At 31.3% G+C, this 135,694-nt stretch overlaps 11 protein-coding genes and 2 pseudogenes across 33 annotated transcripts in view; 6 read left to right on the top strand and 7 right to left on the bottom strand.

Annotated features, from left to right (window-relative positions):
- Positions 1-8,425, top strand: part of LOC100790427 (uncharacterized) — an 18,003-nt gene extending 9,578 nt beyond the window's left edge. For both annotated transcript variants that reach the window (XM_006579535.4, XM_006579534.4), the window contains 17 exons: positions 1,513-1,661; positions 1,774-1,844; positions 1,939-2,109; positions 2,708-2,779; positions 2,942-3,043; positions 3,117-3,206; positions 3,950-4,025; positions 4,098-4,191; positions 4,284-4,353; positions 4,467-4,646; positions 6,512-6,634; positions 6,727-6,810; positions 6,882-7,066; positions 7,164-7,302; positions 7,390-7,449; positions 7,795-7,899; positions 8,003-8,425. In XM_006579535.4, the coding sequence (XP_006579598.1) occupies positions 1,513-1,661; positions 1,774-1,844; positions 1,939-2,109; positions 2,708-2,779; positions 2,942-3,043; positions 3,117-3,206; positions 3,950-4,025; positions 4,098-4,191; positions 4,284-4,353; positions 4,467-4,646; positions 6,512-6,634; positions 6,727-6,810; positions 6,882-7,066; positions 7,164-7,302; positions 7,390-7,449; positions 7,795-7,899; positions 8,003-8,116 (1,885 nt within the window). In that variant the 3' untranslated portion in view covers positions 8,117-8,425. The remainder of the gene's footprint in view (positions 1-1,512; positions 1,662-1,773; positions 1,845-1,938; positions 2,110-2,707; positions 2,780-2,941; positions 3,044-3,116; positions 3,207-3,949; positions 4,026-4,097; positions 4,192-4,283; positions 4,354-4,466; positions 4,647-6,511; positions 6,635-6,726; positions 6,811-6,881; positions 7,067-7,163; positions 7,303-7,389; positions 7,450-7,794; positions 7,900-8,002) is intronic.
- Positions 8,426-17,527: 9,102 nt separating this feature from the next.
- On the top strand, positions 17,528-24,183 carry LOC100800639 (conserved oligomeric Golgi complex subunit 2). The gene is made up of 12 exons (XM_003525653.5): positions 17,528-18,168; positions 18,750-18,956; positions 19,561-19,897; positions 20,250-20,411; positions 20,606-20,705; positions 20,791-21,006; positions 21,091-21,199; positions 21,560-21,760; positions 21,918-22,022; positions 23,295-23,420; positions 23,514-23,648; positions 23,837-24,183. Exons 1-12 carry the CDS (start codon positions 17,713-17,715, stop codon positions 23,948-23,950), a joined length of 2,268 nt encoding a protein of 755 aa, XP_003525701.1. The 5' UTR covers positions 17,528-17,712; the 3' UTR covers positions 23,951-24,183.
- Positions 24,184-30,911: 6,728 nt separating this feature from the next.
- On the bottom strand, positions 30,912-31,783 carry LOC100798531 (putative calcium-binding protein CML19). Its single transcript, XM_006579533.4, has one exon. It carries the CDS (start codon positions 31,704-31,706, stop codon positions 31,284-31,286), a length of 423 nt encoding a protein of 140 aa, XP_006579596.1. The 5' UTR covers positions 31,707-31,783; the 3' UTR covers positions 30,912-31,283.
- An 8,511-nt stretch (positions 31,784-40,294) lies between these two features.
- On the top strand, positions 40,295-41,794 carry LOC102663731 (putative F-box protein At3g58860; annotated as a pseudogene).
- Positions 41,795-42,082: 288 nt separating this feature from the next.
- On the bottom strand, positions 42,083-44,630 carry LOC100797468 (argininosuccinate synthase, chloroplastic). Its single transcript, XM_041015912.1, has 8 exons — positions 44,424-44,630; positions 44,260-44,344; positions 43,918-43,966; positions 43,568-43,750; positions 43,337-43,411; positions 43,066-43,251; positions 42,885-42,973; positions 42,083-42,770 (listed from the first exon to the last, which is right to left on the bottom strand). Exons 1-8 carry the CDS (start codon positions 44,473-44,475, stop codon positions 42,218-42,220), a joined length of 1,272 nt encoding a protein of 423 aa, XP_040871846.1. The 5' UTR covers positions 44,476-44,630; the 3' UTR covers positions 42,083-42,217.
- Positions 44,631-55,159: 10,529 nt separating this feature from the next.
- Positions 55,160-59,153, bottom strand: LOC100795886 (argininosuccinate synthase, chloroplastic-like). Its single transcript, NM_001289375.1, is given in 10 exon segments — positions 55,160-55,845; positions 55,955-56,043; positions 56,611-56,796; positions 56,881-56,955; positions 57,141-57,323; positions 57,450-57,498; positions 57,946-58,084; positions 58,482-58,521; positions 58,673-58,722; positions 59,015-59,153. Coding segments are annotated over 10 exon segments (1,431 nt in total). The 5' UTR covers positions 59,082-59,153; the 3' UTR covers positions 55,160-55,292.
- Positions 59,154-62,520: 3,367 nt separating this feature from the next.
- On the bottom strand, positions 62,521-69,884 carry LOC102662801 (protein ROOT INITIATION DEFECTIVE 3). Its single transcript, XM_026128642.2, has 8 exons — positions 69,654-69,884; positions 64,951-65,064; positions 64,597-64,730; positions 64,335-64,479; positions 64,048-64,253; positions 63,541-63,662; positions 63,076-63,308; positions 62,521-62,763 (listed from the first exon to the last, which is right to left on the bottom strand). Exons 1-8 carry the CDS (start codon positions 69,882-69,884, stop codon positions 62,521-62,523), a joined length of 1,428 nt encoding a protein of 475 aa, XP_025984427.2.
- Positions 69,885-79,329: 9,445 nt separating this feature from the next.
- On the top strand, positions 79,330-82,673 carry LOC100794470 (nucleolar protein 56). Its single transcript, XM_003525646.5, has 8 exons — positions 79,330-79,640; positions 80,239-80,453; positions 80,561-80,718; positions 80,847-81,034; positions 81,110-81,362; positions 81,595-81,743; positions 81,829-81,963; positions 82,199-82,673. Exons 1-8 carry the CDS (start codon positions 79,436-79,438, stop codon positions 82,546-82,548), a joined length of 1,653 nt encoding a protein of 550 aa, XP_003525694.1. The 5' UTR covers positions 79,330-79,435; the 3' UTR covers positions 82,549-82,673.
- Positions 82,674-86,088: 3,415 nt separating this feature from the next.
- LOC100791848 (adenylate kinase 4) lies at positions 86,089-90,166 on the top strand. The gene is made up of 6 exons (XM_003525644.5): positions 86,089-86,367; positions 87,927-88,072; positions 88,152-88,271; positions 88,428-88,595; positions 89,336-89,425; positions 89,871-90,166. Exons 1-6 carry the CDS (start codon positions 86,262-86,264, stop codon positions 89,967-89,969), a joined length of 729 nt encoding a protein of 242 aa, XP_003525692.1. The 5' UTR covers positions 86,089-86,261; the 3' UTR covers positions 89,970-90,166.
- Positions 90,167-91,330: 1,164 nt separating this feature from the next.
- On the bottom strand, positions 91,331-92,600 carry LOC100789369 (cyclin-dependent kinase G-2-like; annotated as a pseudogene).
- An 8,661-nt stretch (positions 92,601-101,261) lies between these two features.
- On the top strand, positions 101,262-105,332 carry LOC100790268 (adenylate kinase 4). Its single transcript, XM_003525643.3, has 6 exons — positions 101,262-101,535; positions 103,092-103,237; positions 103,317-103,436; positions 103,594-103,761; positions 104,502-104,591; positions 105,037-105,332. The coding sequence occupies exons 1-6, from the start codon at positions 101,430-101,432 to the stop codon at positions 105,133-105,135; spliced, it is 729 nt and encodes a 242-aa protein (XP_003525691.1). The 5' UTR covers positions 101,262-101,429; the 3' UTR covers positions 105,136-105,332.
- Positions 105,333-106,147: 815 nt separating this feature from the next.
- LOC100788840 (cyclin-dependent kinase G-2) lies at positions 106,148-110,214 on the bottom strand. 22 transcript variants are annotated; one of them, XR_005891729.1, is made up of 9 exons: positions 108,389-110,214; positions 108,120-108,255; positions 107,931-108,019; positions 107,716-107,827; positions 107,532-107,635; positions 107,215-107,249; positions 106,973-107,083; positions 106,593-106,706; positions 106,148-106,498 (listed from the first exon to the last, which is right to left on the bottom strand). XR_005891729.1 is itself a non-coding variant. In XM_006579531.4 (7 exons), the coding sequence occupies exons 1-5, from the start codon at positions 109,684-109,686 to the stop codon at positions 107,540-107,542; spliced, it is 1,731 nt and encodes a 576-aa protein (XP_006579594.1). In that variant the 5' UTR covers positions 109,687-110,214; the 3' UTR covers positions 106,148-107,083; positions 107,215-107,249; positions 107,532-107,539. The 22 variants fall into 22 exon arrangements, 4 of the variants coding, with proteins under 4 accessions (XP_006579594.1, XP_006579593.1, XP_006579595.1 ...); XR_005891733.1 differs by having other exon boundaries at positions 106,593-107,083; XR_005891730.1 differs by having other exon boundaries at positions 106,148-106,444; positions 106,593-107,083.
- Positions 110,215-112,838: 2,624 nt separating this feature from the next.
- Positions 112,839-116,448, bottom strand: LOC100782820 (malate synthase, glyoxysomal). Its single transcript, XM_003525637.5, has 4 exons — positions 115,905-116,448; positions 115,075-115,400; positions 114,235-114,565; positions 112,839-113,682 (listed from the first exon to the last, which is right to left on the bottom strand). Exons 1-4 carry the CDS (start codon positions 116,250-116,252, stop codon positions 113,017-113,019), a joined length of 1,671 nt encoding a protein of 556 aa, XP_003525685.1. The 5' UTR covers positions 116,253-116,448; the 3' UTR covers positions 112,839-113,016.
- Between the last annotated feature and the right edge of the window lie 19,246 nt (positions 116,449-135,694).

The following is a 135,694-nucleotide window of genomic DNA, read 5'->3' as shown; positions in this document are numbered from 1 at the left end:
TGCAACTCCTCCTTCAATCCACTTGAGGAGTAGATATCAAGCATTCCCCTCTCCTCCCTTCTCAATGGGGCTACCAACATCTCAAATTTTTCTCTATACTCCATGACGGTGCTATCTTGTTTCAGACTCAATAAAGGTCCTAAGGGATTGTGGAGTATTCCCGGTTGAAACCTTCGAATCACTGCCTCCTTAAACTCTTCCCAACTCCTCAATGGTGTTTGATCCTCCCACCATTGGAACCAATTCAACGCTCTGTCCTCCATCGCAATCATCACTGCATCCACCTTATCATGTTCACGTACTTCATTCAGCCTGAAGTACCGTTCAACACGAACTAACCACCCGTAAGCATCATCACCCTTAAAAACAGGGATCTCCAACTTCCTTCTCCCGCCAAAATACCTCCGTTCGTTACCACCACCGTGCCGTCGTGGTCGGAAACGTGATCCATGTGATAACGTGCTACTATCACTCCCGTCGTCGTCATTGTTACGTGGATCTCCCCGACCTAGAGGTCTTCCCTGTCTCCGGCGAGGTCTCTCGTTCTGTTCCCGCAGCAGTTGACGGATTTCTACCACCGTCGCTTCCACGTTTCCCAATCGCTCTTCCATCGTATCGATTCTGTTCTCCATGATGTGTCTCGTAACCACCATCCACCGTTTAGATCGAAACCGAGGCTCTTGATACCAAATTGATAGGACTCAATCTGATATCCAGAAGTAATAAAACAGTAAAATAACAATTTTAAGATGAAAATGGGAGATATTATTGATGTAAATCAAGTTAGAGTTCAAATGGGATCTAACTTGTGAATTACAATGGATGGACAATGGAAATGAAAAATGCAGAAAACAGGCTAAGCATTTCGAGCTGCTTAGAAAACTCCCATGCAGTTTCTAACTGAATCCATACATGCCCCCCACTACTGATTATTCCCTCAGCATATAACGTTACAGCCCTCCTTTCTCTCTCTGCCACCTGTCCCATCACACATTCCCCACTAAGTTAGTTACTCCTCTAGTGGGATGATCCCCTACACTTCCCTTACCATGTTTCCTCGTGTATACTATCTGTTGCTTATCAATATGTGTATAGTTGATTGGCCAAGTTCTCTTCGGAAGCTATGTTTTTGTTAAGTGAGCAGTAATGTTTGTGTTAATTTCGTATTAGGAAGTTATGTTCTATGGTGTGACAGTCATAGTGTTTTATACATGTGCTGTGACAGACCTGAAGGAGGAATTTAAGGTATCAGATTGTTGCTTGTTTTGAAAGAGGAAACGTGTTAGGGGTAAACCATGTAGTGATATATTCTTCTTCAAGTCTTGAACCAGGTTATCTTAGTAAAAATATAACGATTTCTTTGGTATAGTGGCCATCCTTCTATATGTTGTCCCACTACAGCATTTTTGGGACTAGCTGCACTGCATTGCTGTCTGGGTTGATAACTATGCTCAAGTGTTAATGTTTTTTTTTTTTTTAAATTATAATTTTGATTAGCGGTTTCATATATAGGGGACCGTCTAATGGAAGTCGGGGGAAGGTTGTCTTACTATTTGATGATAATCCCTTGTCTAAAATTGGTGTGAGATTTGATAAACCCATACCTGATGGAGTTGATCTTGGTGGTGCCTGTGAGGGAGGTCAAGGATTTTTCTGCAATGGTAATGTGTTACTTCTCTAATACAACTTTTATATTTTTAGATATTCTATATTATTATATTTTGATCTATATATCTTTTATAGTCTTGTATCTTACTATTTTTCTGTTTCCAGTCACCGATCTTCGTTTGGAAAGCAGTGCTGTAGAAGAACTGGACAAATTACTTATTCATTCATTGTTTGAGGTTGCCATTTACCCTACCATGTAGTCTAAGAATGTTCTGTAATCATTTTGGCTTCAATCTTACAATTAGATTTATACTCTGTTTTTTTCCCCAGGTTGTTTTTAGTGAGAGTAGAAGTGCACCATTCATTTTGTTCATGAAAGATGCTGAGAAGTCTATTGTAGGAAATGGAGATTCACATTCATTTAAAAGTAAGCTTGAAAATCTTCCGGATAATGTGGTCGTAATAGGTTCACACACACAAAATGACAGTCGCAAGGAAAAGGTATTGTATTTTGGGTTAAATTAATCTGTAGTTTGTAGGACCCTATATTGTGATTTTCAATTAGGTCTCTGCTTTTATTGTTTGTAAATATCTCCCAGTAAAGTGTTGTGCTGGTTCCAGCTACAAAATACTGCTATTTCTAGCATTATCACGGCTGCTATTCTAAACTGTGGTACTATTCAAGTTCTGTAGCACCCAGGAGCCACTCGGCCGTGTGGTCCTGCTATACCATTGCTTTTTGGTGCAATTGACAAGTATAGATTACTTGTTGCCATGCATATAAAGGCATTAGAAGCTTTGAATCTCAACAGTCTATTGCAAGATACCCTGGAAATCTTTGTATGATATCATTTGGTTTATTGGCATGAACTTTTGTTGAAAGAATAAATTAATCAGTCTCCAAAGAACTGTTTTTTAGTAGTTGTGGGCTTTCTGTATCCTTTTGCTCTGCATTAGTTGTGAATGATTTATGCTTTAGTGCTATAAGATACAATCTGAAATATTCTATATATTTGATTGATTGAATTTCCTTCCCATCACTGGTCTAAATTTCTCCATAAGTGATTATTTATTGATATATGACTATTGTTCCCTGCAGTCACATCCTGGTGGTTTGCTTTTTACAAAATTTGGTAGCAATCAGACTGCCCTTCTTGACTTGGCTTTCCCAGTAATGACTAAATCTCCTTTTCACTTTTATTACTTCTATTTGAAACAGAGAAACAGGAATTGCTGACATATGTTTGTTCACGTATTATGCTTACATGCAACCTATATTATTTCTTTCAAGCTATCTGAGTAAATAAACCTTATCTCTCTTCAATCTTTTCAGGATAGTTTTGGACGATTGCATGACAGGGGGAAGGAAGTCCCGAAACAAAATAGAACTTTGACCAAGCTTTTCCCAAATAAAATTACAATTCACATGCCACAGGTATATACAGGGGAATATTTGCCATGAATTTTGCTCTCCTTATACAGTATTCATAATATATTTCCTGGTATAGGATGAGGCTCTTCTAGCATCTTGGAAGCAGCAACTGGATCGAGATGTTGAGACTCTCAAAATCAAAGGAAATTTACATCACCTGCGCACAGTGAGTGCCTTGTGTTTGCTTGTAAATTTAATTCATTCAGATTAAAAGGCATGTTTTATGGTAACATCTACATATTTCTTGCAAAAACAGCGTTGGAGGCTATATAGTACCTGACTTAATATGTTATTCCATTGTGGTACTAAGTAATTCAAAGTATGATTTATATATGAATAGATGGGATACCAGTTAAACAGTCAATGCAAGTTATGCTTTCCCATGGAAGATGGTGTTCTTGTATCAGTTGTGGAAGGATGTTTGGGAGGGTCTGGGAATTTTATTTTTTCTAAGGGCTTTACCTTTGTCTATATCATCTCTCATTCTCTCTTCCATCTTTGATAATTTGCCCATTCTAAGTTTTATTTCAAGGATGACATTTTGCTTTGAATTTTCATTTTTGGTTTAAATTTAAGAAAATGAGAAGCGAGTTAGAATCCCTTCTGGTCTTTATTTGATTATGTAATTGCAAATCTATATAGGAGAATTTAGACCGTTGATTTATTTGGTTTGTTTTGATATAAATCCTCCAATATATTTCTAACTACTAATTTGATGAGGTTCATTCTTATGATTCAGATTCAGTTGAAAGCCAATCCCTTGAGTCAATTATTTTTTTGGATAATGGTGCATAATAGGGTTATGTGACAGATGTAGAACTGTGTAGTGACGTAAAACTTGATGTTTTACATTTGCTGTTGAGGTGTTTAAATTTACTGTAATTACAGACTAGCTAATTTTATTTATAGGTTTTGGGACGTTGTGGAATGGAATGTGAAGGACTTGAGACCTTGTGCATTAAGGATCAGACACTTACAAATGAAAGTATGTTCGAAGCATTAAGTGCTTTAGGATCTCTCTAGAATCTCTCTCCTATATCATTTTTGCTACATGCAGATGCAGAGAAGATAATTGGTTGGGCTTTAAGCCACCACCTCATGCAGAATTCAGAAGCTAAGCCTGATTCAAAGCTTGCATTGTCCTGTGAGAGGTAATTGCTAGCTTACACTGCTTGTTATTTGAAATACTATATGTACTTAAATTGTAATTTTACAATGGTGATATTATATGGTATTCCTCCAGCATTCAGTATGGAATTGGGATCTTGCAGTCTATCCAGAATGAGTCTAAGAGCCTGAAGAAATCTCTTAAGGTGATTGTTTGTGCCCTTTTGCTACTTACATGTGATTCCAGCTTTGCTTATTACAAGTTATTCTGTCGGGAGAGTTCATAAACACTGTATTCTAAATCATTTTGCTTGCTCAGGATGTTGTGACAGAAAATGAATTTGAAAAGAGGCTTTTGGCTGATGTTATTCCACCTAGTGACATCGATGTTACTTTTGATGATATTGGAGCTCTTGAAAAGGTCAAGGATACATTGAAGGAGTTGGTGATGCTTCCTTTACAGAGGCCTGAACTTTTTTGCAAGGGGCAATTAACCAAGGTTTCATTTCCTTTACTTGTGTTTGGATTAGGAATTTCGGGAATTTGAAATGCCTAGAATTTAAATTGCTTTGATTTTAATTTCCTTCATTTTTCAAATGCTTTGTTCGGATAAATCAATTCAAATTTCTTTAATTTTAAATTCTTTGTTTGGATAGGGCAAAATCTCAATTTTATATTTTAAATAGATGAAATTTTAATACTAAACTTTATAGAAAACAAACACAATCTAATTTTGAAATATTAATTAAAAAATATTTTTCAATTTTTAATAATTTAAAAATAAAAAATATTGATAATTTTAACTAGGGTTGTTTTTCCTGACCACAACAAGTGATGTTTTTAAACCGACATTAACTAAGACTATTTTTCGGTCGATATCAAATAAGGTTTTTTTGTTAAAGTATGCCGGGAATATTTGTGAGCTGACATTAGTCGGGGCTATTTTTCGGCTAACGTTGGTTGAGTCTAATTTTTAGCTGATGTTAGCTAGATTTTTTTACCAATGTCGGCTAGGGTTTGTTTGACCAACACCGGCTAAGGGTCTTTTCGAACGACATTGACCAAGGTTATTTTTAGCCAACGTCAGCCTAAAAAATCCTAGCAGGTGTTGACAAAAAAATCTATCCAATATCGGCTAAAAAATAGCTTGGTCGATGCTGACCAATAGAACCTATCCAATGTCGGCCGAAAAATATCATTGGTCAACGTTGACCGAAAAATCCCTAGTCAAAGTTGGCTAAAAAATAGTCCTGACCAATATCGGACAAAAAACCCTACCCAACATCGGTTATAAAATAGCCTTGGCTGATGTTGGCTAAAAATCATTGGTCAACATCAATTGAAAAAACCTGAATGACAACGGTCAAAAAAATCCTTGACCAACGTCAGCAAAAAATTCCCATGATTGACGCCAGTGAGAAAATAACCCTAACCAACATCATCTAAAAAAAAAAATCTTAGCCGATATCGACAAAAAATAACTTTGGTTGACATAAAAAAAAATTCTAACCGAAAAACCTCAACCAACGTCAATGAAAAACAACTTATATCGATGTCGGCCGTAAAAATTTTGGTCACCCGTAGTTGCTAGTGTTGAGCGAGAAAGGGTCGCGAGTAAGAACGTGAGTTAGAGTGAGCATCTCTGAAAATAGAATTTCAAATTTTATATTTTTTGAGAGAATTTGAAATCCTACTGTTTTAGTCAATCAAAATGATTCATAAAAATACCAAAAATTAAATCTCCTTTCAAATATTTTATCCAATCAAGCTATTTTATTATGAATCATTTTAAATTCCTTGAAAAAATGAATTTCCCTGCTGAATTGCTCCATCCAAACATACTGTTAGAGATTGAAATTTGTTTTTATTGTTTAACAGATTTTTTTGCTTATGCTCTTTATGTTGGTTGACTATTTGTTGATTTGATAGATCGATTGATTTTGTGACGCTTTTAATGTGCTTTAATGTTTTAGTGCCCTTGCTTTGTCCCCACTCTAAGAGAGGAAAAAGAAGGAAGTGGAATCTGCTGACCACTTTTAACTATGTTTGATTGGCCTAGACATCTAGGATTTGTTGCATTTATATCTGATATTGGCATCTGCACTCTGCTGGATATGCAATTCATTTGTTGTCTGAAATTTTCCATGGAATGTAAAAGCTGAAATCTTCTGTGATAGGCAATTGATTTTGGGAAAGTGTTTTTTTTTGGAGAGAATTTGGATCTTTATATCCATAATCATTAAAATAATTTCTGTGGTATACAACAATTAATAAATCTAATATAATTTTGATGACCATCTAACTTGCTCTTTATCAAAATATTATCCATTCTGTTATCTCAACTTTGAATTACCTTTTGTGCAGCCGTGCAAAGGAATCCTATTATTTGGTCCCCCTGGAACTGGTAAAACAATGCTCGCAAAGGCAATAGCTACTGAAGCTGGTGCAAACTTCATCAACATTTCTATGTCAAGTATTACCTCTAAGGTTAAATTTGTCCCTCTCCAAGTGTATATTGATCTCACCTTTATTAGTTTGCTGTGCATATCAACTCATGTTCTTGCCCCTCTTTGCTTCAGTGGTTTGGGGAGGGTGAGAAATATGTGAAAGCTGTTTTCTCTCTGGCGAGTAAAATTTCACCTAGTGTTATATTTGTTGATGAGGTAAGCCTTTTAACTTAAGGGTATTGTTTTGTATTGATTCATTGGATGTAACTTTACTAGCTTTGTTTCAGGTTGACAGCATGTTGGGTCGTAGGGAAAACCCAGGAGAGCATGAGGCCATGCGAAAGATGAAAAATGAATTCATGGTGAATTGGGATGGCTTACGCACGAAGGAAACAGAGCGAGTTCTTGTGCTGGCAGCCACTAACAGGCCTTTTGACCTTGACGAGGCTGTCATAAGGAGGATGCCAAGAAGGTGAATATATTCAACTGTGCTTCAATTCCCCTTCCTATTATTTTGTAAGGGGGAGGCCCAACATAAGTAAATTTTTTGTAATTATTGTCTTTGGCAGATTGATGGTAAATTTGCCAGATGCTCCTAATAGAGCGAAAATATTGAAAGTTATCCTGGCAAAAGAGGAATTGTCTCCTGATGTTGATTTAGATGCAGTAGCAAGTATGACTGATGGATATTCCGGAAGTGATCTTAAGGTTGCTGGTGTTCTTTTTCCTGTTACCTTATTCTTTGAAATTAATGTTACTATTATTCAATATTTGATGCTTGCCCTTATACTGCAGAATTTGTGTGTAACTGCAGCACATCGGCCTATTAAAGAGATATTAGAAAAGGAAAAAAAGGTATGTCTCTTCTTTATGTTAGTGTTATGCTTGGTATCCATGGGTTTGTCACTGCTTTTGATGGTAAGTTATAGTTGGGTTGCATGCATAAATCTTTCCATAAAGTCTACATGCTATTTGCATGTGTTGAAAATTACGCTCTAAACTTATGACCTTGGTTGAGACAAAGCAACAATAGACTTGGAGAGTTCTCTATTTCTTGATGATCTTAGATTTTGAACTCATTTCTGATTAAGTTGTTAGCCAGTAATTTTAATGAAGGGGAATTATTGTATCCTTTACAAAATATATGGGTTTATGATTAAAAGGAGCTAATGTATGCTTAATGTGTTTGATGCATGACAGGAACGTGCTGCTGCTCTAGCAGAAGGCCAACCAGCTCCAGCATTATGCAGCAGTGGGGACGTTAGATCTTTAAACATGGAAGACTTTAAATATGCTCATCAGCAGGTATGAAATGAAATTTCATTTAAGCAAAGCCCTCTCCAGTCCTTTGAGCTCTCCGACTTTTCGTTTTTAGTAATATGTTACTTCGTACATTATATTGAATCAGGTATGTGCAAGTGTTTCTTCTGAATCAGTAAATATGACTGAGCTTTTACAATGGAATGAATTATATGGAGAAGGGGGTTCAAGAGTAAAGAAAGCACTCAGCTATTTCATGTGAGAGTTTTTCTATTGCTGACATGTCCCCCCTCCCCTGCAGCCTCCATCTCCTGAAGCCTGCACATTTGTAGTTTTGCTAATGTTTATCGCTTCCAAGGGTTTGCTGTTGAGCCATTTCGTTTCTAAAATGAAATATAGGTTTTTATTTATAGTTACTTTTATTACATTTGGGATGATGGGTTTTGAAAGGAGTTAAGGAGTGGAGCCTTCAAAAATTTTGGTCTGTTCTGCTGCTTTTGTTTTGTTCATCATCCCAAAAGGACGCCCTTTTATTTTTATTTCAAGTTATAAAAGTTCTACTAGATGAAAAGATAAAGTAGTCAGGTGATCCTGTGCATATATTTGTTGTCTCTTTCTGGAATAATAAGCATTTAGATCCTTTTTATATCTGTTTTTATCACTTTCATGTACATCTCATATGTTGGAGCCCTCTTTTAATTGATTCCTGCGGGGATACTAGCCACCAAATTCCACTCTGGAGTTGGATAGCGTTAATGTGAACGCCTAGTAAGGAGGCATGTTCTTGTGTTGATTATTTTAAATTATGGGCATATTTAGAAAATTGTAAAAGTCAATAGGTAAGGACTTTTATGGTCAATTTTGATTTTTTTTCCCCAAGAAATTGAATTTATCTTTTAAAATGAATTGGTGATAATATCACGCGTTACAGACAATAATACACTTACCGAGAGGGAAAAAAATTGTCATTTCCATAAATCAGTTAGATTTCTTTGGTCATCAAATTACGATACTCATGACTTGTGCTCTAACTTGGAAGAGGGTAGAAAATAGTGAAATTAGTCCGAATAAGCATTTATTCAGTTTTACTCACTAGTTGTATAGACTGATTTGTTTCCCCTTATATGTAAAATGTATCAAGTGGTCTAGCTTGCTCCGTTAGTTGGTTGAGTAATGTGTATGGGTTATTGAAATCTGAGCTTGATTCCTATCAATAAAAAAGAATACAGAATACTCGTTCAACCTTGAGTTAGAAGAAAGTATTGGATTAATAACTTTCAATACTCTCTGGAAATATGGTAAAGGGACGACATCCCCAATCTTACCAAATGAGATTATTATTATTATTATTATTATAAATTGTCAAATGAGATGTTACTAGCAAGTTGGGGAAATTAGTAAAGGTCCTATTTAAATGATTACCGTACTTATTTAAATTAAAATACCTTCAATTTTTAAAGTGTTTTTTAAGGATTTTATATAAGAATCAATAAATAATAATTTTCTTATTTTTTCATAAAAAAAGTTATGAAGTTTCTTACTATACCTTATATTTTTATCAACACAAAGTTTGGTATGTCATTAAAAAAAGGAAAGATTATTGTACATGACCTTTTGTTGCTAGTTTTGAAGAAGACCGAATCAAAAACAAGCAGGGGTGGACCCAAACTTCAATGTTTGGGGGGTAAACTGTGAAAATTATGATTCATATGTATATCAAATTTTATATTTCATACATGTTCTAAAATACTAATTATAGCGATAATTTATTATAATATTAAAAAATATTTAATTTATTGTAACAAAATAAACTAAACATTTTTTAAAGACCTAAGATTACAAAATTCAATCACTAACATGTTATAAAGAATTTTCATAAATTTATAATAAAATTAGTGTTTAGATTAATACAGTTTTAAGATAATTAGAAGAATAATAATGTGATATCAAGACAATTGTCAGTGCCTTGGAATTTTGACATATTTCTAGTACAACTTATATTTGATTTGTTTCTCAAGATTTATTCAGCAATGTGTTTGGATTCATATATTAACAATGTCCAAATAAACAAAGACAAGAGAAAAGAAAGAAAAAATATATACAAAAGAGTGATTGGAAAGAGGAGATATTTGTTAATATGTCTTAAACCTCAATTTGTCATATCTTATATAGTGTTTTAATTAAGTTTATCCTATTGCAAATGTTAATAAATAACATTTAGTTATCAAATTATTTATAATCAAATTCATATAAAGAGAACGAAAATAAAGTCTTGTAAATGTAATTATTTGTAGTCTTTAAAATAGCAATAATAGATGATATAAAAAAGTACTATTGAAAAGAAAAATAAATAGTATTTGAGTATTCTGTCTAAAAAGAAAAACACAATAAATATTACAAAAGAGAAATAGATTATTTATCTAATTATACCAAAAAATATTATTTATGTAAAAAGATAAAATATTTTATCTTCACAATAAATGATAAATAAAAATGTCATCATCTTCACAATACAAACTATAAAAAGAGAATGATATATTTAATAAAAATATTAAAAATCAAAAGAAATGATATTTTAATTGCATATCTTCTAACCCCAAAATAAAAACAATCAATATAATAACAAATATATATTTTATATGACAACCTTGATGAAGACAAAAAAAAAGTCAAAGACTTTTTGTATAAGACTTTCGGCTCTTATATGAGTCCGACTTAAGAGTTTAAAATGAGTGTTGAAAATAAAAACTAGGTTTTCCAATAGTAAAAGTAAAAAAAATTAAAACTAATTTTAAAAATTTATAATTGAAAGAAAAAGTTATTCAAGCAAAAATCTCGTGTTTGAGCGGTGTTTCATTGCAATGAATTGATTTAGATTTTTAAGAAGGTGTTTGATTTAGTTGTTTTTTATTTTTATTTTTACTCAAAATAAATGGTGATGGAAATGTGTTTCGTTAAATTTTTGTTTTCATTTTCATTTCAGGAAAAATATTTTCTTAAACGAACCAAAAATTGGAAACAATAAAATCCCGTTTGTAGTGTTTTCAATTGAAACCAGAACCTCATTTTAGATAAAATGAAAACGCGAGCACAAAGAATATAATTTTAAGTAAATCTAAAAATATATTTCTCTTTGAAAATGCATTTTTAGTATTTTTATTTCTTAAAAACAAAAAATAAAACGTAAAACAAAACATGTTTTCAAAATTCTAATTTTTTGAAAATAAAAATAATTTTCAAAAAATAAAAACAAAAAATAAAAATGTAAACCAAATACATCCTAATAAATCCAAGGAATTGATTTTCCATTGAAGGAATCAAGTCTCAATTGGCAATGGCTAATGTGAAATTTTAATTAAAAATTGGATCAAATATTTTTGTCATCTTTAATTAAATAAATTCTTCATTAATTGAAAATTATTAAAATAAAATAAATATTCATTTATCATATCTTACAAAGTCTAGATTTCATGCATCTAAATTAAAACCATCCATTTAGTACACCATTTTACAAATCTAACTCTCTAGCCCTCCTTGTTACTTGTAGTTGGATTGTTTAAAATATGATATGTGCAGTGTGCAGTTTTAGTTTCTAGAATATTTTACAAAACACGTTGCAGGCATTTAGCAGGTCACAACAAAAAAAACACATAATATTTTTATTTTTTATGTTAAGGATAATTAGGTATAAAAAAATAATTTCTTCTGTTTTATTCATTATTTAAACATGATAATTTTTTTTGGTTTCATTCCATTCTATTTCTTTTCATCAATTCAAAGATGGCCTAATGTATTTATTCCACATTTTCCCATCTTTTATAAAAATTTTAAAGTTATATTATTTTAATTTGTCAATTGATCCTCATATTTGTATTAATTTTTCATTTTAGTCCAAATACTTAAAAGTTCTACGATTTAGTCTTTATACAAACAATTTTTATTTTACATTTTAGTCGTTATATATTTATATATTTATTTCTTTATTTTGTGGTATCTTTATACTAAAAAAAACTAACAACAAAGACTACAATATAAAAAAAATTACTCATACAAGACCTTAAAATATAGAGATTTTAGACGCAGGATAAACAAATTGACGCAAAGTGTTGGATATTTTAGTGTAATTGATCTCTTTATTATGTTAAAATAAGAGTGCACGCTTGTTTTAATGTAATAACGAGATGTTCGGTTTAGGCAAATTTTGGAAGTTACATGGAAGTTACTAAAACTTCCATCAACGGCAATTTTTAAAAAGAAATAACTTTCATCAACCGCCAAAACCCACCTTTTCTTTGATCATAAACAATCATTCTGGTTCAGAAAGTATAACGGGTGACAAAACATACAAGACTCTTGAATTATAATCTTCTGATTTTATCCGATTGAACAATTTTGGTTGAACCCCGAAATTTGATTCAATCTGAAAGTGTTATACACGACTTCAGATTTATCCAGTATCATCTCGATTTTTCAAATTAACCAACAAAAGATTGAATCAAATCTTTCGAGATGACGAACGATAGTTTGAAGATGACAAGCAAGTTTGCGAAGTTGGACAAGTTTGAAGGGCAGGATTTCAGAAGATGGCAGAAGAAGATGCACTTTCTCTTGACAACATTGAATGTGGTGTATGTGCTGAGTACACCGATGCCGGTGTTTATGGAAGACGAAACTCTGGATCAAACAAGGAAGTGTTCGAAATGGGAGAATGACGATTACATTTGTCGTGGACACATTCTAAACGGTATGTTTGACTCTCTCTTTGATATTTATCAAAATGTTGAGTCTGCTAAGGAATTATGGGACTCTCTTGAATCCAAGTATATGGCAGAAGATGTCTCAAGTAACAAATTCTTAGTTAGTAATTTCTTTAATTACAAAATGATTGATTCGAGGCCTGTTATGGAACAATATAATGAACTGTTGCGGATTTTGGGTCAGTTTACTCAACATGATTTGAAAATGGATGAATCCATTGCAGTTTCATCTATAATTGATAAACTGCCTTCTTCTTGGAAAGACTTCAAGCATACCTTGAAACATAAGAAGGAAGAGTTGACTCTGGTTCAACTCGGTAGTCATTTCATGATTGAGGAGTCGCTGAGGGCTCAGGAAATTGACAAAGTCAATGATAAAAACGTAGCAGGTTCCTCTTCCGTTAATATGGTAGAGGAAAGTGGAACAGTTAAGCAAAATTACAATGCTAAAGGTAACAAACGAAAATTTCAAGGAAATAAGAACAAAGGTTCAAACAAACAGACAAAATTGTCATGTTGGAAGTGTGGGAAACCTGGTCATTTAAAGAGGGATTGCCGGGTGTTCAAAGGAAAGAACAAGGCTGGTCCAAGTGGGTCTAATGATCCTGAAAAGCAACAAGGTCAGATTGTAGTGAATAATTTTAATTCGAATACCAATTCAAATTATGTATCACTAATATCTGATGCATTCTATGTGCAGGATGATGACGTTGCTTGGTGGTTTGATTCGAGAGCAACAAGCCATGTGTGCAAAGATCGTCGTTGGTTCAAGGAATTTAGACCAATCGATGATGGCTCTATTGTGAAGATGGGCAATGTTGCAACTGAACCAATCCTAGGATTAGGTTGTGTGAATTTAGTTTTTACTTCCGGAAAAAGTTTGTATCTGGATAATGTCTTATTTGTACCTGGTATTCGTAAGAACTTATTGTCTGAAATGGTTTTAAATAATTGTGGTTTCAAGCAAGTACTTGAAAGTGACAAGTACATCTTGTCAAGACATGGTTCGTTTGTTGGATTTGGTTATCATTGTAATGGAATGTTTAAATTAAACATTGATGTTCCTTTTGTTCATGAATCTGTTTGTATGGCCTCGTGTAGTTCTATAACTAATATGACAAAATCAGAAATTTGGCATGCTAGATTAGGACATGTTCATTACAAAAGATTAAAAGATATGTCAAAAACAAGTATGATTCCTCCTTTTGATATGAACATTGAAAAATGCAAAACTTACATGTTGACCAAGATCACTAGGAAACCTTTTAAGGATGTTGAAAGTGAGACTAAAGTCTTAGACCTTATTCATAGTGATTTGTGTGATTTGCATGCTACTCCATCATTAGGTCATAAAAAATATCTTGTTACTTTTATTGATGATGCATCAAGGTATTGTTATGTATATTTATTAAATACAAAAGATGAAGCTCTTGATAAATTTAAAATTTATAAGAAAGAGGTAGAACTTCATCAAAATGGGCTAATCAAAACTCTTCGTACGGATATGGGAGGTGAGTATTATGATCCGGTTTATTTTCAGTCTACTGGAATAATACATCAAACTACAGCTCCCTATACACCACAACAGAATGGTGTAGCCGAAAGGAAGAATAGAACCTTGAAAGAAATGGTGAATTCCATGTTATCCTATTCGGGTTTAAGTGAAGGATTTTGGGGTAAGGCTATGTTGACAGCCTGTTACTTGTTGAACCGAATTCCTAACAAAAGGAATAAGGTTACCCCATATGAACTTTGGTACAAAAAGACACCAAATTTGAGTTATCTCAAAATTTGGGGATGTAGGGCTGTAGTCAGGCTTACAGAACCTAAAAGGAAAACCATAGGTGAAAGAGGTATAGATTGCATATTTATTGGATATGCTGAACATTCTAAAGCATATAGATTCTATGTGCTAGAATCTAATGATTCTGTTGCTGTGAACTCGGTTATAGAGTCATGGGATGCTATCTTTGATGAACAAAGATTTACATCTATACCTAGGCCAAAGGACATGAATTCCATGTCGAAAGTCTTAGTTAATATTGAGGATATACCTTCAACTAGTACTGAAACTAGAAAGAGTACGAGAGTAAGAAAGGCTAAGTCATTTGGTGATGACTTTCAACTCTATTTGGTTGAAGGGTCAAGGAATGATATTGAATTTCAATATCAATATTGCCTTAATGTTGAGGAAGACCCAAAGACTTTTAGTGAAGCAATGGCTTCAAGGGATGTTGTATTCTGGAAAGAAGCAATCCAAAGTGAGATGGATTCCATCATGCAAAATAATACCTGAAAATTGGTTGACTTACCTCCTGGATGTAAGCCATTAGGATGTAAGATGATCTTTAGGAGAAAGATGAAAGTGGATGGTACTGTTGACAAGTACAAAGCCAGATTGGTTATCCAAGGCTTTAGGCAAAATGAGGGTATTGATTTTTTCGATACATATGCTCCTGTTGCTAGGATATCCACTATTAGACTGTTGTTAGCACTTGCTGCTATCCACAATCTGGTGATTCACCAAATGGATGTGAAAACTGCATTCTTAAATGGTGAATTGGATGAAGGGATATACATGAAACAACCTGAAGGGTTTGTTATGCCAGGAAATGAAAATAAGGTGTGTAAATTGATGAAATCTCTTTATGGCTTGAAACAAGCGCCTAAACAATGGCATCAAAAATTTGATGAGGTTGTGTTGTCTAGTGGTTTTGTTCTAAACCAAGCAGATAAATGTCTATACAACAAGTTTGATACTCATGGCAAAGGAGTTATCATTTGTCTGTATGTAGACGACATGTTGATCTTTGGTACCGACCAAGATCAAGTTGATGAAACTAAGGCATTTTTGTCTTCTAAGTTTGATATGAAAGATATGGGGGAGGCGGATGTGATCTTAGGAATAAAGATCAAACGTGGAAACAATGGCATTTCCATCTCTCAATCACATTATATTGAGAAGATATTGGAGAAATTTAATTTTAAAGATTGTTCTCCGGTAAGTACTCCCATTGATCCTAACCTGAAGCTATTACCTAATAAAGGTGTAGCAGTGTCTCAACTTGAATACTCAAGAGCGATAGGATCACTCATGTATGCAATGATTAGTACTAGGCCTGATATAGCTTATGCTGTTGCTAAACTTAGTAGGTTTACAAGTAATCCCAGTACTCATCATTGGCAAGCTATGAATAGAGTATTCAAGTACTTAAAGGGAACCATTGACTATGGTTTGACATATACTGGATTTCCTTCGGTTATTGAAGGTTACTCTGATGCAAGTTGGATAACCAATATGGAAGATTATTCATCCACAAGTGGTTGGGTATTCCTCCTTGGAAGAGGTGCTATCTCTTGGGCATCCAAGAAACAAACCTGCATTACAAATTCAACAATGAAATCTGAATTTGTAGCTTTAGCAGCAGCTGGTAAAAAAGCTGAGTGGCTAAGAAATCTGATCTATGAGATTCCATTGTGGCCCAAACCTATACCTCCCATGTCTATCAGGTGCGATAGTCAGGCTACTTTGGCTAAGACATATAGTCAAGTGTATAATGGGAAGTCTAGACACTTGGGTGTTAGACAGAACATGGTTCAGGAGTTAATCATGCATGGTGTGATATCAGTGGAGTTTGTGAGAACTCAGCATAATTTGGCCGATAATTTAACCAAAGGGTTAAGTAGAGATCTCGTGAAAAGGTCGGCTGTGGGATTAGGATTAAAGTCCATCTGAAATCTCTTATGTTAAGATACCCAATTCCCATCTAATATGACATTAGGTGCTGAATTCAATGTGGAAAGCTTAACATGTAGAGATTGGAACACATCATCGAAAGTATCCCAAAAGGTATGTGTTCGGTTCTGTAAGTTAAGGAGGTTGGAGTATAACTCCTCAATGGTTCTTTTGAAAAATTGCATTTGCAGGTGCAAGAAAGAAAAGAGCTACCTATATAAGCATGAAGTTTAGCCACTTCAAGAAGCTGAGACTTGGCTTTGATATGCTTATGAAGGATAGGGACACAGGCTAGTAAACTAGTGTCGAGCAAGAGTAATGTTATAAACTATTGTGCAGACTATCTTCATGTATTCATTATGAATAGAAATGGTTCAATCCTCAGTGACACCCTGATATTCGAATATTTGAAACGTGTAATTTGCTAAGATGAAATTCAATCGTCACGATATTTCATCTATGCAGTAGTTTGTGGTATGTTATGACTTTGGTGATTTGATCGGTAATTATACTAAAATGGGGGAGGTTTGTTGGACATTTTAGTGTAATTGATCTCTTTATTATGTTAAAATAAGAGTGCACGCTTGTTTTAATGTAATAACGAGATGTTCGGTTTAGGCAAATTTTGGAAGTTACATGGAAGTTACTAAAACTTCCATCAACGGTTGGAAGTTACATGGAAGTTACTAAAACTTTCATCAACGACAATTTTTAAAAAGAAATAACTTCCATCAACCGCTAAAAACCACCTTTTCTTTGATCATAAATAATCATTCTGGTTCAGAAAGCATAACGGGTGACAAAACATACAAGACCAAAACAAAATTCTTCAATTATAATCTTCTGATTTTATCCGATTGAACAATTTTGGTTGAACTCCGAAATTTGATTCAATATGAAAGTGTTATACACGACTTCAGATTTATCCAGTATCATCTCGATTTTTCAAATTAACCAACACAAAGTAAATGATTAATTGAAGTTTATTTCTTTTTTATCTGTACATTTACTTTATTAAATTTAAGGTAAATACTAATTAATGTTCTAACGATATCGATTAAAATAATAAATATTTTCATTGAAAAACAAAAATTACAAAATTCATGTTTGTTAAATAATACCCGTAGGATACTTGTAAGCAAGATCCTAAATTCAATAATAAAAAATAAAATTGCCCATAGAGTTGGAGCATAGAGAGATATAAGACTTAAGAGGTACACTCCGGTAAGTTTACGGCTTCCGTGCAGTGCGAGCGAGCGAGCGTGAAGTTGCAGTTATTGATTCCAATTCCAAGTCCTAACTATATAACAGAAAAATCCATTTTCTCTCGTAAACCAAACACACGCAAACCCGCGCGAATCGAAAATGGCGGATCCGATCCCGGCGCCACCAAGATCCGCCACTGAACTCTTCTCGGATCCGCTGGACGCCCACCCGCTGTGGTTCAAACCGGCGTCGTTTCTCTCCCCCGACTTCGACTCCGAATCCTACATTTCGGAGCTCCGAACCTTCGTCCCCTTCGACACGCTCCGCTCCGAGCTTAACAGCTACCTCTCCTCCCTCAACCACGAGCTCATCGACCTCATCAACCGCGACTACGCCGATTTCGTCAACCTCAGCACCAAGCTCGTCGACGTCGACGCTGTCGTCGTGAGAATGCGGGCCCCGCTCGTCGAGCTCCGCGACAAGATCGAGCAGTTCAGAGGATCCGTCGAGGTCTCTCTTGTCGCCATCAAGAGCCGCTTGCGGCAGAGATCTGAGGTGGCCTCCGCTAGAGAGACTTTGGAGCTTCTTCTCGATGCGTTTCACGTCGTTTCTAAGGTAGCACCTTACTTGTTTTGACTCTAATTGTTTATTAGATTTAGTAGAATGGAATTGACTATTGAGGATCTTTGATGTAAGATCTTGATGGAATTTATTATGTTTTTGATGGAAATTCTTCACAATGAACTTAGTCTGATCTCACTGTTTGTTAACTATGATGCGTTGTATTTGCTTGACTTGGAAGATTAAATGCGTGTTTGGTTTTTTCATTTGACAACCATAGATTCGCTTCAAAACGGAAGTAGCTAGTATTAGCTTCTGCGTTATTTTATAATTGCACGTGAATTTCAGATGAATTGACGCGTATCCAAACACAGCATAATAGACTATGCTATTTTTCTTTTTTCTTCTTACTTGTGTAGTATGAGTGAGGGTCTCTAGTGTCAATTTCATTGCTAGGTTTAGGTTGGATGTTGTTTGTGTCGATGGAGGTTTCTAGAGCTGGGTAAATTCATCATAGGGATATTGCGTTTGATAAATTGTGTTTTGGTTTGGTTTTTGAAATGTTGTGATTTAGACAGAAGGCGTTTGCTCAAAATTCTTTGGATATTGTATATGATAAATTTGTGTGATTGCAGGTTGAGAAGCTAATAAAAGAGCTGCCTAGTGTACCCACCGATTGGTCAAATGGAGATGTAAATTTGTCAGAGAGGAATAACTTTAGCAATGGAGTTTCTGTGCAGCATGTTGAGAATGAGATGAGTATCAGAGAGACTCAAAGCATGCTGCTGGAAAGAATTGCCAGTGAGATGAACCGACTAAAGTACTACGTTACACATGCAAAGGTTTGTTTTAATTTTTTTTTTCCACTTTTATTGATTGTTTTGTGTGTGTGTGTTTTGATACTAAGAATGATAATTTCCAGAAAAAATTGTAAAACATTGAGTGGAGAAGTCTAGAAAGGAAGCATTTATGTTCAGGAAGACTGTTTCTTGTCATTGATACAGTATAATTTGCTATGTTATTGAAAATAAGCAATTCGTTTTTTGAGGATTTGACTTGAGGTTTGTGAGATGTGAGTAGTTAAATTGTGTGTAGACAAGGTAGTTTAAATTTGTAAAGTGATATGTTGGAAAAAAAAATTGGTTTAAGAATCACATTATTGGATCCTACATTAGCTAGTAGCCTTTTAAGTTTGTTGAATACACATGGATAGATGAAAATATAGATAGATTGAAAGAAATATTGATGTTTTTATTCATTTTAAAATGATAGAAGATACGTGCCTTGAAATTTTGCGGAAGTTTTATGAATGCTAATGTATTTATTCATTTTAACTTTCTTTGTCTTCTAGTGTTTGAGTTTTGTGATTCATTGTAAAATAGACCTTTTGTTTAAGGCTTTGGTACATTCTGTGCTCATCTCTTTTTCTCTATTATGCCAGTACAGAACCTTCCTTTTATTGAGAATATGGAGGAGAGGATTCAAAATGCAAGCCTAACAGTATATGCAAGCTTGGGACATTGCTTTGTAAATGGTTTGGAGAACCGAGATGCAACTGCAATTTTCAATTGCTTACGTGCATATGCTGCTATAGATAACACCAAGAATGCAGAAGAAATTTTTCGAGCTACTGTTGTGGCTCCATTGGTACAGAGGATTATCCCACATGGATCATCAGCTGTGGTTGCTGGATCATCTGGGGATGGTCTTGAAAATGATTATCAATTAATTAAGGAGTGCATTGATAAAGACTGTAAATTTTTATTGGAAATTTCTTCAGCTGGTATGTTGTCAGACTTTTTTCTTGCTACTATACTTTCCAAGAAAAAATTGAACCTTTTTGATCATTACATTTCCACAGTCATCCATATGAGCTTTGTGCTGTCATAACTGGAATGATTTCTTGGACCCTGTCAATCCTTGCTATGGCATTCCTCTGTTCTTCTTGGTCTTTAAAAGTTAAAACTTTTTAATCTACATTTTTTTTATCAGCAACTTTTTAATCTACATGTATTGTTAGCTAGATCATTTGTGGTCATGTTGTGGTTTTGCTGAAAATGTCATGCCTATGTATAAAAAAGACTGAAATATAAGACCACTATATTTACATATCTGAAACTTGGTCTCTTGTGCAGAAAATTCAGGTTTGCATGTCTTTGACTTCTTAGCCAATTCAATCCTTAAAGAGGTTCTCTCTGCAATTCAGAAGGGAAAGCCAGGTGCATTTTCTCCTGGAAGACCAACAGAGTTCTTGAAAAATTACAAATCAAGCTTAGATTTCTTGGCTTATCTAGAAGGTAGTAATCATATCTCCCTTATACATCTTTTCACCTTGAGAAACTCAAAAGAACAAAGAAAACATGGGCTTCAAGTTTCAAAGAACTTTGTTGGTTTAATTTATGATTTGATAGTTCATTTGCTAATTTTATTATTGATACATGTCTTTAAGAATATATTTTGACTAATATTCTAACATTTAATTTCATGCAAGGCTACTGTCCATCCAGATTATCTGTTGCTAAATTTCGATCTGAAGCAATTTATACTGAATTCATGAAGAGATGGAATATTGGAGTATATTTCTCTTTGAGGTGCTTATGCCGCTTTACAATGGTCATAAATTTGGAATAATTGTATTGCTCTGTGACATGGAAATCTTATTTGCAATTGCTCCAGGTTTCAGGAAATAGCAGGGTCTCTAGATTCTGTGCTTACAACATCCAGTCTTGTCCCTGTTCTAAATTCAGATGCTGGCGAAGCAAATTATCAAGGTTTAACATTAAAGCAAAGTGTTACTCTGTTGGAGAGTTTGAGATCATGCTGGAGAGAAGATGTTCTGGTTCTTTCTTGTTCTGACAGATTCCTTCGGCTATCCTTGCAGCTTCTTTCTAGGTCAGTTTAAGATGGGATGCTAAGAATCTGTGAAGTTTTTTTGGTGCTGACAGAACAAAATCCAACTTCTCTTTTAACTTACAGATACTCAAGTTGGCTGTCATCTGGACTGACTGCTCGCAAAAACCATAACACAAGCACTAGCCCTGGGTGTGAATGGGCTGTTTCAGCTGTCATAGATGACTTTATTTTTGTATGCATCATGCCTTCACTTTATTTTTGCATGCATCATGCCTTCACTTTATTATTGTATGCATCATGCCTTCACTTTATTATTGTATGCATCATGTGTTAATTTAATCCACATTATGTATGTCGAAATAAAACTTGAATTTGCTGCTTCAAATAATCTATACCTACACATGCCCAAAATTTTGCTCAAGTCTTCTACTAGACTTTTCCTGAAGTTCCATGTAAGGAATTGGTAAAAAAAATTCTGACAATGACTATGATGAAATAACATTAGCGTTACTTGGATTGTTTGCCAGATATGCTAAATGAAGATATTGGCTGTACTTTACCTGAAATATAACAGATGTTAAATTGTTTGTAGGTTATTCATGACATACGATATTTGGAGGAGCAGGTTCGTGGTGATTACCTTCAACATGTGCTTAAGCTTTTGTCTTCATGCTCCCCTGATGTTCTGGAACCAATAAGGCAGAGCATTTTACTGGGTGGTCAATCATTAAAATCTTTAGAGCCTTTAGTCATTAAAGCAGTGGTGGAGTCACTAGTTGAAAAGTCAGTTGAGGTAGGTTATAGTCTATGCTTATTCTTTAAATTGGTTGCATTATTCAGATATGGGGTTGTATATAACTATATATATTTCCAATCTTCGAGAATACCTTTTTTTTCTTCTCTTCCTTTTCAATTCATTCATTTCTTTCTGTTGTTCAAAAATAATTTAGGACTTGAGACAAATGAAGGGGATAACAGCAACCTATAGGATGACTAATAAACCTCTACCTGTGAGGCCTTCACCATATGTTTCAGGGGTATTACGTCCCCTTAAGGTATGCAGTATTAATATTATGGTTTATTTTATTTTCCCCTGTTTTCCATCTTTTCATGGGTAGCTTCATTTCAAACTAATGCAATGGTGATATACTCCAATGGATTTGGATTCTCTGAAGTAAGAAGATGTGTAATTCACCTTCACCTTTAATTTAAAGTATGTAATTTTTCAATGAATTTCAATTCCAATCAACGGTGGATATATCTTTACTTTCTTGCTTTACACATCTCACTTTAAAAGTGTTAAATCAATTTTTGGTAGAAGGTTGAGCTTGATAGCATGATCATAGGGCAAGCTTTATAATTTAGCATGTTTGACATAATGTCCTTTAAACATTTCATTGTGGAATGCAAGTCACTTTTAGTCATTATTGGTTCCGGTTGTCTGAATCTAGTGAAACTACATTCATGCAATGCAAATTTAGTCTAATTTGATATGGTGGTTGGGAATTATGATTCATGCGCCCAATTTTTGTGTTGGGTTACAAGTGTGAGATGAAGTCCCACATCGAGTAGAAGTGGAAAGGTTGAGCACCATATAAGTGAGGAGAAGACCCATAAACCTGAGCCTTAAGGTTTTGGGTTAGAGTGTGGTGTCAGGTCTCCTTATGTGGTGGCTCGTGGTCCACAAGTGTACCCCTCGAATCTATCCCAACAATTGGTATCAGAGTCGATGGTTCAAGTTGGTGACCGGCTTAGACGAGTATGCAAGTACCGCAGGTGGCCAGAATGGTTAGCGGTACAGCGTGCCCCGCAGGTGGAGCGGGGTGGCCAGAATGGCTAGCGGGCAGGGCAAGTATTCCGCTAGAGGGGGAGGCTACCATGTGGAAGAGACTCACACTTGAGGGGGAGATGTGTTGGGTTACAAGTGTGAGATGAAGTCCCACATCGAGTAGAAGTGGAAAGGTTGAGCACCATATAAGTGAGGAGAAGACCTATAAACCTGAGCCTTAAGGTTTTGGATTAGAGTGTGATGTCAGGTCTCCTTATGTGGTGGCTCGTGGTCCACAGGTGTACCCCTCGAATCTCCCCAACAATTTTAAGCCCTCTTTTGTTGCTACAAACAACATATGCTAAAAAACGGAAAGGTAGTTTGTTGTCTACAATCAACATATCCAATAGACCTCTTAAAAAAAAAGCCAAAAGTTTTAAGTACGAATGTGTTGATATTTTTTTGCTTTTTTTTTTTTTTAATTTTCAATTGGAGTGCATATATTATACCTAAAACTAAAAGCATTAATGTATATTGATGACATTCCAATACATCCCAGGCTTTTTTGGATGGGGAGAGAGCTACAAGATATTTGGCCAGTGAAATTAGGAATAAAATACTCCTTTGTGCTGCAACTGAGATTACTGACCGTTATTATGAATTAGCTTCTGACCTTGTTAGCGTGGTAAGTGTCCAAATCCAAATTGCCTTGATGGAATTTTTGGGTCCCTTGGATTCTCTGTTAGAAATTGTTTTAATAAACTTTTATCATGAGCAGGCAAGAAAGACAGAGTCTTCACTCCAGAAAATTAGGCAGAGTGCACAAAGACGAGCTGGAGCAAGTTCAGATATCTCAGATAACAATGTGTCTGATACTGATAAAATCTGTATGCAGTTGTTCCTTGATATTCAGGTTGGCATGATACTTATTATTACCATTTTCAGTGTGATCTTTCTCATTCTTGCATGTACAAGTACAACTCGTAACTCATTGCTTCTGAATTTGAGTCATTGTCCAGCAAACTCTGACTGTTTTCATTTACATAACCTTTCTGTTAGTTCTTTCATTTACGTAACCTTCCTCTTGCAAATTGTCACCAGGAGTATGCCCGTAACCTCTCTGCACTGGGGGTTGAAGCAGTCAATATTGCATCCTACCGTTCATTATGGCAATGTGTGGCTCCTGCAGATAGGCAAAACACAATTAATCTCTAAGAAAACGTTTGCTCGTATGGAGTTGATGCGGCGGCTTGTAGATTGTTTTCTTCCTGGGGCAAGAGTTTCTTTTTGTAACTTAATTTTGAAATCCATAATATAGCCTTACACAATAATCACAAGTTATCATTGGTCTTAAAAGGAAAAATTATTTTGCTCGTAAATGTTATCTTTAAGGTTCTGTCTGTAGTTACTACGACAGCAGATGTGTGATTGTGGCATTGTGTTTCTTATCATCATTCTTTTAAATTGCTTTTGCAAACTTACGCCCAACTTTTTCTTATGGTCTGGCAGATTGAAATATAGTTTTGTATATCCTTACGCTTCATTTGGTTGCAGAGAAATGGCGGAGAAATAGAAAGGAGAGAAAGATAGTGAGAAATAGAAAATGGCCTGTTTGGTAAAGGGGTAATGGTGGGGAAAAGAAATAAAATAGTGGGTCTCGTACTTTTTTATTCTTAAAAAATGGGGCAGAAATGAATAGTAATCACATTTTTCACAAAAAAAATTGATTGATTACGTTCCTAACTGTCTTAGCGTAAAGAAAACTAATAATTCATTGTTTTCATTTCAACAACTGTCATAAAAAACAATTGATTATCTTGTATTTTTTCTTCTTTATTTTTCTTTTTGTTTCTTTAATTTTTCCTAAATTGAACACACCTAAATTTACTTGATTTATCATTTATTTTACTCACTCTATTTTTATTTTCTATTTTTACCATTCTTATTTTGTTTTTCTTTCCTACCAAACCCACTAATGTTTGTTTGTTGTAATTTAATTTACCAAGTGCCAGAATAAATTGAGTTTCAAGTGAATTTTGATGCGTTGAATGTGTATCCAGAATATATAACGATTCCTCTGGTCGGATCAAGGAAATGGTAAAGATGTATTGGAATCAATAAGTCTACGGTAGTTTACAACGTTGAAGGTAAACATTTTTTTCTCTCCTTTATACGACAGTTTTCAACGTTGAAGGCACGATTTAGTTCCAGAATCATTTTATCTCCTTTCTACGGTAGTTTACTGCGTTGAAGGCTAAACATTTTTTTGTTTGCGCCTTAAAGACTCTAATTTTAATATCAATAAGTCTACACCCTTAAAATTAATTGAAACGAAGGTTAAAATGAATCTTGGGGTAGCAAAACAACTTTTTTGCCTCGCAAAAATAGGTATCGAAAATGTACTTCTCCCATGACCTAATTCACTTGGAGTATCAAAGGCGGAAAAAAAAAACTCTAATCAATTCGCTGATAGGATCCGGGTTGACTCATTTGAAACCAAAAAACCAAGGGTGTACAACTACAATCAGACCAGTTACAGAATTGATGATGTAGTAAGAACCTTTCTTAGCTGGAAACAAAGGAAAACAGAAGTGAAACTTACAAACACAAAGGTGTAGTTATTGACCCAGATCAAGTTCCAATTGGATAATAAACCCAAATTTCTCCTTCCTTAGTGTGTAGTTATTCATGATTATGTGCATGTTTAATAATCAAATCAACACTATACATAATATAAAAGGAAAAGGCCACCTTGACTGAATCCACCAACTGTCGGTTGATCCGGGTTGGCTCATTTCAAAAGAAAATTCCAAAAAATACATATCAAAGACTAAAAAGAATCCAAAAAGTTAACCCTTTTTAGCCGAGGCGGAAACAAAGGAAAACAGAAGCGAAGCTCACTAACAAACATGAAGTGATGATGCCCGACCCTCGTCAAGTTCCAATTGGACAATTAAGTCAAATTTCTCCTTCCTTGGTGTGTAGTTGCTCATGATTATATGTGTGTTTAGTAATTCAGATGAATATTATACATAGTAATAAATTCCAACTTGTTCATGTTTTTTCTCCTTGTAATCTTTTTTGCTTTGCTTTCAAACTAAGAATCGTCCGTACCAAAGTAGCGATCACCAAATTCTCCTAACCCTGGTATGACATGGAACTGCTCTTTTAATCCTTCTTCGATCTCCGATGTGATGATTTTCAGATGCAGAAAACGTTTACATACACAAAGTATTCCCTCAGGAGCCTGAAATGATTGTTGAAATTTATTGTATCGGTATGGTCTTACTAGTTTTCAGTTGAATATAACTTACAGAAATGAGGTTAAGGAATATTATCCGGGACTCTGAAACTCCCTTCTTTATAAGAAGCTTGATTGCTTGGCTGGCAATGTTACTAGGATAATCATTAAGGTGCTTATTGCCAGCCAAAAGAAGTGGCCGAGTCATGCATAAATGAACAGAAAACAAAGGTAAATGAAGAATTTCGTAGATGAAGCTTCGTAAGTTGACAATAGTCTAATGTGAAACTAAAATTTTGTTCTGTGAACCGAAAGATACCAATTTCAATTCCTATAATCTTTGCTACTATGCACCTAGTACCTCGGAGTAATTGGTTGTACAACAGTGTTCAACAATAAAAGATTACCAACAATTTAACAAATGCTATAATGAAATTTTGGAAATTTGAATAAATTAATAATTTATGAGCATGGAGAAGTTGGATGTACAAATAAAGAACGAAGATGATGCATGCAAAAAGATAATAACTCACATGTCCCTAGTACTGGGTCCATGAGAAGAACATGGCTCTCCGAAATATCTTTAGGAAGCGTATCATAAATAAGCGCAATGGAGTAGGAAGCTTCTTATAAATAAGCTAATGGAGTGGAAAACATTGTAATAATTAACATTATACATAAATATCAATATAAAAAAAAGCCACCTTGATCTTTTAGACTTGTATCTTTTATCATCTTTTTTAGCAATAACATCTTAAATTCTAAAGGAAATGAGAGAAATCACACGCACACACAAGGAGCACATCGATTTCTTTTCTTATTCATTAACAATGGGATTACATTAGGATATATATAATATATACATGCATTATCTTAAAACTACATACATTATATTAACCTACGTATATTATCATTATGTGTACATTACATTATCTTATCTTAGTCCGTGTACAATATTACGCATTCTGTGGGAGCTTTGCTCCCGCACCCCAACCCCATTTGTAACCTAACAACATGTGACCCTTACATTCCACTTCAACTTTGTCCTGTCCATAAAATATGAGTCATGCACAACAATCTCCATCTTAGAGAATATTCAGTCCCATGAAAGATAAACAACAAATCCACTTCATAATGTCTTGGGTTGGGGGTCTTGTCACATCTAGCATTAATCAACATTCAACAAGTCCAAACAATGCTTAAACTTGTCAGTTGTGACCTCCTTGGTTAACATATGGACTGCATTATTTGAAGTGTGAACCTTCTGAGTAGAACCTAACCAAATGTCATCAATTTCATGATCTTGTGGAACCTCACATCAATATCTTTGGTTCTAGCATGATACACTTTGACTCCTGATTCTTTTTCAAATCGATAACACTTTGACTATCACAATGCAATTGAACTTCACCTTGCTCAATGCCCAACTCTTACACTAGCCCTGCTAACCACACAACTTCCTTGCTAGCCTTTGTTGTTGCCGTATATTTTGCTTGAGTTGTTGACATTGTCACAAGAAACTGAATTATGAACTTCCAACAAACAAGCTCACCTCCAAAAGTAAAGACATACCTTGTTGTAGACTTTCTGTCATCTAGATCACCAACATAATTAGAATCCACATATTCCACAACTGAAGGATCACCTTATTGAATGCTAAACATAATACCATGACCTATTGTACCCTTTAGGTACCTCAAGATTCCATCCTAATGTCGCTTTACTGGGACAAACATAAACTTGTAAACTTGGCTTACAACACATGCCAAATCTAGTCTAGTGCACACCATATTATACATCAAGCAACCAACCGCACTAGCATAGGGAACCTTTGGCATGTACTCCACCTTAGCATCTGTCTTTGGACATTGATCTATAAAAAATTTAAAATGTTTTGCTAATGGAGTACTCTCAGGCTTCACATTGCTTATGTTGAACTTGTCTAACATGTTCTGAACATAGTTTTGCTATGAAAGCCACAATCGTCTTGACTTCTTGTCCCTATGAATCTTCATCCCAAGAATCTTCTTGGCAGGACCTAAGTCCTTCATGTCAAACTCTGTGTTCAACAGTGATTTCAACTCATTCACATCACACAAATGGTTATCAACAATCAGCATATCATCAACATACAATAGCAGAAAAAAAAGAGTCGTCATCAAGGATCTTGATCACATAAACACAATTGTCATACTTACATCGTCTTTAGCCAATTCGAAGCATGTAAGAATCAAACCGCTTATCCACTACCTTGGAGACTGCTTCAATCCATGCAGATACCTCTTCAACTTCAGGCTTCCTCCTTCTATACATATGCGTTTGTGGACTCTATCACCGGACATAAACTCAACTCACAACTCCATCACATTGTTTTTTTTAAGGTGATATTTCTCTTATAGAATTTATGAAAATCATATTTCATTTAAATAAATCAGTTTCATTTTTATACATTCTCAATGTACGTTACAATATTAGGAATCGTTTCATACAAGAAAAGTTTTTTATACCTGAAATCACTATTTTTCTGTAATTAAGAAAGAATTTTGGAGATCATAATTTTTAAGAATAACTAAATTTGATTGATTAATTATAAATGTTCTCATCCAATAAAAAAATTATAAATATTCTCATATAAGTATATTGAGAATAAAATAATACCTTAGTATTTTTGTCATAATTTAAAAATATTTATCACATTAAATAATTTAATAAGATTATTTTTAATCTAGAAATTTTAGATTCTCACCTCCTTTCATGAAAATATTTCATGGAAAATGTATTTTTTTAAAACATTATTTCCTGATAATATTATTTTCTTTTTTAAAAAATCAAGCGCGGAAATAAACATTTTCAACCTAAGATTTCTAAGAAACTAAAATTTTTTCTTCTAGAATAGACTCTTTTAAGATAATTGTTATAGTAATCAATAAATTATTGTACAGGTCAAATTTGTATTAAATGATAATATAATAACTAAAATTACATATAAGTTAAAAGTGTGAACATCAAGATTATAATTATTGTTTTGTTAAAAAATAATTATTAATTAATTCATGTGTTTGTAGGAAATATATTAAATAAGAAATATATATGTAAGAATAAAAAATCATCATTTAATCTTAAAATTTAATTATTAAAGTCATATATATATATATATATATATATATATATATATATATATATTGGTTTTCTTATAAAAAATAAAAAATAAAAACTTAGCTACACATATTCGTGCGTCACATGCAAGCAAATTTTTGGGGGGTGACATATTTTTCAGATCTTTATAGCTAAACATTCACCGAAGAAAAAACACTAAAAAAAATACTTATAGTTGAACCGGATTCTCCACGACATTTTGCTAGGAAATAAAGCTTAAAGAAAAAAAACTTAAATGTAATTTTGATTTTTGTATTTTATTATGTAAATAATTTTAGTTTTTTTTATTTTAAAGTAAGATATTTAATCTTCTATTTTAAAAAAATTATAATTTTAGTCCAACCATCAATTTTTTGTCTATATTTATTTCTTTTATTTCTTACAATTTAATTAATAAAATCATTTATTAATGACATTTTTAATAAATATGTTTGGTACTTACTATTAAGTTGAATTTTACTAAAATAAAATAAAAACAAAATTGAAGATTGAATCAAAATTATAGATTTTTAAAAAAAATAAAGAAATTAAATATTTCTATTTTAAAATGAGAAGATAAAATTACATATTGAAGAAAATAAAATAACTAAAATTATCTTCAAGTCAAAATAAAAAATAGAGTGGGTCACTCTAGATTAAAGTATCTCAACGTGTACATTTCGTTTCCTTATATTATCTTTGTATTCAATAAATTAATTAATGAGGGTTTTATTTCCCTACAAAGTCACATGTTACAGGAGATTCTTCAATATTGCAATTTACAAGTTGAATAAAATGGTTCAATATATATACCAAAATACCTTTCATGATGGCATCTATTATTTTCATTAATGTAAAACATTTTTATACAATCATTTAATCATAATTTAGGTTAATATAATTTTTTAAATAATTATTATAAAAATAAATAAATTTATCATACATATTAAAAATTATGATTAAATGATAATTTTACGTTAGTACATAATCTCTTTTTTCTATTTTCATATGACATGCATGTTATTTTTATAATTGATTTACTGTACTCATTGTAGATAGATAGAAATTGAGTATTGGCCACAACCATAACATATGGTGGTTTAGGATTAAGTAATAATTCCTTCACTTAAATAGACTTAAATTAAGAACCATAACCAATATTATTAACAAAAAAAAGACATAGAACTTTAAAAGAAAATAGTAAACAAGAACTAAATTTGAAAAATCACTAAAATTGTAAGGATGTAAAATTTATTTAAGCATATAAATATGATACAAAAATTCTTTACTCACCTACGTACGTACACTAGGATCTCTCAATGGAATAATGAATTTCTCACTAGCTTTGGATAATTTCTAGACCGTGTTAATTAAACGAATAATCAGAACCGGTTAGCTTCTTTACAACGCCATAGCATTAACATGGTTTTTCTAAGTTCTTTCTCCCTAACAGAAAGTCGCATCCAAAGTAAAAATAAAGAAACGACACGTTGATTCGATAATTCAATTGTTACAAAGCCATTAAGTTATGTTGATTCCTACTTTTCTTTTCAAAGAATTGCATTCGAAAATCTTATCCGTAAACAGAGCAGGGCAAGTCATTCTTGCACTTCTGCATTTTCCACGAAAAAAAGAAGAGTAAATTAAAGTAAAGAACACAGTAATAATAGAATAGAAAAAAAAAAAATCCGATGCCTTTCAGACACGGTTCTGGTTTTAACTTGGAAAATGATATGATGGGTAAAGCATCCATCAATTGCTCTCCTTGCTACAGAAAAATGTTCTAAAAAAAATGATGTCTTCCTTTTAACCAAATTTCTAATAATCAAAAGCTGTTTACAAATCCATGATTTATACCAAATTAGGCAAAATGTACATACAAACAAATCATCAATCAAATTGAAACTCATCAAATTAACCAAACTATATAGACACGTGAAGAAAATTAACTTCTCTGTTATTCGTTTTCAAGCTGTTCTCGTATTATTCCTTCAAAACTACGTCGTTTTGAAAATTGTGTTAATATTTTCATAATTAAATGTTAACACAACTCTCAAAACGACTTAGTTTTAAAAGAAAAGCACAAGAACAACTTGGAAAGAGACAGCAAACAAGTTATGTTTAGTTAGTGCTAGAATCAATGTGCATGTAGCATTATCATGATCATCATAATTACTTCATCATAATTCTGAACTCTTCAAAGCTAAGCATGCCATCCCCATTCAAATCAAACCTACTTATCATCACTTTGCACTCATCCATGGACTTAGATTCTCCCAACTTCTTGAGCATCCTCTTCAAGGCCTTTGGGGTAATAAACCCACACCTCTCCATATCATACATATTAAAGGCTTCTCTCAAATCCTTCAACTTCTCTTCCTCTCCCGCAGCCTCCATCAGCTTCATCAAATCCTCCAAACACAACAACCCGTCGCAGTCCGAATCCAACGCCTCGATCGCCATCTCAGCCTCTTTCAACATAACCTCTCCACCCATCATTGATATTCTGTTCCTTAGCTCCGAGGGTGAAATCTTCCCATCACCGTCTTCATCAAAGTACCTTAGCACACGCTCGTATTCCTCACCCCTCATCATTGTTCTCAACAAACAATTGAATAAACAAGTATGTGTGTGTTTGATTTAATTAGGAACTAGAAATATTTTGGTTTGGATATGAAACATTTGATTGTGTTGGGGGGGTTTATATAAGTTTTGCTACGGTGGTGTAAAAGGCGTGTTAATTAATAATTTAGTTTTTCATGCAAGTTGCGGAGTGTGTTCGACGAAGAAGAAAAACGACACTAACGTCACGACATATGTAGTTAGTTGAAGTTCAATTGGATAACGCGGACCCATGAATTGAAGGGAAATTAAGACTTTAATTCAAATTCAAACACCCTAGAACAAGGAATAGTTATTTACGGTCAAAGTACTCGTGAATTGAATTGAAGGGAGTATTATTTTATCTTCTTTTTCTTTTTTGATGTATTGTACATTTGTAATTGCTTACATGGTCACCCAATGAATGAGCACCCAAGACGCGTGGCAATCACACGTTATCCCTGCCAATTGTCAAAGGGGTGTAGTATATTCCTATTCACATTTTAATTTTATACAGCAAGCACCTACTTCTTCTTTTTTTCAAGATATACAGCAAACACCTAATAAGTTACAGAATATTAAAAATTTAATGTTTTATAAGTTTTTAACTGTTTAAAAATACTGCTCTCTTCGTCCCATGATAATCATTCGTCCCTTAAACCGTCTAACAAGAAAAAATTTATCCTAAAATAATTATTATTTTAACTTCTCAATGTAATATAAATTACTTTTTTACTTATTTATATCTTTTATAATATTAATAAACAACAAAATTAATAATTATAAGATTAATTTTGTAAAATTAATATTCTTTTTTTATCTATTTATTATTGTTTTTGGTATGTGTAAGATAACATATAATGATAATTATAATAGAATAAAAGAAGTAATTTTTATCTTATTTTTTTATAGCCTTATACGCTCATTATGTAAAATAAAAATAATGACTTTTTTTATTAAGAATTTGTGAGTATGTAGTATATCATATAGATATTTTAAATTTGGATGATATCAAACGTAAAATATTAATATGTTAATTATTTTAAAGAATGTGGAGTAAGAATAAAAATATTCAAAATCTGTAAAAAAAAAAAAAACTAATTAGTTAAAATTATAAATTGAAATTTATTAAAAGAGAATAGTATATAATGTAAAAAATAAATTGCTCTTAAAAATTCTAACTTATTATATAAATAATATAATTAAGCGTACTTCTTTATAAACATTGAAAACTGAAAATATATATCTCATTTTCATTTATAATCATTTAAATAATATTTGTATTAACGTTGTAAATATATGATATGATTTTATAAATATTTATCATTATTTTTACTGTTAATTTAATTATAATATTTTTAATGCATTTGTTATTTTAATTTTTAAATAATAGAGTATTATCATCTATGCACCAAAAAAAGAGAATAGTATTATTTGGAAAATATTATGTTATTATTTATGATTTATGTAATATTTTATTAGTACTTTATAAGTGTTTATTTTATTTTATTTTTTGAATGCAAAGAGCTTAACTCATTTCATTAATAACCAAATGATCAATGCAATGAGGCATAATATCAAAAGAATGTAGAATAACATGAAATCTAGACACTCTAGCAAGATTGTGGGTAACTAAATTAATTTGTCTACGGATCAAATTCATAGATGAATTGCTTTTTAAGGCAAGTGCGTCCTTATAGGTGCATGCAAACTGTTTCAAAAACATTTTTCCAAATGCGCTGTTATAAAATATTATTCATGATTTAGCATTATTTTGTTTTATTTTATAAAAAAAAATTAGATGTAAAGAAAGGAAGTTTTTTATAAAAAAAACGAAAAAGAAAAAGTCACCCAGAATAATAAAAAAAGGAGGAATGGGAGGGAAGTTATCAAATTGTCACGTTTTTTTTTTGTTGGTGATATGAAATATTCCCCTGTAGTAGTGTGAAATATGACATTATCTTCTTTTGTTGTTCTTTTAATATTTTAGAGCATATACAAATTCTACAATATGGTTGACCCATTCAAATGACGTGGTAGATGAAGAACATGTTTGGTTTCATGTGTAATCACGGTGATTTTCGTCAAATATGATTTGACAATATTAAAATATGGTTGGACATCATTTTTAATTTCAGCTCCAACCCATGGTGACTTTGAAGTAGTTAGGGAGAGCTTTCGATTCAACTTGATTCACGAAAATATAAAATATTATTATGTACATGTTTTCTCTTCTCAAGATATCCTGGTACTTTTTACACTTTTTGTGATAAGCTATAATTGAGTAGTTGGATACCTACATTTTTTTTTCATTGGTTGCATTTAAAGTCTATTTTAATAATTTTACGCTCAAAATTAATTATGACTCAAAGTTTTCAAACATTACTTTTTTTTAAAAATCAATATTCTAACATATGTTATCTAGATAAAAATCACGTTATTTTAAAATTAATTATACAAAACCATGTTAATTTAAAATTATGTTAATCTAAAATCAATTTTATTAATGTTCATCCAACACATATACAAAATTATTGTGTTGTGAGCAGCAAGAACGACTTCTCCTCAAAACAAGTTGGTGTAACATTACTAATGAAATGCAATGCAAGTAGGAGTACTTATGAAATTAGAATTAGACATTAATTTATATCAATAATTTCATTAAAAATATAATATTATTATTTAATAAATTTAATGATACATTTTTTTACTTTAAATATCTTTTTTGTTTTTCAAAATAATAAAAGAACACATTTTTTAGAATTTCTATGGTACCCTTAAAAAATTTATAGGGTTTTGATACTTTTGGTTTTTTAACCAATAAAATTATCATGTTATCTGTCTTCTCATTAATTATTTTTTTTTATTTTTCAAATTAGTCCTTGATTAATCAAAATATGTTTTTAAACATTTAAAATTAAAACTTTTAAATTAAAAAAATCTGATTAAACATAAGAAGTCTAAATCCTAATCTTCTTCACCTAGTAGCAAGAACAACAATGTGAACTTTGTTTCTTCAAAAAATTTCTATTTTACCAACTGCAAAGCTATAGTTTTTTCATTTTTCATTAATTGTGTCATGTTCATTTGCCTCTCGAGATGCCTGATTCAAAGGCGCAATGTATTATGGGTTATCTCGTAATCAATTAGGCAATCTGAATATGGCATTTGTTTGGGTTTTTATTATGTTTTGAGACAGGATTAAAGATCTGGGTTTGAAATATGAACTTGACTTAAAATTGAGAATTTTGAACATACAAAGGTCACGTTCTTGTTACTGGGTGAAGGAGATTAGGGTTTATCCTTCAACGAGTTTACTTTGCCGGTGAAAAAGATTAGGATTCAAACTTCTAATTTTATGTTGAATCAGATTTTTCAATTTAAAATAGTTGTAATTTTTAGAAAATATTTTAATTAATCAAGGATTAATTTAAATAATAAAAGTTTTTTTAATTAATGACAAGATAAATGACATGACAATTTTATTGGTTAAAAGACCAATATCAAAAATCCCCAAATTTTTTTGGCTATCATAGAATCTCACCACATTTTTTACCAATAGTAAAAATGCTTTTCTTTTCACCAAGTAATAGCGGTTACATAAACAAATTAGATTTTGAATTTCATGCAAAAATTATTTGGATTGATGGTTCATTTTCAATTTGCAAATTCAAAAGTTGTAAAAAAAAATTACGTAGTAATTTCTTTCGTCCTAAGGTTTAGTTTCAAATCGTTACCTTCGAAGATTCTTTGTAGAATTCTATAAGGTAGTTTGCTAATTTCAAAATTTATTTTACTCAAATTCATCTTTTCAACTCTTTAAACGCGAATTTAGTTTTAATATATTATTAATATAAACATTTTATACTACTAATATCAAATATTTATATATTATTCAATAAATTGAACCTTTAACATATACTTTTTTTTTATGATAATGTAGTTTTAAAATTTGAATATATTTGAATTTATTAAATTATATATTATTTAAAAATTATTCAATGATAATTGTTGTAATAGAAATAGATTATTACCCAGACTTTAGGTTCGATATTATACTTTGAATCCGAAATTTTTCAAAGATGAGTTGACATGATGACTTAACCGTCATATTCAACCAGAAGCAAAATTTATACAACTAGCAAACAGGGACGGCAACGTGGTGTAAATTTAATGTATATCTATAAAAATTAATTAGATATTTATAATTAAATATATTTTTATCCATAGAAATCAAAAGAAAAATTAACATACTATATCTCAATAATTAATTGAGTTAGATTTATTGATAAATGAGTTTAAATTAACATATGCATAATTATTAGTAAAATCCCATGGGTATAGATATTATCTAACCCAATCTTATTATGCTCTGCTATAAAATATTATTCCTGTTTTAGCATTGTTTTGTTTTATTTTATAACAAAGTTAGATGTAAAGAAAGGAAGTGTTTTTTTTAAAAGAGAAAAGGAAAAAGTCATCCAGAAAAAGGAGGAATGGGAGGGAAATTATCAAATTGTCACGTTTTTTTGGTGATATAAAATATTCCCGTATAGTGGTGTGGAATATGACGTTATCTTCTTTGGTTGTTCTTTTAATATTTTAGAGCATATTAATAGATGACCCGTTCAAATGACGTGTCGTGTTGTGAGCATCGAGAACGACTCACTCCTCAAAACAAGTTGCTATAACATCACTGATTACAGTATGTGCAGAATCCAAATCCACGAAGGAGTACTTATTAAATTAGAATAAAATATTATTTTTTTAATAATGTATTATTATTATTTAGTAAATTTAAGAGGAAATTACACTGGATTCTTTTCTGTTAAGGCTTATTATACTCGCTCTCTTCCTTGAAATCCATTTCTCTGATATCCCCTTACTCTCATTCATTGTTAAGTGTTAACTCACTGTGCTAACTTCTGAGTGAAATGACAAAAAAAGACTAAACTTGTGTTTCTCCAACACCCCTGCCTCTCCGATCGCACAACCACGTCCAAACTCACCCTCGCCGCCCACGACGACACCAATCACAACCCCAACAACAACCACGCCACCAATCACCGCTGTCACCGGAGCAAGACGCAGCGCTGCTGCTCCGTGGGGGCCTCCGCCGCTTACGGCACCTGCTCTGATTTCCCGGTGGCCATGGGCATCGACTCCAGCAGGAGCTCTTCGGCAACAAAAATCCGAATTGGTCGAGCGAGAGAGTGTGAGAGAGGGTTGAGCAAAAGTCTCAGGGAAGGGTTGAGCAATGAGTGATTTCAACTTCTCTCCTTTTATCATAAATTAGAATTTTTAAATTTTAAGTTAGAGTGTAATTGGATAGAAAATTTTAATTTAATTTATCATAAAATTTAAATTTTTGTAATTTAAAATTCGATTGTTTGAATGTTTTTTTTGAAAAATTTAAAATTTTAGAATTTTAAATAACTAAAAATTTGAAATTTTAATTTTCTTTTAAAATTGGAGAAATTTAAATTTTCTTCATCTTCTTCAAGAAATAATTTCTGAGTTCGTGTAACATCGATCGAGTATGAGCCTATACTTTTGAAAGAAAATTGAAATTTCAGATTTTTAATGGTTTAAAATTCTATTTTAAAATTTTAAAATTTTAAATTCTTAAAAAAAACATTCAAACAATGAATTCTAGATTACTTTTCTCAATTAAAATTATTTATCCAAACACATTTTAAGAAGAAATTTTAACATATTTCAAATAAAATATCCAAATACCAAATTTTATCTTAAAGAATTTTATAATAATTAAGGTCATAATATTTTTTTTTTGCGTGTTTGGTTCGGGTTGAAGTATCATTTGGATATGAAATCACATATATATAAAATAATTTCATGTGATGATTCATATTCTTTTCCTCTAAAAATATTAAATAAATTTATTTTATTTTTAATTTAAATAAATATCATTAATAATTAAATACAATCAATTAGCATTAATATAATAGATTCATGTTAATAAATTGATTAATCAATATATTGATGTTACTAAATTAATATTAATACAATAATTAATTACTAATAAATTAATTATCAATCAGATATTAATATATAAATTAGTTTGATTGATTTGTATTTTACAAATTGAGATATATGAAAAATATACATTGAATAAAATTTATATGCATATCATGAGTTATAATATATATATATATATATATATATATATATATATATATATATATAAATTGTTAATACATTTTAATATTTACAAGAATTGGTAATAACGTTATATAAAAAATATATTGATATATATATGAAAAAATAATTAATATTAATAATTGGTGTTTGATTGATAATCAATGAATATATTTAATTTCAAAATTTATTATACTTTTTTTAAGTCAAAATTTATTATAATAAATTATATTAACTATTACTTTAATAATTTAAACTTAATATAATCAATTAATCACTATCAGTTTTATTTATATTCCAACATAAATTATCTGTAAAAAATTTGATAAGAATATATAATCAATATTTATTCTAGTTGAATTGAATATGTATCTTAAATTATGAGTTGTCATAACTTTTAAAAATCCTTATTATAATAAATTAAAATATCAATTTAGTAATATAGTTATCAATTAAATATATAATATTTGTTAATATTATTATTTATGCTCAACCATTTGATTAAAAAATTTAGAAAATATATTTTATCATTTAATTAAAATATTATGAAAAATAAACATATGGTAAATTGTTTCATATTCAATTAAAAATAATATGCAAACTAGGAATGACAAATCCATACCCACATATATTCATGGATAAAATTTGCAATAAATACTTAATGAATATGTTTAGTGTTTTAGTGGGTACAGTGAATAATGAGTACAATCGTACATGTATTTTCACAACAAGTTTGTTAATAGATACGAGAGCAAATATTATTATGGTACCCGTACATGCATATATGTGTTATTTGTTAATATTAAAATACTTAAATATGCTCTCTTTTTTACCAAGCTTAAATACATAAATATTTTTTACAAATATTTTTTATTTGTACTTTAGAGTATAATTTTATTTGAACTTATATTTTAGTGTATTTTATTTGAGTTTATATTTTACTAATTTTAGATAATTTTATTTGGAGTTCACAAAATTTATTATTTAGAATTATTGATGGACATTTTTAATTGTGTAGATTGTAGAATACTTGAATAACCTTAGTTGTAACAGTTAAAATTCTTTTTTCAAAAAATATTAAAATAAATAATAATTTTGTTAAAATATTTTTAAACCATTTTTTATTTTTGCAAAAAATATTCATGGATATTAAAAAAAAATTCACAAGTATTCGCTGTGTGAATAACGGGCGAGCACATGAAGAATATTTATCTTGCGAGATGGGTAAATGGTAACTATACTTGCGTCTACCTTGCCCATTGTCATCCCTTATACAACTCTTAATATTTTTTATGGTGTTTGGGGTGTAATAGATGGCAAAAAATTAGGAGAATTTAATGTAGGATGAAAATAAGGAAATGATGTAAGTATAATAAGTCTTAAATACAGAGAGGGTTAATGTAATTTACTTTAAATTTAATGATACAATTTTTACCGTAAATAGCTTTTTGTATTTTTTAAAATAATAAAAAAGCACATATTTTTATCAATAGCAAAAATACATTTTTGCTTACTTTTCATCAAGTAATAGCGGTTAAATAACGACATTAGAGTTTAAATTTCATGTGAAAATAACTTGGAATCACGGCTCATTTTCAATTTGCAAACTCTAAAGTTGTCGCTTCAAAAAAAAAAACGTCGTAATTTCTTTCTACCTAAGGTTTAGTTTTCTAAACGTTACATACGAAGATCTTTGTAGAATTCTACAAGGTAGCTTGCTAATTTCAAAATTTATTTTACTCAAATTTCATCTTTTCAACTCTTTCAACGTTAATTTGATTTTAATATAAGAGAAAGCAATGATCTAGATTTGGCATCAGATTTTTTTACCTCAGAAAGCAGTGTTTAACAATAAGCAATGCAAAGCCCGTTCCAACCTTCCATCATGCTAAGAATATAATCATGTAATTCTAAGCAAACCAAGTATATTTTATTTAAATGAACCCCGAAGATAAAAATAAAAAAGTAAAGTTGAGGTCCTTCACCAACGAAGCATACTCCGGATCTTTACATAGTAAAAGGTTCTTCCATGTGGATCACAAAACAAGGACTTGAAATGGGTTCCTAATTACTAAGATCAGTTTGCTAAAATTCCATGAAAAACCAATCATAACCTTAATATCCGTCTCATTCACAAATCACCAGAGAAGATAGTAACGAGGTATCTATCCTCATTTTTTTTGTTTCTTCAGTACTCTTACATCTTGAGAAATTGTTAGTCATGATTTGATTCATTTAATTTTCAAAAACAAATGTTCAAAAGCCATGTTACAATATTACATTTGCATCATTTGTGTTTTTACATAGAATGTGTTCCTACAGTTGATGAAAATTCAATGTAATTTTCTTGCTGGTTATTCAATTTCCCTACTCCTTATCTTGATGATCCATGAATTTTGGTAAAATTTAGGTGAGGAAAGATCATGCAAGATGCAGGAAGCAGAGATTATAAACAGAAAAGATCAAAAGCTAACAATGAGGAAGATTATGAAGGAGATCTTATCAACCAATTACCAGATGGAATCCCTGTAGCCATTTTATCTAAATTGCCAATAAATGATGCTGCTAGGACCAGCATCCTCTCAAGAAAATGGAGAAATTTATGAACCTTTTTTTGTGGAACCTTGGAATTCGATGGTTCACCTATTATGAAAGACATTAAGAAGGCTGCAGGAAGGCAATTGCAGATGGCAATGGAGATCATGTATGATGCTGAAAGGCAAACATATATAACTTGGATCGATGAATTGTTGAGTTCACTCAAGAATTCAACTCTACAAGGATTGAAATTTTGGTTTCATGTGGGTACTGTGTGTGATGTTGATAAGTGGATTCACTTTGCCATTCAAAAGAAGGTTCAAAAGCTTGAGCTGTATTTTGGACATACATTTGAATATGTTCTTCCATTGAACCTGTTTAAACTAGAAAGTTTTAATTCCTTGCATGTTTTGCGTCTGAAATCCATTACTGTGACCAAGGAGATGCTAGAGTATTTACTGTGTTGTAGTTCATTACTTGAAACGTTGAGCTTGGTTAACTCGGGAGTTCCAAAAACTATGATGGTTTCAGGTTCATCACTCAAGCTGAAATATCTGGAATTGGTAAGGTGTTGGGAGCTGATAAAACTTGAAATTTTTGCTGAGAATCTGGTGTCTTTCAAATACTATGGATCCCATTTGGACACAGAATTTAAGAGTGTTTCAAGTCTTGTGGTAGCAACATTTGGAGGATCCTTTGTGGAGTTCACTAGGGAAAGCTTTCTCCCTCAAATAAAAATGCTTAAACTAGATCTTACACAAAACGAACCTGAAGTGGTATAGCCTTATATTTTTGCTCTTCCTATGTTGCTTTCCTTGTTAACAAGAGTGATATCATTTTTTCTGTCTTATTTGCAGCTTTACTGGCTAAGTCAACTTCCCAAGTTAAAAAATCTCAAGCATTTGGAGTTGGCTGCCTGTGTTGATGATGGTACCACACTTGCTTGTGCATTGCTATTAAAGGCATCACCTTCACTATGGAGGTTCACAGTCAAGGTACTGTGACTCTTTGTATTGTGCATCAAGCATTTGCTTAAAAGCTAGGATAGTTGTAGATCCGAATCTGCCTTATTTGCATGTAGCAGATGCTAAATATCAAACCATCTTTTAGAACAGAACGCAAATTTACAATGAATGCGGGTACAATCTCAAAGAGTTGGCATTGGTTGGGTTTTGTGGAGCAGCATGTGAAGTTGAATTAGTTATGTACATACTTGAGAATGTAGTTGAACTCCAGAAGATAATTATTGACACAAGGTCACCAACTAAACCGGAATTGAGACCGCTGGGGGAGCACTTCAAAACTTGGGATCATGAAAAAACAGAAAGCGTGCTAGAGGACTGCAGGAGAAAATCCCACCTTGGATTGAATTTGGTTGTATTTAACGTGGTATTGGAAGCAAGGGCATCATAAATAGATTTGGATATTGTCATCATTTAGAATACTCAAAAAGTTATTTGCAAATTTTAGTTCAAAAGAAAAGAACTATTCAAGTGTTAGCTGAATTCCTACAATTTGCTATCCAAACCGCAAGAGGGATCCAATCCCATGTTTGTACATACGGGACTAAATAAGTAGGAAATATCTTTCCTTTTCCTTCTATATTACTACTATCAATTCTAATAGTTAGGAAAACCAAAGATCTTTCTAATATCTGAACTTGAATTTCAGGATGAATATTAAATACGATTCATTTTATTAAGGTTCGGATGATCGGATCGACTATCAATCCATAGTACTCTCTAGCTTCAAGTCTAAACAAGCAAATGGACAATGAAATGAAGTACATGTGGAAATGAAACGAACACTTAGATGCCATGTTCAAGCATTGCTCGGACCCGCATTGGAAGACCATAAAGCCTGATGAACCCAGCAGCATCAGCTTGATCATATATCTGCCCACTTTCAAACGATGAAATGTCTTGCCTATACAGGCTAAAGGGACTCGTTCGGCTGGTTGCAGTAACAGAACCTTTGTAAAGTTTCAAAGTCACAGAACCTGTTGTGGTCTCCGTGATCTTCTGCATAAAGGCATCCATGGACTCCCGAAGCGGATCAAACCATCTGCCAGCATACACTAACTCTGCATATTTAAGGGCTAATGAATCTTTGACTTGTATTGTTTCACGATCAAGTGTCAAAGACTCCAACTCGCGTGCTGCAGCAAACAGAATGGTTCCTCCTGGAGTTTCGTACACTCCACGGCTCTTCATACCTACAAGCCGATTCTCAACCATGTCGACCCTGCCAATTCCATGCTTTCCACCAATCTCATTGAGCTCAGCAAGTAAAGATGCTGGTGAAAGCCTCCTCCCATTCACTGAAACAGGAAGCCCTGACTCTATCCCAATTTCCACATATCTGCAAGACATAACTAGTTCTTTCAAAAATGTAATTGTAAAGTACAACATCTTTAATAGTAAAACAGAAACTTGGAGGCTATATATAAAGTGAAATCACAAGAAACAAGCTTACTCTGGTTGATCAGGAGCATCCTCAGGGTCTACAGACATTATGTACATGTCCTTTTTAGGCTCATTAGCTGGGTCTTCCAAAATATCTCCCTTCCATGTCACAGATTGCATATATTAGAAAACAGCAATTTGTCATTTCTAAATAGACCTAGTGCTATAGTAAAGATAGCTGCAAAACATACCTCATGGCTAAGGTGCCAAAGATTCCTATCCCTGCTATATATGGATGTCTTTGTCACAGGAACAGGAATATTATGCTTTTTAGCATACTCAATAGCGTCTTCCCTCCCTGTAATATCCCACTCCCTCCACGGAGCCACAACGTTGAGCTTGGGGTTCAGAGCAAAGAAAGTGAGCTCAAAACGAACCTAAGAGTTTATATAGAAATGTGTTAGAATAAATAAAATAATTGACATGATTTATAAGTCGTGTGAGCCCAATAGTAAGACATGCCTGATCATTCCCTTTCCCTGTACACCCATGGGAAACGGCATCAGCTCCAACTTCTTTGGCAACATCAACCATGGCCTGTCAATATAAAAAGATAAGTACATTCCACTATCACTATCATTATCATTAGGATTTTTCTTCAATATAAAAAGAGTGAACAATGCACTAAGAGCTAATAGAAGAAATGGCTTTACCAAGGAAGATGAATATATGAAATTTTTCAAGCAGAAGTACCTTTGCAATTACAGGGCGGGCCATTGAGGTCCCAAGCAAATACTTCCTCTCATAAACTGCACCAGCACGTAGGCAAGGAAATACATAGTCACTAACAAATTCCTCCTTCAAGTCTTTTACCACTAATTGACTAGCCCCACTGGCTTTAGCTTTCGCTTCTAAACCTTCCAATTCTTGTATACCCTATGAAATTTAGTTTTGTTATGACATGCAGCATTTAAACAAGAATTGTATAAACCAATTCCCCTAGTCAGAAAGTGTAAAATCTTGAAATACCTTTCCAATAGCACAATTTACACAACAACAATGTTGATTACAGAGAATGAATTAAAAAGAAAAAGGTAACATACTTGGCCAACATCAGCAGTGAAGCAAACGACTTCACAACCATAATTCTCTCTGCAACAGCAAAATCATTAAATAAAATATTATTATTATAATAATACTACAAAATAAAAGGCAAATTGACAGGGATAAGAATCACCAACTTTAGCTCTCCAATGCTTTATCACAAAACTCATGCATTTTTTTGGGGTAAAAAACCATCAGATCATCTACACAATCTCAAATGGTCTCAGATCTCTATTTACAACACATTCTAATGAGATCTAAAACATTTTTTTTTCTAAAGAGAAGCTCAGTAATTCTAATAGAAAAATGGGGAAAAAAAAAGAGCTACATAACATATATACCTGAGCCATGGAACAATGACTGATGTGTCTAAGCCACCACTGTAAGCCAGCACAACCTTACTCAATTTTCCACGTAGGGCAACACCTGCAGTTGCTTATAATAACTGCATGACAAGTAATAAATCTGGAATTCGGAAAAGAAACAAATTCACAAAAAAGGGCACCTGTTGTATGAAGGGAAGGAGCAGTAACAGGGGATGCTTTCAACTGAGCCATTGTTACACAACACAACACAACACAACACAAGTACAGCGAGTGAGTGAGAGTGTTGTTGTATACTGTATAATATAATATTATAGTATATGTTAGGGTGGCGCCTTTTATGGCATGATTGATTTATTTAATTTTTGCTACATTATGGCATGATTGATTGGATACAAAAGGAAAGGGGAGGAAAAATAGGCTAAGAAATGCAAATTAGCAAAAATTAATTCCTTTCAAATTTGAAACATACCCACAAAAATGCAAAGGAAAAAAATAAAAAGAATGGGACCATGTAAAGAAACAATCCACCAGAAGGAGCTGCACCCGTTTGGCTTTTAGTGTACGTGATGGTAAGTTACATTACATAGATACATTATATAAATTTTAAACTCCTAGATTCAAAACTAATAATAATATGCCAAAAGTTTATAATTGGGTAAATTAAGAAAAAATGTTATTTGCTACCAATGGCTTTTCGTCAAAATTAGCAACTTTTCAAAAGTGAATAAAAGAAAAATGTGAATTTTTTTTGTCTTGAGCCTTCGGTTCATCATAGAAAGAGATCTTGATTAATTTGGAGTTCAATCAAAATGTAAGTAAAGTCTAATAAAGAATTATTTTTGTTAAGAATCGAACTCAAATACTACTCGAACTATTTAATTTTAACTTCATTATATTAATTACTTGTGTCCAATCACTTGATTATCTGAAACATTAATAATAAATTATTTTTAATTTAAGAATTTATTTTTGTACCCCAGATCATCTTTGGGTTAAGTCTGGCTTAACCTAATTACCTTGGTCTACTAGGATAAGTTTTGGTCGACCAGATTCATAACATATCTTATATTATTATCATTATCTTATCTAATATCATGAATTTAAGAAAATGAGATAATTATATCTTATGTAATATATAAAAATAAAGATATAATTATATCGACAAAATCACAAGAATGGATTAATTTAAAAAAAATACAGGAATGAATAGATTTTAAAAATATTGCCTTTCGGTAAATTGTATTTTAAAACACGACTTAATATAAATACTGTCGTGTTTTAAAACATGACTTTAGAACTTTGCAATTTTGGATCACGACTTCAAGCATTTAAAAAAAAATTGTGCACCTACCAACGTGAAGTCCAAAACACGACTTCCACTAACGTACATGTTCTATAATATTTTTAAAATCTACTCATTTCTGTGATTAAAAAAAAAAACCATTCATGTGAATTTACCCAATCATATCTTATCCCTCGATACCACTATATATATATATATATATGCCACAATAGAGGAATTCTATACCAAAACAATTTTCAAAATATATATAAATAAAAAATGAGTAATAAATAAAATTAATTATATATAATGTGTTTTTTAGTGCCCATATTTTAATATTTAAATAATGAAGCTATAAATTAAATATATAACTGTTTACTGTACTTTTTATATTGTAATACAAAAAAAAAATGTGTATAATAACAACAACAACAAAGTTTGAACGAGTTCAGTTAGGTTAGAAGCAATTTACAACTTCCTCTCTCCTTTGGTCTTTTCTCATGTGTGCTAGTGATGGTGTCTTACTAGAGAAATGTTCGGTGAGAATTGACCCTCTCCCTCTACCTCAGTTACTTCTTATGGCACTATCAAGCGAACACATGTTTTCCCATGGGTGAGGGGATCTTCCAACTACAACTGGTCTTTTACTCCAAAGAGAAAAGAACCTAACTCTTGGGCCTGTGCAGACTCTTGACCAGGCTGTTCCAAAACGAAAAATAAAATATAAAACTAATTATCACATTTTATTCCTTGTTTAGGAATATTTATATCATTTTACATGTATGTCTTTCGTCTTTACTTTCACTTTCTTTGTAACTAGATAAGAGGAAAGAAAAAAATTGTCCTTATTTTCTTTCTTTTTTCCCTTGCTAGGTAGCTTCTTCTTTGTTGACATCTCTTTCAAAACTCTCAAAGTGTTTCCCATAAAATATAAGTATGTTGTGATATCTTATATCGGTGGCAGGCCTACATTGATATGAGTGTGTGAAAATGCACCAACTGGTTTTGAAAAGTTACATGTAAATATCTCAGTTTTTTATATTTTATTCTCCTAATTTCTCACTTATCTTCATATGCATAATAATAATTATAATTATTATTAATTTTAAATTTCAATAGACTATACCAATTGATTTAAGGTCCTAAATCCCTCAATGCTTGATATGCAAACAGATTCGACAAACAAATATAAAATTAATAGAATATGTTTGATATTTATTTGTTTACAATGAAGATTGTCTTTCATCTAAAGACGAGTATGTTCATCTTATGAAAAAATTATTCATTTGTTTGTTCAAATCAAAACAAGCTTGATTATAATTATATATAGAGCAGGGAAGAGATGGGGCAAGTGGTTACATTGTCAACCTTGTTGTCCCAAGCCAAAGAAAACTTGAACCCAACATTAGTCAAAGTAGTTTTTTTTTTTTTCAAAATCAAGGATTGATTGGATAGGTAACCACAAATTTGATTTAATTGTCATGCCTAGGAGTAAAACTTCCTTCATTCTCACTATTGCTTCTTTCACTTTCTGTTACATTATAAAAAATCCGTTCCAATACATTTTCAAATGCACTTTCTACAATACAATCGTAATGGAATTGCAACTCATAAAACTGTGAGTATGTCTAAGTTATATGCAAATGCAAACATTTTTTTTAAATACACATGTATATAGATTAAAATTATATAAGTCATTTATAAATATAACTTTTTTTAATGTATATTACCATCTATCACTGTTTATATACACTTTTGTAGATATTTATATACATATTTACTAATAATGCTTTTTTTATAAAATAAAAATCTGTATAAACTTAATACTCATAAAAGACATGGATTATTACAGTTAACAATGACAATACAAGAAACAATTTAAAGAATAAATATCAACTAGCTCCCTAGAATATAATATAAGTTTGCAAAACAGTTTCCTTTTCAATTAGATACATATGCATGTCTGATTTCACTAAACCATTTCCACTGATCAACGTCAATAAAATAAAATATAAAAGAAACAAAATAAAAGGAAAGGAGCAGTAACCTAACGTAAGGCCATCCCTAGCGCCAAAAAATAACAAAATAAGAATCAAACAACAAAATCCGAAAATTCAATAAATAAGTAAATAACACAATTTGTCAAATAATGGAGGGAAAGAAGGGCCAAAGACTGTCTCCTCCATTACCCAATCACAACAACCATTTGCAAGGAGACACAAAAAGGGAAAATCAGAAAAACACAGGAAATTTTCCTCTCTTCCCACATACGAAAGGGAAAATTCACACTTGGAGGACTCGTCGTGCCACCGTCACCGCCACCTCACATCGCCGCCACCACCGTCACACGTATTGCATGTGAACAGGAAAAAAAAAAAAAGTTGAAAGAGGCATTGACGGGGAGGATTTTGAAACGGTTAAAAGTCGGTAGCATGAAGTGTGGGTGGGTGGAAAGAATGAAGTTTATTTTTTTCTTTTACCGTTGCATCTTGAAACATATAATCTCATTTCTTAAAAACGTTCTTGTTAATCAGTGTAAGATACATATTAATTGTTATTTTTATTTTTAATGTAAGATTAATTATTCATTTTTACTTATATTTCTTACACTATTAAAATCCGAACTATAAAAATAAAAAATAAATTAATGATAATAAGATTAATTTTATAACATTAATATTCTTTTATTTATATTTTTTTCTTAAATTATATAAAATAATTTAAGATGAATATTATAATAAAATAGAGGGAGTAATTTGTATATTTATGGAGTAACTTTAACCTGTAGTGATTTAATAAAAGAAAAACTTGCAGTGATAAAAAAATAAATTAAACTTTTTGATATTTTTAGTTTTATGTATTTATTGTTTGATAACTAAAATTTATATAAATGATTATTTTGATTTACACTAAAAATGTTTTATATAAAATATGGGATTCATTGTACTAAAAGTAAGTTAGAAATTCAAAATGAATTTTATCATTGGAGTACAAAACAATGCACCTACATGACACTGAGCGACCCATAAAAAGTGAGTTGAAAACACAAAATGGATTATACCATAAAGATGTCCAAGTATTCTTGAAATAATATTAAAGAAAGTGATTGATTACTAACGTGTTGTATCCCCATTCCCCATCATATTGGATGGACATGTGGATTGCTAACAAAAAATACTAATTTAACACAAAGATAGTAGAAAATAGAGATAGAGATTATTTTAATGATTATTAGTCATTAAGCTCAGGACTCTTAAATTCATCTTTGAAATAAATTGAAAAGGGAAGGAAAGTTTGGGAGATGAACGAAAATTTGCTTAAATTCACCTTTTCTTTTGTTTGTAGTATCAGTAAAAGGTGAAGGAAAGAAAACTTTTGAGAGTACCCCACACAAAAAAGCTATCCCCTCTTATGTGAAGAGAAAGGAGAAGGAAAGAAGACAAAATTATTTATGGGTCACTCGTTTTATCAGTTCATGGGCTACTTTATTTGTCACTGCTTGCTACTTCGTGACTTTCCTCTTCATCCTACAAAGGCTATCTACTTCATAAAGCATTGTTTAGGACCATTTTTTGCCATGAAACATGGTCTCTGATTGATGTTATTCATAAGGCTTGCAACCTTGCCCATTCCTACCAGCTGAGTAGTGACATGATGCTCAATTCTCTTCCTCAATTTTCTACTTCATCTTGCAACCAGGGAGACTTACGTTGGAATGCTCCAGTGCATGATCCCCGTGATCATACTGGTATCTTTATTTGTGGTTTTCAAGCCAACATATGACAAAGTTCGGTGCTTCATACGAAATTATTGGCAATTCTGTTTAGGATCAAATTAGCTCGTTCAAGAGGTTTTTCCTTCATTCGAGTTGATTTTGATTCCAGGAATGCAATCCAGGTCTTGGATGGAAATTGCAGTAGAGATCATCCTTGCTGTAACGTGGTGGAGGAGATTCATGCTGTGTATTCATGGAAATTTTTTCTCACTCGTATGGAAATCGAAGAAGATGAATAGGTTTCAATAAAATTAATAATAAATTTTAAAAAATACTATAAATAAAATTATTCTTAATAATTAAATTAATTAACTTTGTTAATAAGTATAGATTAGTCAATTACATCTTATATTGTAAGATGAGAAAGTAAATGGTAAAAAATTAATATATTATTTTATAATTTTTAATATTATAAGGAAAATATATAAAAAAAACTTATATAAAAATATTCTAAATATACATTTTTCTCTAAGATTAATTGTTACACTTTACTACTTAATTAAATGTATTTATGTATATGTTTATTTTCTCTTATTTCACTTTTTAAGCAACCAAATAAAAAAATGAAAATTTAAATATTTTTTGCTTTTTTTATTTCTACTAAATAATTTTAAAAAGTTTAATCTATTTAGTTTCCCATCTTATTTTTTTGTTCAATTTGATTCTTCATCTTTTAAAAAATGTATTTTAATCTTTTACTTTTTTTAAATTAATTCAAAATGATTTTTTGGTCAGTTTGAAGTTGATGTTATTAATGATATTTAAATATTAGTGGCTAAAAGCAACCACAAAAAGAAAAAATAAGAAGAAGTTTCATCCTCCATAACCCTAATCCCCTTTTGAATCGAAAATCCCATGCTACTCATACAAATCATAAACCATTGTCGCTGTGAAGATTTGAAGCTCACAAACATATTTTCTGACGAGGGCACTACAAGCAATGGCAGCAAGGGTGAATCACATACGTTCAAGTTCAAGGGTGTAACGAATATGAAGTTGATGAGAAGAGATTTGATGCTAGAAGGATAGGGAATTCAAGAAGTTCACCTTGGCATTGGTTATGGTGGCATGGTCGATTTGGGCAGCAATGGTGTTTTTTAGAGTGTTTGGGTCACAGTTGGTTGATGGATGAGGGATTCTCTCACTATTTTGGGCAGATTTGAGCAACCAAGGTTGATGGTGGTGGATTGGATGGTGCTCAGGGTTGTCGACATTTTGGGAGGAGATGGTGGCGCAACGGGTTGATGGTGGTGGTGTTTGACTTGGTTGCGTGGGGTCAATCAAAGATTGTGGTGGTTGTGGGTAATAGTGGTGCGCGTGAGTTGGGTGACAAAGGTGAGGTTGGCAGTGTTGGGAATTTTCAATAAACCATATACAATACCAAATGAGCACCAAAACACATTATGTCATATTATCAAGAGGTTTTAAGGAATACATGGATCCATAGAGCTTGATTAACACGCAGCGGAATCTGACAGTGGTCACGAACAATTGGTTTAATGACCTTCCTTAACCAAATCACCTTCTTCCTTATGGGACCTTTGTTTTCTCTTCAGATGGGGAGAGGAAAAATTGTTTGTTGATTTAGTATATTGGGGACCATAACCATGCCTTATGTTTTAAACCTATTAGGGTTCCCATTATCCCCCAATGGACCAAACTGGTTTTCGCTCATTAAGCCCATATCAATTATCTGTTGGCAATCTAATGGACTCACTTAAATAGATCACTTTATATTGAACCCATTTAAATATAAATAACTAATATAAATGTTATAATATAATATGTAGCCCATATTAATTAATTAGGAATTATAAAATTCATAACAATCTCTCACTTGGGTTTCATATTAACCTTAGACATTTATATCACAAAATTCTTTAGGCGCGCAATCGTACGTTATTTACTTTTAAACTCCTTTTATACAATCTGGTCCATCTCATACAGCAACAGGAAACCACTGCAATTTTCATCATAATTTAGCTTGACTAAGCCACAATGATCTCCACTGTTACTCATACTCGATGACATAGATCAAATATGGATAAGCGACATGGAAATTACATACAATGTGATCTTAATCATGTCTATTTCTAACTAGTCCAAACTTTATTCTTTATAGAAATCAATCCAAAATACAATACAAATATTGCACACAAACAAACTTATAATGAAATGATAAACTTCAACTTTATTTCTGCAGAAAATCCAAATAACAAATATGTTTGTAAACCATAAGATATAGAACATAAGTAAGACTCCCACTAAACTAAGGTATTGTCAGGAATTATACCCATATGAGCAGTGTGCTCGTGAAAAAAAAACTTTAGTGTCATACCTTTAATAAGTGGATCAGCTAACATGGAATGAGTTCCTATATGTTCTATACAAATCTATATTTTCTGGATTCTTTATTTAACAATCAAATACCTTATGTTAACAAACTTTTATTTGGTTGAATTCTTAATAAGATTGCAAAGATATTGTTTCAATAAACACCTGATGGCTACTTAATGTTAGCAACAACAAGCAAGTCAATTACAATAATTTATCAATCATAAATTCTAATATAATGTCTCATAGCAGAAACTTATAACTTATAAATTCTAGTATAATGTCTCATAGCAGAAACTTAATTAATTAGAAATTATAAAATTCCTAACAGGCAGCACAAAGTAAAAGATGAAGAAGAAACTTATAATTTATAATGATTTTTAGCTGTTAATATTTTTATTTCATTACGTCATCATTTTACATGTATAGAATGATTATTTTGAATAAATTTAAATAAAGAATTAAAATAAACCTTTTAAAAAAGAAAGATCAAACTAAACCTAAAAAATAAAATAAATGATAAATAAGACATTTGACCATTTAAAAATTATTATCATACTTTTTTTTTTCTCTTGCCTTTCCTTTCTTCCCTTTCATTTTGTTTGCATTTATTAGTATTTTGGTTATTACAGGTAGCACCATCGGTCAAGGAGAATTCAACCGAATAGCATTCCCGAATCCCGACACTTTCTTACAAAATAAATACCACGTGTCCGATTCTTATTGGCCTAGTCCCCATTCCCGTAAGCCACACTGCACCCCCTACCCTTATACTACTGAAAAAACAAATAATTCTTCCATTTCCATATTGTTGATAAAGAATAAGATTTCTTAACTATTTGTTTACTTCCGGTTGTGTTTTACGTTAAGTTATCTGCAGAATCTTGGCGGAATATCTTGGGGAAGATAAAATGCTGGGTCTAAAATTTATATATCTTTTGATACTGCAAGTTCCCTTGAGAAATATAATCTAAAGGGAGAAATTGATTATGAGCGTGCTTTACATGCTGAAGCGGCTGTTCGTGGAAAAGCTATTAGTAAGCGTTTCCATGTTATCTGCTTTGAAGATATAAGGTACTCCATTGCTTCATGAGTCATTATGACTGTAATTTTCATTGTTATTTGATTACTTTTATAGGCCTAGGGCCTGTGATGAGGTGTTTTTTATTTCTTTAAAAAAAATTATGCATGTGCATTGGTTTGACAGGCCTTACACTGGGTGGTTGCATAGGAATGATTCTAAGGCAAGCATTGCAAACGGGGTAACTCCAGAAGGTTTTATAGGTAATGCTGTTAACATGGTTGACCTGGACATAAATTACTTGCAGATTATGACAGCCTCAGGTTTTGGATAACGGGAAACAGTGTTATTTAATCTTTTCAAGAAGCTTCAGGTTTACGAAACAAGAGAGAGTATGGTGGCTGCCCGAACCTGTATAGAGGATGGTGCTGTTTCGTTAGATGGTGGCATTTTAAGTGAAAATGGAATTCTCTCCCTTGGTTACCGGTCTCTCTCTCTCTCATGAATATTATCTTCTGCATCTGCTTTATGTTTACATTCATTTTTGCGTGGAGCTCTCAGAATATGATGCCTGCTGCCAACAAGTTAATTAGCCGCGCTCATAGCACAGTATTATTTTAATATTATTAAGATTTAGACCAAACATTACACGGGAAGAAAAAAGAGAGAAATTAAAATAAGATATAATTCCAATGTTCGGCCTATGCTAATAACACACGTGGATCAAATAGTAGAAAATCAATGAATAGCCTGTTAATGGGTCCCATTTATTTCGCCATTACCATTGCATGGTTCTAGGAGTATGAGGCTCGAAAATAATATACCTAAGAGAACATCATTCAAATGTCTATTCTTTTATTCATACTATATGTTATGATCTTTATTTGGTTAGTTATATTACTCACTTAAATGAGATATTACTCACTTAAATGAGATGATGAGATAACAGAATCTATCTGTAATTATATGTAATTATTATCCCATATTATTATGTGATCATGTTTAGTATATACATAATTAGAAATTTTATTTGGAGAATCAATTTGTAATCTTAGTAGATTTTGTTGTAACTCTCCTCTATATATTTATGCTTTTACACTTGACTCTTTGGGATTTTTTGGAACCCTTCTATATGTTTTCCTTGTGAGAACCAGAAGGTACTCCCTCAGGAAATTGAAGAAATCTTGGCACAGATTGAAGAGAAGAAGTCAGATCTAAGGATGATTGAAGAAAGAAACAAAGGACTGGAACAAGATCACGCCAAGAATATAAAGAAATTTAACAAAAAGAAGGAAACATACGAGAAGTTTACGGATAGAATGAAGCCTATGACTGAACTTTTGCTGTATTTCTGAGGAGACTGGTTTTCTTTGCTGTCCTTTTATTTATATAGAATGTACAGTACAGGACGTGAGTTATCAGAATCGGAGTCTTTCTTCAAGTTTCATAGTGTTGTTGCTCTCAAAACGTGTTGAACATTACCTGGATTGGGTCATCATCACATCCGTTCTTGGTCAACTTGAATGGTTTAAGATGTAAACTCAAATGCTACCGATATTGTACATATAAGGCTTGAAAATTTGAACCTTAGTGGCATAATCGATGCAGATTCCCTATGCAGGCCCCAAAAGTTAAGAGTGATGAGCTTGGCTAAGAACAACATTAGAGGAACTATTTCACACTCAATTTTGCGTTGTACGAGGTTGACACATTCAAATGTAACTAGAAACCAATCGAGCAGGAGGTTGCCAAATAAAATGGAGACATCTTAAGGACTTGGACATCTCTTGTACAATTTTTCTGGTATGATCCCGAGTAAACCACGATAAGACAAGAAAACTTGGTATTTGAAGGATGAAAGCTTGGTGCCATTAGTTATGGGAACTGGATTGCTTTTGCCATCCCTTTACTTTATGGTAAAGAAGTCAGCAAAGTTAAATGCATTGAAAGAGGTAGTTAAAGAGCATCATCATATGTCTCCAATAAAAAAAAAAAAAGGCCATAACTCGCAAAATGTAAAAAGAAATTTGAAAGCAGTATAGAGGAAGAGTAGAAAAACAGAAGAGAATGTTATTTTGGTACATGGCTTGTTACTCTACTGAATAAGGCCTTCTATAGAATAAAAAGAAGTTGCCGGAAGAAAAAAATCAGATTGGGTTTCACTCGTTGGCTTTGTCTAACCAAGTCACGAACCAACAGTAACCGACGAAACAACCACTTCTGTTTCCTGCTTCTTGTACTTTTTCAGCAACCATATACTAAACATACAAAATGTGCCACCATGATCTCACAGCTACCTCCTTTTTTATTCTTTTTCTTCTGTAAGAAAAGTGTACACAATAATTTGAAACCTTCAGTGCAAGGATCATGTAATTTCGTTACATTTACCACTTATTTGCATATTATCCTATCCATATTCACTCAGCAGTCAGCACAACCAATAATAACAATAGTCCGGACAAACAAAGAACTTTGTTAACATATATGATTTGAATTCAGGATGAATATTAAATATTATTCATTTTATTAGGATTCGAGGGATCTAATAACAATACATGGTGCCCACTAGCTTCAATCCACATTTTCTAAACAAGAAAATGGTCTATTATATCAAGTACATGTTGAGAAATGAAATCTTAGATGCCCTGCTCAAGCATTGCTCGAACCCTCACTGGAAGACCATAAAGCCGAATGAACCCAGCAGCATCAGCTTGATCATATATCTGCCCACTTTCAAATGAAGAAATGTCTTCCCTATACAAGCTAAAGGGACTCGTACGACTGGTTACAGTAACAGAACCTTTGTACAATTTCAAAGTCACAGAACCTGTTGTGGTCTCTGTGATCTTCTGCATAAAGGCATCCATGGACTCCCGAAGCGGATCAAACCATCTGCCAGCATACACTAACTCTGCATATTTAAGGGCTAATGAATCTTTGACTTGTATTGTTTCACGATCAAGTGTCAATGACTCCAACTCACGTGCTGCAGCAAACAGGATTGTTCCCCCAGGAGTTTCATAAACTCCACGGCTTTTCATACCTACAAGCCGATTCTCAACCATGTCGATCCGGCCAATTCCATGCCTTCCACCAATCTCATTGAGCTCAGCAAGTAAAGACGCTGGTGAAAGACTCTTACCATTGACTGAAACAGGAAGCCCTGACTCTAACCCAATTTCCACATATCTGCAAAACATAATGCATTCTTTCAAAAATGTACAGTACTAAATCTTTAAAAGTAGAACAGAAAATTGGAGGCTATATTATAAAGTGAAATCACAAGAAACAAGCTTACTCTGCTTGATCAGGAGCATCCTCTGGGTCTACAGACATCATGTACATGTCCTTTTTAGGTTCATTACTCGGGTCTTCCAAAATATCTCCCTTTAGTGTTACATATTGCATATATCAGAAAACAGCAACATGTCATTTCCAAAATAGTTTTGGAGCTAAAGTAAATAAAGCATAATGCTAGATCAAGATAAAGTGTGGCAACTTATTGCAATACAGCATAGAAATCATGTTGATGATTCACATGTTCTAGAGACTTCTAAAACATTATTGGATTCCTTGAAACTTTAAATGATGACACTTTAAATTATTGAGGGACTAAGTTTATTATTAATATCTTGTGGGCTAAAGTGATGGTGCTTGTATTCTGGAAGAGAAAATGATGGTTTATTCAAGAAAAAAGTACATGACATAAATAGTTAACGAGTGTAATATCTAATCCGAGAATTAAAATGCATTTATGCATTCATAAATAGGACATTTCATTCCATTTATTCACACAATAAACACTATCATTCATTCACACTAAACAACTAGCCTCAAATGAATGCTTAGGCTTAAATTCAATGAATGCTTGGGCCTAAAAAATGACAAATCATTAGATATAGCTAATTTCAACACTACAACTAGAGCTATACTAAAGATAACTGTAAAACATACCTCATGGCTAAGGTGCCAAAGATTCCTATCCCTGCTATATATGGATTTCTTTGTCACAGGAACAGGTATACTATGCTTTTTAGCATACTCAATAGCATCTTCTCTACCTGTAATATCCCACTCCCTCCATGGAGCCACAACATTGAGCTTGGGGTTTAGAGCAAAGAAAGTGAGCTCAAATCGAACCTAAAAGTTTATATAGAAATGTGTAAGAATAAAAAAAAAAATGGGCATGACTTAGTGTTATGAGAGCATAATAGTAAGACATGCCTGATCATTTCCTTTCCCTGTACACCCATGGGAAACGGCATCAGCTCCAACTTCTTTGGCAACATCAACCATGGCCTATCAGTCAGCAGGTATCAATCAATATATGTTATATAACGAGGGAAAAAAAGATAAGTACATTCCACTATCATTATCATTATGATTTTTCTTCAATATAAAAAGAGTGAACAATGCACTAAGAGCTAACAGAAGAAATGGCTTTACCAAGGAAGATGAATATATCAAACTTCAAGCAGAAGTACCTTCGCAATTACAGGGCGAGCCATTGAGGTCCCAAGCAAATACTTCCTCTCATAAACTGCACCAGCACGCAGGCAAGGAAATATATAATCTTTGACAAATTCCTCCTTCAAATCTTTTACCACTAATTGACAGGCTCCACTGGCTTTGGCTTTCTGTTCTAAACCTTCCAATTCCTTTATACCCTATAAAATTTAGTTTTGTTATGAAACAGATGCAGCATTTAAACAGGAAATTGGATCAAACAATTTCCCTAGTCAGAGGTTTAAAAACTTGATTACAGAAATAAATTAAAAAAACACACAACATACTTGGCCAACATCAGCAGTGAAGCAAACAACTTCACAACCATAATTCTCTCTGCAACACGAAAATCATTAAATAAAATATTTTTTTTTATCAGCCACATTAAATAAAATATTAAAATAAGAATACAAAGTAACAGGTAAATTGACAGGGATAAGAATCACCAATTTTAGCTCCCATGGTTTACTGCAAAACTACAGCCGTTTTTAGTTAAAAACACATCAATTCACCTATACATTCTCAAAATGGCCTCTGATCTCTATTTATACATTCTAAGAAAAATTTAAACATTCTTTTCTAGAGAGGAATCAGTAATTAAAAAATAAAAAACAAAAATAAAAATAAAAAAAGTTAAAAAAACTTGATCTCTAAGTCCATAAGGATTCGACTATTCGTCATTCAGATTTCAGAATATATAAGGGAGAGGAAAAATCGAATATTACAAAAGCACAACTTAAGTCTAGCAGAAAAATGGGGGTAAAAGGGGGACAACATCTATACCTCAGCCATGGAACAATGACTGATGTGTCTAAGCCACCACTGTAAGCCAACACCACCTTATTCAATTTTCCACGTAGGCCACCAGCCTTTGTGGTTTCAGAAACTACCTCTGTATCACTGCGTGCAGCTGCTTTAATAACTGCATGTCAAGAAATTTTAATATCATTACAGACACTAAACTTAAATATATCAAATAGCTCCAAATCCATATTTCATGTGCCGAACACAATGTGCCTCAAACGTCTACTGCTGTTATGACATAATTTTGGTAAGGAATGCTGATTTTTAAAACACAAGTGAAAACAAATGAGTCAATTACAACAGATGAAGAATACAATACAAAACACTAACAACAGATGAAGGCCGGTCCCCAAGCCCCCCAATATATTGGGTTGTTTTGTCACTCTTGTACTATATGTGTGTGCTTAGTAATCACTTAGATAAGCTCTTATAAGTCGAGTTTATAAATCAAGTGAATAAAGGTAACGCCTTCCAGGTGGGGAAATGGGGCTACAATTGAGACAAAAAAATCTTACCTTGAAGTTTATTGGCACCAACGCTTGTTCTTAGCCCCAACTACAAACAGCACAGAAATCCAAATACCAAAATAAGGCCAACATAGCACCCACAAAAACCAAAAAGATACCAAAATTAAAAATAAAAGAAGAACATAAGTGGGGTCATGGGTGTGTTTGTAAAGACTAAAGTTTTAGCTTTTAAGAATCACCTCTTTGAATGACGAAGGTTTTGCCTTCCAGAAATGATGATACAGGTGCCCTGCAAATAATAGAAATCAACGGAAGAAAAAAAACAAAAAAGGAGAACTGTTAAGCATACATAATGAATCATTGATCTTCCTTTACGAGTGCTGCAAAAGCTCTAAACTTGAGAAAACTTTACAATATCAATGAAAATGAATGAAAGGAAAGTTCCTCTGCCCAAGATTTGTTAGCATTTAAAAACTCGGGGTTTTTCAGTTTGTGTCATCGTTCAAAACATAACATTTTAAGCAAGGGAGTGATGATGAAGTTGGAACTCGAAAAGGAAACAGAATCGGAAAAAAGGGGACCTGTTGTATGAAATGAGGGAGCAGTGGCACGGGTTGAACACGCAGGGGAAGCTTTCAACTGAGCCATTGTTGCAAAAACAACACAAGTTCAGTCAGTGAGTGAAACTGTGAGAGAGTTCTATTAAAAGTGTATTTGAGCGGCGTCTTGCAAGAAACGAAGGGTTTTCAAGTCACACCGTCACAGCTTTATGTCAGTCTCTAATTGTAATTTAACTTTTCCTAATCCTGAGTCCATTAGGTTTTTATTTTTTTATGCATTCCGTGTTATTTAATGGATAAAAAATGATAATTCCTTTCCTTTATTTTTTTAAAAAATTTCTTTTAGTTATTTGTCTTTCAAAATATTTATTTTGATTCTTTAGTCTTAGTTTTAGATCAATTTAGTCCTTTCAAAATAAATTAATGAGATTTTAAGATATAATTTTAAAAAAAAATTATTGATTCAAAACACGATACATATCAAATTAAATTTACCCATAAAATATTCTCACGTATTATATTAATGACTAAAATAGTACTAGTATTTTATATAATTAAATTTATAATATATATTATAATTAAGATACAAATATATTTTAGATTTATAATAAATAATTAATTTCAAGATACAAGGTTAATTTTAACTATTTAATGATTTATTTTAAATATATTAAAATTTAATTTAAAAATAAAAATAATAATAATAACTTGAAAGAGATAAGTAATTAAGAAAATCAACCATACAAATAAAGATAAAAGAACAAGTAGTTTAAGATGGTTGAGAAATAAAATTTTTAGCTATTATTTTAATCAAATTAGATTTTTAAAAAAATAAAAATATATTTGAAAATAATCAAAAACAAAAAAATGAAAATATAATCAAATGGTCAATTCATGATATTAGGATAAAACATTTTGTCAAAAATAAAATTCTAAAACACATGTTCAAAATAGTTATTCCAATGAAGGGTTAGAGTTAGCTTGGGGTATGGATTGTGATAATGTTCTCTACGTTTCTCATATTCGCTTAATGTCATCAAGCTTGTCAAGCAGGGCATCAATGATTGTCATATATATGCAACCATTGTGATAAATATCAAAGATTTCTTGATGGAAGATTGGAGGCTAGATTTTGTTCATTCTCTTAGAAAAGAGAACTTTTGTGCTAACTTCCTTGCAAAGAAGGACCCAATATTGGGGTTGAGTTATGCGAGTTAGTTAGAGCAATCACCTAGAGAGATGTAGCAACTACTTCTTGCGGATGTCATAAATATGCCTCACATGAGATTTTAGCCTTTTGCTTTTCTTGTCTTGTTTTCTCTCACATTACAAAGATGTGTGAATATATATATATATATATATATATATATATATATATATATATATATATATATATATATATATATATATATATATATATATATATATATATATGGTGAATACGAGTGAAAGAATTTAATATTGATTATGTATATTTTAAATTAAAAAAATTATAGAACAAATGTCGCATGTAAAAAAATGTCACTTTTTTTAATTTTTACTATTTGTGTTTGGCTCCATTTTGTATTTTGTTTTCGCCTAAAATCTAAAAAGTGAAAAGGATATCTCTTGACTCTTGAAGAGTTGAAGTCAGCTTCGAGCACAAACGTTAAGGGTATAAATATTTTTAATATATATATATATGTGTGTGTGTGTGTGCAAATTATGGTGGGAAAGTAAATTCTTTTTGTATTTAGTGTACAAAGACAAATAACTCGATCATTGACCATCAGATTAATGATTTTTATATTGAACGACTATATTTGGTCCGTACAACCTTTTGTACTAGTTATTATTCTTTAATAGTCATGATGTATTTTACTTCTATGCCCCTTCTTTATTATTAATTATTTTATTACAAAATGTTAACAAAAATGTTATTGTCTTATTTGCCCTAAGGTTAAGATTTTTTTAACTTATTTAATTATGATTTGTTGAGTATTGGTTGGTCTGTCAATGTTGGCGTCATTGTAGGGAGAAAACTAGTTTTAGAGAGTATTTGATTAAAGTGGTCGGCAAAGAGGTTTGTAAAGGATGATATCGCAGGATCAAGCTTGACCTTTGAGCCATCGTAGCCGACACAATAGAGGATCTTTGGCGCGGTGAAGGTTAGGGTGTTGTAAATAGTGTGGAGGAGTCTGTCATGGAGGTGTTCATGGAAGGCAGAGAGGCCAAAGTCGAAGACCTTCAGGTCATCGGCACCATCCAGGAGGAGGTTTTGTGGCTTGAGGTTGCAATGGGCGACGTCGTGGCAATGGCAGAAGCAGAGCATGGAGACGAGTTGTGCGAAGTAGCAGTGGACGAGGGGCTTCGGGAGGCATTTGTGGCTAGAGAACCTTAAGAAGAACTTGTTGCTGCTAGTGAAGTCAATGATGAGGTGAATCTTGGTTTACGAGATGACAAAGTCAAAGAATCACACTACTCACAACCCATCCTACAAGGCCCACAAGAATGGCATCAAAAAGCCGAAGAGGCATCGCCACACTTCCACCAAACTCCAAAGGGATTGATCCATAGTTTATGAGGAACCAAAGGTACACGAGGAAGCATAACAAGAAAAACAATGAAACAACCATCGAAGAAGAGTAAAGTGTCACTAACAAATGGGGCTATTAGGATTTGATTTGTTATTCAAGTTCCATATGTTTTGTATCAAATCTATCTATAGTAGTATAGTAATTTTTGTGAGTTAATTTAATCTAAAGAGAATGTCGTACTTACTCTTATAGTATCATTGTTGGTTTTGTTTAAGACACTTGAAATTTTATCAATGGATTGTTATTCAGCTGGTTATGCTTTAAAAAAAATGGTGCAATTGTTTTTTTTGTTAACTTAAATAAAATATTCAAAATATTAAAATATTTAAAACCCTGAAAAATTTATCATACCCAATTATCTATCTTTGTGCACCAAACATAAAAATTTATTTCCCCACTGTGTGTGTATCTATATACAACTTAACGAGGAATACTAGTTGTCTTTCACACTCTTTCTAACCCCTATTCTATAACTGGCTGAAATTTATTGAAAATTATCAATTTTGATAAGTCTCGCTTCTACATCAAAAGAGTGTCGCTAGCATTCCTCTAATTTAATTTTATGCAACAAATATGTGTATTTACAATGTCGAACCGTTGAAGTTGATAAACCAATTTGTTGTCTAGTTGGGATTTGTCCCGTTTAATTTGATAATGAGACTCCCACGTATAAATGTGTATCTCAAGATCGTTACATATATAAAATAATATTACTAATCTTCATCCTCTATTCCATAACACCAACTCAACTAAAGAGCAATGCAAAATCATTAGCATTTCATATATAAAAACAAAGCTAGATCTACGGAGCAAAAAGTCAAACCATAACTCTAGAAACATACTTGGAACATAAACCACCTAAAGTAAAGGTCTAGTTATTTGATTTTGAAGATGAAGACCTCAAGTTTATATGAAATATAAAAGTGCAAATGACTTTTAAAAATAATTTAGCTAAGGTTTATGACTTTCCTCTTCCTGCATTAGACTTTGAATTTTGAACTTTTTTCTACTAGCTTTTGGCAAGTTAATGTTGTTTGTACGAAACAATCTGTGTTGCATCATACCCAATAATTTTGACTGCAATTGTTTGTTTATCACCATAACATGCTTTGCCATGTTTGTCGCCAATACTCGACTCTCTACATTTGCTTCCATTTTCATTTGCATTGTCATGGCCATAGGCAGATCTCCTTTCTGTCCAAAAGAAATAACAATGAAAACACATTTGCAATTGCTGAAAACATGCATACACAACCAACACACATTATAACAAATTACAAAAATCCCTAGTGTTGAGTTGCTTATATCTCTAACTATACAAATATGTAGTGACAAATATTATTGTTTTCTTTTGATGGGGTTAATTATAAAGGATCAAGTAATCTTGACTAGTTATTACTAATTACTTATTCATGTGTAAGTTGCAAAAAAAAAGCAAAATGTTGCATGTAGGTTACATTGACATGTTTTAATAAATGGAGGTTATTTAGGGAAAGAAGGAAAAACCTGTGAACTAGAAATCTTTTGTTTCAATAAACCAATACTTTCCATATCAATGTCGGTTTGAATTCCTGTGTAGAGTGGACGTAAGGAAAGAAGAGTGGTAGTTCCCTTAAATGAGTTGACTAGCTGGGGATACTTTTCAAGCTGAGAAACATGATACTGATTGGGGACTCTTCGGTGGTTTGGTGTAGGGAGCAACGAGGACCGTGAAACTATCACAAGATTAGTTACTTTCCCTGCTTTTAATAAAATCATCAACTTAATGTATGGATTTTGTAACTTTGCACTAAAACATTGATCATCAATATTAAGGACTATACAAATTGACATTTGTGTAAGTGCATATTGGATGATCTTCGAAATTCCATTTTACCCCAATAAATATTTTATAAATTCTCAATTGGCTACCAACTTTCTCAAGCCATAAAATTGGTACGAATAATAATGCAACAAGATAGGTTATATTACCTTTTTGAATACTGAACCTTTGAATCCTTTTCCAACTAAAGATATCCCAAGCACAGATAGAACAATCTTCTGAGGCAGATATTAAGCATGCTCGAGTAGAGGTTAAGGCAGTAATGGCTCCACTACATAGTTAAAAAAAATTAAGTAGATTATATTCAACCTCAATATATGAACATAACTTAAATTTAGGTTGGAAGCAAGGATCAAAACTTAACCACTCAAAGTAGGTTGCTCTCTACTACTAAACAAATGGGTTCTAAATCAATGCATTTGAAACAATATCCAATAGTACCATTTAATTTTGTATGAATGGAAGTAACTTTAATATTTAAATTTACATGTTTGGGAAATAATTATGCAATGACAACTCACAAAAAGTTCAAAATTAAGTGTTTTTGTTTCTACTTTGTAGTTTATATGTGGCTTCTAATCAAACATATCGCGATGAAAACATATCCTTAATAAATAATGCAAGATGAAAAGCTCCAAGCACTATATATATTTTACTTGTGTCCTTTCAATTCAAGTGGTTGTTGGCTTTCATTGACAATGGAAAAACCTTCTTCCTGACCAACATCAAGCTTGTTAACAATTATTGTTCCCTTTTCTGTTCCGCAAAATAAGAGCATTTCCCTTTGGTGAAGGGTGATGGAAGTTATTGCAAAAGGATAAACGTGAGTTTGCACAAGCATTCCAGAGATAAAATCCCAAACCTATGACAAATAGAAATCTCATATCATGAAAATCTTACAATTTGTAGGAGTAAGAGTTTAAATGCAAAAAAGTTTCATCACCTTGCATGTGCCATCAAGGGAGCTTGATACTAATCTTGATAAGTAACTATTTGGTGTAGTTAAAAGCCCAGTTATGGAAGACATGTGCCCTAAAAAACAATGCAATGGAGGTGGCGAGCTTCTTGTATCTTCTACATCTAATAGACTTCCATCAAATCAAATAAAACAAATGCATCAATGCAAAGGTGCTTAATACTTATTATGTTATTACATATACTCGTGGGGCCAAAAGTTGTCTAAGGAAGTAAATTCATTCTTTTACCTAATCATGGGCCAAACACATATCATTCCATCAGATGAACTAGAAAAAAGAAGAGAATTGTCATCTGAAAATAGCATGCAATTTAAAGATTTATTATGAGCCTTCCAAGTCTTCAGTAATTTTCCATTGGTCACCTACAATTCACAATATATCAGGATTTTACCAAAAACAAGTGTTCATCTAAGTCTCACATGAAAGCTCATACAAAAGAGTGTTAGGACCAAAGGCAAAGTTTAGTCAGTTTAAGCTAGAATTATAGGCAATATCTTTATGATGATGTAAATAAAAACATAGATTGTTGAACTGAAAGTTATTAATCGAGGAAATAGAATTTTTTAAGATGTTTATACATACATCCCAAAGATATGCCTTTCCGGACAAAGCTCCTCCCACGAGGTATATGCCATCATTTGTACAAGAAAGTGGCCCAATAGCCTCCACCGTGTAATTCAAAAGTGGTTGTTGAGGCTGAAAAGTGGAAACAATAATATACATGTAAAAATGAAATTTTTAACAAAAAAATTTTGAATTTTTAAAAAGGTAGGATAATAAGATACTACCTATAATCACTTCTATAAGAAAAAGTGACATTATATTTTACACTATAATTTGTTTCTTGTAAAAATGTCCAGAGGTAATTCTTCCATTAAATTATTGATTTGTCATGACAATCATGACATGACATGAAAGTCGTAAGCACCATTGATGCTTGTCAAATAATTTCCTTATCATACAAAGGGTATGTCTAGTCATTATAAAACAATAAGACCATTGAATTCTAATCATTTATCTTTTTCTTTGTAGCTATTAAAATATAGAGAAGGGTCCAGGCTTAAACCTAGGTGTAGAGGAATATAACCCTCCCATGTTGACTCCCCGCCAAAGGCATGAAGGTTCTAAACATATGAGAATGAATGATCAATTTCTTGACAAAGTTTTACATTACTTGGTCATTTGAAAATTTTGTGCCTCTTTCTTCATAAATATTAAATAAGTGGAGTCTTATCAAAATTTGTTAATGTTTGTGAAGAGAAATAAATGTAAAATTTTAACATTAGAGGATCCATTTCCCCATAGCATAGTGAGGAAATTGATCCCTTGTCACCTTGTCAATATGTTTAAGGAACTCAACTATCTATCAATTGTGTTAGACCTTGTTGGTATCTAAACATGTAACTTATACCATCGAGATATACCATGTAAGGACAATTTTTTTAGTACATTATAAACTTTGGGTTAGGGAACAATCAACCAGAATTTCAATGAAGATTTCTCCAACATAGTAAGAAGGCAAACTTCCTTGATATTTGCATGGGATTGAAAATATATGTATTTGCAACATATGTGCATTTCCAAAAGAAAGCAGACAAGATTTGGCTATGAATACTTATCATCAAGCAATACAAGTCTTAGTTAGTGAAAGAAAATTCATATATTTTTCTAGGTCCCTAGTTATTGGTGCTAAGAATTGTGGTTGAAATCACAATAGTTACCCTACAAGTTTAAAGAATCAAAAGCCAAGCAAACAAATTTACAAGTTTTAAAGTGTCTTTCAAGGAGCTCATAAGAGACAAAATATTAAAGTAAATTCATATATTTACATGATGAAATGAAAGTTACTATTTTTAGAACAAAACTCATGCAATTCCATAAATGTTTTTGGCAATGCTCTCCAATGGTAATTGGAGTTTCACTTTAATAATCTATGTTGACCTAATATGAATATTTATTATGTGTATTACTATGTAGGGGAGGCTAAATACAAGTCAATCCACCTCGTTTTGGCTCACTCTGCCTAAGAAATGAGCCACAACCCAACTCATTTATAGGTGGGCTAATAGGCCAGTGAGCTAATCCAACAAAATTAATAATAACAAAAAAGAAGAAATAGAAAAAAAAGTTAAAGCCTTTCATTTCATAACACTAGCTTGAATTTAGTTAGAGGACCTAAAGTAGTAATAATTTAGCCTAAATTAGAATATAAATTTTCTTATTTTATTAAACAAACTAATAATAATAATTAACAAATATGTACGTTGAAAAATACTAAACACTTAAATAAATAATTTAACATGAATTATACTGACCAATTAAAAACCATGCATCAACATAACACAAGTAAAAGTAATAGTAACAACACATTTAAAAAATAATAATTAGACGATAGGCTAACCCACATTCGTTAGTGATCCGTCAAATTGGTTGGTTAAGTGGATTGATGTATTGAACCACCTAATCCACCCTATAATTATCCTATCATTTTTTGTGGGCTAGGTGGGTTGACCCATTGTGTTTGGTCCACTTTGTCACCCCTTAACATTGAGGTGAAATTTTAATTATGCTTAGAGAATAACACCTAAAAAATTACATATAAGTTTTATTCTTATTTTCATGACATGCCTTAAAAAGCACAAACAACCTTAGAGAATTGATTGATGCAAAAAAATTTATTTTCTAAGATTTTTATCCCATATTAATTAGTGTTGACTATGCAGGCTTCTGCGTAGGAATAGCATTAATTATGGTTCATTTGTTTCATATTTATTCTTTTGGAATTCAAATCAACCCTTAAACTATGATGAAAAAAATTCAAGATTTTGAAGTCCAATGCAACTTGTTGAAATTAGGGTCATGCATGCAATCTTTTTCTCCAAAATTAAATAGCCTTCACTTAGAATATGACAAAACTTAGATGTAATTCTACATATATTTTTTTGTGCCGTTTCCAAATCAAAAATTGAGGTTTTACCATGATAATCTATGTTGACCTTCCATGCAACCCTTTAATTATTGAGGTAAAACTTCAATTTCAACTATAGAATAGCATAAAAAAACATAAATTACATCTAAATTTAATCCTTACTTTCATGGTGTGTCTTACAAAGCACAAACAAGTTTAGAAAATTCAAAAATATGAAGAAAAAAATATTATGTTTCTAAATTTCTATCATGTATTGATTATAGTTAACTTTTGCAAGCACATTGTAGGAATAACATTAACCATGATGCGTTTATTTTATATTTAATCTTTCAAAATTAAAATCAATACTTAAACTATGACAAAAAAATATTCAAGATTTTGAAGTCTAATGCAACCAACTTTAAATTAGGGTTATGTATGTATTTCTTTCTCCAAAATTAAATAGCCTTCGTTAATAGTGTGACAAAACTTAGATGTAATTTCATAGATGTTTTGGTACTATTTTTCAATCAAAATTAGAGTTACACCTTGATAATTTGTGTTGCACTTTAATGAAATCTTTTACTACGTGGATTATTGAGGTGAAACTCCAATTTTAATTGGAAAATAACACCAAAAATACATGAAATTGCATACAAGTTTTGTTCTTATTTTCATTACATGTTTTAAAAAGAACAAAAACGATTCAATAATACAAAGGAAAAAAAAGACGCGTTTCAAAATTTTTTATCATGTATTGATTGCAGTTAACTTTACAAGTATCTTTGAAAGAATATCATTAATTATGATGCGTTTATTTCATAAATAATTGTTTGGAATTCAAGTCAAATCTTAAACCGTGGTAAAAAATATTCAAAATTTTTGAAGTCCAATGCAACCAAGCCATGCTAACCTTTAGTGAAAATCTCTATTACATTATTACCAAGGTGAAACTCCAATTATGATTCAATAACACCAAAAACTCCTATAAAATTACATCTGATTTTTATCCTTTTCTCATGACATGTCTTAAAAGACTCACGCAAGTTTAGACATTTCAATAATGAGAAAAGAATATGATGTTTTTCTAAAATTTCTCTCATGTACTGATTAATGTTGACTATGCAAGCACCTCTCTAGAAATAACATTAATTATTAGATGTATTTTATTTCATATTTTGAAAGTCAAATCAATCTTTAAAGTGTGACGAAAAAGATTCAAAATTTTGAAGTCCAGTGTTGCTAGGTTTAGAATAGGATCATGTACACACTTTTTTCTCCAAAATGAAATATCCTCTACCTTAAAATATATATGTTGCAAAAAAAAAATCACATGTCTTAATTTGACTTGAGAAGTCAATAACAATTATATGAGAAACTAATTTGGAGATTGAAAAATTAATTTAAAAAGTAAACATATATATTTCTTGTATAGAAATGTTGAACATACTTTACCAACCAAAATAGAAACTAGTTTCTTAGTGGTTGACCTAAGAGTCAATGGAGAAGATCTAAATACATTTGTTTAAGTTCTTTTGTTATTGTTCTTCAATTAAAAATAGAGTTTTACATAGGAAATCTATGTTAATCTTAAATGGAAACCTTTTTTATTTATTAAAATTAGATTTTTACATAGGAAATCCATGTTAATCATAAATACAAACCTTTCTTATGTGGACTATACCCAAATGAAATTCTAATCATGATTGAAAAACGTCAATATTACCTAAAGAGCAACATCTAAGTTTTTTTTCCGAAATCAATTATCTAAGACTAATCCTTCTTGAAATACAAAAATCATTAAAGTAAACTTTATATGCGTGCTAACAATGCCCCATTATATGTTTAAGATATTTGAATGATATTTTAAGTACGATATTTTCCCATGAACATGAAGTGACATACATGCATATCAAATAGCTGATTATTATTATTTATGTTGCAAAAAAAAGCTAATAACCATGTGATTTACTCACTAAAATGCAAGAATATCTATAAATGAACTTTTCAAAACTTCAGAATAATATGCGGTACGGTTTTTTTTTCTTTCAATATGTTATTGATACAGAGTTGTTTCTCTTTTTAAAAGCAGTGACAAGTTTTAGTCAAAGACTATGAGTGTACACATGGTAAATGTTTTCCTCCTAACATAATTTATTCGATACCCAATGGTTAATCATGATTCAAACTTTAGACCACTTGATTAAGAGGCACAAGTGACTAACGCCAACCATTATTGGTTAATCCAATATATATATATATATATATATATATATATATATATATATATATACACACACACACGCACATAAAAACTCAAATAAAAAATAAATATAAGTTGTTGGGATGAAGAGTTTCAGGTGTTAAAAAATGTTACCTTGTTGAAAGACCAAATTGCAATGGCTCCGTCGCCAACAGACCCGAGTTTGTTTGATTGAGACGCCACAAGGAAACGGTTTCTCAAGCACAAGAAGCCAAAAGGTGGCGAGGCACATGTTGGTATGTGAAACAATTTTTCTCCTGTTTCCAAGTCCCACATCGTCGCCCCTATCTTCATGTTCTTGTCACTACATGCCAACACTGCCTCTCTTTCTTCCACCACCGTCATCGATGATGATATCTCTCAATGCCTTTGTTGCATGTCAATGCCTTCAACGCTCAAACACAAATGGTATATATACATGAGATGAAAATGATATGAGAGAGAATGCGAGATCTTATTTATTAATTTAATTTGTAAAGACTAAATTAAATGAAGGGTGATAATGAAAACGACAAAGTAGTTGAGAAAGTGATGATGAGACAGTTTACTTTTTTAATAATTAGTTTTAAAATTATATTATAAAATATAAATATATGAATTTATACAATTAATTAAAAGTTACTGCTTTTAATATTTAATAAATAATATTTAAATGTACAAAATGATTAAATATTATTTTAATATTGAAAACATTTATGATTGATTGTGTTTAATTACATAAATTATAATATTTTACTTTCTTTACTTGTAAATTTTAATGATATCATTTTGACAGAAAACATTTTTTAAAAACATCTACACACCTGAATTCTAAATAAATATTTTAACAAATAAATTTTTGAAAATTAATATGTGGAGTTCACGATTATTTTTTTTTTAACTAAAATTATATTCACTAAATCATACTTTATTACTATTGTTGAAGTGAAAATTTTCTATGATTTTAAAAGTCAATACAATTATGTAAAACATTGAAAGTTACAGATTTAATAATTTCTTAAAATAAATAAATGCAATATAATAAATATTTAAAAATTAAGTTTTCAATTAATAAGGAGAGTTTATAATTAAATATAATTCTTTACTAAAATTATATGCATTGGAATTATATTTCATTATCTTTAAATAATATTTTATAAATATAAATTTAAGAATAATGTAATTTAAAGTTACAGTTTAAATATTTTTAAATTAGTAATTAAATTAAAAAACTAAACTATTTCTCATCATTAATATTTTTTAATCTCTCCTCTAATTCAGGTTAAAAGTTGTTAAAAATTCAACAGAAATCATATTAGATAATTTAGTAATATAAATTTTAAAAATTAATGAGACTAATATTAAATTTTTCTTTACAAAAATTATATTTTTCTTTGTTAAGATTCTATTTTAAAATTTTGAAAATCAATAATTATGTTGAATATGAAATGTTATAGACTTAAAATTTTTTAAATAATTAAATGCATCATAATAAATAGTTTAATACTATAAAATGTTAAAATTAATAAAGAGATATTTCAGTTAATTTTTTTTATTGGTATTATAATCACTAAAATTATATTTATTGTTTAAGTGATATTTTATAATTTTAAAATTTAATAATTATAAGATGTATCAAAAGGATAAGTGAAGGATTGTAATGTGTGTGAGTGTGAATGTGTTATGTGGAGAGAAAATATAGTGATTTGAGTGTCTCAAAGTGAGAAAAAGTAATGCCTATTGTGACAAAAAAATGTGAGAGAAAAAAATGTAGCATAAATAGTAAAACAAACTCTTGTTGAGTCAGAATTATGTAATTTTGTTGTTAAACCTAAATCAGATTGACTTGATTAATAATGGATTAGTTTATGTCATATCAATCTAGCATAAATAATTATAATATATTTTAAAATTTCCCTACCTATAGATAAATTAACACATACACACATTAAAAAAGTGGTGGGAATAAAATTAGGAAAAAAATGTTAATACATTGAATATAACTACAATAAATATGGTGGATGATTTTGCATAAAAAATGTGTTATTTCTCTTTCTTTTCATATCAAAAGGTTAGCAGTAGTATATTCATCTCAACCAAACCAATCTAATTTTTAACATTTTCTCTATTTTCATTCTCTCATCTCAAATTTTCACCATTAGCAAAACAAAATATCAATGATAGAAAATAAAATTAAAGAAAAAATGAAAAAAATTTAATTATTTGTTTTAACAAAAAATTTAAAAAAGGAAGAGTAATTTTGTTTTCTTCCTATTTAGTTGAATAAGGAAAAAGAAGAGGTATGTTCATTAAATAACTTAGATATCCTTTTTTAATAGAAATAACTTAGATATCCTTAAAGAACAAAATATTGCAAATTAAATGCTCATAAAGATATACTGACAAATTAAAAAAATGTATTTTTTATTCTAAAAAGTATATCCTTTTGTTGCCCACACTTTTGCTTAAAACAATATTAAAACTTATTAAAAACATTTATTTCATTTCAGTTTCATTTACAAATCAAACAATAATTTTTTTCTTATTTCATTTATTCTCCTTTATTAATTCATATAACCAAATGCATTGAAATTCAATGAGAAAACTAAATTATTGGAAAAAGTGTTTTTGGATGATTATTGAGTAAACTCCCAAGTTTGTCTTTGGGAAGATATCCACTATGTGGATAAAACTAGCTTGAAGCTTGTAGCTAAAAGTTAAAAATGTAGCTTATTAAATTATAAGTGTTCGATAAAATTAGTTGTTGAAATAGTTGAAAATTGTAAAATAAAAGAAAAATAATATTATGATTTATTTAAAAGGATAACAAGGAAATTAGATAAATATATTAAGGATAAAAATATAAGAAAATATAAAAAAAATAAAAGCATTTTAAAAAACACAACTTGAAGTATACATCAAAATTTATTCCGTTAAAAGAAGCTCATGAAAGGCGTAAACAAGAACATGGAGTATGAAATCCTCATGAAGGATAAATCTAATATGTCCGAACAACAACGCCAAGACCACGAAAAGTATTGTGACCATATTAGGAAAAAAACTAGGATATTAAATGTTTAGTTGTTATGTACTAATGTTGTGTTTGATCTTTAATTTTAACTATGTAGGTCGTTGTTATATTTTAAATTCATAATTTTATGTTGTAAAACTAAACGTTATAAAAGTAGTCGTTCTAAAACTAACGGTTGGAAAACTAGTCGTTATGAATGAAGCTATATAAATGTCCAATGTTTCATCATTCTCACATGTTCTCATACAAACTACACAATATTTTTCTCTTATTTCAAACACTTCAGTTACCATGTAATGGATCCAAATATCAATTTAGATGAAGCTTTGGACCAAATGGTAGATGAAGAATTGGAAGACAAAATCGAAGAAGAAATTATTAGGTTGATACTAAAGAGCCAACATCAACTAGATGGCAACACCACTAAGCGGAGGCAAAGTAGAAGAATGGTACATCAGAATCATAAGGAAGGTCATGATCGATTGTTTAATGACTATTTCTCAGCAAATCTTGTGTACACAGAGACTCGGTTTCGAAGAAAGTTTTGTATGCAAAGGCATGTATTTCTTCGAATTATAGACGCACTTAACAATCATGATGAATACTTTCAAATGAGGATCGATGCACTAAGTCAAAAAGACCTATCTCCATTGCAAAAGTGCACAACTGCTCTTCGTATATTGGCTTATGGCTCATCTATTAACAATGTGGATGAATATGTTTGAATTGCTGAAACCACTGCATTGGAAATGCTTGAAGCGATTTGTATCAAGCATCTGCACCATATTTAGGAATGAGTACTCGAGGAAACCAAATAACAGAGACATTGAACGACTATTACAAATGGGAGCGACACATGGATTTCCAAGTATGTTAGGTTTCATTGATTGCATGCACTGAGAATGAAAAAATTGTCTGGTTGGGTGGAAAGGTCAATTTTGTCGAGGTGATCATCGCAACCCAACAATCATTCTTGAAGCCATGATATCACAAGACTTGTGGATTTGACATGCATATTTTGACACTGTGGGTTCAAATAATGACATTATTGTGTTAAATGAATCTAATGTGTTTGATGAAATTTTGTCAAGACATGTGCTCGCAGTACAATACACCGTGAATATAACCCAATATAATATAGGATACTATTTAGCGGATGACATTTTTCCAGGTTTTGCTACATTTGTGAAGACCATCTCAATGTCACAAGGAGAAAAATAAAAATTATTTGCACAACGACCAAAATCAACAAAAAAGGATGTAAAATGAGCATTCAAGGTGCTTCAATCTTGATTCAGAATTATATGTTATCTGACACATTTTTGGGATGTTATTATAATGAAGAGTATCCATGCATCATATAACATAATATGATTGTTAAGGACGAACGTGACACATATCAAAATAATATTAATTATAATATTGTAGGTAATAACATGTCGACATTTGAAGTATCTTCAGGTGCTCACCTTAGTATCATATCAACACACCTCTAAAAGAGAGTAAATGTTCATGACAAATAGAAACATCGCCAACTTTAAACAGATTTGGTCAGCATATTTGGGAACGTTTTAGAAAAAAATAACAATAATTAATTGTATGTAATATTTTATATTTTCATCATTGTTTTTTTATTATTTCAATGTCATTGTGTTTAATTATCTATTATTATATAAAAATGTATTTTTATTGTTATGTATTTCCTTTCAATGTTATGTAATTTTTCTTATTTTTTAATTGATATTTAATATTTTCTTCAATTATTCATATTTATTATTTGTATACAAAAAATGAATTAATTATTTTATTTGAATAGTAATTAAGTTATAATAAAAAATATAAATGTGTGAATTTTTTGAAGTTTTTTTGTGACTTTTTAGCATTAAAGTAAAATTGTATATAAATTTATTAGGAACGTTATGGTATTGTGAGGACTACAAAAAATTGTTGTGGGGACTATAAATATGATTAAGAAACTCATATAAAAAACTTAAATTAAAGATGTCCTTGGTGATATTTGTATAAATTATATATAAGTATTTTAAATGTGTATATTTTGTTCCTCCTAATTTTGTATATTTAAACCCTACTCCAAATAGATTTTTTTAAATAAATATTAGTATTAACATAATTATATAAATTAGTGACATGGTCAAAAATAAGAAAAAATAGAATAAAAAAATATGAAAGACAGAGTAATTGTATGAAAAAAATTATTAATTAATAGGTAATATAATTTATTTATTAAATATTTTTATTTTATATTTAGTGGATTAATCAAATTTAACATTAAATAAATATTTTAAAAAAGAATTAACTCATATAGTAATGTATATATAATAGTGTTTACGACATAACTTAAGTAAATGAAATAATTTAATGCTTTAGATAGTAAAGAAGAAAGAAAGGGACTTAGTTTTAGTTTCATCTCTACAATAGTGTCACTTCATTTCGCATTAGCATGAAAGTGTCATATTATATCAAGTAACCGTTAATGGACGAAAAGATTAAAAAATTTGTGCGATCAAAATTTTAAAATAAAGAAACTAAAATTATAAATTAGGAAGTATAGGAAAATAAAAAATACAATTTAACCTAAAATTTTAATCAAAAGGAATAAGAAATTAATCGAAAAAAGTTTTCATACCTAATGATGGAAAAATTTAATCAAAAGGAATGAGAAATTAATCAAGAAAAAATGTTTTGATACATAACATATACTTGTTTCATTGTCTATTGATGTACAACAAAAACAAGTTTCCATTCCATTTGGTGAAAAAGGAAACATAAGAAGAACAACTCACCTACAACTAGCAAGGGAACAGCCAAATAGGGCAATGGAGTAGCTGAGTAGGAGAAGTAGGAGTGGGAGAGGAAGAAGGGTAAGGACTGGAAGGAAAGTTTTAAAACGGGAGGAGTGTAAATAACTAACTAGAGTTAATCTTTTTAAAAAACTATATATATAAAAAAAGGACTTGGCTCTTCTAGAGTAAGGGAGTATATATATATATATATATATATATATATATATATATATATATATATATATATATATATATATATATATATATATATATATATATATATATATATACACGTGTGTCAGTGCATGTAAAAAATCTAAATTTAATTATAATATTAATCATTAATTTTATTAGTGTACTTTTCACGCACTCTAATAGAGCTAAATCTGAAAACAAATGGAGGGAGGGAGAAGAGACATAAAAGGGAAATGAGAATAATTCGGGCCTATGATTCGACTTAGGGAGTTGCTACGTGCACCCAGCATTATTGCTGGGGCACCCAGCAAACAGTGAAGTGGCGAAACTGCCCTTCAGCAATTATTCTTCCGGAAGAAGGTTCTTCCGGAAAGTTTCCGGAAATAATTTTTCCGGAAAGTTTCCGGAAGAATCTTCTTCCGGAAGATTAATTTGTGTCTTCCGGAAATACTCACAGACAATTTCCGGAAGAACGTCATCCGGAATGTTTCTGGAAGAAGATTCTTCCGGAAGAATTCCATTGTCTTCCGGAAGAAGCTTCTTCCGGAAGTTAGTTTTTTTTTTTAATGCGTATGTAATGACGATTTTGCCCTTGTGTAAATTTCTTTAAATTAACGTCTTCAGGCTGTGTTTTACTGCGCTTTCTTTGTTTCTTCTTCCGTTTGCTTTGTTTCTTCTTCCGTTTGCTTTGTTTGTTTCTTTCGTTTGCTGTTGTTTCGGTGGTGGTCCCTTCAGCAGTCTGTTGGTGGTCCCGTGAAGTGAAGTATTTGAAGATTTGGTGGTCCCGTGTTCCGTATTTGAAGTTTTATTAGTGGCTGTTATTCCTATTTTGTCGGAGGTACGCGTTTATTTCGTTTTCCGGTTAGCTTTTAGAGAAGAAAAACAGTAAAAAATGTATCCGAAAGAAATTTTAGGCACAGAAGGAGGAAGGTCCAGAATGACCACTTCCGGATGAAGGTCTTCCGGAAGTTACGAAGGCCAATTCCGGAAGAAGGTCTTCCGGAAACCTTCATCCGGAAGTGGTGAAGACCAATTGCGGTAGTTAATAATGAATTATTGGTTTAATTAGGTATAATGATATATATTGTGGATTATAATTTTATTTGGAAGACCTTCTTCCGGAATGTTAAATTATTACTAATTTATTTCTGTTTTATAATTTTTTTTTATTTCTGGTTTATATATGTTGTGGATTATTGATTTAATTAGGTATAATGGTATAATATTAAATGATTTAGGTAACTTAAATGTATAATGGTACAAAAATGTTTTATTAGTTGTTTATTATAGTGATAAGTTTAGTTTAAGTAAATAATGTAGTTATAAATTTAGAATATAGTGATAATTTTAATATAGTCGTGTATGATGCATATGTCCTATTAATATGTTTGTTATTTAAGGTGTAGTAAATTTTTGGATGTGGTTATATGATAATTTGAATGTACTTGTGTATGATGCATATGTCCTTAAGATGGACGAAGATCAATGGAGGTATGACTTTGCGATGTCACAAGAAGTTCATATGGATTATGATTATGATAATCAAGAAGAATGTGGATATAAGTCCAGGATCGCCAGTAATAACTGAACAATCTATCAGTGGACTTAATCCTGTGGCAGCCACCAGGCCTTCAATCTCAGGCACTGGCCTCCCAATCAGTGTCAGCTTCCTCCCATGTGACACTAACTTCAAATCAGGACGTTCCTGATTTGAAGTACAAATTATACAATTATTAAAAAAAATTAATCATAAACAAATAAATAAACAATGACAAATAATTAACAAATTAAAATACCTGTCCACTCCACACGGCATGTGCAACATGCTCGGCAAATGATGTGAGCACTGACGGGTCACGTGGACCACCAGGGAATCCCTCTGCAGCATCATCACCATCTGACCCCTCACCACTATCAGCACCCTGTGCGTCCGCACGCATCTTAGGTGCCTCCGTAGGCTGCTCAGGGACATCATCAGTCATGTCAGCGACGTCCTCAGCCATATCACGTCCCTCCGTAGTCATCTGATGAACGCGTAGCCTACGGGCTGAGGCAGTAGGCCTACGCCTCTCGGGAACATCGCCAGCATCCTCGTCAGCAGCTCTATCTCTGCCTACAACTCTACCTATGGCATGACCTAAACCTCGTGTTCTGGCCATGATCTGTAAATCATGTCGAACACGTATTTTTTTCGGTCAAAATATACACAATTTTCTTTATAAAAAATCAACTTTATTTATAAACAAATAAGACTAACTTAAATCAAATTATTTTCACACATACACGACCTAATTTTAAAAAAAAAATTAAACAACTTCATTTATATAAAAAAAAACAACTAATGTAAAATAAAATTATTAATAAACATGCACAACTTAATTTTTTTTTAAAAAAATTAAACAACTTCATTTATAAAAAAAAAAAACACAACTAATATAAAAATAATTCATTACTAAACATCCACAACTTAATTTTTTTAAAAAAATAAACAACTTCATTTATAAAAAAAAACACAACTAATGTAAAAAAATTAATTAGTAAACATCCACAAGTTAATTTTTTTTAAAAAAATTAAACAACTAATGTAAAAAAAAAATTATTTAGTAAACATCCACAATTTTTTTAGTAAATAAAATACTTCATTTATAATAAAATAAACTAATTAATTATAAAAAATTAGTATTTTTATAAAACTTCCAAAACACACAACTTTAATTATAAAAATAGACAACTTCATTTTAAAAAAAAAACACTAATTTAAAAAAAAACAATAAACAAAAACAAACACAACTACTTTTATATAAAAAAATTAATTTACAAATTAATATTTAGTAAAAATACACAATTTAAATTATAAAAAAAACATGACATCAAAAACCCAAACTTCATTTTTCATAAAATCTAAAAAACAAAATAACCAAAATAAATAAAATAATTCATTTAAAAAAAAACAAAACAATTTCTGTTTAAAAAAATTTAAAAAAAAAAAACACAAAAAAAAAAACAAAAAAACCACTTCCGGAAGAAGTGGTTCTTCCGGAAACATTCCGGAAGAAGGGGTTCTTCCGGAAAGGTCTTCCGGAACTTTGGAAGTTCTTCCGGAAGTGCGCGTCTTCCGGAATTCTTCCGGAAGAACCACTTCTTCCGGAAAGTTCCCGGAAGACGTTTTCCGGAAGTCTTCCGGAAGAACACTTCTTCCGGAAACTTTCCGGAAAAGGTTCTTCCGGAACTTCCGGAAGAACCCCTAACGGGTCTTCCGGAAGACTCCGCCGTCGGCCATTTCCCCATTTTTTCCGGCGTCCTCTCCTCTCGTTTTCTACCGTCCTCTCCTCTCGTTTTCTACCCTAAAGTTACTATCCTAAGGTAACTATCCTAAGGTTCCACTGCTACAAGCTATAACAATGTTGTATCAAAGGGGAGTTAGGGAGACTAACCTCGTTCGCGGAGAAGAAGAAGACGACGTTCGCGCTTGCCTTGCCGGAGAAGAAGAAGCAGTTCGCGGAGAAGAAGAAGCAGTTCGCGGAAGGAATGAGCAGCAGCAGAAAAGTTTCTTCCGGAGAGGGGGGGGCTTTTTATAATTTTTTATTAAAGGGCAAAATTGTCCATTCATAAAAGTTGCTGGGTGCACCAGCAATATTGCTGGGTGCACCTAGCATCTCCCTTCGACTTAGGTACGAGGCCCAGCCCACTACTAATGACCAAAAGTACCTTCCGAATTTGGTTGGCCGACAACTCGACCCGCAATTCTTCTTTCTTGTCCAACCCGACCCGTTTCAAACCAAACATCATTATTTTGTTCTTTCTTAAACCCTAAACCTCGGTACCCAGTAGGCCGCAGCAAGTGCCATTTTATTTTGCCCTACCTCCTCGATTCTAGGGTTTCAACAATGGCGCTGTTCCTTCTCTACGAATCCGCTTCGGGCTACAGCCTGTTCGAGGTTCACGGCGTCGATGAAATCGGCCAGAACACCGAAGCGGTTCGGAACTCCGTTTCGGACCTCAACAGGTTCGGCAAAGTCGTTAAGCTTCGCTCCTTCAACCCTTTCACTTCCGCTCTCGATGCTCTCAAACAGTGCAACGCCGTCTCCGAAGGTAACCAAACAAACACTCTCATACTGTTATTCTCTGCGCGTTTTTTAGGTTCTATTGAAGCTGTATGTTATAGGGATTCAATTCGTACCAAGTTTATTAGTATTATCATTATTTTTCTTATTTTTGGTTTATGCTTCGTTTGATAATTCTGTTTTTTTTATTGCGTTTTCAGTGTTTGCTAACATGCGTGATATATATTAAACATTCAGCAAGTAAAGTCTTGTTTGGATAAACTTTTCCGTAAGTACTTAAAGTAGGAGAAAATAAGAGTGTAAAATGAACTGGGCATCTCCAAAAGCGGAAAAAGCTGAAATGATAAGTTGATTTTAACTTATATTATTTTAACTTTTTTTATCGAGAAGCTTATCCAAACAGGGCTTCAGCCATGTTTGTAGGAGAAAATAAGAATGTAAAATTAACTGAGCTTCTCCAAAAACTGTAGTGATAAGTTGATTTTAACTTAGAGGAGAAGCTAAGTTCATTTTACCTTTTTTTTTATTTTTTTATGGAAACAGGGTTTAAGTATTAGTTGTATGTCTTGTTAACTTGAATTCTTTTTAATTTTTTGTATGTTGCTCATTTTTTTTTGAATGTTCAGGCATATTAACTGATGAGCTGAGGACTGTCTTGGAGACCAACTTGCCTAAAGTGAAGGAAGGTAAGAAGTCCAAGTTCAGTTTAGGTGTGTCCGATCCTAAGATTGGTTCCCAGATATCTGAAGTGACTAAGATTCCTTGCCAAAGTAATGAGTTTGTGAGTGAACTTCTTCGTGGTGTGCGATTCCATTTTGATACGTTTGTTGGTGATCTCAAGGTTAGTGTTTCCTCATGCCTCCTTTTGTGTTTCTGTATCCAGGACACCTGTATCTTATTTATATCACTAATTTATATATTGTTTTTGTGCTGCTTGATTTTTCACAGTCTGGAGATTTGGAAAAGGCACAACTTGGTCTGGGACATAGTTACAGCAGGGCAAAGGTGAAGTTTAATGTTAACCGTGTAGACAACATGGTTATTCAAGCTATCTTCCTTCTTGATACACTTGACAAGGATATTAATTCATTCTCCATGAGAGTCAGGTAGTATGTCTCAAATTTGAATGCTCAATTAATTATAGAATTTTCTTATTCAATATAATTTGTTTTCTTTGAGAACATTGTGAACTGGAAGAATTCATTTCTCTATTTGCTTTGTCAATTATGTGCAGAGAGTGGTATTCTTGGCATTTTCCTGAGCTGGTGAAAATTGTAAATGATAATTATCTGTATGCCAAAGTTGCAAAATTTATTGAGGATAAGGCAAAGTTGGCTGAAGACACGATTCCAGGCTTAACTGACATAGTTGGAGATGAAGATAAAGCAAAGGAGATTGTGGAAGCTGCCAAAGCCTCCATGGGTAGAATTCTCATCTTTTTGGGTTTAACTTTTGCTTCATTCTCAGTCTGAATCTTCTTTCTCTTGACGTTTTCAGGACAGGATTTGTCCCCAGTGGACTTAATCAATGTCCATCAATTTGCACAGAGGGTAATGGACCTATCTGAGTACAGAAAGAACTTATATGATTACCTGGTTGCTAAAATGAATGATATTGCACCAAATTTGGCCACTTTAATTGGTGAAGTTGTTGGTGCTCGTTTGATTTCCCATGCTGGTAGCCTCACAAATTTGGCAAAGTGCCCCTCTTCAACTCTTCAAATTCTTGGTGCGGAGAAGGCTTTGTTCAGGTTTTTACTCCACCTTTTGTTTTAAAGATTCTTAAATTTTGAAGTGCCAATTTGTTCATTGAAAGTTAGAAACTAAGTCTAAAACTAACAATGAATTTGTAGAAGTGAAACTGTAAGAATTTGGTATTTCCATTGTTTAGGTTGTTTTGTCTGGACCTCAGCTAAAATACAGACATTACTATTCCTTGTGCACTCACTGCTATTTTATAATGTCTTTGCCTGCTTTATTTAGGGCATTAAAAACAAGAGGAAACACTCCCAAATATGGTTTGATATTCCACTCTTCTTTTATTGGTCGGGCATCTGCCAAAAATAAGGGCAGAATGGCTCGATATCTTGCAAACAAATGCTCAATTGCATCACGGATTGACTGCTTTGCTGGTTTGTTTCTTTCATATTCACTTTAGCAATATCTCATGGCTGTACATAGCACTTTGTCATGATTTAGCTTTGTACCTCAATGCAGAAAGGGGTACTACTGTTTTTGGGGAGAAACTGCGTGAGCAAGTTGAGGAACGACTTGACTTTTATGACAAGGGAGTTGCCCCTCGCAAGAACATAGATGTCATGCAGGCTGCTATTGAAAGTGCTGAAAACAAAGGTAGGGATGAAGAGATCCCCTTTTATGGCTTTCCCCAAAACATGAAAGATATAAATTTGGTTGTGAATGTAAATGAACTTATATTGGCCATTATATGTTGAAACTTTTTTTTTTTTAAATTGCTGAGACTATTGTGGAGAGTTAAGTTTGTTTTAAAGTTGAGAAGCTTATATGTTGCAATTCATACTTTGTTATATGTCTTGGTGTGGAAGCTGATGTATTCTATTTGTTGCAGATACAGAGATGGAAACAGAAGCACCTGCCGAAGTTTCAGGCAAGAAAACCAAAAAGAAGAAACAAAAAGCTGCTGCTGCTGAAGGTGATGACATGGCTGTAGATACAAATGGTGATGCTGTGGAGGATCATAAATCAGAGAAGAAGAAAAAGAAAGAAAAGAGGAAATTGGAACAGGAGATGGAGGTCGACGATCAGGCTGAAGATGATGGTGCTAATGGGGTCACAAGTGAACAAGAAGGAACAGTGAAAAAGAAGAAGAATAAAAAGGATAGTAACGGAGAAGCTTTGGAGGCTGGTGGAGAGTCTAAGAAGAAGAAAAAGAAATCAAAAAAGAAGGATACGGAGTAAACTATGATGTATTGCAGCTTTAACTGTTGAAATCGAATCTTTTATGTTATAGTTTTGGACAATGTTAAATTTGCTTTGTACTTTACCAGTTGCTGCACCAGTATAAACTTTATGTTGACTTGTCATTTGGCATACAAATTTTGTCCTAGCAATTTTCCGCGTAATTTCAGTATTGGAAAAGTCTATCTCAATGTTTTTAATATACTCTTTTTTAACTGTTTAATTGCATCACTCTGGGACAATTTAAGCAATTGAACATAAAGTTTTTATTAAAAAAGGAAGTATTATTGAAAAAGTTACAAGTTTACTTAATGATTTTATTTTACTTATAATACTTCAAAACAGATGCATTATAGAGTATTTGGTTTGAGGCAATGTCTTGTGTTTTATTTATTTATTATTTTATGCTCGTCACTTCGCCTTAGACTGCAAGGGCCAAGGAGTTTGCGGGCCTCTTAACCCAGTGTAATCTAAATTCTTTCTGCAAATTTATCCAAGACATCATTCACACTAATATGAAAAGGGTGATAACGCTCAGAAGTGAACACATTTGTTAAATAGATGTGACTGAAGTCACGTGTAAAGATTATTGGACTCTTTAATTCAGTTTCTTATGTGAACTTTTGTAAAAATAAAATAAAAAGTAACATAATAAAGTAAAAATAAAAAAATACTTAAAATCGAAACCATTCCTAATTTACTACAAAATCTTTTGCGCGTTTCAAACCAAATGATTTACACTTGTTTAAGAACTAGGTGTGGGCCTGGGCAAAAGCATGGTCAATGTAAAAAACAGTAAAAAAAAAAAAAGAGAAAGAGAAAAAAAAGAAGAGAATTAGAGGAGGGTGCAGTAATACATGGCAATAAAATGTGGTAATGACACGTGGATGAATAAATTAAAGGTTGGACAAATTTATTAATACTAATGATGAAAGGAACTTAGCTTTTATTTTAATATTAACCAATCCTATTTTGAATAATCATCAACAGAGGTTGAGAACAGTGAAAAGTGCTAATATCTCATCTCAACTAAAAGAGGCTTTCACATTAATATCTAACTCTTTAATCCTACTATAAATAAAATTATAAATGTCTGTTAAGAATTAAATTAAGAACTTTTACAGTTTTGCTCGTTGCAAGGGTTACTGTAAAAATCTGACAATTTCAAAAACTTCAGATGTCAGCTGCGTAAAAACCTTCAAATGTCTCTTTTGTGTTTAGAGAAAAACCTTCAAATGTCCTAGAAAAACTGAAATTTATCTTGCTATCGAGCTAATAATATGTTATCAATCACTAACAAATAAATTAAGCTTAATTGTTTCTTTTATTATTATTTTTCCGTTCCTTTAGACTGTATTTGATTTTAGTTTTTTTAGTTGATTAAATTTCTCTTTTAAAATTAAGTAAATTTAACCTCCATGAAACTATTTATAAATTAAATTATTTTTTGATAAAATCAAAACATGGAATTTCACTCAACATAAAAATAAAATCTAAAAAAGCTCTCTTTAAAATTATCTTGTAAAATATTTCAAATCCCATTAACATTTTACTAAATTTCTTATAAAGTTACTTATAAATTTTAAAATTATTTTCTAACTCAAATTTATCATAAACTCCTAAATATGTAGATAAAAACAATAATTTGAAAATTTTTAAGTAAAAATTTGACAAAATGAATAAATTTAGTTAATTTTTAAAATAAAAAACTTAACCAACTTAATTTTTTCCATAGAAACTAAAAAATCACTTATAATTTAATTATAAAAAAATTCGAAATACAATTAAACTAACTACTATTCATTTAACTGTTATACTTGTATCAAAAGTATACAATTTCTGTGGGTAAAAGAAGCATCTTTAATTAAAAAGGAATACTAAAGAGAACATAAAATAAGATTTGTTGGTTAACGGCAACAACCAACTGGTAAACTGGGATTCAGATCCTCTACAAGTGAACATAGAAATGCACTGTATGGAGTTTCATCCAACGGCCACTAAGCTTTGAAATAGTACTTTTTTTCATACTATTACACAAACATTTGAATGGCCATGATTGCACACAGTTGGTTCACCAACTGTTGGCGATCTGAAACAGATGAAAGAATTCAAAAAGAAAAAAGCGTCTGCGTCTTTCATTCAAACTGGTATATAAACAAAATAATTAATTTTATATCATTTAATCTTTTTTATTACGAGTAAGATTATTTTTAAAATGTATTTCATTCAAACTTATTATTATAAATAAAAATGAATCAACAAAATAAAAATAAAATTAAATAATGATATTTTAAAACAATAGTATTAAATAAAATAAAATAAATTTATTTATATTTAAATTCAACATACAAGATTATTTTTTTTTGAAATATATAAATCAAAAAGGAAATATAAGATGAGTGCATATCTTCTAGGTTGTAAAGTATAATTGTGCAGTATTTGATAAAGTAAGTAAATTATTGATTAGTACAAACACTTGAATCATAGAGTTTATCACACTAGATTTATTTCATTTAACGTACAATTTTTAATTCATATGGATTCTGAAATAAAATTATGCACAACAGATTTAATAACCCGATTAGCTCCTTTACAGAAGGATAAACAAACGTTGATAGTCAATATAGTTGATTAAAAATTCTTTAAAAATTACTTTTAAGCTTAAAATTAATTAATTCAAACATAAATTTAGCATTAGAAAATAATGAGAAAAAAAAAGTTAATGCTCATTAGTTGTCTCTGAATATAGCTTACATGCGAAACCAAAATGTAACCAAATTCTCGTCAAGTCGAGAAACATATATAAGTGGATATCTAATAATGTAACCAATAAAATCTCATAACAAAGCTTAATAGTAACACACTTTCTGGCAAGAGAATGAGAATGATGAATACTTTCTGACACTTAATTAATTCCTAATTTATTAATCGAGTTCAATGTGTTTTTTTTAAGTTAACATTTAGAATTTATATGAAATTAAAAAATATGAAAATTTAATCTAGAAAAAAAATGTTAAAAATCCTTTTTTGAAAGGTGCAAGGTTAAAGAATTCATTTTTTTTAATCGATACTGACACAGTTACATTTTAATCTCAAATGCTTCGAAGAGTGCCAGTGGGATTGTTTTTCTTTTTGAATAAAAGATATGTAATATATAATTTGAAGAGTATAAATAAGTGTCAAAGTTTAAATAAAATGGAAGTAACATGGATATATATAAAGAATGGATCTGGTGTAGTAAGGATTATGATTTAAGTGTTATATATATCAATAATTTGTTTATTTTACTAAATACTGCACCATTATATTTTAGAGGATTTACACTCGTATAAGATTTCCCTATATTTACACGTGAGAAAATGCAAGATAACACATATTTGATTTTTTTTAAAAAAAGAAATTCTTAGATCAGTAATAATTATATACCTAAGTAAAATTGGTTGTCTTTGATGCAGTCGTAGTCTTGACTTGACATAGAAAAACCAACCCAAAGAAAATATTAAATTAAAATAATAAAAACGGTTGAAAGGAAAACAGAGAAAAAATAATTAGAAAAAAACAGTCACCTAACATTTGTAGCTAAACAAAGGGCAAGAGACGGCGAGTTGAGTTTTGAAAGCGTGTGCGTGGGAGGGTCCGAAGTTGGAGATAGTGATTCTGGTTCTGTTCTGTTCTTCTTTCTACTCACAACAACATCAGAATCAGAAACAACAATGGCCAACACTAACTTGGAAGATGTTCCCTCTCTGGATCTCATGACTGAGCTCCTTCGTCGTCTCAAGTGCTCTTCCAAACCTGACAAGCGTCTTATTCTCATTGGTATCTATCTCCATCTCTCTCTATATATATTTTAAATAAAAGAAAATTTGACATAAAGTTGTCAGTTTTGTGCTCGCTGCTAATTCAGATCCGAAAATTCGAAAATGCTTGTGTTATATAGTTTGATGCTTTCGCACGCGTTGCGTTCGAATGTTGTAGATGCGGTTTTTAGGGTTTCCTTCGGTTGTATTTGCTGTTGCTTGAGTCATAGGGAAAATGCTGAGAAATTTATGTGATTTTTGGCTCTACTGTTGAGGATGGAGATACACTGGGACGATGTACTGGGTTCTTCAGTTACTGGAGGAGAAAATGAGAGACAATTTGCTTTTCGGTAAATGGATTTTTTGTTGTGTTTTTCGGGTGATTTTTTTTAAACTTCTTTTGAAGGATTTTAGGAGTATGTGCTTGTTGGTCTTATTCTTTGAAGTTATTGACTGGCTGGGTATCGGTGTTTGAACCCCAAGTAGTTCTGATTCATGCTTGTTAACTGATTAGTACCTGTTATTTGAATATGATTCTCTAATTGTGAATCTAAATTCTGCACGCGTCCATCCCTTAGAGAGGTTTGTGCGTGTGTTCTTTCAGGCTTGATAATTTTCAGACTAAGTAACGTAACTGACTTGAGCTGTGTGGGTTTGCTTTTAGACAATAGAGACCTGTACATTTGAGGCAAAGAATTTCTTATCGTGTGATTGGATGATAAACTAGTTTAAATTTGTTTATAACTTCCTGTTGAAATTCAGTGTATTTTTACATTCATGCTAACATTAGTTTGTAGATTTGTCCTGTGTACCATCGGTGGAAAGATGCTAGTCTGTGGTGGTTTTTTTTTTCTTTTTTTGATTTGGTTTCAATCAAGTGCTGTTGGTTTTGTCTCTAGGACTTTATACTCACTTGATTATCATTTAGAATTGTACTCCACTGTAGAGCCCATGCTTTCTCAGCGTGTTTTCATCTTTAATTGCTAGCAACTTTTCCCTATTAATGCAAGACTGGTCATTTTCTGACACCTACATGTTCTATTTGCAGACAGAAAAATGAAAAGCGAAATTGAGTTGCCCTGTTGAACTTTCAAATTGAATCTGTTTATGTCACAAGAGTTAAGATGGGAAATTTAATGTGTATATTTCAATAATCCTATTATAACAGGGAGGTTTCACCCATAATGGATCCTCATTCTCCTTTTTTAATGCTTTTCTTTTTATTTATTGTTTGAAAAAACAAGAGTGAAACACAATACTTCCATGTCTTCCATAAACTTTCAAATTGAACCAATATTTTGTGAAGTGATAGCTCCTGTTTCAATTGATGAGTAGCTCTTAGATTTGTATTGTTCCTCTGTGCTGCACTTAGGCTACTATTTTAATTTGATATGCTTCCATATGTCTTGCGCCAATGTTCCAAGTACTGACAAGTTAGTGGGGTAGGGTATCCTCATTATTTGGCTTGGTTAGGCCATTTAAGATTCTTGCTTTAAGAAATTACAGTATATATTTGAAATCGTTAAATATAGTTTCAGAAATTCAAGTGGAGTATAACTTGATAAAATGTTAATGCAGGCCCACCTGGATCTGGAAAAGGCACCCAGTCACCAATCATAAAAGATGAGTACTGCTTATGCCACTTAGCTACCGGTGATATGTTAAGAGCAGCTGTAGCAGCTAAGACCCCTCTTGGTGTCAAGGCTAAAGAAGCTATGGATAAGGTAAGGCCTGTTTGTATATAATCTCAACTGAGCATTTACCTTGAGAGATTGCTAACATGATAGTGTTACAATTTTTCAGGGAGAACTTGTTTCTGATGACTTGGTTGTTGGCATTATAGATGAAGCAATGAAGAAACCATCATGTCAGAAAGGTTTCATTCTTGATGGTTTTCCAAGAACTGTGGTCCAAGCACAGAAGGTATGACATTGTTTTTGACATCTGAGTTACTAAGTGTGTTTCTTTTGTTTGAAAATTGGGCTTGTGCATATATAAAAACAGAATTACTTGATTATATGCACTGTTTTACATGCTGTTCATCTACATCTTTTGAATCTGTCTTTTCTTTATTTGCAGCTTGATGAGATGCTGCAAAAACAAGGAGTTAAAGTTGATAAGGTGCTCAATTTTGCAATTGATGATGCAATCCTTGAGGAGCGAATTACTGGTCGCTGGATACACCCATCCAGTGGCAGAACTTACCATACAAAATTTTCCCCTCCAAAGGTTCTTGGTGTTGATGATGTAAGTCTGCATCTTTATTTAAATCCTGCATAATGATAGTTGCTTAAACATGACTTCTACTTATAGGTGCTTTAGCATTTATGAGAGTTCTGTAAAATCTTTAAGTATTATTCAAACTTGAATATTGTTTAGATGTCCAACATTGACTAGGAATATAGCTGTGCACTTTTTACAAGACTTGGGGAATTCTCCACCCTAGAATGAGCTCTTGAGATTGAGTTAGGCAAAATTCCTTTTTAATATGGTATGAAAGCCTATGAATAGTCTGAATGTTTGGCCACTCACAGACGTGTAGTGACACACGCTTAAAGCTCCTGTCTAGTCTTGGGTGTGAGAGGGGGATGTTAAGGTGTCCCATGTTGGCTAAGAATATGGCTATAATACTCTTAATAAGACTTGGGCTGTCCTCCCCCCTTGAGTTAGTATTTGGGGTTGAATTAAAACCTAGTTCTTTTTTAATAAATATAATGAGGTGCCACACTTTTTTGTTAAGATGTTTTATTGGGAAATGAATTTGATTTTAGGGCACTGCTGAATTTAATTGCTGGCAGTAATGATAATCTATAAAAAAAAAATTGTTTCTTTTTATTTTTCTCCTTTCCCATTTTTGATGAATAGAAAGTTTAGGAGAAGTGGAGGTTGCCCAATTTTAAAGGTTAGGACATGCCACAAGCTTTGTTATGGCAGCTTAAGGAAACACTAGCCCTTAACACTTTCATTGTCGAATTTGTTTTCCTCAGGTTACTGGTGAACCACTTATCCAGCGCAAGGATGACACTGCGGCTGTTCTTAAGTCAAGACTGGAGGCATTTCACAAGCAAACCGAACCGGTATGATTTTGAATTCTTTTTACTAATGGGTTTGGATTCTCTTATGTTGAGTAACATGATATGGTCTTGTTTGAGACAGACACAATTTTGATTAAATCTAATTAGAATCATATGAGTATAGCCAAGTAGTTATGATATCCTTGTTTGATTAAAAATGTCTCTTTTTTAACACCTCCATATTATGGTTCTCAACGAAATGAGAGGATCTAAATTCTTTTTTTACTAAACATGTTCAATTTGAAACTTTCGTAACAGAGTAACTGTCAACAAGATAACGTGATGTAATCTTGGTTTGGTTGAATGTTTATTTAAATTCTCTCACCATTTCATTAAATTTCTATCCTCATCGGTTCTTTGTGTGTTTTGATGGTTTACCTGTTTTGTTTTTAGAATTTTCTTTGTAATTTCATGGCCTTGAATGAATGTTTGTGCATTGAACATGCAGGTTATTGATTACTATTCAAAGAAGGGCCTTGTTGCTAATCTTCATGCTGAGAAACCACCCAAAGAGGTGACAGTTGAAGTGGAGAAAGTGCTGTCTTAAATGGAGATCACCCTTCGATCCTGGGGCTCGAACCGCAATTGTTCTTTTTTCGCTACAGGAAAACTTTTCGTTGCCAATTTGTATTTTAATATACTCTGAAATCCGCTTACCTTTCAGCTTTACTGCAAATGCCGGCTGTTCTCAAACCCACATTCGAAGAGCAACTTTGATGAATAAAAAAGTCGAGTGAATTTGAATTTCGGTCTCTTTGCTTTTTCTGCATGAATTTTCACTCGACATTTGCAGGTGTTTTCAAACCCGTGAAACTTTTGATTTCATGAACTAGTTGGCAAAATTTGAGCTACTTATTGTGGGGAAGCATTTGTCTGCTTTTGATGGTGTGAAATGAAATTTTGCAAGAAATAATTGTTTGGTCTTTGTTTTTCATGATTTTGTTTCTATATATGTTTAATATGAAGTGAATAATAAATTTTACTGTATTTTTAATTTGAAAATTTTCAAATTTTCAAATATTAATGTTTTTAACTAAAACAAGTTTGATGATACTGACAACCAATCACAATCACAGTTCATGGAATGTGACTTTAAGGTTGTTAGTATGAATTTATTTTTTTCCCTGATAAAAATGCATTATGAACAAAGTTATAACAAGATACTAAATAATTCATGAAGATTTTGTATAAGTAACCTGAAAATTGTAATTTTTTGATTAATTAGCTTCTCCCTGACAATGAGTTCGACTAGCAAGTTGAACATTTTGCACACAACAATGAAGTTGGATTCTGAATTATTAGAATTATACACAAATCAAATCATACACGTCTTGTTCAAACGAACATAATAGTATTTCATAGCTTCAGTATTTCTTCACCAGCCTCCACAAGGCCCCACTGTAATTAAGGGATATAAATTATCATCACCACAGGATTGTCAATACAAAAAACAAAAATAAAAAAATCTCATCATTACAAGAGGCTAATTCCCTTGAACTTCATCAAATTATACACCAATGGCAGTGTTAAGAAGACACAAATTGAGCGCTAATATCACTTCAGCACCCTTGGTGGACTTCGCCATCTATGTAACAGCATGTGTCTCTTTTCTCAGCAGCTCCACAAGCTTCTAAACCCTGCTTCACCATAGTTCAACTTGCAATCCACTGCCTAAACTCATAATTCCACCTCTGGTTAAGATTAAACGTAGGAGAAAAAAGAACAAGACTCGATAGCGCCCAATTGAACAGCGCAGCCAAAAGGATAGGAACAAACCATTGTAAATGAAAATAGATGGTACAGGAAGGATAAGAACATACCAGAGCAAAAATCCATCATCTATTACTAAATTGTCCTGAATTGTACGTACATCATTTTCACCAGCACAAGAGTGGATGCATTTGTTTCAGTAAAGGAAAAAAAAGTCGGGTAATGTCATACCTTCTCAGATCTATACATCAATTTGCCACTTCTAATCTAATTTATAACAAACAAGAGCCTAATGAAGTCCATTACCCTGTTCCTTGCAATCATATATCATTCTTTTTATATGATCATTGACAAGGTAAGACAAAGTCGGAAATAATGACAGTAAAAAAAGCATTGTTCTTGGTATTTCATGCATCCAGCAAGAGTACCTGTACTATCACTGCCAAGAAGGAAAAATTGGCTTGAAATCAGATTTGGGAAGAGGGGCTTCATGGAACCAATCATGAAGGAGGGCATCTTCTGCTGTTATCCTCTGCAAGAAGTAAAACAGTTTTAATTTGAATTCATGTCACAGAAAACAAATAAGAATTTATTCAATGAATTATATATACCTTTTCAGGGTCATAAGTTAGCAGCTGCTTCAACAAGTCAAATCCTTGCTCAGATAAAACTGGCAAACCATAAACGATGCAGCTGGAAACTTCTTCCTTAGTGTATTAAACCTGAAATATCAATCAAACAGTTGCAAAGTGTAACGGCTTTATAAACCATAACACAGAGTTCTTATCAAGAAGAAAACGAGAGAAAACATGCTTACAGTTGCTTAACAAAATTTGCTTTAGCCCCAGGTAATTTGAATAATCCTGGCCAAATTTTCTCATCAGGCGTACCAAGGGTTGGAAAAATCTGCAGACATTTGACAAACAAAGAAGTTGTTTACTATAATAGCAGAACTTTCAATAAATAGATGATAAACCAAGTGATTTTAGTAATAATAACCTTATCAAGTTGTTCAAGTTCACTTTTACCCCTGAACAGAGTTTCCTTGGCAATTAATTCAGCCATTATGCAACCCACTGACCACATGCCAATTGCTGTTGAGTATTCTTTAGCACCCAGCAAAATTTCAGGTGCTCTGCACAAACCAATACAACAATAATGAGTTGTGACATATACATTTCTCTACCAATATGATTGAAAAATCACAAACCAGATACATCTAGAGATAACTTCAATGAAAACTAAAAAATAAAGAAAAATAAGTAAAGGGCTGATCTAGAAAAATAAACCCTACATGAAAGAGATATTTGACACCTTCAAGAAGTTGCCGTACCAAGGATTTAATTTCACTCATGCTAAAGGGATGCTTCTTAACCTCCGTCAGCCCCTTCAGGTCATACTCCATGTGCTCCATTACCATAAAAGTACCATCAAAATCATCAACAACAACTACTTCTTTAACATTCATAATGGAGGGATGATTAAAAGACAAGAAAATGTTTACTTCTCTCAAGGATGACATTGGAAATCATCCCTCTCTATGTTCATCACCTTCTTCAATGCTACTAGTTCTCCGGTCTTCTTATCCCTAGCCTTGTAGACAACACCATAAGTTCCTTCGTTTATTTTCTTAATCATCTCAAACTCGCACACACTTCTGCAACTCAACTAAAAGAAGTTGAGAACAGTGAAAAGTGCTAATATCTCATCTCAACTAAAAGAGGATTTCACATTTAATATCTAACTCTTTAATCCTACTATAAATAAAATTACAAATGTCTGTTAAGAATTAAATTAAGAACTTTTACAGTTTTGCTCGTTGCAAGGGTTACTGTAAAAATTTGACAAATTCAAAAACTTCATATGTCAGCTACATAAATAAAACCTTCAAATGTCTCTTTTATTTTTACAGAAAAACCTTCAAATGTCTTGGAACAACTAAAATTTATCTTGCTATCGAACTAATAATATGTTATCAATCACTAACAAATAACTTAAGCTTAATTGTTTCTTTTATTATTATTTTCCCTTCTTTTAGACTATATTTGATTTTAGTTTTTTTTAGTTAATTAAATTTCTCACTTTTAAAATTAAGTAAATTTAACCTCCATGTAACTATTTATAAATTAAATTATTTTTTGATAAAATCAAAACATGGAATTTCACTCAACATAAAAATAAAATCTAAAAAAATTTCTCTTTAAAATTATCTTGTAAAATATTTCAAATCTCATTAATATTTTACTAAATTTCTTATAAAGTTACTTATAAATTTTAAAATTATTTTCTAACTCAAATTTATCATAAACTCCTAAATATGTAGATAAAAATAAAAATTTGAAAATTTTTAAGTAAAAATTTGACAAAATGAATAAATTTAGTTAATTTTTAAAATAAAAAACTTAACCAACTTAATTTTTTCCATAGAAACTAAAAAATCACTTATAATTTAATTATAAAAAAAAATTCGAAATACAATTAAACTAACTACTATTCATTTAACTGTTATACTTGCATGAAAAATATACAATTTCTGTGGGTAAAAGAAGCATCTTCAATTAAAAAGAAATATTAAAGAGAACATAAAATAAGATTTGTTGGTTAACGGCAACAACCAACTGGTAAACTGGGATTCAGATCCTCTACAAGTGAACATAGAACTGCACTGTGTGGAGTTTCATCCAACGGCCAATAAGCTTTGAAATAGTACTTTTGTTCATACTCACACAAACATTTGAATGACCATGATTGCACACAGTTGGTTCACCAACTGTTGGCGATCTGAAACAGATGAAAGAATTCAAAAAGAAAAAAGCGTCTGCGTCTGCGTCTGGTAACCGCACCTACCCAAAGAAATTGATATATAAACAAAATAATTAATTTTATATCATTTAATTTTTTAATAGGAATAAGATTATTTTTAAAATAAAATTAATAAAATTTATTTATATTTAAATTCAAGATACAAAGATTATTTTTTGTTTATATATAAATTTAAAAAGGAAATATAAGATGAGTGCATATCTTCTAAAAGTTATAAAGTATAATTGTGCAGTATTTGATAAAGTTAGAAAATTATTGATCAGTACAACACTTAAATCATAGACCTTATCACACTAGATTTATTTCATTTAACTTACAATTTTTAATTCACATGGATTCTGAAATAAAATTATGCACAACAGATTTAATAACCCGATTAGCTCCTTTACAGTAGGATAAACAAACGTTGATAATCAATATAGTTAATTATTTTTTTTAAATTACTTTTAAGCTTAGAATTAATTAATTCAAACAGAAATTTAGCATTAGAAAATGATGAGAGAAAAAAAGTTATTGCTCATTAGTTGTCTCTGAGTATAGCTTACATGCGAAACCAAAATGTAACTAAATTCTCGTCAAGTCGTGAACTAGATATATAAGTGGATATCTAATAATGTAACCAATAAAACCTCATTTCAAAGCTTAATAGTAACACAGTTTCTGCCGAGAGAATGAGAATGATGAATACTTTCTGACACTTAATTAATTCCTAATTTATTAATCGAGTTCAACGTTTTTTTTTTAACATTTAAAATTTATATGAAATTAAAAAAATATGAAAATATTTAATCTAGAAAAAAAATGTTAAAAATCCTTTTTTGAAAGGTGCAAGGTTAAAGAATTCATTTTTTTTAATCGATACTGCCACAGTTACATTTTAATCTCAAATGCTTCGAGGAGTGCCAGCGGGATTGTTTTTCTTTTGGAATAAAAGATATGTAATATATAATTTGAAGAGTATAAATAAGTGTCAAAATTTATATAAAATAGAAGAAATAGCAAGGTAAATGAAATGGAAGTGATATATATATATATATATATATATATATATATATAAAGAATGGATCTGGTGTAGTAAGGATTATGAGTTAAGTGTTATATTAATCAATAACTTGTTTATATTACTAAATACTGCACCATTATATTTTAGAGGGTTTACACTTGTATAAGATTTGACAATATTCACCCGCCAGAAAATGCAAGATAACAAAGATTTGATTTTTTGAAAAAACAAAAATTGTTAGACCAGTAATAATTATATACCGTAAGTAAAATTAGTTATCTTTGATCTAGTCCTAGTCTTTGCCTTTGTTAGGAAATAAAATAAAAGGAATAAATGAAAAGAAGATATAAAGTCTCAAACTAAATGATAAAACATTAGTAACAGTAACTTTATGATAGAACATGGATTAATAATGTAATATAATATGTAATAAACACAAAAGATAATAATAATTTTAAGGGGAAATTTTAAGTAGTTTAAATTGAAACGCGCAAACGTTATTCTTAGAAAAAAAATTGTCTACACTACATTGATAGAAAAATCTGATTGTTCTCCTCTCCCATGATATGATAACCCGTTGGTTCTAATCGTGTGCAGTGAAAAAATCTCTGAACACCAGTGTTCTTGTTCTAAAAAAAATAATTTTTTATAAGAAAATGAAGAGAAGAAATTTAGAGAAAAAAACAAATTATTTTTCGCTTGTGTTTTTAGCTAAAGAATGCGAAAGATATATATATAGGCATAGATCCTTTATACAACGATACAAATAACTCAAAGTAAAAATACCACATTGAGTAAACGTTGTTGGACACCAACATGCAGTAAAAAACCAAAACAGACGTAACATATAACAAACCAAATTGACCCACTAAAAGCAAAATCCTAAAAGATAGAAATTCTAGTATTACATAACATATTCTAACACAAATATTGTATCTTATAAAAACAAAATTAATATAAATAATATATTTTTATAAAATTTAAATTATAAAACAAATATTTACTAACATTCTCCCCATAATTTAAAATTTTAAAAGGTTATAAAAAAACACATTTTGTATGGAAACATAAAAGAAAGAAAGCATGTGATACTGTGTTTTAATATAAGGAACCTTTCGGGTTTGAGTCTCATATCTAGTGTTTATAAACTTTCATCCGAGAAAGATGTAGAGACTTAATTTCTTGAACTACATCTTCTTTAATTGGACTTTAGTACACAATCCCTACAATATTGATGTTTATTTAGGTTCTAATAAGTGATTGCGCGTAACACAACTTTGCACATGTATCTTGTTTCGTGAGTATCACTTAGATATTAGTTCATATCTCACAGTGGCGGCCCCACCATCACACTCACTAGGTGAATCCTCAAAGAGTTATTTATAACCCCCACCCCTACAATAATTGTCATGGGATCCATTAAGAGGTTTTTTTTACACAAAAAAATCACATATGTAAATACCTCAACCTTAATATTGCAACAATTTATAATACAGATCGTCATAGGAATGAGAAACGGAACAACTTTGCAAAATTTTATTTTGGTGTACTTTAGTCAGCAAACTATTTCGTTACTACCCGTTGAACTCTATTCATGGGATCACCAATCACAATCACATGGAGACAAGTGTCAATTGTTGTGACTAAATAATGAGTTTTAGTCCTATGTCCCTCGACGACTCAAGTACTTGTTGCGTGTCAACCCTTTTGTAAGCGGATCCACAATATTATTTTCTGACCTCACAAAGTCAAGAGAAATAACACCATGAGAATTCAAATTTTTTATAAACTTATCTCTCACTCTTAAGTGTCTTATTTTTCATTAAAATTTTTGCTAGTAACTTTAGATATAACAACTTAACTATCACAGTGCATTGAAATTGGAGGTATAGGCTTATTCAACAATGACAAATCATATAGCGAATTTTAAAGAAACTTAGCCTCACTACTAGTAGTATCTAAAGCAATAATTTATGCTTCCATGGTAGAACGTGAAATAATAGTTTGTTTAGTAAATTTCTATGATACTGCACAACAGCTAAAGTAAAGACATAATTGTTTGTCAATTTTTTTTCATCAGAATCAGAAATTTGATTTGCATCACTAAATCCCTCAATAACAGCAGGAAAACATGTATAATGAATGTCATAATTAATGGTTCCTTTTAAGTATCTAAAAACCCTTTATAATACAATCCAATGAGAATGATTAAGATTATTAGTATATCTTCCTAATCTATCAATGCAATGTCAAGCCTAGTGAAGTTTGTCAAATGCAACAAAGAACCAATAATTTAATAATATTTATGAGAAGAAATTCTTTTACTCAAATTTTTCTTTAACTTAATGGATGAGTCATAAGACATAGAAATAGGTTTCACGTTAAAATAATTAAACTTCTTCAATAGCTTTTCAACATAATGTGATTGGGTTAAAACCATGTCATCATCTTTCTTTATAAGCTTAATACCCAAAATCACTTCTACAAGACCAAGGTCCTTCATATCAAAATTACTAGACAAGAAAGACTTCACATCATTTATGAAATGCATATTACTATCAAATATCAATATGTCATCCACATACAAACATAAAATGACACATCCATTATCATTAAATTGTTTCACATAGACACATTTATCATTATTATTGATTTGAAAATCATATGAAAGAACAATTTGATTAAACTTTTTCTACCATTGCTTTGGAGCTTGTTTCAAACCATATAAAGATTTAACATGTTTGCAAACTTTTTTTTCTTTACCTGGTTCTACAAAGTCTTGAGGTTAACTCATATAAATTTCTTCTTCTAATTCACCATTTAAAAAAGCAATTTTTATATCCATTTGATGAATTTCCAAATTAAAAACACAAGCAAATGCAATCAAAACTCTAATAGTAGTAACTTTAGAAATAGAATAATATGTATCAAAAAAATCTACACCTTCTACTTGTTTACAACCAATCACAACAAGTTTTGTCTTAAATTTTTCTATAGATCCATCAGTTCTTAATTTCTTTCGAAAAATCAACTTACCCCTATACTTTTACAACCAGGGGGGAGATCAGTTAGAAACTGAGTTTTATTAGTTTTAAGATAATTCATTTCATCATTAATATTTTATTTCCAAAGAGGTGCATAAATAGACCTGTGGTCTCACCATAAGTTTTAGGATCATTTTAAAGTAGAAAAAACAAAATTTAGAACCAAAATACTTAACTTTTTTAGATCTTTTACTCCTTCTAGGTTAAAAAGCAATGTCCTTATTAGCATTACTATAACATGGTAAATTAGAACAAGAAGTATCACAAATAGATTTAGACAATTTATTTTTCAAAGGAAAAATATTTTCAAAGAAAATGAAATCTTTAGATTCCAAAATAGTATCATTAGAAATTTCGGACACTTATGACTTAACAACCAAGAATTTATAAGTAATACTATGCAAAGAATATCCAACAAAAACAACATCAACAGTTTTTGGTCCAATTTTCCTTTTCTTATTAATAGGGATGTTAACCTTTTCAAGACACTCTCACACTTTAAGATATTTCAAATTTGATTCTCTTTTTCTCCATAGCTCATAAGGGATTTTTTCAAAATTTTTATAAGGTACCCTATTAAGAATATGACATGCATAATATAAAGTTTCACCCCACATATTTTTTGGCAAATCAAAACTTACAAGTATAACATTCACCATATCAAGCAAGGTACCATTCTTTCTTTCCGCAATACCATTAGATTATGGAGCATACGGAGGTGTCACTTCATGAATAATACCATGCATTTCACAAAAATTACTCATATCTAAAGATGTGTATTCTCCACCTCTATTAGAATGTAGAATTTTAATTTTTTTTTCTAATTGATTTTCTAATTTTGTTTTATATACTTTGAACTTATCAAACAACTCACTTTTGTGATTGATTAAATACACATAATAATATTTGGAGAAATCATCAATGAAACTAATAAAGTATCTCTTACCACTACGTGTTAACACATCATTTCTATCACATACATCACTATGAACCAATTCAAATAAGTTAGTTTCTCTTTCAATACATGTAGTAAAACCCTTTCTAGGTTTCTTTGGTTGAATACATGTTTCACATTTTTGTTTTCAATCAATAAAAGCTTTAGGAATAAGATTAAGAGACATTATTTTTTGATGGAATTCAAATTCACATGTTCAAGCCTAGTATGCCACATATCAGAACATTCAACATTTGTAACAAAAGAAGAAACGTTAGATATTTTATTAATAGAAAGAGGCATAAGACTTGACTTAAACAAATCATCACAAATGTAGCCAAAAAACACCATGTCTAGTAATAACAACTCTATTGGACTCAAAAACAACCTTGTATCCTAGTTGGACTAACAAAGAAGTACTTATTAAATTTTTCCTAACATAAGAGATGTGATAGACTCCATCTAAAATATTTTTTTTTTCCTAATATCAGAGATGTGATAGACTTCATTTAAAACAAGAAAACTCCCTGAAGATAGTTTTAGCTTCACTTGACTTTCTCCTACCACATGTGCCATACTCCCAAAACATATTTTAAATAATAGTATAATTTTGTAAAGAGATAGGTAAAATATCTATTGTTTGAGTTATGTTTGTTTTATTGTTTTGTGTGTTGTATTTTCACGTATTTTTTTAGCAAGGAGCTACATATATAGAGGCAATCAAGTCACCAACATGTAGCAACAAAATAATATTTGCAACAATAACGTTAAAAACAGAAAATAAAAACTGATGTTAAAAACTTGTAACGTTCATAAGTAAAATATAGCTTCCTAAAATATAGGAATAGAAGTAGTGGGATGCTTTTAGTTTTTTTCACATAAACTAATTCTAAAAGCATTTTATCTTTAAAAAACATAATTGATAAAGAAAATATATTTTAATTTTAAATTTTAAATTATAAGAAAATATTTTCCAACAATCTCCCACTCATTTAAAGTTTAAAGAAATAAAATAATATAACAAAAACATTTTTAATCGAGCATAATACATTGTGTTTTTACCTATAAATTTTTCATGCTTACAAGAAATGAACTTAATCATTTCCATAACAAATATTTTGATAAAAGAAAATGTTACTGCTAAAGAGACTATGCAAGAAAAAAAAATAGATTTTTCTCTTTAAAACTGTTAAAAAATAAAATAAAATAAAAGGAATAAATGAGAAGAGTATGCAAAGTCTTAAATTAAATAACAGTAGCAAAGTAACTTCAAAATATGGTAAAGCATGGATTAACAATGCAACATAATATACAATACGCACAAAGGAAAATAATTTTAAGGGAGAAATTTTAAATAGTATGGGTTGAAGCCCGCAAACGCTATCCTTGGACACCCTACTCTATTAGTAGAAAAATTTTATTGCGCTTCTCTTTCAAGATAGGCAACCCGTTGGTTCCGATCGTGTATAGCGAAAGGATCCCCGAACCTTCTGAATATCAATGCTATTGCTCTCAAAAAAAGGAAAAGAAGAAATTTAGAGAAAAAAAAAACAAATTATTTTGTCTGCTTGTAACTAGAGAAAAAGAGAGATATATAAGCATAGACCTCATTATGCAACAACGCTGTACACCAACGTGCAGACAAAAAAAACAACTTAACAAACATGTAACACCAACTTAACCCACTAAAAGCAAAATCCTAAAAGATAGAAATTCTAGTTTTACGTAACAGATTCTAATAAATATTTTATTTTATAAAAATAAAATTAAATATAAGTAATATATTTTTATAAATCTTAAATTATAAATCATATATTTACTGACATATTACTTGACATAGAAAAACCCATAATTGTAAAACCCAATTCGGTTCGACAGGTTGGACCAATCCGATTGGAACTCGCTGGCCTAATTGGACTGATTCCACTATTGGATCAGTCACACAATTGATCTGGGATGATCCGGTCAAACTCGACCGATTAAGTGTCGGATCTTGATTGGATTGATCCAACCCGACTGATTTTACAAAAAAATAATGGACAACCTTTACGACGTCGTTTTGATGTCTCATTATTATCAATTGTTATTTTTTCTTACTCAAATAATATTAATTATATACTTATATATAAGAGATACATGTATAATTTTAAATTTTTAATATATGTTGAGTCAGATTGAATCAATTACTGGTTTACCAGTCAAATCACTAACCCACTGTCTCAACCGAGATCATGACCCAGTAGGGTTTCACAATTATGAAAAACCTACCCAAAGAAAATATTAAATTAAAATAATAAAAACGGTTGAAAGAAAACAGAGAAAAAATAATTAGAAAAAAACTGTCACCTAACATTTGTAGCTAAACAAAGGGCAAGAGACGGCGAGTTGAGTTTTGAAAGCGTGTGCGTGGGAGGGTCCGAAGTTGGAGATAGTGATTCTGGTTCTGTTCTGTTCTTCTTTCTACTCACAACAACATCAGAATCAGAAACAACAATGGCCAACACTAACTTGGAAGATGTTCCCTCTCTGGATCTCATGACTGAGCTCCTTCGTCGTCTCAAGTGCTCTTCCAAACCTGACAAGCGTCTTATTCTCATTGGTATCTATCTCCATCTCTCTCTATATATATTTTAAATAAAAGAAAATTTGACATAAAGTTGTCAGTTTTGTGCTCGCTGCTAATTCAGATCCGAAAATTCGAAAATGCTTGTGTTATATAGTTTGATGCTTTCGCACGCGTTGCGTTCGAATGTTGTAGATGCGGTTTTTAGGGTTTCCTTCGGTTGTATTTGCTGTTGCTTGAGTCATAGGGAAAATGCTGAGAAATTTATGTGATTTTTGGCTCTACTGTTGAGGATGGAGATACACTGGGACGATGTACTGGGTTCTTCAGTTACTGGAGGAGAAAATGAGAGACAATTTGCTTTTCGGTAAATGGATTTTTTGTTGTGTTTTTCGGGTGATTTTTTTTAAACTTCTTTTGAAGGATTTTAGGAGTATGTGCTTGTTGGTCTTATTCTTTGAAGTTATTGACTGGCTGGGTATCGGTGTTTGAACCCCAAGTAGTTCTGATTCATGCTTGTTAACTGATTAGTACCTGTTATTTGAATATGATTCTCTAATTGTGAATCTAAATTCTGCACGCGTCCATCCCTTAGAGAGGTTTGTGCGTGTGTTCTTTCAGGCTTGATAATTTTCAGACTAAGTAACGTAACTGACTTGAGCTGTGTGGGTTTGCTTTTAGACAATAGAGACCTGTACATTTGTGGCAAAGAATTTCTTATCGTGTGATTGGATAATGAACTAGTTTAAATTTGTTTATAACTTCCTGTTGAAATTCAGTGTATTTTTACATTCATGCTAACATTAGTTTGTAGATTTGTCTTGTGTACCATCGGTGGAAAGATGCTAGTCTGTGGTGGTTTTTTTTTTCTTTTTTTGATTCGGTTTCAATCAAGTGCTGTTGGTTTTGTCTCTAGGACTTTATACTCACTTGATTATCATTTAGAATTGTACTCCACTGTAGAACCCATGCTTTCTCAGCGTGTTTTCATCTTTAATTGCTAGCAACTTTTCCCTATTAATGCAAGACTGGTCATTTTCTGACACCTACATGTTCTATTTGCAGACAGAAAAATGAAAAGCGAAATTGAGTTGCCCTGTTGAACTTTCAAATTGAATCTGTTTATGTCACAAGAGTTAAGATGGGAAATTTAATGTGTATATTTCAATAATCCTATTATAACAGGGAGGTTTCACCCATAATGGATCCTCATTCTCCTTTTTTAATGCTTTTCTTTTTATTTATTGTTTGAAAAAACAAGAGTGAAACACAATACTTCCATGTCTTCCATAAACTTTCAAATTGAACCAATATTTTGTGAAGTGATAGCTCCTGTTTCAATTGATGAGTAGCTCTTAGATTTGTATTGTTCCTCTGTGCTGCACTTAGGCTACTATTTTAATTTGATATGCTTCCATATGTCTTGCACCAATGTTCCAAGTACTGACAAGTTAGTGGGGTAGGGTATCCTTATTTGGCTTGGTTAGGCCATTTAAGATTCTTGCTTTAAGAAATTACAGTATATATTTGAAATCGTTAAATATAGTTTCAGAAATTCAAGTGAGGTATAACTTGATAAAATGTTAATGCAGGCCCACCTGGATCTGGAAAAGGCACCCAGTCACCAATCATAAAAGATGAGTACTGCTTATGCCACTTAGCTACTGGTGATATGTTAAGAGCAGCTGTAGCAGCTAAGACCCCTCTTGGTGTCAAGGCTAAAGAAGCTATGGATAAGGTAAGGCCTGTTTGTATATAATCTCAACTGAGCATTTACCTTGAGAGATTGCTAACATGATAGTGTTACAATTTTTCAGGGAGAACTTGTTTCTGATGACTTGGTTGTTGGCATTATAGATGAAGCAATGAAGAAACCATCATGTCAGAAAGGTTTCATTCTTGATGGTTTTCCAAGAACTGTGGTCCAAGCACAGAAGGTATGACATTGTTTTTGACATCTGACTTACTAAGTGTGTTTCTTTTGTTTGAAATATTGGGCTTGTGCATATATAAAAACAGAATTACTTGATTATATGCACTGTTTTACATGCTGTTCATCTACATCTTTTGAATCTGTTTTTTCTTTATTTGCAGCTTGATGAGATGCTGCAAAAACAAGGAGTTAAAGTTGATAAGGTGCTCAATTTTGCAATTGATGATGCAATCCTTGAGGAGCGAATTACTGGTCGCTGGATACACCCATCCAGTGGCAGAACTTACCATACAAAATTTTCCCCTCCAAAGGTTCTTGGTGTTGATGATGTAAGTCTGCATCTTTATTTAAATCCTGCATAATGATAGTTGCTTAAACATGACTTCTACTTATAGGTGCTTTAGCATTTATGAGAGTTCTGTAAAATCTTTAAGTATTATTCAAACTTGAATATTGTTAAGATGTCCAACATTGACTAGGAATATAGCTGTGCACTTTTTACAAGACTTGGGGAATTCTCCACCCTAGAATGAGCTCTTGAGATTGAGTTAGGCAAAATTCCTTTTTAATATGGTATGAAAGCCTATGAATAGTCTGGATGTTTGGCCACTCACAGACGTGTAGTGATACACGCTTAAAGCTCCTGTCTAGTCTTGGGTGTGAGAGGGGGATGTTAAGGTGTCCCATGTTGGCTAAGAATATGGCTATAATACTCTTAATAAGACTTGGGCTGTCCTCCCCCCTTGAGTTAGTATTTGGGGTTGAATTAAAACCTAGTTCTTTTTTAATAAATATAATGAGGTGCCACACTTTTTTGTTAAGATGTTTTATTGGGAAATGAATTTGATTTTAGGGCACTGCTGAATTTAATTGCTGGCAGTAATGATAATCTATAAAAAAAAAATTGTTTCTTTTTATTTTTCTCCTTTCCCATTTTTGATGAATAGAAAGTTTAGGAGAAGTGGAGGTTGCCCAATTTTAAAGGTTAGGACATGCCACAAGCTTTGTTATGGCAGCTTAAGGAAACACTAGCCCTTAACACTTTCATTGTCGAATTTGTTTTCCTCAGGTTACTGGTGAACCACTTATCCAGCGCAAGGATGACACTGCGGCTGTTCTTAAGTCAAGACTGGAGGCATTTCACAAGCAAACCGAACCGGTATGATTTTGAATTCTTTTTACTAATGGATTTGGATTCTCTTATGTTGAGTAACATGATATGGTCTTGTTTGAGACAGACACAATTTTGATTAAATCTAATTAGAATCATATAAGTATAGCCAACTAGTTATGATATCCTTGTTTGATTAAAAATGTCTCTTTTTTAACACCTCCATATTATGGTTCTCAACGAAATGAGAGGATCTAAATTCTTTTTTTACTAAACATGTTCAATTTGAAACTTTCGTAACAGAGTAACTGTCAACAAGATAACGTGATGTAATCTTGGTTTGGTTGAATGTTTATTTAAATTCTCTCACCATTTCGGCAAATTTCTATCCTCATCAGTTCTTTGTGTGTTTTGATGGTTTACCTGTTTTGTTTTTAGAATTTTCTTTGTAATTTCGTGGCCTTGAATGAATGTTTGTGCATTGAACATGCAGGTTATTGATTACTATTCAAAGAAGGGCCTTGTTGCTAATCTTCATGCTGAGAAACCACCCAAAGAGGTGACAGTTGAAGTGGAGAAAGTGCTGTCTTAAATGGAGATCACCCTTCGATCCTGGGGCTCGAACTGCAATTGTTCTTTTTTCGCTACAGGAAAACTTTTCGTTGCCAATTTGTATTTTAATATACTCTGAAATCCGCTTACCTTTCAGCTTTACTGCAAATGCCGGCTGTTCTCAAACCCACATTCGAAGACCAACTTTGATGAATCAAAAAGTCTATTTATTTTGAATTTTGGTCTCTTTCTTTTTTCTGCATGAATTTCCACTCGACATTCGCAGGTGTTTACGCACCCGTGAAACTTTTGATTTCATGAACTAGTTGGCAAAATTTGAGCTACTTATTGTTGGGAAGCATTTGTGCTGCTTTTGAAGGTGTGAAATGAAAATTTGTAAGAAATAATTGTTTGGTCTGTGTTTCATTATTTTATTTCTATATATGTTTGATATTAATTGAATAATAAGTTTTACTATATTTTTAATTTAAAATTTTAAAATTTTCAAATATAAATGTTTTTAACTTAAACAAGTGACTTTAAGGTAAATATTATAATTTTTTTTCCTGATAAAAATGCATTATGAACAAAGTTCTAACGAGATACTAAATAATTCATGAAGATTCTGTATAAGTAACCTGAAAATTGTAATTTTTGGAATAATTAGCTTCTCCCTGACAATGAGTTCGACTGGCAAGTTGAACATTCGTTACAAAGACCAATGAATTTTAGCCATCCATCACTTTACATTTTGCACACAAAAATGACGTTATACAAGACACTACATGCAAAGAGTGTAAAAGACATACTAATTTTATAGCGAATAAAAATAAAATCCCTTTGTTTGACAACCAGTGCTTGAGAACTGATTGCAAACCTTTTAACTGAAACCCAAGTGCTGGATAGCTAACATCAAATATCAGCTACGTAGTGCTCAGCGCTTGCAAGGTTCACTACTTGGGTATGTTTTAGGTTATCCATGGGGGGATGGTAGATTTCTGTTGGATTCTGAATTATTAGAATTATACACAAATCAAATCATATACGTCTTGTTCAAACGAACAAAATAGTACTCCATAGCTTCAATATTTCTTCACCAGCCTCCACAAGACCCCACTGTAATTAAGGGATATAAATTATTCATCACCACAGGATTTTCAATACAAAAAACAAAAATCTCCTCATTACAAGAGGCTACTTCCCTTGAACTTCATCAAATTATTACACCAATTGCAGTGTTAAGAAGGCACAAATTGAGCGCAAATTTCACTTCAGCACCCTTGGTGGACTTCGCCATCTATGTAACAGCCTGTGTCTCTTTTCTCAGCAGCTCCACAAGCTTCTAAACCCTGCTTCACCATAGTTCAACATGCAATCCACTGCCTAAACTCATAATTCCACCTCTGGTTAATTTAAAAATTCATATTTCGGTAAAGGGGCATACATCATTTTATTTCAAGGACCAACTTTCAAAATGAAAAACCTACGATTGTTTACCTGTTGACCATGTTGAAAATGAGTATTGCTTGCAATTGATTTATTTTTCTACAAGTCCAACAACTATCAATGCTTGGCACATCAATGCACCCAAAATTTTTAAAAGAGCATTTCCTGGTGTAAAAATTAAATGTAGGCAAAAAAGGAACAAAACTCGATAGCATAACCATGAAGATTACATCACGTTATCTTGCTGACAGTTACTGTATATCAAAAGTTTCAAATTGAACTTGTACAGTAAAAAAGAATTTAGATCCTTTTATTTTGTTGAGCAACATAATATGGAAGTGTGAAAAAAGAGACATTATTAATAAAAGCCAACAACACTATCATTTTATTTCAGGGAACCACTTTCAAATTGAGAAACCTAACATCATTACCTGCTGACCATGCTCAAAATGAATATTCCTTGCAATTGATTTATTTTTCTACACATCCAACAGCTACCAATGCTTGTGCATCAATGAAGCCAAAATTTTCAGGAGCATTTCCTGTTGTAAAGATTAAATGTAGGAGAAAAAAGAACAAGTCTTGATAGCCCCCAATTTAATGGGGCAGCTAAAAGGATAGGAACAAACCATTGTAAATGGAAATAGATGGTACAGGAAGGAAAACAACATACCAGAGCAAAAATCCATCATCTATTACTAAATAGTCCTGAAATGTATGTACATGATTTTCACCAGCACAAGAGAGGATACATTTGTTTTAGTAAAGGAAAAAAAAGTCGGGTAATGTCATACCTTCTCAGATCTATACATCAATTTGCTGCTTCTAATCTAATTTATAACAAACAAGAGCCTAATGAAGTCCATTACCCTGTTCCTTGCAATCATATATCATTCTTTGTATATGATCATCAACAAGGAAGACAAAGTTGGAAATAATGACAGTAAAAATAGCATTGTTCTTGGTATTTCATGCATCCAGCAAGAGTACCTGTCCTATCACTGCCAAGAAGGAAAAATTGGCTTGAAATCAGATTTGGGAAGAGGGGCTTCATGGAACCAATCATGAAGGAGAGCATCTTCTGCTGTTATCCTCTGCAAGAAGTAAAACAGTTTAAATTCGAGTTTCATGTCACAGAAAACAAATAAGAATTTATTCAATGAATTATATCTACCTTTTCAGGGTCATAAGTTAGCAGCTGCTGCAACAAGTCAAATCCAAGCTCAGATAAAACTGGCAAACCAATAAACGACGCAGCTGGAAACTTCTTCCTTAGTGTATTAAACCTGAAATCAATAACTCACAGTCAAACAGTTGCAAAGTGTAACTGCTTTATAAAACATAACAGAGAATTCTTATCAAGAAGAAAAAGAGAGAAGGCATGCTTACAGTTGCTTAACAAAATTTGCTTTAGCCCCAGGTAATTTGGATAATCCTGGCCAAATTTTCTCATCAGGCGTACCCAGGGTTCGAAAAATCTGCAGACATTTGACAAACAAATAAGTTATTTACTAGAATAGCAGAGCTCTCATAAATAGAGGATGTGAAGAAAAACCAAGTGATTTTAGTAATAATAACCTTATCAAGTTGTTCAAGTTCACTTTTACCCCTGAACAGAGGTTCCTTGGCAATTAATTCAGCCATTATGCAACCCACTGACCACATGTCAATTGCAGTTGAGTATTCTTTAGCACCCAGCAAAAGTTCAGGTGCTCTGCACAAACCAATACAACAATAATGAGTTGTGACATATACATTTCTCTACCAATATGATTGAAAAATCACAAGCCAGATACATCTAGAGATAACTTCAATGAAAACTAAAAAAGTACTATAATGCTACTCACCTGTACCATAGTGTAACCACAACAGGAGTATATGGCTTCAGCGGGCTTCCATACTGCCTTGACAACCCAAAGTCGCATATTTTAAGCTCCCCATCATGGTTCAGCAGGATGTTTGATGATTTCAAGTCCCTATGGATAACCCAATTATCATGGAGATACTTGACACCTTCAAGAAGTTGCCGTACCAAGGATTTAATTTCACTCATGCTAAAGGGATGCTTCTTAACCTCCATCAGCCCCTTCAGGTCATACTCCATGTGCTCCATTACCATAAAAGTACCATCAAAATCATCAACAACTACTTCTTTAACATTCACAATGGAGGGATGATTAAAAGACAAGAGAATGTTTATTTCTCTCAAGGATGACATTGGAAATCCATCCCTCTCTATGTTCATCTTCACCTTCTTCAATGCTACTAGTTCTCCAGTCTTCTTATCCCTAGCCTTGTAGACAACACCATAAGTTCCTTCGTTTATTTTCTTAATCATCTCAAACTCACACACACTTCTGCAACTCTGAAGCATGTTTATGTTTCTCAGCACATGCATCAATCCACCACACTCATCAGAATCTGATGGAGAATCACCATCATCACTTTGTTCCTCAACATTGACCATGGAGTCCATAAGGAAGTCCTTTTCAGAATCAGTGTCATCAGAAGAAGCACCCAAATAATGATCTCTACCACTACTTCCTGATGATCTAGTGATTGTGCTCTCTGAAGTTCCACCGCCATGGAATTCACCAATTTCAGGACTGGAGCTCACTTTGCCGTGCTTCTGTTCATCATCAGCACCTCTTGGTGAGGGACGAACATCACAAGCCCATCTTGACTTTGTGATTGTCCATCCTTGCACATCTTTGTCTTCCTCCAAATCGTGTGGGTAGCTTCCCGAATCTGTCAAAGGCTCCTCCATAACATCCCCACAATCAACACCATTGGCTCCAGGACTGCTAGATAGAAATGGACAAGGAGGAGACAGAGCAGCAATCTGCAAGATCCCACTCTTTGAAGAGACTCTTTCTTCCTTCTCTGCTAGGTCCCATATGATTGGAGAAAACTTTCTTCTCTTCTCTGGCGGTGGCACCACAGGGGCAAGCTCGTGTTCAACACAAATCTCACCTTCCTCTTTTTCAACATGGAACCGCGTCTCTCCTGAACAAGCGAAGTGATGGTTGCGAGAACCACCCACTTCCACGCCGAAAGAACCATTCGTATGGTGATCAAACCCCTTGGTGGAACCATATTTGCAAAATTCTCTTCTCAGGGAAACACTTTTTCGCCCTGCCGCCATGTGATTGACAAGCACAAGCACAAGTCCTCTCAATAAGCAATTAAGAATCGAAGAGAAACGTATATCAAACCCAAACCCTAAAAAATCCCCAAATTTCCAAACCCTAACCCTCCAAAAAAATCAGAACGGAGGATTCAATATTTTTTTCAATGATTCACACAACCCTAATCAATCAATAAAAAAACCACAAGACAAAAATCAATTATAATTTTCTTTACTTTTTTGCTCGATACAATCAACGGCGAACCGTATAAAAATTGAAATGAAAAGAGAGAAACGAAACATGAAAGCAATCAGGCAAAGTATGAGAGGGGGATGGAAACCCAAAACGGTGGCTGCGTCTGGTTAGGGTTCAGAGGTATCGAATTGCCTTACCGGCGGCGACACGAAAAGCGAAAGCGAAAGGAGAAAAGCAGAGACGAGACGAGAGAAGCCGCCTTCGTTGACGCGTTTGTTTGTTTTGTGTGGGATTCGACTGAGGCGTCACCGACTTAAATAAAATAACGCCTTTCAAACCATGAGGCGGCGATCTTATCAATTATTGCTGGATTTCACGCGTTTTGCGAGATCCTTCTTTTTTTTTTTTCTCCCCAATTGTCCACCCTCTCAATTAAACTAATACTGATAAAAAAACTAATTAAACTAATTAATTTTAATTTGCCTCTTTCTTTTTCTTGAGTTGATATATTTCTATTTCTTTCTTGAAAGTCTATTTATATTATTTATCTTTAAAATAAATGAGTATTTTTTTGCTTTAAAATAAAAAAGGAAATATTCTTTTTTTTTAAATTACGCAATATTTTTTATATTGAGTAACTTCTTTTTTTTTTAATTTTTACTACTTAAATTAGATTTAATTTGAATTTAAATTACTAAAATACCATATTTAATTAACGATGTGTTTTATTTTTAAGAAAATAATCTAAATTCAAATTTTAAAACTTGGTAGATCAATATTTGAGATATATAAATCTCCTTAATTTTATCCATCTCAATATATTATTTATTGGTTTGGTACCTAAAGAAGAGATAAATAAGAAATAATGTGAAAATAAAAATATTTAGTTTAAAATAAATAGATAAGAGATGAAAAGAGATAGAGAAATGAGTAAAAATATATTATAAATAGTATAAGTCTATCCCATTTTTCTGAATTTTTTTTTTCTCAGCCAAGCAACATAAAAAAAAAATCCATCTTCCTCCACCCCTCCAATCTTACGGGTGGAACCAAGAATTTTAGATAAGGGGAACCAATATAAAAAAAAAAAATCATGGCCTAAATTTTTTTTAAAAATTTTAGATGCATGACATTTATAAAAAAATTCAATATATAACTAATATTTTCTTATGAAAAAAAAAATATATAAATTGTATTCAGCATAAGAGATATTAATCAACAAGTGTAACTAACACATAATTATTAAAATAGTCAAAGACCAGTAACCAAAGGAGAAGAAAGTAAAAAAAAAAATCATTTAAATTAAGTGAAAAGAAATGTTAGATAAAATATTTCAAAGATAGATACTTGAGTAACACATTAAAAGTTCTTAAAAAATACTGGATTAAATGAATAAGATACGATAAATACTTAGAAAAGTTAATTAAATATAAATGTATCATTAACAAAAATAGAAATTATAAATCTAATAAAATATTACCAAAAGAAACCAATTTCTTTTATTTATTTAAAGTTATTTTAAGTATTTTATTATTTCTTCCTTTCTAATTTATAGGACCCAATTAAAAAAAATAACATATAAGATAAAAAAAATACAAGATGAAAAATGTTAGAAGAGTAAAAAGAAGTCATAGTACAAAGTAGGAAGAATAACAATCATAGAGAAAATTTATGATCTTGCGAAAGCCAAAAAATATATATAAGAAACTAAATATAATTATCAAATTAAAAAAATAAAAAATGAAGAGAATTTGACTTTTAGATCAAACATTGTTAATAATGACCACAAAACAATACATCAAATCCAAAATTATTTTCACACAAGTAATCTATAACTATAAATAATGAGAATTACTTTATTTGGTATACACATTTTATTGAATAATTTTATCCTTAAATCATTTCTTAAATTTTAATATTTTCTTCTAACTTATATTAACTTGCCACTACTTTTATATTATTATTTTTTTATTAACCACATTTAACTTTTATTTTTTTATTTTTTAAAAAATTTAGAAAAACATGAAGTATCTCTTTTCTTCTAGTTAAAATGGTAACAACTTTTAACATCCACTAATATTTCACTTAAAATAAACACTAAACATATTTGCGTATTCATTCACCTCTACTTGTCCTCTTCCAACACATTTGTTTCTTCTTCATATTCCAACCAAAGCAAATCAAATAAGAAAAAAGAAATCTGAAATCCGCAACTTCAATTTTTTTTTTTCTTATTAGGCAGAGAAAAAAAAAAGGTGTTTGATTTTCTTGGAAACTTCATTTTCCTTTCTTTTAGATTTTTTTTGTTTCTCTCTTATTCATTAGGATTGAAGGGGTCATTCTTCGATCCAAAAGTCAATGATGCATCGACCTTCTTTCTCTTAAGTTTCTTCTCTAGATTCAAAAGAGAAAAAATGAGTAAGAAAATGAAGGTGGCCAAGTCTAGGGTGTGGTAGTCACTAAAGAAGACGAGTTGATATTTATAAAGAGATAAAAAGGTTGTTGTAGGGGGTTTGAAGAGATAAAAGAAAAAAAAATGACATCATATTCAGTCAACCGTCACACAGGCGAAAGAGACATCCACGTAATGGAAGGAGGAAGTAGTGGCATGAAAGACGAGGAGGGTTACATTAACGCACAAGACTTGCAAAAAGAGCTAAAGAAATTCAAAAGACAGTATTAGCAATTTGTTATCCTGTGCAAAAGTGACTTTAGTATTTATAGGAAGCCTTCACGAAATGCCCATTGTCTCCCAACTTTCATGGTTCCTTCATCTAAAATCTTTAGAGAGACTTAACTATGAATAATGTTATATTAACAATGTGGAACTTTGCTGGTCGTGACAACATCTATAATGACAATGTGAAACATTGCTAGTCACGTCAACATTAAGTCATACACATGTTTTGTATTTTGAGAAATCAAAACCAGACATGTTTTTTGGAAGAACATAAACTGATTTCTGATCATTTTATAGGAACGAAAAATCCATTTTTCTCCTTTTTATTGAATAACGATAATCACAAAGTCATACACATAATCATGTGAATACGATAACCACCGTGCACTTGTGATTTTCTCACAACAGTAACTTTAAGTACACAAGACAGAGTCCAAGTGATCCAACCATTAGGCAATAATGAACCCCTTAATTAGTTCGAAGCTTTGACGGTTCCTTCCTTGGGGTGATGCACGACTATGTAATTATAGGCATCCAAAGTGAGAAAATCATCAAGTGTTAGGGACGTGCATTGGCGAGTGAAGATCTTGCAAGCCTCCTTGTACATTCCCTTCTCGAACTTCTCTGTTCCCACTTCCTTTTCAATCCTAGCCATCTCTTCTTCAACCACTCTATGAAAAAGGTCTTTGTTCACTTTCTCTCCAAGCCCATCCCCATCTAGCTCCACTCCATACTTGAGCCACTGCCAGTTCTGCACCCTGCTAATCTCAGCAGTGGCAGCATCTTCCATGAGGTTGTAAAGAGGCACGCAACCGCTTCCGCTGAGCCATGCTGCCAAGTACTGAATGCCCACCCTTGTATTCAATCTGAGACCTTCCATGGTCCGGGTTCCTGTTGGTATCTGCAAGAGGTCTTGTTCAGTTAAGTTTGCAGCATCATCGCGTTTCACTGTGTCTATCTGGTTGGGAGCATTGCCCATGTTGTTGTTGAAAACCTCCATGCAGGATGGAATGAGACCAGGATGTGCAGCCCAAGTTCCATCGTGGCCTGCCTTCACTTCTCTAAGCTTGTCCTTCCTTACAAGTTCCAGTGCTGCCTCATTTGCAACTGGGTCATCTTTGATTGGAATCTGTGCTGCCTGTTGAACAATTTGAACTTTTCATCAGACACATCTTCTATATACAGTTTTAAAAAAAGGGAAATAAATAGTGTCATAGTCTAATAGTTTGTAGTTATTTGCAAACATAAAAAATAAGCTAAACTATTCATTGGTTCCTGCAATTATCCTGATTTATAGTCCCTATTTGCCTAACAATATCTTGTGACGATTTATCACTACAAAAAGAAATTATAGCTGTATTACATCACCAAGAAATGCTCTCTGATTTTAGCAATAGGGCTAAAAACTTAACTTTTATACATACGTAAAAACTTGAAATGAGGACAACTATAGAGAATGAATGAATAATTTAACTTCAAAAATATAATATAGAAATCAAAGTAGTTCTCTTACATACCATTCCTAAAAAGTAATACCATGACCAAACAGATTATGTGACAATGTTCATTAACAACCAACAATCTGAAATTGTATAGCCTATCATCTATATACCATTTTGCTTAGTAGTTAGAACTGCTTAGAAATGAATATGCATTACTAGTGGTAAACCAAAGTAGTTCCATTACATACCATTCCTCCCATAGCATGCACACCGCGCCTGTGGCATGTCCTGATGAGGAGATCAGAGTAACTCTTCATGAAATGTTGAGTCATGCCAACCTGGACCCTGTCTGGTAGTAGACGATCTGGGTGAGTCTGGAAGGTTTTAACATAACTGAAAATGTAATCCCAACGCCCACAGTTTAGACCCACCGAATGCTCTTTCAGCTCATATAGAATTTCATCCATTTGAAACACTGCAGGAAGTGTTTCTATCAGAACCGTTGCCCTTATGCTTCCTCTTTCAATGCCTGCTACATCCTCAGCCTTCTCAAACACACTGTTCCATATCTTAGCTTCCCTGAAAATCACAAGTTTCTTACATTACAATTCTATAATATGGAGTTCCTTAAGTGCTGGACCATCCGATTGAGGGCGGGTGGACCTCTAATCTTTGAGATCAATATAATAATTTTAGAGGACATATTCAATAAACTGTTTTGATCCCCCATAGTCAAGCCAGATCGTGCATAAGAGAGTACGTTGAGGAGTATTGAGTTTTGAACAGGTTTTAGGACTATTCAGTCATTGTGAAGTGTCTTTGGTATTTTTCTTCAATCAGAATTTGAAATTTGTCTTGTTGCTGATGTTTAATGCAAACCTTTATTATGCTGACTATTGAAAAGAAACTTTAATTTCAATTGAAAAACAACACCAACTAAACAACTGCATTTAAATTTTGTCCTTCAATGTATTTATAATACAAAATTGAATTCTAGCTTCCACTAAAAGCTTAAAACTTATGAAATGACTAACAGGAGTAGATTTGTTCTTGGCTCTTGTGTTATGACTGTATAGCATAGTGCTTACCTTGAATGCTCCATTTTGGGAAGATAAAAGAAAGGGCCAAAGCCAGCACCTTGAGTGCGTCGGAATGCCGAGTGGTTGTGGTAGAAATAGAGGCCAAAATCAACAAGGCAACCAGTTGCAGGTTCACCATCAATCAGAATATGTGCTTCAGGTAGATGCCAACCTCTTGGTCTCACAAAAAGCTTTGCTGTCTGATCATTGAGCTTGTAAACCCTGTTTCTTACTTTGTCATGGAAGCTTATTGTCCCATCCACAGCATCCTTCAAGTTCACTTGACCACTAATAAGATTTTCCCAGGTCGGTGACAGTGCATCTTCTAAATCAGCCTTAAAATTTAGAAAAACAGCAACAACATTAGGTGCTTTGGTTCCGGAATAAACCAAATTCAATCAACCCTTCTATAATTAATTAAAAAAAGAAAAGACTTAATTGAACTTTTATTTTCTTACTCAGACGGTAGGATTTTCGTAATTTTAATTGCGCCAATTGAGTCTTTTTAAATTTCTCTCGTTTACAATTAGGTCCTTCCATCCCTTCAACGTGCAGTATTAGATGAAGTTACGGCAGAAGGACCTAATTAAAAACAGAAAGAAAAAAAAAACTTAAGAAACTCAATCTGGAGTACAATTAGTAACCAAGAGTGTAAAATCACACAATTACAACACAATAACTAATAGATTTAAAATGCAAGTATACACCAATTTTTTATACTATATATGCCTCAACTCCCAACTCAATTATTGATTAACAACTTTAGTGAAATTACAAACATAAAGCATGTTTGGAGTCCAAACACGCACTGTAATAGTGTAGAGTGTAGATACACAAACCATAAAGACTTTAGCTGCAGAGTTGAGAGCATTGATGACCATTTTTCTGTCCACAGGGCCAGTGATCTCCACTTTCCTATCAGCAGCAGCTGGTGGAACAGGTGCACACAGCCACTCCTGGTCTCTAATGTGACTGGTGGCAGGATCAAACCCCGGAAGAGTCCCTTCATTGTACTTCTTCTTTGCCTCTCTTCTGCTCTCTAATGCATGCTTGATATCGCTCCTGAACTCACGTTGCAGCTCAGCAACGAATTTCAAAGCGTCTTTTGTGAGGATTTTTGCAAACTCTGCATCGTATCTTCCTAGAATGTCCACTCCTTCTGGCACTTCATAGGTTCCGAGGTCCATCGCCTTTCTCTCTTCCTGCAGTGTTCGTAGTCACGAGTGTGGCATTAGAGCAAAGGCACGGTACACAAATTAGGTTTCATCAATCATTTCGTCCGTACAACATGTATTAACTTTTCATTTTAAAAATAAAACTCTAGGATTCAGTATCTGTACGAATAATTACTTTTATGATTAGGTCTTTATGTTTTTATTTTGTAACCGTTTTAACATCAATAGAAAATTAAAACATAAAAAAATTACTCATATCAGGATTGAAACATAAAATTTTAGATATGAAAATTAAAACCAAAAGTTAATACAAATATAAATACAAGATGACTAATTAAGCCTAAGACTTAAAGTAGCACACATGATTATGGTTATTTTTTTTTACCGGTTAAAAACTAAAAAATTATCTAATAGTTAAAAGTTATTAGCTGAAATTGAAAAATTAACTTATTAAATTATTAAATTATAAGTGTTTAATAAAATTAGTTATTAAAATAATTAAAAAATTTAAAATAATAAAATCATGATTAGAAAATTGAATAAATATATTAAAGATAAAAATAAAAGAAAATATAAGAAACTAAAAACTAAAAAATAGTAATATTTAAAAAAACACTAAAAGCTATTAAAAAAATTTATTTATGGAACACATAATTTTTTTAGCCATTCAAAAAAGTTAAAACTAACTAAACTTTTTTCCGTATTTTATGTACCTTGACATAAACTTTTTTACATAAAACAAGTAGTATTGTTAGATGGAATCTATCCCTACATCAGTATATTTTTGGATATTTAGTGATCTTGACATTGATGTAGATTATTTATTTTTGTTAATAATTAATCTTTGTAAAAAAAAAACTTATCTGATTACATTCAATGAAAGTTTTTTTTTTTTTTTCAATCTAAAAGACTCAAATTTAAAATCTTATAAGGAATCAATTTAATTATTCTCAAACCAATGTTGGTCATGTGTACTTGGTTTAATAATTAGTTAAGCTCACCATAATTTTTTAAAATAAAAGCAAAGCAATAAGCACTTGCTTTTGTAGTGAACTTGATCGGTCGTCAATTTATGTATTTGTTATTTCTAAAATTTATTTAATAAATCTTTCAAAAAAATTAATAAATGGAGAATAAGACTTACATATTCAATAAATTCATATAAATTTCACTCGATTAGAAAAATTGTGTAAAAAAGAATATTAAAGAGCTCGCATCTTTATAAACATACTTTTTTATTATATTTTTTAAAAATGTTATTCAAATATCTTTATTACATTATTTATCTTGTCGTGAACTTCTTTATTATCTCTTTTATGGGTTTATCTAGGGTGAAGTAGTAAATTAAGAGTTTGTTTAATCCCTAAAAGATAAAAATATAAATTCAGTTTTTAAATATGTAAAAAATATGATAAATTAATTATGTCATTAAATTTATAAGATTATTTTATCATTAAATTATAATGTTCAAAAATCAATTAGACAATAAATTGTATTTTTAGGAATAATTTGATATTAATTAAGTTGTAAAATTTAAAAATCAATTTATCAGGACTATTTTATTATATTTTTTACATATTTAAAAATTAAATTTAAATTTTTTATCTTTTAACAACTAATTCATCCGTACTTGACACTTTCAAGCTTTCAAGAACTATTTATCCTTCCATTATTCCTTCCATGCTTCTGTCACTTTTAAAAGAAATTTTTTACTTTTATTATATTTCTATTTTAAACTTTTTTTCTTGAGAAGTAAACTTCGGAGGTTGGGCTTTATTTCATATCTATAATAAGAACATTTTGTACATCAGAAACCAATAGTGAGCGATCTGCATTGGATGCTCCTCTACCCATAACATAAGTAAAGCCAATTGTGTCAGCCTGTCTGCTATTAAAATTATCTGTACGAGGTACAAACCGCAATTGTGTTTTGAGGTGGGTTAGCAAAATAATGATCAATATCATGGAAAGCTAGATAGATATTATTAATGATCAATATCATGTACATCAAGAATTCAAGATCAACAACCGATGTAATTTACCAAAGCACCTCCTCTATACGGTCCAACTGATTAAATTGAAATGCTAGCTTAGCAAAGTCTTGTATACAACTTTATTTGCTGTTCTTCGTATAGCCCTTGAAGTTATAAGTTAATGTGTAGACCACACAATCCTTTATAATTCAATTGAAATATGCGCACTACTAGTACTACTCCTTTATTTCCAAGCTTGATAAAGTTGAGATTGCAATCAGTCTCACTCTTAGATATTTTTACGGACACGGGTCATTTTCCTTATATCCAAGACTTGTCGTTGGTGGTTTCTGAATATAATACCGAATCCTGTGTGCTACCAAAGGAGTCAAAATTGGCTTTGATGGGTGGGGTCTAGAGTGCACCAATAAGATTAGTAGGTTATGACAAAATTGTACTACTCATCCACGGAACCCAAGCTTTTTGTAGCACAAAGGGTATTGGCATTTGGTGGGATATTAGTGTGGACCCTCTAGATTAGATTCCTTTCTTGAGTAGGAGACAAATAATCAAATAAAAAGGTTAATGTGCTTGGTTAAAGGAAAATTAAAGAAGGAAGAAATATAAAATTGTAGGGTTTATTTTTTTACTTATTTTTCTTTATTTTTTTGTTTTTCTTAAACCAATTATCTCTTTCATATTTGTATTCACCTTTTTCTTATTTTAATGTATCATACTTTCATTTATTCCTTTTTTTTTTCTACCAAAAAATCCGATGCATCAGGGTATATATTGCTTTTGTTTTCCAGGGTTTTGACCGATGGTGCTATGGGTAGAGCTCGATTGGGGCTGTGGAAAAGGGCCCTGTGATTGACATAACCACATGAAAGCCAGATTTTTAGTCTTTTGTTTGGTTTTGAGGGAAGAAAGAGAAGAAATGAAAGTAGTGAGAAATAAGATGAAAATTAAAATTATTTGGTTGAAGAAAAATAAACTAGAGAAAAAATATTTAAATTAAAAGAATTTGGTAAGTAAAAAAAAAGAATACAAAAAGACATTGATACACTTAAAAAACATACCATTTTTAGCATTTAGTATGAACATGTTTTTTAACCTGGAAAAATCAAACATGTACAGTGCACAATGCCAATTTTTAACTCAGCGATACGGGTTAAATGGGAAAAGCAAGGTACACCACCAATTTTCTTGCACATTTGCTCACTTGAGAAAGGAAATTTTTATTGTGAATCCTCCCAAAAAAATTTAAAAACTTTCCTTCTTTTCCATTCAACCAAACCAAATCACTCAAAATAACACATTTATCCTCTCTTTCTTCTTTTTTTTTCTTTTTCTTTTTAGAAATACTTTTTGGAACGAAAGACAATCGTTTTTTTATTTCAGAAAGGGGCCCAAGCCAAGCTACAGCCCAACTCTACATGGAAATAAAATGCCCACAAAATCAGACTACAAATTAAATTTAGAGTTTCTAATATAGCTTGCTGATTAGTTGCTTCTGAAGTGTGAAATCAGTTTGAGCCTTGAGGCGATCTAATAGCCCTTTGGTTTCCTTCAGCCTTTATTCATAGTAAAAAAAAAAAACTAAAAAAACATTTACATTACAGAACTCAATCTCATGTGAAAAACCCACCTACATTTTTTATTTGTACTCTGCGCGTGTTTCCAGAAAAAAAAAACATTTTTTTAATCAATTATTACTACCACCCTATATTCTTACCAATCCTAATCCGTTGGGTACAAAAGACCAAAAAAAAAAAAATAATACTAAAATTACAAATTTTCCATGTTCTTCCTTTAGTTCTATGACACTAACTTAAAACAATTCATGTGTCTCACATTCAAATAAGATGGGATAAAACATTTGAAATTATATATATATCAACAGAAGGATGCCTCTACTTAACAGAAGGGTCTAGGCATAACTTGAGCAAGGAGACATGAAATGTTGAGTGAATCCGACAGTTTTTAGGAAGATGTTGTAACTCGTAGCCAATTAGACCTACCTTTTCTAGAATTCTATAAGGAAACTACTTTGATAACATTAAATGACATAATTTAGTGACAAAATTATATATATCAAATCAAATTTTCAGTATAATTGTTTTCATTGCTAGTAAATATAAGGCCAGTTATATATCATTCAAAATAGCTAAAATCGCAAACTTTATTCTTCTCTTCCACGCATAATTATGAACGTCCCAGCCCCTTCCATGAAACGATGAAGTGGGAAAAAGACAAAGACAACTTAGGAACACACGCAAGACAGAATCCAAAGGACCCAATTATTAGGCATAATGAACCACACTTCCTTGGTTCAGAGCTTTGATGTTTCCCTGGGGTGATGCAGGACTATGTAATTATAGGCATCCAGAGTGAGAAAATCATCAAGTGAAGGTGACGTGCATTGGCGAGTGAAGATCTTGCAAGCCTCCTTGTACATTCCTTTCATGAACTTGTATGTTCCCACTTCCTTTTCAATCCTATGCATCTCTTCGATCTTCAACCACCCTTCCAAAAAGTTATTTGTTCACCTTCACGCCAAGTCCATCTCCATACTTAAGCCACTGCCAATTCTGCACCCTGCTGATCTCAGCAGTGGCAGCATCTTCCATGAGGTTGGGAGCATTGCCCATGTTGTTGTTGAAAACCTTCATGCAGGTTGGAATGAGACCACTGCCTTCACTTCTCTCAGCCTGTCCTTCCTTACAAGTTCCAGTGCAATTATTAAAAAAAATAGTTATAAAACTATAACAGTTTAATAGTTATGATTATTTTAAATAATTTATATTTATTTTAAAAAAAATAGTTATAGTTATTAAATTATATTTCAAATAACTTATTTTTATTTTTATTCATTTATTATGTAATTGATTTTAGATATAATTTATTGTATAATTACTTTATTCAGGTTATATACTTATATTTTAAAAACAATAACGGGTTATATCAAATTAATTAGTCATATAAAGCTAGTTATAGTTATAAAACTTACTTATAATCTAATTATTTATTAGTTAGGTTATAATTATATAAATACTCAAATCATCAGCATCTCTAATATGTATTAATATATATATATATATATATATATATATATATATATAAAGGTTTAATTACTCATTTGATTTTATAGTTTTATAATTTGTATCTTTTAGTTTTTATAGTTTGGAAGTGATTTTTTTAGTTTCTATAATTTATATTTTAATTTTCTTTTAGTCTCTCTAGTTTGAAAGTGATCTTTTTAGTTCTTATAATTTTCATTTTTTTTTTAAGTTCTTATAGTTTGAAAGTGATCTTTTTAATCTATATACTACATATTTTAATCCCCTTTTAATCTTTACCATCAAAATATGAATAATATTATCAATTACAATTAACTACAAAAATATTAGCAAATAATCCGTAACTAATTTATTACAAAATAATTTGTAATAAAAAATAGTTGATAATTTATAACTAATTTGTAGCTAATTATTTTTATATATATTTTTTGTAGCAAGGACTAAAAGGTAATTAAATTATAAATTATAGAGACTAAAAAGATCACTTTCAAACTATATATAGGGATTAAAAGAGTATTAAAATACAAACTATAAAGACTAAAAAGATTATTTTTAAACTATAGGGACTAAAAAAGGATTAAAATGTAAATTATAAAGACTAAAAAGACTACTTTCAAACTATAGGAATTAAAAGATACAAATCATGAAATTATAGGAACCAAATGAGTAATTAAACCTAAAATAAATTTATTGAAACTTATAATAATTATTTTAAAAATAATACCAACCATAATTTGTAATTGGTTGACTCGCATGATCATCTAAAGGGTTTTCATCCCATTACTAATTGTCATTGGTTGGTAATTTTTATAATAATTATATTAAAAGTCATATTAACAACAATTTAATTAATTGATCATGTATAAGTTTTTATATGACACCGCATAGAAACTAAACTCAAATAAAAATTATATGGCTATTTTTTATGTGGCACTCTTGAGTTAGCAACCAACCAACCATCTAAGATGTTATAGTCTGTAATCTAAAATTACTCTCTTGCTTAGAAGTTAAAATTGCTTAAAAATAAATATGCATGCCTATTAGCGATAAAACATAGTAGTTCCATTACATACCATTTCTCCTATAGCATACACACCATACCTATGGCACGTCCTAATAAGGAGGTCAGAGTATCTCTTCATGTCATGCCAACTAGGATTTTATCTGGTAAAAGGTGATTTGGATGAGCCTGGAAGGTCTTTAACATAATTGAAAATATAATCCCAACGCCCACAGTTCAGACCCACCGAATGCTCCTTCAGCTCATACAGAATTTCATCCATTTAAAACACTGTAGGAAGTGTTTCTATCAAATCAGTTGTCCTGATGCTTCCTCCCTCAATGTCTAGTACCTTCTAAGCTTTCTCAAACACACTATTTCATATCTTAGCTTCCCTATTAGTCATAAGATTCTCTTATACTACAATTCCATAATATAGACCAAAAGTCCAAAGTTAAATTTAATTTATTAAGTGTTTTTGGTATTGTTCTACCACCAAATTTAGATTCATTTCCTTTAGTGTTTTTAGTAATGTTTTACTTTTTCGATCAAAATTAGAATTTCACCTTAGTAACATACTTATGCTGATTTTAAATGCAAACTTTTAATAGGATGCTGTCAAGATGAAGCTCAAATTTTAAATAGAAAATAATACCAAAAGTATTTAACTAATGGTATCTTAGTTTTGTATATTACAAACCAAATTCTAACTTCCCATAAAAGCCTAAAACTTGTGAAACTTAATTGTGTGTTTGGATTGAAGGTGATAAAACTGATTTTGAATGAAATTGATTTTGGTAGAAGTAGAAGTTACTCCAACATATTTTAATTTTATCATGATTTTTTTGCATCATAATTAATCCTACCATGATTTTGAAAACAATCCAAACATCCAAAATTTGATTAAAATCAAAGATGACCCACCTCACCATGATCTACTATGATTTTGGAGACTATCCAAACAGAAACTAAAACATGTAGTTTTGTTCTTTGGCTCTTGTGTTATGACTGTATAGCATAGTTCTTACCTTGAATGCTCCATTTTGGGAAGGTAAAAGAAAGGACCAAAGCTAGCACCTTGAGTGCGCCGAAATGCTAAGTGGTTGTGGTAGAAATAGAGGCCAAAATCAACAAGACAACCAGTTGCAGGTTCACCATCAATCAAAATATGTGCCTCAGGTAGGTACCAACCTCTTGGTTGCACAAAAAGCTTTGTTGTTTGATCATTGAGCTTGTAATCCCTGTTTCTTACTTTGTCATGCAAGCTTATGGTCCCAGCCACAGCATCCTTCAACTTCACTTGGCCTCTCATAGGATTTTTCCAGCTTGGTGAGAGTGCATCTTCAAAATCAACCAGAGAAATTGTAAATAAAAATAAAAATCAGAAACAACAACTTTCAGTGTTCTTATTCCGGAATAAACTGAATTCAATCCACTCAAATATAATTAAAAAAGAAAAAACTCAATTACATTTTTAATCTCTTACTCTTACCTTAATTATGAGATTTTGGTCCTTAAATTCTGTGTTAATTGAGTCTTTTACTATTTTTTTTTTTATCATTTATAGTCAAGTCAACATCCTCAGTATTAGATGAAATCATGATGGAAGGACTTGGCTGTAAATAGGAAAAAACTTCAAAAACTCTATTAGCATAATTAAAATAGAAAAATACCAAAACTATATAATTTGTGATAATTGATGAGTAAAAATGCAATTAGGCCAAAAGAGAACGCTACTATGCACCAACTTTTTATACTACTTTTGTGTATGTTTCATCTCTCAACTCAATTATTGATGGATAAGTATGGATAAAATATGTTTATAATTCTTAATAAATATTTAAATTTTTGTATTTTTATATAATTTTTTTATTGAGTCTCCAATGTAATAAAAATAATTTTTTAGTCTTTTTCAAAAAGGAACTAATAACAAATAAAAAAATTTATCAGGATCATAAAATAAGAAAAGTGTGAATGATTAAAAAAATATTTATTTTATCAAGAAGAAAAACAGAAATTTTTTTATTAAAAAACAAACATAAAAGTTAAATATATATTAAACATCAAAATCATATTATAGAGAGTGTACATGTACTAAGTGTTCCTATCAGCACCAGCTGGTGGAACAGGTGCACACACCCATTCCTGTTCTCTTATGTACCTCGTGGCAGGATCAAACCCCGGAAGAGCCCCTTCATTATACCTCCTCTTTGTCTCTCTTCTCTCTTCTGCACTCTAATGCATACTTGATATGGTTCCTGAACTCACGTTGCAGCTCAGCAACGAATTTCAAAGCATCTTTTGTGAGGATTTTTGCAAACTCTGCATTATATCTTCCCCGAATATCCACTCCCTCTGGCACATCATAGTAAGACTCAATCTTTTTCACTGCTGGTGTAGGATAGCCATAGGTTCCGATGTTGCACTTCTTTCTTGCTGCAATGGTCGTAGTGAAAATACAATGTGACATGAGAGCAAGGATTGGGTAGAATTTATATAGAACAAGTAGTACAGTAGATGGTTACAGATTTTTCTTTTTATCTACTTGACATGCTTACTATAAAAAAAGAAAAAGAAAAAAAAGCAGCACGTTACAGCACGTCAAACATTTAGGAAGAAAATAGGGTGTGTTTAATTTAAGAGAAACATAGTGAATATGTATATGTTGTAACTCATAATCAATTATATTTATTAATTTAATTGTGCTTATAATACACTTTAAAAATATCATCTTCCTATATGCACTTTTAATTAGGGATGTGTGCTTAATTTTTCATAACAACATTTAAACAGATAACCAAATTTTAAAAAAATAACATTCAAAATTCAGTTAAAAATTTAATAAAAATATAGGAACTCGTGGACAAATTTAACCTGAAAAAAATAAAATGTGATATAAATATAAAGATATTTTTATCTTTGCATAAAAAAAAACTTCTCCCTTCCTTTTTTTGTGTCTAATTTTGGACCCAACATATAATTGTATTAGCAAACACTTACTAATGTGCTTTCTTTTTATGTTTGTTTTCCTTAGCAAACACGTACTAATACCTTCCCTTTCTTTTGGTATTTGTTTACGCGAAATGAGGGACAAATTAAAATATTTGAATATTTTATTTTCTTCACGATTCGTTCTTTTGCTTTACATCAAAACAAACAAATTATTAATCTTCTCTTTTAGGCCGTGTTTCCGCAATAGAAACCTTTTTTTGGAAATAGAGTTAACACTTGTCGATTTGGTATGGTAAATAAATGAGTTAAGTTTGAAAGTAATGAATCCCACAATAACAACGTCTCTCAATATTAATTGTAGTGTTTGTCATTCTATCTTGTATGTGTTCTTTTTATTTTATTTTAAATATCACACAATTTTTTTAGGGTATTATAATATTTTAATTAGTTTATTCACTTCTCTTCCATCTATTTCTACTCTATTTCTCTTTTCTCTTTTGTCTAATTATTTCTTTTATTTCTATCTATTTTATTTTTCTCTTCAAAATCAAACACAACCTGAAATTTCTTCATCATTTATGAATGATCTTGTTAGGAACACATTTTTTAACACTTTTTTCTAATATTTTTTTTATTGTTTAAAATTTATTGAAAACTACAACATAAAAAATTATTAACTATCTTATGAGACCCACAATATTTTGTTATTTTCAATAAATTTTAACAAATAAAATAATGTTTATGAATATTACAAATAACATCTTTTAATGGAAGTTTGAGTATTATTATGGAAGGTTTCAAAAGTATGAGTTTAATGAATTAATAAATAATTGTTTTATTATTACTTCCATTATTTTATACGTATCCATTTTTTATATAAAAAAAAATTGTTTAAGTATCATGTTGTGTCCTTGTAAATTGATTTGATCCATTAATTAAGTTGCAAATAATTATAACACAAGGTATTTCATCATCTCTTTTGTATCATGGGTGTATTACACATCTAGGCGTAGAGAAAATTCTGAGTACATTTGATAAAAAAAATTTAAAAAAAAAAGACTTGGAGTACAAATTCAACAAATGCACCATTGGCAATTGATTCACTTTCTCAATTGGTTCTCTTGAGAAGTCCGGCGCAACCAGTTTCTAATAAGGGATCCGGTATTGGGCTCACCAAGCCCATATTCAATCAACGAAGCCCATAGCTATTTCATTTCATTTGGGCATTCAGTAATGTGGAAAGTCATTGATATTAGGGAAAAAAAATAATACGGAAATTTCGAAGTGTTTATATAGCCCAAGAAGAGGAACAAAGTCCCTATATTGGAGCATGCAGTGCACAAAGAGAAAAATAGAGTCTTGCTTGTGTTGTTTCACCACAATTTCGGTGGCATCAAAAGACATACTTAGTTTTGCTTGTGTGCTTTCAATAGTTTGTTTAGTTAGATGTTAATTATGTTATAATTAGGCTGACAGATTTGTTCCAATCCAATTCATTTTATAGTTCAACTTAAAAAAGTATTATATACTTTGACTAGTCTTTTTACTAAAACCTAACTCCGTTGTTTTATTGATTTTGTTTATTTTGTTTTTGTTTTTGACAGCATTGATTTTGGTTTCTATTCAGTGTAATGAACAATTTTATAATGATTTTTGCCATGACACCAGTAAAATAGTGAGATTAAAATCTTGTCACGTCGTATTTTCCTATATTATTTTCCCTAGCAACTAAATTTTACAAAAAATAAAAAATAAAAAGAACCTCATTTAAAAGAAAAATTGTCTCTAATATTCAGCACAGATATAAATCATTTGATTTATTTACTTATTATTTTCAGTGACTTTCCGAGTAAAAATATTTCAACGAAAAAGTATTTGTTTCTCGTGATAATTGTTCTCTTAATTATTTCTTAATTAAAAAAGACTATTTGCTTCCTCACAGCAAATCTTCACAACAATTAAATATAAAAAAATGAAACGAGATTAAATAAATTAAACTTTTATCATAAATTGATGGGGTTAAATATATTTAAGTTCTTAAATAAATCATTGAATTTTTTTATGGGTCCTTAATAAAAAAAATATTGTTGTGAGTTTTCAATATATTAAAATTTTTATTTTGTGTTTTTATCATTAAGATGTATCGTCTTATAAATTGATCTTTATAATATTATTAGTAGTTGCATGGTGTCACATCATCACTTAGCTCATAATAAAAATTTACAACAAAAATTTTAATATTTGAAGAACTCAAAACAACAAAAAATTTATCAGGAGATTCAAGATAAAATTTTATTATTTCTCAGAAATCTTAAACATAATTAAGCCAGAATTAATATCAGTTTTTACACCTTAACTTATGAAAAAAAATCAAATAAAAAGCTTCTAAAAAGATAATACTGTGATTTTAATTTATAAAATAATTTTGATTTGCCACTAGGTACTTGTTTAGAATACAAACGAAGCCACTCACTCACGCGCACTGCAATGCGCAATCATAGCCAACAATCCCCGGGTTCAAAACCTATCATGTCCCTTGCCTTCCAAAAAGCAAAAGAACGAATGAGACTCGTCACAACATTTTTGTTCATTTCTCTAGTAGTGCGCTAAATAGTTCAAACGCCAATTTAGAAATTACAAGGGACAGAGAAAGAAACACGATGATGAAAAAATGATGGCATTAATATATAGTTTTGACCAAAAATAATATACATAAGTTGTCATTTTTTATTATCTTAACAGCATTTAAGTAGTGAAACTTACTGGGAGTGTGATAGAAAAAAGTAACAGTAGAATTTAACCCAAGATAATGTGGTATTGTTGAGTTGTGACGTGGCCTTTAAGTAAATCCTTTTTTTTTTTTAAATGTAAATCTCGTCAAGGATTACTGTTATACATAAAATTTATTAGTTTATGGCCACCTCTTAAAATTAAATAGTTTACGATCATCCTTTTCTCACCCTTCACTTAGAAGGCTTGACCTTCTATCTTATTTATGCTTTCTGCTTTTCCCCACCCATTACAAATACAAAAAAAGAAAATGCAAGGCTCACTCTTACCAAAAAAAAAAGTTTTGCATTCTTAATCATGAGAACATTGAGTAAATCAATTAGAACATTCTGTCTCCTATTTTTATTAATAGAAAAGTTAGTTAATGATAAATTAATTTGTTAGGTTTATAGCTTTATATTTATTTATTTTTACACGAGCTTTGTATTTATTAATAATTTGTTTTCTTGCTAATGTTTTATTAATAACATGCTTATGTGTAGTTAATTTATTCAAGTAATTTTTTTTCTTGTGTGACTCATTTATCTTTTTTTAAAATTCCAAAACAATATACTTTGACTATATATATAATGAAATTTTCTTTTCATTAAACTTAATTGAAGTTTAATTATTATTGTTGTTATTTTCTATAATTTTATATTTTTATTGGTTATCGGGTGTTTTTGTATTAATAATACTTGTTTGTTAGTATATCCCTTATACCGAATACAATTATAAATGAGTACATTTGTAAATGCTCTGTGAGAAACTTTTCCTACTTTTGACTGAAACATTATTTTTACTCTAAATTTTTCTCTACCAACAAAAAAAATTTCTTACATATAGTATTTGTCATACATGGGAAATTTAAATATGCTTTGTAAAATAATTTTTTTTGGGCTCCCCTCATAATCCTGCCTTCACCTCTGATCATAATATTACAAATAATATTAGTCTCTGTCCTAATAGACGGAAGATGACAAGGAAAAAAAAAGCATCTGCTGATACGAGAATATAAGTCTCAATTTTTATGTTTTCGTTGCACTTCCATGATGCATTTCTTTCTTAGTTTTTCATTTGGCTAATTATAATGCGATCTCTCTCTTTTTTTGACCCGCTGCAATACAAGTATAAATAAACGTGTAACTTTAAAATAGTTTCCAATGAACATTTTCCTAAGTCAACATATCAAATTGGGCAAATCAAGAGGTTACTTAATTATTTTAAGAAAGTATCTACACATTTCCTTTTATTGCATGACACTCGTCACGAGGGCTTCTAGAATCCAGATTTCCTGTTTATGAGTAGAATACAAACGGCTTTTTTAATCATGGTACAATTTTTATTCAAAATAACTAGAAAGGATACATTTTGAATTAATTATGGAAATGGATAGGTTGCCAACCTAAATATGAAGAAATCGTGCTTCATGATTTTGCTTTGCAGGTTTTTTTTTTTTTCCTTAGAAGAAATCCTGAATTGGTGCACGATTTCAATATTTTGATTTTTTTGAATATTATTTATCTAAAATCATGCTTTAGTTGGCAATTTCTTTCTTTCTTTTTAATATTTAAAACAAAATCGTGAATGCATTCACAATTCTCTTAGCAATGAAATATGTAAAATACCTTATAATATATTATCTTTTTTTCATAATTAATTAGCATGTATACACTATTATTAACATATTATTTTTCTTATATTTTTGTAAATTAAAAAATTTCTTAATCATTTATAATTTATGCTAAAAGAAAAATCCATAATAAATTTACCAAAATAAAAAAAACTGAAATCGTGAATGCATTCACGATTATGTTTTAAATATTAAAACATACCAACTGAAACACAATTTTAGATAAATAATATAGAAAAATAAAAAATAATGAAATCGTGCACCAATTCACGATTTCTTCTAAGAAAAAAAAAACCCTGCAAAACAAAATCATGCTTCTAGGCACATTTTTTCATATTTAAAATTGTCTTTGGTTGATAATTTACCCATTTCCATAATTAATTTAAAATATATTCATTCTGATAATTTTTGAATTAAAGTTACACCAGATGGTTAAAAAAGCCAAATACAAACACGGCCCATCCCTGTCTTCATATAATATACATCTCTCTCTCTCTCTCTATATATATATAGAGAAAGGAAAATTCTTCAATACTTGTCACATACGGACATACCTACGTGTGGCAAAAATAGCAAATTATTGTAATTAAGAATAAGGTAAAATATTTGCGCACTGAGAATAGGATACCTCATGCAATTTTATATATCCTGATCTCGAAACTGTGTTGCGGAGATTCTACTTGCTTTCAAGTGTCCAAATCTGGTTGGCTTCTGATACTCTAATTATGGAGGGAGACTCTAATCAGCATGTTGTCTGCATCATTTTTCTTGTTTGGTTTCCCTTGCATAATTAAGGGAAATAATCCATGTCTTTTTCTTGAAGATAGCATGCAACTAATTGCGTTATATATATAGAAAGATCTTCTATAATTTATTTAATTAATTGTTAGGCTGATTAATTAATGAGGCCTTCAACTCTTGAAAAAGACTCTCATTCATGGATGACTTTAGCATGAAGCTATATATAGAGCTAAGAGAACTAAAAAGAAGGAGAATCTATTTTATTTTCTATTTAATAACTTTTTTTCAGAGCTAAGAGAATCTATTTCCTTCTATTTAATAACTTTTTTTTTATAAATTTACAAAAATAATAAATTAGACATGATTAAAATTTATTTTAAATAAATTATTTAGATTTTAATGAGTAGTTTAAATCTTAATATAAAGTGTTATTTTTAGTCATTAACAATTTCTTTAAAATGTAAAATTTTAATTTAGTGATGGAGATAAAAAAAAGAAAATAGTTTGAGATTGTTGAGAAATATTTGTTGTCTTGTTGCATGTGTAATTAATGTGTGAAGTGTACCTCCAAATGAGAAAAGACAGAGAATGTTGAGAATATCTTCTTCTTGCCTTCCTCTCGCCGTCCATATTCATGACAAAAATGATAATAATTTCCTTTATTATTGAAATAATTATTTTTGTAGTCTCTGAAACTTGAAATGAATATGATTTTTGTCTTTAATTTTAAAAAAATCATTTTAGTTTCTCAAATTTAAATAAAACTTGAGTGACTAGAAATATATTTTTTCAAATTTATAGGACTAATTATTTTTTGTTTTAAAATTTAAGAAACTAAAAATATATTCATTCTAAATTTTAAGAAATGTAAACATAATTAAGCCATACTATTAATTTCATAATGTTACAATTAGAATTGAGGAGATGTATCGATACTGTTGGGATTTTTTACTTTCTAGGAATCATATTTCTGCACAAAAAAGTATTAAAAAAATAAAATAAATCATTGTTCGAATTTTATCTTTATTCAATTTGAATATCAAAATAATAAATATAAGTATAATTTAATGGGTAAAATCCACTTACTTTTTTTAATCTTTTCCTTTTTAATAATTTTATTTTTTTTAATTTAAATTTCTTTCTTGACTATATTCTAATGAAATTCTATTATTACTTTATTTTTTATCATACATAAAAAAATTCAATATCAATAATATTTCTATTCTTCCTTAAAATAGAAATACTACTTGCTTCTGGTTAAGTTATTCCCCACAAATTACCTCCTCCACACATATCACACCACATAACAATTTTTTTAAAGTAGAATTGACAGAGTGAGGTGATTAGTGTCAGGGGAACATTTTTTTTTTGGCATGATCAGGGAAATATATTAATCACTTTATTATCATATTGCAGCTTTTCGAATGTTGAATACATCTTTATTGGTTTTTATTCATTATAATATGAAGGCTTAGGATGCGATCATATGCATTAAACAAAGGCTTCAATTGGAATTATATTAAAATTATCATATTATTATGCATTTATGAAAAATAATTATTGATGTTTTTAGTTATTATACTATATTAAAAAATTAATTAGCTAATCAAACATCAAACATATATAATAAAAAACACGGTTCTAATTAGTTTAATAAGTATTAAATATAAATATGAAATAAAACACATATTCATGTTTCGTTTTATAATTACCAAACACAGTCTTCAAAATAATAGTTTTTTTGGGTATAATTTTATCTTATTTAATTCTATTTTATTATAACCATTTCCCAAACGTTGCCATATATATGTATCTTGTCAAAACGTTCATTTTCAAGGCGCCGGAATTACACTGATCGCTAAACAAATCCATGACATATTGGTAGATTACATAAAACACAGTGCAAAATTAATTGATTTGATGGATATCTACCACCTTATTCTACTCCAACATGTCATGATAAGTTCGTTCTTTGATTTGAATCCAAAAGGACATCACATCATTGTTAGTCAGACAAGCAGCAAAACAAAATTAAGTCACGGAGTCAAAGAGGTAAAAGAATAGTCAGAACATATCTTAATTTTTTTTTTAATAAATTCTGCAATGTTATATAAAATTTAAATTAGTTTCATTTTTAACTCTAGTGATAATTTTTTTTTTAAATCTTGGTATTTTTTTGTCCTACAATGGATTTTACCATTTAAAATTTTCTTTATATTTTAGTTTAAAATAAATATAAGTAATTAATTATCTAAATTTTAATTATAAAAACTAATCTTAAGAAATAGAATATATATTAATAATTAAAATATTTATTAAGATGCATTTTTGTCTCTGATTAAACCTTAATTCAGTGTTTGGCATTGATAAATGAAGTAAACCTGTGGAACATGATTAGAACCTTAAGAGAAAAAAGGAAGAGATGCTCAGCAGAGATATCGGCCAATAACAAAATTAATCCTCAATATTTTGATTGTATACAGTCCGATCTTCCAAAATAATATTAAAATTCTGAGAAGTTCAGCATCAAATTTCACTAAATGTAAAGAGAATAATATGATTATCTGAATATCATTATAGTTTTTTTGGGGAGTATCCTTATAGTTATGTATGTGACAGTAGGTATTTTTATTGGGCAATGATAATTATGTAGTACTATAAGATATTATTAGTAGAATAGTGTTTCAATGAAATAATTATAAATGAGGATATTATTGAGAAAAGATAATTAATGTTTTCTTAATTTTCTAAACTGATTAAAATAATCTCCTCTACCCCTCTTCTTTCCAACAAGGATCTCCTAGATCTTCAACAAGGAATGGTAGATATTGCCTCTAGGGTCACCCATCTAACAAAAATTGCACAAATCGACAATCTCTGTGTTCAATCTCGGATCCCTTTGCATGCTGTTAGACCTTGTGTATTTTTGTTGTTTTTTTTGGATCAGTTGTTGTTGTTTACGATCTGTTGTGTGTTCGAGTGGTTTCTACTTCCTTATCCTCTTCATTTGTGTTGCCTCCACGGTCAAGGCTGTTAGGGAAAGAAAGTAAAAAATGATTATTTTTTTTAAAATAGTATAGATCTTTAAGATTCTTAAAAAAATCAATTTTCAATTTGAGATATGTATTTGGTGAAGGATCTTGATGGTATTAGATCTTGAGCCCAATATCTCTCCAAGATCCTACACTTAAATGCCTTTTATTAGCTCTCACTTATCAACAATTCGTGTCAAACTATAAAGAATAGGTAATATCAATCAACAAGGAAAAATTTCAATGATATACACTATCTAACATTTAGAAAGACAGTTAAAGAAGTATTATTGCAAAATAAATTGATGATACTATAAGATGTTGACTTCAAGTCAGGGTCCTTGGCCCAAATTCATAAAGATACACACCCCACCAAGGCACCAACCTCAGGCTAACGAAGCAAATGAGGCTGTTAGCATTGAGTTGCAATCAACCTAACAAGATTTTGAACGATATCCTACTCTTTAACCTTAAACCTAAAAGAAAAATGAGGCTATTGACATAAAAGACCTTAAAAATATATACACTTTTTCAGCGAGCCTAAAAGGTGATTGGGGGGGCTAAGGACCAACATGAAACATCAATTGGAAAATTTTGAGGGTAAAAAAAAATGTTAGACCGAAGGTGAATTTATTCATGCTCAAATTAATGTGCTTATAAAGTTACATGGCTTTCTTCTTAGTTTATATAAATAGCAATAGAGAACATTTATTATACGTGGATGAGAAGAGAGAATGGCCTAACTGTAGTACATATTCAAAGTGAATTGACAAAAAGATCTTGTCTCCTTGAAAATATGGAAGGTGCCATAGTCGCTTTAATATGATGCGCCAAATTCACCATTTTTTTTTTTATGCGCCAGTAAGTGGGGCCCTTATCATTTTAAGTATAAATTACAAAAGTAATTGTTTAAGAAAATAAAAGCAGTAAAAAAATACTTACAATATTAGACATTTAAATTACGTAATATTCCAAAAATGATTAAAAGAACTAAATCTCATTGCTCAATACACTTAAATACTAAATAAGTAATAACACCTCTTTATTTTTATATTAAATGTTTTTGAAAAAATTAATACTCCTTTTAGACTCATATATATATAAAAAGTAATTTTATATGTTAGATTTAAATATAAATAAATTTAACTAATTTTAGTATATTTAATGTTATAATTCTTAAGACACCTTTTGTTTAATTTTAATTCTATTTTTAATTATTTTTTTTATTCATGATAACAAATTTTAATCAAGAAAATTTTAGAAATAATTCTATTTTTTATTTGAGATAAAAAAAAATGATGTCAATTAACTTTCCTAATCAATATAAAATGAATTATTTTTTACTATATATGAGTCCAGAGAAAATACATCACAAATTGTTATAGCCATAGCAATATATATCTAGATCCAATCACATCCCTAACCTGATTATTGTAATGCTTAAACATTAATTATTGGCATACAATAACTATAAATAATATTGTAAAGTTAAATTTATAATTAGAAAATGTTTAAATTTGTTTCATCGAATTATTTTTATACAACCAACATAATGGGATATATATATATAATTTTCATCTCACCTAATTTCATTCACTATTTTTTTTATTCACTTTATTTATTTATTTATTTATTTCTTTGGATCAAACACATTATTGACAAAACGAGGTTGAATTTATATTTTTCAAACTCATGTTTTCCAATCCAGTTCTACCTTTGATGGTGGAAAATAAATAGAGTCTAACTTTCCCAAATAGTCCATTGAAACTTATTTATTCCTTTTCCATATGAAAACATGTATAGTCGTAGAGTATTGATACATCAACATTCTTATATCACATGTAAACACTTATTTGAAATTAATTTTTTCTCTTTATATCTCCCATCTTATTAAATTATATAACTTATTATACATACACCTTTCTCCCCACCCCCCACCCCCCACCCCCCTCAAAATGTCAAATAGATTGAAGTGTCTATGGATCTTTGTCTTTATCCCTAATAGTGTTAGAGCGTGTTTGAATTGCCTATAACACCTCCCATTTGCGTTCAATTTATATTTTCAGGAAGTATCGTCTTTTGTGCTTATATTTCTAATTTCGTGCCTACAACACAAAAGATCTAACATGCACTTCCTGTTTTTTAGGTGCACCTATCTAATCGGCCACGTAATAGGTCTTTGGATCCGGTTCACTTTGAAAATAGCCTTTATTCATGTGGAAGGTACAATTAACAATCACACCACAAAAAATAAAGATGATTTCAGATCCCCTG

Source organism: Glycine max, chromosome 5, assembly GCF_000004515.6.
Source record: "Glycine max cultivar Williams 82 chromosome 5, Glycine_max_v4.0, whole genome shotgun sequence".
In the NCBI taxonomy this organism is placed as follows: Eukaryota; Viridiplantae; Streptophyta; class Magnoliopsida; order Fabales; family Fabaceae; genus Glycine; species Glycine max.
Note: the sequence above shows the minus strand (reverse complement) of the source record. Positions and strands in the feature narration are given on the sequence as shown.

Coding starts and splice junctions, on each gene's coding strand:
- LOC100800639 (XM_003525653.5), top strand. CDS start 17,713: ATGGCGGATCCGATCCCGGCGCCACCAAGATCCGCCACTGAACTCTTC. Junction 23,421..23,513: donor CTTCTGACCTTGTTAGCGTG/GTAAGTGTCCAA, acceptor TATCATGAGCAG/GCAAGAAAGACAGAGTCTTC. Junction 23,649..23,836: donor AGTTGTTCCTTGATATTCAG/GTTGGCATGATA, acceptor AATTGTCACCAG/GAGTATGCCCGTAACCTCTC.
- LOC100798531 (XM_006579533.4), bottom strand. CDS start 31,706: ATGATGAGGGGTGAGGAATACGAGCGTGTGCTAAGGTACTTTGATGAA.
- LOC100797468 (XM_041015912.1), bottom strand. CDS start 44,475: ATGGCTCAGTTGAAAGCATCCCCTGTTACTGCTCCTTCCCTTCATACA. Junction 43,412..43,567: donor CCCGCCCTGTAATTGCAAAG/GTACTTCTGCTT, acceptor TTATATTGACAG/GCCATGGTTGATGTTGCCAA. Junction 42,974..43,065: donor TTTGGCACCTTAGCCATGAG/GTATGTTTTGCA, acceptor GTGACATGGAAG/GGAGATATTTTGGAAGACCC.
- LOC102662801 (XM_026128642.2), bottom strand. CDS start 69,884: ATGACGGTGGTGGAAGAAAGAGAGGCAGTGTTGGCATGTAGTGACAAG. Junction 65,065..69,653: donor CAATTTGGTCTTTCAACAAG/GTAACATTTTTT, acceptor TCCACTTTTCAG/CCTCAACAACCACTTTTGAA. Junction 62,764..63,075: donor AAAAGATTTCTAGTTCACAG/GTTTTTCCTTCT, acceptor TCTTTTGGACAG/AAAGGAGATCTGCCTATGGC.
- LOC100794470 (XM_003525646.5), top strand. CDS start 79,436: ATGGCGCTGTTCCTTCTCTACGAATCCGCTTCGGGCTACAGCCTGTTC. Junction 80,719..80,846: donor TCATTCTCCATGAGAGTCAG/GTAGTATGTCTC, acceptor AATTATGTGCAG/AGAGTGGTATTCTTGGCATT. Junction 81,744..81,828: donor ACGGATTGACTGCTTTGCTG/GTTTGTTTCTTT, acceptor ACCTCAATGCAG/AAAGGGGTACTACTGTTTTT.
- LOC100791848 (XM_003525644.5), top strand. CDS start 86,262: ATGGCCAACACTAACTTGGAAGATGTTCCCTCTCTGGATCTCATGACT. Junction 86,368..87,926: donor CAAGCGTCTTATTCTCATTG/GTATCTATCTCC, acceptor ATGTTAATGCAG/GCCCACCTGGATCTGGAAAA. Junction 88,073..88,151: donor CTAAAGAAGCTATGGATAAG/GTAAGGCCTGTT, acceptor ACAATTTTTCAG/GGAGAACTTGTTTCTGATGA.
- LOC100790268 (XM_003525643.3), top strand. CDS start 101,430: ATGGCCAACACTAACTTGGAAGATGTTCCCTCTCTGGATCTCATGACT. Junction 101,536..103,091: donor CAAGCGTCTTATTCTCATTG/GTATCTATCTCC, acceptor ATGTTAATGCAG/GCCCACCTGGATCTGGAAAA. Junction 103,238..103,316: donor CTAAAGAAGCTATGGATAAG/GTAAGGCCTGTT, acceptor ACAATTTTTCAG/GGAGAACTTGTTTCTGATGA.
- LOC100788840 (XM_014775469.3), bottom strand. CDS start 109,686: ATGGCGGCAGGGCGAAAAAGTGTTTCCCTGAGAAGAGAATTTTGCAAA. Junction 108,020..108,119: donor AACTTGAACAACTTGATAAG/GTTATTATTACT, acceptor AAATGTCTGCAG/ATTTTTCGAACCCTGGGTAC. Junction 107,828..107,930: donor GCAAATTTTGTTAAGCAACT/GTAAGCATGCCT, acceptor TATTGATTTCAG/GTTTAATACACTAAGGAAGA.
- LOC100782820 (XM_003525637.5), bottom strand. CDS start 116,252: ATGGACCTCGGAACCTATGAAGTGCCAGAAGGAGTGGACATTCTAGGA. Junction 114,566..115,074: donor CCCAAAATGGAGCATTCAAG/GTAAGCACTATG, acceptor TGTGATTTTCAG/GGAAGCTAAGATATGGAACA. Junction 113,683..114,234: donor TGCATGCTATGGGAGGAATG/GTATGTAATGGA, acceptor ATTGTTCAACAG/GCAGCACAGATTCCAATCAA.